This window comes from Lytechinus pictus, chromosome 3 (assembly GCF_037042905.1).
Source record: "Lytechinus pictus isolate F3 Inbred chromosome 3, Lp3.0, whole genome shotgun sequence".
Classification (NCBI taxonomy): Eukaryota; Metazoa; Echinodermata; class Echinoidea; order Temnopleuroida; family Toxopneustidae; genus Lytechinus; species Lytechinus pictus.
The window spans coordinates 61,413,737-61,557,915 of NC_087247.1; the positions used below are offsets into that span (position 1 = coordinate 61,413,737).

Here is a 144,179-nt window from a genome sequence, read left to right on the forward strand (position 1 = left end):
CTTGGTTTCAATGCCTATGTGTATACAGCGAATTTGTGCACCACAACACATAAACTCTAGATGAACACAGCATGACCTACATACAATAGGTGGTGCTGCACCAGCCCGAGTTTGCCCAATCTCGAGACTTTAGCCCGATTGGCCCTCTTTGCGATTAATCTCGAGATTCAAGAAACCCCGTCTCCACCATCGCAAGAAAAGCGATTCCTGTTCGAGTGAGGCATTGATGCATTATGGTCTGACGATGTGAATAAATCCTGAGTGTGATTGCACCTGCCAGTTAGCAGGATAATTTGTAAAATAGCACGCTATTTTGCAAATAAACCCAAGTTGACTTGGGATTGCAATCTTGAGAATAATAACCTCGAGATTGGTTAGATCGGGATACTTTGCCGGATCAGAAATAGCGCACTAATTTGAAAACTCGGGCTGGTGCAGACGGCCCTAGTGTGTACAAGGCACATGTACACCATGGAGCTATTAAGAGAGCTCTATGTGTACACTTTGCAGCTAATAATAGTGCATAGGAGATACACACAGTCCTGCCAACCAGTACGTTTTAGCCGTATTTAGTACGTTTTTGCAACCAAAATGCGGCAGTACGTTTTTTGTTTGAAAAATACGTTTTTTAAAAGTTTTTTTAAAAACTAAATCGTAATTTATTGAGAAAAATAATCTCTATATGTCTCTATTTCATAAAATGTGCACAAATATGATTATTAGATCAATGTAATTTCAGGTAACTTGTTTTTCATTTTGTTCAAACCAGGGTGAAGATATACACATGTTTTAACGTTTTTTTTTTCATCTGCAAGAGCAGTGCACATTTTAGCTTGCATGCAGCTTGAGCGCCGCGATGAGCGAGTGCGCCAAGCATTTTATTATGAAATACACTTTTTTTGGGAAAAATACAGTTTTTTTATCACAGAATACAGTTTTTAATTCCCAGAGGTTGGCAGGTCTGTACACATAGCAGAAGGCGGTCAACACAGCCAACAGACTTTTTGAATTGGAGAAAACTGGTCAAGCAGACAGGTTCTCAAATCAGGCTACTAATCGCTGCTTGTATCTTAATTATTAGAGTTTTTCATCCTATATTGTGGCGTGTTTCAGGGTTTTTGAGGACAAATACAGGCACTCATACACATGTTTCATCTCGGTTTGAGAATATATGTTAAATCAGCTGCTCACAAAGTGATCCATTTAATATGTAGGTGCTTTCAAACTGAATCCATCATAAAAATACCTGAACCAAACCCTTCCAGAGTAATTTCTTGAAACTATGAGCGTGCATATTGGTCTGAATAAGACTTGCACAACTCAAAATCGCTGGTTCACCATAAAATTCACATGCTTTACTGTACAATGCCCTATGCCAAACATACATGGTCAGAAAGCGCCTTTTTGTCAGTCCTTGTTCCAGTGCAAATGATATCGACCTTGGTTCAAGGGGGGGGGGGGGGTCATACAGCTCTTGCATAATAGCTGAATGCTTTTTTTTTCAGCATGGCCATTTTTTTTATTATACCCACTAAGCCCAGTCAATATGATATGAATACATTTTCTTTAATTATCAGTTTATTCTGTCATGGAGAAAATTGATAATGAGTTCAAGTGTAGTGGGTGCAATGTAAAGAAAATGTACTTTCTATTAAGAACTTCATTTGCACTTTGTTTATGTAGGCCTACATGTACATGTACACCGGTTTGTATGATTTCATTCATTTTCATTGCTCACACTATGTAAAGAGTATAGTGAAACTAAAATCAATTGTTAAAGGGTTATTCAATAGATTTCAAAAGTACATTATTTGTGGTTTGGACTGATTTTTGTTCTTACATCTTGAGGAAAGTTTTAGAGGGTGTGTTATCTTTTTAAAAGCATAATGTATCAAGGTGTGTCTATGCCATTTTACAGTGCATATTGTGTGAGTGAGAATATGGGGGAGGGGGGGGGCAGGGCTTAGCCTGCTAGGGGCAGAGGCAAGGACAAGTGTTACCTCACCCAAAGAATCTAGGATGTGTTGACAGCAGGAAACATGGTTGTCACCCTAAACTTCCGTTTCCTCATCCCTGCAGTTTTGTCTGATGTTACAATTAAGAATTATTAAGTACTACAGTATAGCAATGTGAAAAAGAAGCATCTACGCCAATATAGGAAAAACCTGTATTGATATCATTCATTTCTTTCGATCAGAATCAATTTTCTGTAGTATGGTTCAAACAATAAATACTGGCATATACATCATAAATATTAATACTTTTATTCTAAACCATAAAGCTTTAATTGTGGGTAATGAATTTATTTTTCTTTATAATTTACAATAAGAGAGAAACTCCTATTGTGGGAGAGGTGAAAATATGGTATGAGTTTTTATGTACTTTAAAGTTCCTTATACATTCAAAATATGACAATAAAAACAATAAATCCATACACTAAGTAACTAAAATGTTTGGGCCAAGTATTTGTGTGTAGTCTCATACATGCATATTGCAGAAAAGTTTTTCATTATTTTGCTGATTCAAAAATTTTACAGCATACACTTATTCCTATTTCTTTATATGTGAGTGTGTTATTATCAACATTTCTCAATCCTTATGAGACAGTTTCCTACATCATATGAGATCATAATCCAAACTGGCTTTTAACTCTTGAAGTATATTTTATGGTTTTCTGATAATCTTGCATTTGATTCCTATATTTCTTTTCAGGATGTGTTGGAATACAGGAAAAAGATCCGCCCCCTCAGGATTAAAATGTTAGATGGATCTGCAAAAACTCTTTTGGTAAGTATATGATCTATAGGAGTGATACATCAGGCAATGTATGCTCAGTCTCCAAATATATTTTGAGAAGGCGTAACCTTGGCTGTTTGATTGATCAACCAAGGATAAAATCTATAATGAAAAGTCTTGGGCTATGTCTTGCAAATATTTGCAATGATTCGAATTAAACACAAACTGAGATGGATCTAAAGTTTCTCTTAAAAAATTTAGATCAATATTAGTTTGAATGTTCTTAAATCACAAGTCTTTGAGAGATAGGTCCTTGGTGATCTGTTGTTTCTACTTGGAAATCAACATGAATGTCAGTGTTAATGGGAAGGCATCAACATATCCAAAAACAATTAATTAGAGGGATCAAAAATAAAAAAAAATAGATAGTGAGAAGGACAGTTAGTCACATTCATGTAACATTAATCTATTATTGCTTCACATCACAGTGCAAATGATTCTGGATAGATATTAATACATGTAGATAGAATAGATATTAATTAATACATTAAGTACATGTATGAACATCAACATTTTAGGAATCATATGTTTAACAGTTATGTATCATAATTAGTCCCCTATTGGTGAACTTTTATAATTTCCCTGGAGATAAGTCTGATAGATATTGATTTTTATGATTTCTGAAAATGTTTGTCAGAGAGCTATTGAAACACATTTATGAATAATTTAAAAATTTAAGATTTTATTGTGAATACATGATAGGAGAATACAAGAGTTTTTATTAGATCTTGGCCCTGTAATGTAAAGTGACACAATCAATGTTTACAACAAAGATGCCATCTTATATCCCTGTTTATATGATGAAGTACACGTAAGTGTTATGGTTTACCAAAGACTTTATACAGAAACAGTAGTTGTATCTCATAATTCCCTCATCAACATTGGTCTTTCCATATTATCACCAGCTGACGTATTCAAAATTTCATCTATTTTCAGTTACTCATCTGATGTAGATTTGAAAATAAGTATTGTTTTGAAGAGTTCTAAGTGAAGTTGTTAATACCTATTCTGCAAGGTGAAATGCATTGAAATTATGTTGGAAACAACATTTATGAATGTGCACTTTATTCCACACATATGTTTTGAAAATCCAAAGCAAGGCTTACTTACTTGATTGAAAATTATTTGAAGTCAACAATTCTGAAATATAAGAAATGAAATTAATTTACTCATTGCATCATAGTGCCCATATATGTAGGTCTGCAATATCGATTTCTGTTTACTGGAGGCACTGCTTGTCACTAAAGATTATTGTGCCAAAAGTGCACAGACAGTGCTATTCATTAAATTTAGTGTGGTTCGTTATAATTAAAAAAGAAGATGGAGCTTGAATAAATAGCACAGGAGTTAATTGGTTCCTAATAGGGTTTCCAGAGCACTTTGGAAAATTTCAATATAAGGTGTCTGTAATAGAGAAGCCTGTATTATAAAATACAAAAATTTACTGATGTGCATTCAGCAGAGTCTGCTAATTCAGTGAATATTCATTCTAGTATTAATACATGCAAGTATTGCACTTATATCTACATGTAACACCAATGGACCCTATTATTAAGTGCGGTATGCTATGAAAAAGGAAATGAACAGTACACAGTATTAGGCCACTAGAAATGAAAGCTGTTGTTGAGCAATGTTACATTGTACAATTTTTGTCTCACCTGCATAGCAGAGTGAGACTATAGGCGCCGCTTTTCCGACGGCGACGGCGGCGTCAACACCAAATCTTAACCTGAGGTTAAGTTTTTGAAATGACAGCCTAACTTAGAAAGTATATGGACCTAGTTCATGAAACTTGGCCATAAGGTTAATCAAGTATTACTGAAGATCCTGCCTGAGTTTCATGTCACATGACCAAGGTCAAAGGTCATTTAGGGTCAATGAACTTAGACCATGTTGGGGGAATCAACATCAAAATCTTAACCTAAGGTTAAGTTTTTGAAATGTCATCATAACTTAGAAAATATATGGACCTAGTTCATGAAACTTATACATAAGGTTAATCAAGTATCACTGAACATCCTGCATGAGTTTCACGTCACATGACCAAGGTCAAAGGTCATTTAGGGTCAATGAACTCTGGCCGAATTGGGGGTATCTGTTGAATTACCATCATAACTTTGAAAGTTTATGGATCTGATTCATGAAACTTGGACATAATAGTAATCAAGTATTACTGAACATCCTGTGCAAGTTTCAGGTCACATGATCAAGGTCAAAGGTCATTTAGGGTCAATGAACTTTGGCCAAATTGGGGTATTTGTTGAATTACAGCCATAAATTTGAAAGTGTGTTGCTCTAGTTCATAAAACTTGGACATAATAGTAATCAAGTATCACTGAACATCCTGTGCGAGTTTCAGGTCACATGATCAAGGTCAAAGGTCATGTAAGGTCAAAGAACTTTGGCCACGTTGGGGGTATTTGTTGAATTGCCATCATATCTCTATAAGTGTATTGGTCTAGTTCATAAAACGTGGAAATAAGAGTAACCAAGTATCACTGAACATCTTGTGCGAGTTATAGTAGTTTTCAAAATCAGCACTGCTGCTATATTGAATCGCGTGATGCAGGTGAGACGGCCAGAGGCATTCCACTTGTTGTATGTTTTTATGGCCAAATAAATAATAATAATAATAATATAATATAATATACAATCCTGTTTTCCTAATGTAATGAAAGTGAAAATAAAACTATTTGGAATATTCAAATATTCAATTTTTTGAAGAAAAAAAAAATTGATGGTCAAATACCATAATTCCCTTTACTGCATGTACATGACATGCACTAGCTGTACATTGATGTGTTTGCATGCATTGGCTGCAAATTATTATGCAATTTCTTCTCTTAATGTAAACTCACTTTGCTTCAATTTACATTAACCATTCACTCAGTTTGTTCCATATATCATCCCTTCCAACTTGAGGTAGGGATGGTAGATGGAGCACTCGACCATTAACCCTACATAAGTACAGCCTACTATATACGAAAAGGGAAATGAACAAGCATCTGTTGTATCCTATGATGTTAGGTGTCAATGGAAGTGCCCAGCAGGAGATTGTTTCCTTGAAAATCAGTAAATTGCTCTCACACAGTTAACTTCCACTGCACTTCAGATTAAAGAATAGGCTTAAACATCGATTGAGAGGATAAGGAGGATGATATAAATTTAAATGAAATAAGTTGTGTTTTGATGGAATAAAATCTTCATAATGTAAAACCATACTATTAATATTGATCCTAAAGAAGGGATAAGTAGACAACAAGAAGATGGAAGAAGAAAAGGGTACATGAGAATGGAGAAAGAGAAAAATATGGGGTCAAGAAAGAGAGCTCTATGGGAATAAAGTAACTCAAGACATAATGGAACTAAATTGTCTTATTTGATTTCAAGGAAATTAGTATTAGTTCAATGTATGTATTTTGTATTTCTGTTTTATTCAGATTGATGATAGCAACACAGTGAGCCAGATGTTGATAACTATCTGCACAAAAGTTGGTGAGTGAAGATTCATGTTTCATTCATTTATTTTAATTTATGATATCTGTGACAAGAAATAAAAAAAATGTATTAAGGTATATGGAAATCAATATTTTGGAAGATCAATTTTCCAAATAGCTCCTCAAACATAATAATCTGTTCTATATGTTTTTTTGAAGGTAGCTTTGAAAACATAAGAGATGGCAAAGAAGGGGTAGATTCAGATTGATAAAATCCGGAGGAAGTTAGGATGGAGATCAATTTTATGTGAATATGCTATCCCTAGGCATATTTTGCTTTGCTTGCTATTATAACACTCAATACCGATCTATACATGTATATACTTTGAAATATCATATTTTATATCATTGCCCTATCCTGAATTTACGATTGGGTACGATATGTATTCTGCAGAATGACGTGATGATAGAATAGAAAGTTGTATCTATTATGTTGTAAACTTACAGGTGTAACAAACTATGATGAGTATTCATTGTGTAGAGATATGGAGGAAGAAATCAAGAAAGATGGAGGAACCCTCAACAGAAGTACACTCAAAAAGGTATTTTTAAAGCTAAATGAACGTAGTTGCAGTAAAACATTGATTTCGTGAGAAAGTCTGTAAAACCAAGGTAAAGTATTGATATACATGTATCATCGTGGATCTAGATCTGGTACAGTTACATAAACTGAACTTTGTGAAATCATAATATCTAGCTAAAAAACGATCACACTGAAGATCGCCAACACAGATAGGCACACGTGGGACAGTGTATTATTTTTGCTGGAGTAAAAAGACCCGACGGAAGTGACCAAATCCGCGCTTATTTTGCTTATTTCTCAGCAATTACACAATTTCTTCCAGAATCCTTTGGCACATATTTTTTATTCATACAAACAGACACTTTGGTGATCATTGTATTAAATTCTGTAAAAAGTCATTTTGAGATCGTTCCCAAAACTAGAATTTATCTTTAAAAAGGTGTCTTCTATAATATTACTTGTCCCTTCCCAAGTTTGCTTGGCAAATTTTTATGCTCATTTCTTTCACATACATATATTTTTTATTTCTTTTCTCGCATGTTAGAATGATAAAAGCATTTAAGGCAACTTAGTATTCAGGATGTTACTCCATTCACTATCAAATGGATGATGATTAATTTCATGAGAACATTTTCAGAGATTTCCGTTATAAAGCTTATTTGAATCTCTTAGTGTACAGGTAATGCATGTAAGCTTTACATTTTTTAAAATTGGTTTTCATGCTGCTGTGTTTCTAAAGTTCAGATGTCAACAGGGTAATTTAATTCATTAAAAGCAGTAATAATTCTTAAGTAGCTTCATCTAGTCATGACATGTACATGTACAAAGTTTGCTTAAAGTCATGTGGATCAAGTTTTCATTGTGGAAGATATCCTATATTGCATTATTTTCTTTGTAATACACTAGTGAATCTATCACTGACTTGTTTCATTCATGTCTGATTTTTAGGAGAAGAAGAAAGATCCAGGAGCATCCATCTTGAGAGATGAGAAGAAAATGGAAACACTGAAGAGGAAGCTGCATACAGATGATGAGCGTGAGTAATATTTATATTATATTGGATTGCTCAGAATGGAATACCAGAAATATTCCAAGAGTTTGGGAAAATATTCTACGAATTACCCCAACGAGTGGAATATTTCTGGTATTTCATGAAATAAAGCCATCCAATGTAATTATCTATACAACCTTCCCAAAAAAAAAGAGGGACAAATTTGATTTAACAAGTCATATCACTTACCGGTATCACATTATGGCATCATCACTTTAGGATAAATTTTGGTAATTGACATGCGACTTACATTTAGTTTATAATGACGTCATTGAGCGTAGTTGTGATCTATGCTGCGCATCGCATTGCTTTTATTGTTGTACGCGTTGTATATTTCTTGCATTCGCGCATGTGCACTAGACTGTTGAATATGGTCTCATGCTCAATGGTGAATTTTGTACAGGAGCCTATGGGATATTCGTCGGATTTCGGTAATTTTAGGGATACGCTCTGATACTGCACAGGCAATGGATGCAGACCAAAATATGCGTTTTTAATGTATGGCTAAAACGCTCTATACAGTGCGTCCCAAAAAAAACTATACACTTTTGAAATGGCTGCCAAATAAAAAATGTAGCACTTTGGGGAAAAAGACTTACGTATATGGAAAGCCAATAAAGTCAACTTTCAAATGACACCAAAAAGGTGGAAAACTATTCATGCTTGAGTGAGCACTGCCCACTGAAACAAAGGGTATGAAAATTAGGGTGGGCTGGAATTAGCCTTCCAATTTATGTCAGTTTTTGAGAGGCAAATCCTTTCGAACTTGCAAAGTTAAGAGTCGTTGTGATAAATTAATGATCAACCGTGACCAGTTTTGGTTGCTTAAAGATAAATTCCAGTTTTGGTAACGATCTAAAAATGACTTTTTACAGAATCTAATATAATGACCACCTAAGTGTCTGTTTGTATGAATAAAAAATATGTGCCAAAGGATTCTGGAAGAAATTGTGTGATTGCTGAGAAATAAGCAAAATAAGCGCGGATTCGGTCACTTCCGTCGGGTCTTTATTTTAGCAATAATAATACACTGTCCCACGTGTGCCTATCTGTGTTGGTGATCTTCAGTGTGAACATTTTTCAGCGTAGATTTCAAGATTTCACAAAGTTCAGTTTATGTAACTGTACCAGATCTAGATCCTCGATGATATACTGACAATTAAGCCTTGTTTTACAGACTTTCTCATGAAATCAGTGTTTACTGCAAATACTGGAATTTCTCTTTAAGCAAATTTTATAAATTATTAAATTGAACTTTAATGCAGGAGTGAACACAAATTACACTTTTTGGGCAGCATTTCAACTTTATCATTTGGATCTCTTTTTGGGCACTTTCAACTTTATCATTTGGATCTCTTTTTGGGCAGCATTTCAACTTCAACTATCATGTGGATTTCAGCAATGTGTTCATGGGAATCGGGAGAATGGGGGGTGAGATAGGACTTAACTGGGAGAAGTAGGTTGATGGAATAAGGGTCAACAGAACATTCAGCCCCCACCCCCTACCTCTTTCCCGCCCTCCCCTCCTGTTGAGAGACTGATGGCTATTGATATGTACGCGTGAAGTCCAGAGCAGAATGTTGATTTCAAGATTAATTCTGAATTGGGGCATCAACTTTTTCCTATCAATCATTTAATCAACAATTTATCAGTAAATCAACTTATTCAATGTGCAATGTGATCAATCAAACATTCAGTTTTTTTCAATAAATTATTTTATTAATCATCATAATCATTAAATTTCTTGGTAATCATTCAATAAAAAATGACCATCAGCCACCGGTCACTTGGCAGTTAAGTTTTGAATAGGCTACAATCCAGGAAGTGAGACAGAGAGGGGGGGCTGGGAAATGGAGGTGGAGAGGGGAGGGTACATATGACTTTTAATTTGTAAAAGGACAAAAAGAAGAGGAATGCCCTTTTAACCAAGTCTTAGCATATCTCGGCCTCTTGCTTGTAACAGGTACCATCACATTACTCTGACTCTCACGAACACACTTCTGAGGTCCACAAGATGAATATGCTACACTAAAATTACAATTCCTGTTCACTCGTGCATTAAATTTCAATTTAGTAACTCATGAAATTTGCCTAAGAAACCAAAACTTATCTCACTCATTCATTTAGCTTAGCAAGTTCCAAAGGACTAACCACTCAAAAAAACTGTAAGGCTAGTTCCTGCCCAGCCTAGCCGAACTTAGTCTCTCAGGAGGAAAAAAGCAGGGGGGGGGTTGAGATGGAAAGAGGGGTTGCTAAATGTTCTGTTGACCTTTATCCCATCAACGTACTTCACCTACCTAAGTCATATTACCCCCTCTTCTGACTGTCATGAACACATTGTTGAGATCCACATGATAAAGACAAAATGGTGCACTAAAAATTGCAATTCATGATCACTCATGCATTAAATTTTAATTTAATAACGCATTAAATTTTCACAAACAACAAACTGATCACAACTGACTTCAATTCACCAAATAACACTCAACTTTGCAAGTACCAAACAAAAAAACCTGAAAGAAATTGGAAGGCTAATTCCGGCCCACCCTAATTTTCATACCCTTTGTTTCAGTGGGCAGTGCTCGCTCAAGCATGAATAGTTTTCCAGCTTTTTGGTGTCATTTGAAAGTTGACTTTATTGGCTTTCCATACCTATAAGTCTTTTCCCCCAAAGTGCTACATTATTTATTTGGCAGCCATTTCAAAAGTGTATAGTTTTTTTTGGGACGCACTGTATAGATGATAATGGAATATGTTGGTTCAAGATTGATTTACAAAGAAAACAGAATAACATGTAAGTTTATATTAAACAAGCTCTTGATACAGACTTTGATGTGCTATTCTTAATATATTGTCTACACAATAAAAATAAATCCTGGGCCCTGTAATATATAGGTTTGCAATTGATTTCAAATATTAAAAACACTCATGATTGGTTCCTGTGTTGTGTTTTGAGCAAAATATGCATGCCACAGGGATCTGGATTGGCCATTGCTATTCAGCGATTCATTGCAAACTTTTGCGTTAAAGCCATGGGAAAAATCTTGTGCACTTGCCACTGGAATGGGAGTTACTGATGAGAAGTTTGATCCTCAAATGCATGTATTTTTACTAGTAATATAATGTTAATTTCATTTGTCCATTCAATAACATCTTTTCATGATTTGATTGCGAATTGTAAAGAAATTGGAAATTAAACTTTACTTTTGAAGTACATTTTCTTGCTGGGGTTCACAGTATCCAAAGCTCTTTTGAATCATACAGAGATGTTAGCTCACATATACAAGAATGGTACACCATAATGTACTTTTGAATCTCTTCCTGAACCAAGCGTGTATTAATATGGAGGACAAATAGTGTTAACAACCATAGAATCCCTATGTTGACAGAAGTGTGGTTTGGTAATATTCACCACCTTCTAAATCCAAGGATGAATGTAATGTTCTATTAGGAAATGACCTCCTTTCTATTGATGGTGTAATTAGAACATTGATACTTTTCACCCACATCCTATCAAAGCTGAGATCAAAGGATTGAAGTTTATTGACGTTTGAGACAAACTTATTGGTGAAAATGTCATCATACAATTAAAACGATAATCCAACCCCTTATTTTGATTATTTACACTAAATGTGTTTTCCGGCTATTAGAAGTTTTCAACAAAATATAGATATACAAATATATGTGAATGAAAACTAGAAGGAAAAAAAATGTAATTTCAAATAGAAACCAAAATGGTGGAATATTTGTGCTTTCCTTTGTTCTGACACTTTCTTCCTCATGATTGCTACATTATGAGAAAAAAAAAAGTGTTCATAATAGTATGAATTAGAAAGTCTTCATACATTCTGATTGATTGCATGAATATATCTTTTTGAACTTGCAGTGATTATAGCACAGCTACACACAAACCCAGGGGTAAAAATCTAAAGAATCTAATTGGCAAGTCTTTCATAGAAAAAAAGGTTCTTCTTTATACTGTGTCTTTAATATACTCTTGATATAACATCTGAAATAAGAATTGGCACTGAAACTGCTTCCATTAATGCTAATATGCTGTTTACATAGTGAATTGGCTTGATCACACAAGGACTCTTCGAGAACAAGGTGTTGACGAGAACGAGTGCCTCATCTTCCGACGCAAGTATTTCTATTCTGATCAGAATGTAGACAAACGTGATCCAGTCCAACTCAACCTCCTCTATGTACAGGTAAATAAACAAGTGAACATTATTTTGATGAAATTTAAATCCATGGGAATTTTTCTCTTTAAAATGATCATTATTCATGACTATTTGATATAATGTTTATTTATTTTTCTTTGTTATGCAAAACATAATTATTTTTCAGTGCAGATTGCGAAAAGTGTAAAATCTTATTAATTTACACAATGTTTTAAAAAACATTTTGTATAATCTTTCAAGAGTTAGTTACTGTGGGAAATATTAAATCATTTGCTAATTTTGTTAGATTTATGCTCTGTGAAACAAAAGGATGATTGTGAATTTCTTTGTTGTATGTTCTCTCCATTTTTTAGTCACGTGATGCTATCCTGAATGGGACCCACCCCTGCTCATTAGAAGAGGCGTGTCTCTTAGCAGGTACTCAGTGTCAAATACAATATGGTGATCACACTGAAAGCAAGCACAAGCCAGGTTTCTTGGAGTAAGTTGGCAATATTACCCACATATGAGATATAACCATGTATGAAAACTAGAGATGTTCTTACAAGAATTGAAGTAAGACTGAGAATATTTGAGTCTTTTGTCTTAATTCAGGAAATTTAGGTGAAAGGAAAGGAAGTTTCCAATTGTGACATTTGACAAATGTTTCACAGGATGTATAATGATAAGGATCCTTGATTGTTCCTTGTTCTGTCACAAAATAGATTATGATTGCTTGATATTCATTGTGGGTAGAGAATGAGTTGAATTGATTCTTGCTGTAAAACAAGCCCTCACAGCAAGGTATCATATATATATATCTAGAATGAATCTAAGGGGCATTTAGAATGGAAAAGAGATTTAGTTTTGATCAGTGGGAATTTCTCCACCAGAAGGAAACATTTCATGTGGTCAGAGTATCATCAGGTGTCCAAAGTGATCTGGCAATTTTTAAAATAAATGGTATTGGTTCTAATTATGAATATTTTCCCGTACTTTAGTGGAGTATTAAGATTCTTATTACTATAAATGAAATACAGGTCAATCATTATATTAGTAAACTTATTCAGATGATTTGTGTCGTTGTTATTTAATCTATAGACTAAAGGATATGCTACCAAAGGAGTATGTAAAGGTCAAAGGTGTGGAGAAGAGAATATTTGTGGTAAGTACTGGTAGGATAATTGGCAGATGGTAAATCTCAGATGCTATAGAAATAAATTAGAACAGTGAAAAAGTGATGAAATCAGCTAATCTTTCCAGAAGATTTTAACAGACATTTTTGGAAGAACTTATTGTCATCTGAATAGACATACCAAATGGGCAGAAAGTTTTGTCTCTAAAAACACATGAAGATAGATATTTCCATACATTGCTTTCAGTTATTTGAATTTATTTATTCATTATAACATTTTTCACCAGTGAACAGAATCAGTTAAAGAATGCTATTTAACCAGGTTTTCATCTTGTTTTTTATAACATGTAGGAATAATGAAGATAAGGATCAACTAGGATAGTGTAATCTTCACTTAGTGATGATATTAGAAACTACTACATTGAGTTCTAAACATAATTATGTCTCTGCATGCCTTTTTGTAGCATAATATACTTCCTATAATGTATGACTATCCAATGAATAGTCTGTTTCAATCACCCATTACTATTGTTGTATATCCTGTCATATGATCATTACATAGAGAGAATATAGGTTAGTGATGGCTTTATGCTTTTTCTTAGAATCCATTTGTATAGTGTTATAATGAATGTTGAAGGTTTTTAACGCAATAGACGCATTATGTTGTTGATGGAATCATATTTACTGAGTAGATTTGGCAAGACTACACTCATTGCCCTTCAACTGACAACTCTTTTCTGAATATGTGGTAAAGACGGTATAATGAATGGAGGGCAAGATGATGTGCCAAATCTATTTGAAAATATGCAGCTGTTGCTATTCAATTAGATATCATAGATAAAACAGATTTAGATATCCAGGGGGGGGGGGGTAATATTATTAGACCATTTATAATTGTATTTTACTGCTACCACTGTCCTATTGTTTGGAATAGAGATTGAGATCAAGCTTTTCATCAATTGGAGGATATGAAGGAATCATTGTGGTGAAATGAAAAAGTAAAAATGTAATTAGAATGTGGTCTGTTACCAGTCGCATAATTAAAAATGCGATGATAAAATGAGACATGAATTTTCCTTTATTACCAACTCTAGGAATTTATCAAGGAACAATAACAACTATGATCACTAATGAAAACAATATTTTTATTCATATGGCAAAGAAAAAAATGGATATATAAATTGAAAACGAAACAACTGGTGCCACTTAGAGAAGAAAATGTATCAAATGTTAGAGACAAGATATTTCATTATTTGCAGAAAAAAACTGTCCATCTGTAAATTAAATTTAAATGTCCATCTGTAAAGAGAATAAAAACAACTCTGTTACATTTAAAAACCAAACAGTTTGATATGTGTACATATTAATTTTAACTAACATTTATTTGATTGATCTCGGTAATGTTCTTATATTTTGTTTATCAACTTGTTAATACTTTGTAAAAGATTATAGATTCCTCTTTAAAACAAAATTATTCTTTACATCTTCAAAATAAATAATGTATTTACATGAATGTACCTGTTTGCTTTCGATATTGTATCGTTTTTACAATGTTGAGATTTTGTTGTCATTAAGATATTCTCTGTAATAATCAGTATAATTTTCATCTTTTATTTTTATATTCCAGGAACACAGGGAAATGATAGGAATGGCTGAGCTAGATGCAAAAGTCAAATACACCCAGCATTGTCGATCACTGAAGACATATGGTATCACCTTCTTCTTAGTTAAGGTTAGTTCACTTTTGGTGACATGGATTACAAGTTATGATATGTCATTATTTTATGACAAGGTAATATTCACAACAGCTCTTTAATTAATGTTTCTTTTATTCTTGAGTATATTGTAGAAAATTTAATGATATATCAATATTCCTATGCATTTTCAATTTTGCTAAAGCAGTTACATTAGATTAAGTAGATTTCAAGGTAGATTTTTTCAGTACAGCGTTGGGTATTTTCTATACTTGAATATTTTGTGGTAAATTCATGATATATCAATAGAAATGAAAATCAAGTGTCACTTAAAGTAAGCAAACAGATATTGTGATGTATGATCTACAATTGCTTGCCTACATACATGTAAGTCAATGTAGAGCAAGCAGCATGAATCCTTCTTATGCATTATTATATCATGGTCACACTGGATAACCTCACCCGGATGTGCTCCATGATTAGTGTGGTCAACAGCTTCCAAGTCTGCAAGCACCACCCGATGCTACCATGGCCACCACATTCATAAAACCCATATGAGTAAGGTTATGCCACATGACCATGATATAAACAGGCACATGCTCTACATTGGTTGCTGAAGGCTAGCAGTTGCAGTCAAACTGTCACACTTTCCATTTGCTTGCTTTGTGTCATACTTAATTTTATGCTCTCTTAGTATTTCAATATTCTGATGCATTTTCAATTTTGCTGTAGTAATATAGAAAAAAATGATTTTAAGGTTACTTTGTCATTGAGAGATTTTGCAGTAGTTAGTTGGAGCAAAATACCATGCTTGAGAGCTACACTAGCGACAATATAAAAATACAATGACTTTGAAATGTCAATGAATTTAGACAATATCAAGAAGGTGATATATTAATCACATAATATGTTCCATATTGATATTTCATTTATAGGAGGCCATAAAAAACTCCATAAATCCTTTATCCCATTCACCAAGGTTCCTTATAAAGCATCATCAAAGCTTTAACACTATCCGAGTGTTTTATCCCCTTCATTTTAAATATTGTGTGTTTGCAAGCCAAGTGACTGAAGCATAGAATTTGAACATCATGTGATATATCGATTCATCATGATATAGCTGTCAATAATCAAATTCCCAAAATATGCAATATATTACCCTACCTAATTTTCATATGATTATTTACAGGAAAAGATGAAAGGCAAGAATAAGCTGGTACCTCGTCTTCTGGGTATCAACAGAGAGAGTGTGGTCCGTGTTGATGAGAAGACCAAGGAGGTTAGTATCATTTATATATTGTCTCTCATGTACCAGTGCTCGCCCTTCCTATCTTAGTTCATGTACACATTATTCTTACTTTTTAGTTCTTCATATTTTGTCCCTCACAATCCAAAACACAATGTTATGGTATTTTTATTCCATACACTTACATGACTGTGTCTTTCTACTCAGTGAATTATTTCAGTCCATCTGTTAAAGGTTTTGTGTAACTAATGTTTTTTTTACATTATTGTGTCAAGGGGAGATGCTATTACCATTTTGATTATTCAACATTACTTTTATGGTACTGATATAGTTTGTAGTCTATTGAGACTACTCTTTATATATTTCAAACAGAGTTGATGGTCTTTTGAGAATACATTTACTACAAAGCAGTTGAGAATAGATATGCAGTGGCAATTGAAAGTGTTCTTGAAGGCTACCACATTATCATATCTCTTACCCATTTATGCTTGTAGATTTTGAAGACTTGGAATTTGACGACTGTTCGCCGCTGGGCTGCATCACCTAAGAGTTTCACCCTTGACTTCGGAGATTACTCTGACTCCTATTATTCTGTACAAACCACTGAGGGTGAGGCCATTGGAGCACTTATTGCTGGCTACATCGATATCATCCTCAAGAAGGTACATATCTACACAGAATCACTAAGCTCAAATTGATTCATGTTCCATCCTACAAACAAGAGTGCTAAGTTTGGCTGATTCCTCTTCAGTTTGTTTTTACTTGTTTGTACCATAACAATACTAGATGAAATGGTTGTTGTATTGAGCAATAAACTTCTTGTATTAATTAGGCAAGCCAAGAAGTTCATTGGTAATTTGCCCCAAGATGTCATTGACTGACTGGATGTTAACTATTCTCTGAAAAAGATCAAATTATCTTATTTCTCTAAGTAGTGTGAAAAATATCTAATTTTTTACCCTTTCATTAAAGCCTAACTTAAAGCGTTAAGCTTTCATTCCAGTGATTAGAGTAATATGTTGTTGGAAGATTTTGGGAGTGATAATGATAATAATATTCAACATTTCCTGATAATTATATTCAACATTTCCTGATAATAATATTCAACATTTCCAGATTGCTAAAAAAATGTTAATTGGCACTGCATATTACCCCAACTTTTGCATAGGCACTTTTTAGCAGTTTGAATATAGATTCCTACTGGCAAATGTAGATATATGCATTGCCAAAGGACTTAAATACCAAGGCAGGATTCAAACCCCTAACCTTGTGATCTATTCCAGAGACATCCGCTAGACCACAACTGCACTTAAATGCTAAGAAATTGACTCAAGTGTGCAGAGTGTCACATGCACTGTGCACAGAAATGCTTAACCCAGAACATTCCACCTCTTGGGGGTCATGATTTCAATGTGACAAAGAAATTATGTGCAGTGAATGGTTTTTGTTTTTTTTTACTATAAAATCCTCCCTCAATAACATAATATAGATATATGGACTGCTTTGAGAGGCATGGTTGTTTCTAGAGGCTCAAGGGGGCCGCAGCGCGACTATGCCCGAGGGCATGGTCTGGCCGATGCGGTACCCGCGAGCCGAAAGAAACAACCATGTCTCGAATATAAAAGCAGTCCATATATATTTTATGAACCGAATTAACGCTAGATCTAGATCTTAAACAAGTTTTAGGCCTAAAAGCCCTAAGCCACAGGCTAACATTACATTAGGCCTAACGTTAGGCCCTAACTTAGCCCTGCCTCTGACGTTAGGTCTCGAAGTCGAATACTAAAGCATTCCATACCAATTAGATCTACTGAGTACTGCCACTAGGCCTATTTAGGAACCAAATTAGGGTCTGAACTAGGCTACCCCAAGTTAAGTTTACTGACTTAACGTTAAATCTCCATTAACGTTACAGTCTAAGTTAGATCTAACCGACGTCATGAACGTTAGATCTCGGCTACGTCAAATCCAAAGTAAGATTAAACGGAACATTAGGCCTAACGTTAATTAGATCTAACTTAGATCTTGTATCTACTCTTAACTCCTATAAAAGCTAACGGTAGATTTCACGACCTAACGTTGTCGTTTGTCATACCTAACGAGTAGTCTAACGTTAGACTCTAACGTTACTTATAAATCTAACTTTAATTAGAAAGTGCAGTGACCGTACGGTATTATCTTTTCATTCGACTCACCTTTTGCGAGCATGCATTTCAATGAAAAACTGCAACAAGACTTGATGATTGATACATCCGTTATGTCCTTAATAAGTTAGTCTTCTTTTAAATAATGCCATATATTTTAACAGGAATCAACAAGCAAAAGACAAAGATCGGCATCTTTCCATCGATGTGACATATCCGTTGCGCGCACTAGCGCTATAAGCGCGTAAATGCGCGAATTGTCTAAAACTTCCGATCAAATCGCGCGGATATTTATGGTATCCGCAATCACCGCAGAAAGCAACATTTTGCATGCAATCAAATGGGGATCTCGGCCAAATTTTGCCATGCCCGTCGTTAAGGGGTGGGTTAGGGGGCAACGGGCAGAAATCTTGTTAACTATGCCCGTTGCCCTTGGTTACCACCTTAATTTGTTGTTTTGAAGGCATGGTCGTTTACATGACCTCAGTTTTGACCAATCAGAGGAACGGATTATTCGACATTCTTAAAGAGAGGTTTATAAAAAGAACTATAATGGTATTAGAGCATTCAAGTTGATCAGGCATGACACTCATGCCACTTTATATATAGCACAACACAAACACCAGTTCACAGGCAAATTTTTATTTGGCAAATGTATGAATATAACTATTATTGTAGTTTATATTTCAAGTCTTTTGTGATTGTGTTTCTACATGTATTGACTAATAGTTAATATTATACTAAAAAAAATTGCTAATATTTTAAACTCTTTCTCTACTAGCAAAAAGGCAAAGATCGAATGGGTCTTGAAGGAGATGATGAATCTCTATTGTTTGAAGAGAATGTGAGTGCTACTAAAGCTCGTATTATCCAGCTGCAGTCTAATAAGAAGGGTCATATGACAGAGGGATCTGTAGCTATGCCTGGACTCATGAGACCTGGTGGTAATGGTAAATATCTCATCTCTGTACATTTAATTCATCAAAATATTCATCTTTATGATATGTTAGAATACCTAGAAATGGCTTTAGCTCTAATTCTGTAGTGGTGTCTGTTATATCAAAGGTATGTTCTGTTTATTCTGTTTATGGTAACTCCCGCAGGAACTCGACAGGACAGCATTTTGCTGGTAAACGCCAAGCTGGTATACAACCAATTACCTAGGAAACATTTTACGTCTAGGTTAATCAGTCATAGTGGCTGACGTTATAGACGACAGATATCACTCTCGGGCCTTTTTATCAAAGTGGCGACGATGGCAGAGTTGGGATTCAAACTCACAACCTTGCAATTGTGAGTCCAATGCTCTAACCACTGGACCACACGACCCTCATGTTGAAGAATTTATAAACACTTTGGTGGATTCTTCTTTGTTAACATGATAAGAAAGATCTCTGAAAGATTCATCTGAAACTTTGGTTGTTTACTTAAATACTGGCAATTTTCTGTATACAGAGTATGAATTTATTTATTGTAAAAATTAATGATTTTTTTTTTTTTAGGTATGGCTACATTTATATGCAATGCATGTTTTATATCGAGTTTAATCAAGTAAGGAAACCCCTAGAAAAAAAAAATACATTTTATAGAAAATTATATGCCTTTTTTTGCATTATGTTGTGAGAATGTGATGTACATACATGTATTTGGTTACCCATAAGGGCTGGACTACAGTGAAGAATTTTACTTTTGTAAGCCTAACCCATGGATAAAAAAAATTCTACACTCTTTTCCAATTCCATGTATATCACTTTTAATTGGCTATCTATATTACTTGTTCAATTTTTCTGTAGTAATTTATTGCAAATTTTGTGTATTTTTGACAGAATGACTAATACTGATTGTAATGAAAATGATGATGATGATGGTGAAGATGAAAATAAAAATGATAATGTTAAATAATAATAAATAATGATAGTAATAATATCGTCGGCGTTCATCCGAACCATCGTATCAGTCAATTTTGGTCAAAAAAATAAATTTTGAGTTTTTTGCAGAAAATGAATATACAAGTCCTATTCTATTCATAACTGAATTTTTAGGCAGCAATTTATTTTAGTTTCTGAGATATGAGGGGATTTTCATGGCAATGCCATACAAATTTTTAATAAAATGCGCAAATCCCATTGGAAGCGTGTACTGTAGCAGAGCGATACAATGTTTTGACTGACCGTGATTTCAATGCGCGCAGTCAACCAAACTGTCGTATCAGCCATCTGCACTGCATTGACTTTGCACGTGAAAAGCGATACAACGTTTTGACTGACCGCGCATTGAAATCGCGGTCAGGGTTGTTGTGGTCCCTATGGCGTTTCATACAGGGGAAATCTTAACCGCTCAAACCGAAGTTACAAGCTTTGAGCTCTTTTGCGATATTTTCTATGATCCTTGGTTTTGTGTAAAAATAAGGATACTATTGTCATGCAATTGTCTTGGTCTTTCCAACCATGTATTTTTCTAGCAATGAATATGTTGTAAGGCTGGAGAAATAAGTGTGAAAATTATAGTAAACTTTTAAGTCGATTTTCTCTGAAATGGGTTTGCACCGTCGTATGTGCATACGATGGTTCGGATGACCGCCGACGATATATGTAGTGATAATGATGGTAATGAAAATAATACAATTTAACCAAATCATCAGTTAGCATAAAGCCTCTTTCACATTGCCAATATTAGAGTGATGTATCTAAAAAAATTTCAAACTTTTCCATGTGATTAATTTCACTCTATTGATTTTAATTCAATACACTAGACCTTTAGTACGACATAAGGGATCTGAGCATGTCTCTTATGTCTATTAATTAATTAATTCATATAGGCCTATCTAGTTTAAACTACAATTTGTTTTGAAAGAATGGATGAATTATTTGGTGAGCAAACTGAATGATTTCAAATTTGGAAATTGAATGAGGATCATTATCAACTTCTTGTAAAGACAAATTAGACTTTTAATAGCCTAATTAGTGATTGATCATTCATTATTGTGCATGTGTAAGGATAGTTAAGTTATCTTTCTCTATGCTTGCCTATTGTTACTTTGTTATTGAAATCAGCCATAGAACATGTCATTTGGACTAGTTCATGTTTTAAGTACAATAACCCAACTAAAAAAAATATATCTTTATGAAAGAAAAGTTGATAGATTTAATATGATTATGTTTTTATTTTCTCATATTTTCGTCATAATATACCCTGTCTGGGCCAGGTCTTTTTTTAAAACTAAAAACAGCCAAATCTTGTATCATGCACACCTTCATTCCCTCTAGGGTACAATTTCTATTAGTTTCTCAGTCTAGTCATGCAAAGCTGGAAGTTTATAGCCAACCCTCTTCCATGTTTCTTCCCCTCACACTGCTTTTCATTTAATATGGATGTGTTTGTTTCCACTAGTGACTTCTGACCTTTAAATGAAGTCAGATCCACAACCTTGTAAACTTTATTTTTATTTTATATTACTTCCTTATCTGTGTTTATATACAGTTGTGCTTAAATGCTGGTAAACCTTACCACAAAATGCACTCCTTTATGCTGAGTGTTGAATGTAGATAACAACTACCAGTACCATTTTAGGCAAGCCCAGAGAAACAAACTTTCATGAATGTAATATTTCATCACCTGACTTCACATTCACAATAAAATTTCTTAAACATGGCAGAACTTGCACACTTTAACCCTAAAACTCCAGGTGGGGGGGGGGGGGGGCATAATGGCCCCCTTGTCAAAATTTTGTCAATACTTCCTGATGCCTTAATATTTCAAAACGAAATTTCATTACTTTGTTCTCTGATTCTTCCTGCACATTTTGATAGAAATTTACGGCAATCGGACCTACTGTGCCGGTGTCACATTACATTTACCGAACACATATCACTGAAATTTCGCTATTTCTCTATATGACTGTGTATAATCCTCCAATTTATGTAAATACTTTTGTAATATAAAGTATCATCATTGTTTCATTGTTCCCTCACACACCTGGATACACAAACCCACACCCAAATATACGCATCTGAAAACGCTTGACGAAAAACAGAGAAATACAAAAATTGAAGAAAAAAAAAATACATAAAGAATAATTACCCAACCTATCTTTTTCTTTCAGGAATTGATAAGGGAGTTATGAAAGACATTTGTACAAAATATTGCTATTTCAGAGGCTTTATTTATTTTAGTGAGAAATGCTAAAATCTATGATTTTTTGCATAAATTAGCATATTGAAATCAGCATGAATTAATTAATTAAAAAAACAAAAGGAATTTCGTAAATTTAGCTATACAGCTTTGTAGATTACATAATGTAATTATTGATGCTTGTGCAAATTTTTGAGGCAATCGGGCAACCAATGGCCGAGATGGGGGGGGGGGCATAATGGCCCCTCCCTGGTAATAACAAGCTTTGAAATACCCCTTGAGTATTAGGGTTAAATATGTTAATTTTCTGATGGGGTTCCCTAACTGTTGAGCACCACTGTATACATAAATATTGTCTAGCTGTGGAAATGATCCAAATTCGTACTTTGCCTCTCTCAAACATGGGAGGGGGTACACTAGTTTAGATGAGTACTTCATTCCCCCTCTTCTTGCTCCTAATCTTTTTCTTGTCTCTTTCGTACTTCATCCAAAATATTCTATAGCAATATCTCTATATCCATTTTCTACATTTCAGGATCCAGTCTGTTGTCGTGTGTGACTCACAGTATTTCCTTTCACACATGGGCAGCTTAGAAGCAATGTTCATGGTAATGTGGCATATTATGATGTAATGCATTAAATCATGAAAGCTGTTTTTCAGTGAAGTGCAATTTTATTATTATTTACTGTCAAAAGTGTTGTTCATTGCTTTCTTTTCATGTTTCTTCCTTTCTCTCCCTCCCTCCCTCCTCCTTTTCTTAAATTCTCTATCTGTATTTTCTGTCTCCACCCTTTTCCCTCTATACCTGTATCTGGCCCATCCCCCCTTACTTGCCCTGTACATTGACTGGGGGCTGCACTTCCTTTACATGGTGAACTTCAGCTGGGACATTCACAACAGGTGAGATGCAGACAGCTCAGCAATCCATGACTACAGGCTCGGCACGCCAGCAGCATCAAGCACCATTGGTAAGTCTACTTTACATTTTGCTTCACAGGGTGTTTTTAATAGACTTTTACTGTAATCACTGTAGTTAGGTTTGGTCATCTAACAATTATTTTTTCTTGTGTAAAGTAAACTCAAATCTGACAGAGTATAAGTCATGTGTATTAGTTTGAATGAGAAAAATTTCCACTGATTCATGATACTTAAGTATGCGTGAGAGTATGATTTGTTACTTCCATTTAAATCACACTGACTCCATCTAACTTTGGTTGGTCTCTGCCTTTAAAGATATTACTCGATGATGACAATACAGAATTCTACCTCTGAAAATGTGATTACTCTCCCAGTAACTTCAACTAAATCAGCCTAATGTATATAGTTTATTTGATAGGAAATGTAGATTGATTTGTGTACTTATAACTCTTAGTACCATGTCTATAAAAAAAATCACTCAATCACATCAGCAGCTCATGGGATGTAGTGCTACTGACTCCTGTTTCGGTTAAAATTTTGGATTCCCGCCAGAATTTTTTCATCCCAAGCGGTATTTGTTAAGGAAGTGATATCACTATGCTCCCTTTTGATGATGAACAAGGGGCTAAGAGGTCTGACATGAACTTGTTTGAAGTAAACCAAGTACGTCATCTCCCACCTCACATGAAGCAATGAGCCACAGGTTTTACTGTCTGGATAGTATGATATTCAAATACAGGTGTATCGCATGGCTCCTACAAGGTTAATAGGGTCTAATGAATCAAAAGCTCAAGCTACATGTTGTTTCGCCAGCAAATCTTTAATCCATGTGTATTGGGTCATTCATCTAAAGGATTATGTTTCCTAATGTTTCTCATATTTGCATGTAAGTACATGATTTGAGGTAATATTTTTTGTTATTTAAACCTGTCTCGCAATAGTATGCACATGTGAAATGTAATATGGTTATTATGTTTATGTTTATTTGTCTTATCAAATATTTGTTGATTATCATAAAAGCTTGTTTCTTTTATGTAAAAATCAAGCCAATTTTTTTATAAATAGGATGTGTATTCCCTGTCCTCTTAATATTTAATTTAGAATCAATTAAATTGATATATGTGGATGTATGAATACGTTAAATAAGAAACAATACTGGCACTGATTCTATGGCAGTTATTACCATATTATTCATCTATCAAGTGCATCATATATAATAATTGAAAACAATATAAACTTTGTTTCAGTTTCAGTACATGTATATTGAGCTCAGTTAGTTTAATATGAGGATGTTTTCAATATTCATATAGAACTTTGTCCTGTACATGTCCTGTGATCTAATTTATGTTCAAAACTTTACTCCACTTCCCCCAAAGATATATGGAGAATGTAGTACTTAAGATGGATTATTAAATTTTCTGTGTGTCTTTAATGTAACCTACATGTAGATATGAACAAGCACAGGGGGCGGGGGGGGGGGGGGGGGCAAAGTACTGCTGTGTGTTTCTCTTGAATATTCCATGGTATACATTGAAGGTTTTTCACAATTGTGAATGGTGGTATAAAAGGTGTCAATGCATTGGTCATATCATATGAATAGGACATCACTACTGCTTATTAATCAATAAGATTGTGCATTATATACCATGTGCGCATTGGAATGGAGTCATGTAATCAAGCATGCTTAATGTGTGATTAGTAGATGCCAACAGAGATCAATAGCGATAAAAAAAAAGATGTGAACCAGGTGACCCCTTTGCACTAGAAGCATGTAATATAGTGTATAAATGAAGTTCTGAAAAGGTATTATCATTAGAATCATCATGTGCTTCAAAAGGTATAAAATACATGTATCGAAAAGACAGGAATTGCTTGATAATTTTTCCATCATAAAGCGCAATGACGGTACCACAGAACCGTTTTATGAACATCGATACTTAGTCATCCATGTCTTGATAATATCACTTATATTAAAACCTTTGTATTCCTGGTTCTATTCATCTTAAGATAAATGTATACCATAAAAATAAAAATAAAAATGAACAAATTATCAAATTCAGGTTTGCACAAACGTGCACCTTTTAAAGGGCAAGCCAACCTTAACTTGATCACTAGGGAATCAGAAAATTAAGACTTAATTTACCAGGCAAGTGATAGAAAAATCGTAGATGTACATGTAGTAGGGACATAATATCATTTAGATACAGACTCTTGAATCAACAAGAATTTGGATTTGATCAGGGGGGAGTTTTTTTGTAATAAAAATCTATATCTCTTTACCTAACAGGAGTACTACTCAATTATGAACTTGAATTTCATATGAATCATAAACATCCAAGGAAAAAAAATTATGTTTGGTATTGGCATATTATAATAGTGATACTCTTTGTTAAAGAGGCATTAAAGATCCAGCTCCTGTATAGTAATCGATTTTTTTTATAAATATATATTTTCTTTATTCCTTGTCTTATTTTCTGCTCTTTATCAGAGAAAGTAAACAATTGAGCTTGTATTTCATTTTGACCTTCGAGTATCAACAGGATTTTTTTTCATTTGTAAAGGAAAAATCATTCTAGTATTATAATTGAAGTCATATATTATGTACTAGGTATTTCTCAATTTTTTTTCCTTTTATCTTTAGCTCCTGTAATTGATCGTCAGTCATTAGTATTGGTTCTACATTTGAAACACTTTCGATTAACATTGTTTTTTTTATTCTGTATTCTAATAGGATCAGGCTAAGAAGCCTGGTATGACATTAGCCCAACAGAACTTGATGACCAATATCAAACAAGGATTTACAGCTATGGAAGAAGCAAGGAATGACCTAGGTACACGGGCTGAAATACCACCACTTGGATCTGATCAGGTTAGACTACAATCATATATGTCTTTTCATAAGCTTTGTACATTATCAGATCATTTGATCTTCATGATTGTGTCCAATTGTTGATTTTTTTTTTTAGAATTACCAGTTTCATTGTTTCGTTTTAGAATTACCAATTTTAAATTTGTTTTAATTCAGACAGAAATAAGGACACAACAACCAAGTGAAATAAAACAATTAAAAAGTTTATTTATGTTGGTATAGCAGACATATCTCATTATCCTTAAGAAAAAAAAGAAAGATTTTTCATTTCTTGGTTACTATAACTAGGGTAAGTACTTAAAGTGGTTATTATAATGAAAAGATGTGTTCTTCATCTTATACTCATGCTTATTCCACCTTATGTACGAGATGTGGATGGATTGTTTATTTCTTTTACATAATTTCAAAATATTTTATAGGCATCGAGACAATGGAGAGATAATGAAATGGATGTGAACAAGCAGAACATTCAGTCTCAGCTGAGTGCTATGGCTGCAGCTACAGCTGGTATCATAAGTGAAACATCAGGGTCTGCTGATGATACAGACTACACTACTGTTGGATCTCATGTTACTACAATGTAAGAGTGCAGAAATATGAGTAGCATTTGTGATAGAAGATTATCTAGCTGGAATGTAAATAACATAAGATATAAGTAGCATGAAAAAACCTTGTAAAACGTATCTCTGAAAGGTTGCATCTTTAGAAGAGTGGAATGAATAAAACTATCAAAACTGTCTTATGTATGAAATATAGTACTTTAATTTTTGGAGAAATCAGAATTGTATGGAATTCAGACAGGACATCATTATATATATTATTGTTTTTTTTTTATACTAACTGATTTATTTCTGCCCCCAAAATTAGATATGAGGCCTTTTCTTCCTAGCAAGGATAAGTAGTATCAGGTTGTTAAAAAAAAAGAGAAAAGTATTTGGAGTATCACTTTAAATGTACATGTAATGGTAGAATGTAAAATCTACTAGCAATATCTTATGTCATGAAATCCGTTATTTAGAAGTGGTTCTAGACAGCATAATTGTGGCATTATTTTTAAAGTGATGCCCGTAACTCTGGTTATGGAATTCAGATATTTGATACATGCTCATTGTCATAGAATAAGTTTAAAGTTCCGTAGAATTGAAGATTACATTGGCTTATATTGTTTTTGGGGGACTTGGTGTTGGTAGCAGTGAATGTGTATTTTTCGTAAATTGTGGGGTTTAATACTTTATCTAATAAACATTTTAATCTTCAGCTCATCTAACTTGACTGAGATGACTAAAGGAGTAAAGATGCTTGCTGCATTGTTAGGTGATGATGGAGATAGTGAAAGTTTACTTGATGCTGCTAGAAATCTCATGGATGCTTTCTCTGATCTTCTTAAATATGCACAGCCTGATAGCCAAGAGGTAACTATATCCATGGCAAGATTTTCAGCCCATTACCTACTAGAACCAAGAGATCCCTGTACAAAGCCTATGAGAATTACAGGATTACGAGTAAACAGGTTAATATGTAACCTGTTCCTTGCCATTATGTTAGTCATTTAGTTATGGATATAACCAGTAGGTGTTCAAGTGGTATTTCTTATCTTTATTGTATGGTGTTGACTTGTAAAATCACACAATTAGATTGAGAATTAAAATACAAGGTTCCTTTAAACAGGAGAGAAAAATAGGAGAACTAGTAATGAATTGTGAGGTGGTAATTAGGTTATGGTAGTAGTATCATACCTCATGCTCTTATAAGAAATGAATATGAATTCTGTAGTAATTCCTTCCTTTTGCTTTCAGATTATGAGATGTAGTATGACTTCCTCATTAGATCAGTGATCTGTCATAAGCTATCTTTTTCTCTAAATTGCTGTATTTATTATGTAACACTGAAGTGAGTCCAATCTCCTCCACTACAGATAATTATTGTACCTTTTGTCCACTACCTTTGATTTTTTTTTAAAATTTATTATAATGAAAAATTCTACAGCCTCGTCAGCACCTACTTGGAGCAGCCAATCATGTTGGAGAGACCCAGAATGCATTGTTGCGCTGCATGGGAAGCACTGGTGATATGGATCCAAGATTCCAGGTGAAGTAAAATATTACTACAAACTTATTAAATAAAAATGAAAATGATGAAACCAGTGTAACAAAGATTAACAAGTAATTAAATGTTTCTAGGATCCTCTTGATGCAGTTCTAGTGCATATGGAAGTTAATGTTGAAAACCAGTTAGCAATTATGAAATTCTTGGTTTTTAACATTTTCTACGATATAATGTACACACCTTTCTTTATTTTTCATGAATAATGTGTTTAAAAAAATAAGAGAATGTAGTAAAGTTGTCTTTAAACATTTTGTTAAGGATAAATTATGAATATATAATTGTATTTTTGATTGTCTAGGATGCTCTGTTAGCCCTTGCCAAAGCTGTAGCCAATGCCACTGCTGCAATGGTTCTCACTGCTAAGAATGTTGCTTCCAAGACACAAGACCAAGAATTACAGGATAAAGTCATCGCTTCTGCTACTCAGTGTGCACTTAACACTTCACAGCTTGTGGCCTGTACCAAGGTAAACATACACTTTCTTTTTATGCTTATGTGTAAACTTTAAAGGGTATATATATTCTCCTACACACTTAGGGTAAAACATTTTAGTACATTTCTGTAAACCGACAGCTTGTATTCTAGCATATCATTTTGTAAACCAAAGAAATGCTGTCCTATACTAGGTTCTGATTTTGCTCCAAACTCACATTTGCATCAATGACATCAATGCATTTTTCAGTTTCAAATATTCTACTCAGACTAACCACTTCAGTTTAATAGAGATATAGCTTTGTTGATTGATTATATCATTAGAAATATCCATGAAAGGCAGTAGCAGTACTTGACAAACTATTTCATATATCACTGGGGAAACACATGATAAAGCTGTCAATATTTAGTTTTTGATAGGAAATCTCACTTTTCACTATCCTTGTTATTATCAATACTGAAATTAAATTTGTGTCTTTTTTTCTTGTTGTTTTAGGTGATTGCACCTACCATTAGTAGTCCAGCTTGTCAGGAGCAGTTAGTTGAAGCAGCTAAATTGGTTGCCAAGACTGTAGAGAATGTGGTGGATGCATCCAGGGTAAGAATGAGTCAACATCTTAGTCATTAAAACCATGTCTCTTTTCTTCACAAGAACTTTATTAAAGACTACAATGAACATATCCCTCTATATGTCAGTGTCAAACTATATCAAAAATTTATTTCCATTTTTATAACTTTTATAATTTTCCCTCTATTGAAAATGATATTATACTCACAGGTGCTTATTTAAGTACTTTTTTGGCAAATTTTTATCCTCTTTTTGACACTGGGAAATTTGAAATATCTCTACATTCATTCATTTCTAAGAGCAAGATCTATTATTCAAGAAAAAGGGCATTAAAAGAAAAATCCCTGTAATCATTTAATTTGTTGTAATTGATAGAATGATTTTTTTTTTGTAATTGTTGATACCATTACTATCACCATCACCTTTACCATCATAATTATCACCATCACCACCATCATCATCACCACCATCATCATCATCACCACCATCATCATCATCATCATCACTATTACCATCACTATCAACACAGCCTAGGCATGGCTTGTATATCTTGTCTTGTCATTTACTCCTGAAGAAGACGAAGGATCGTCAGAATTTTTAGGCTTTTAATAAACATTTGATTGGCAAATGCATTAGATGGTTTTGGAAGGCATGTTAAACATGACTCATCTCAATATGAATCTATTCATTCCTTCAGCAAGCCACCGATGATGAAGGTCTCATGCAGGATCTTGGAGCAGCTGCTACCGCTGTTACTAAAGCACTCAATAACCTCTTGGATCATGTCAGACAAGGTACTGGCACACAGAGGGCAGTACCACTCTTTGATGAGGCATGCGAGCGAATCGTCACAGCAACAGACAAACTTGGCAACAGTGTTGGTAATGCTGGTGAGATGGTCAAGCAAGCTAAACTATTGGCTATGGTAAGTCAACCCTTTTTATTCTGATGAATGTACATGTAGTCTGTCGGTTGTTGGTCAGGCATGAATTTTTTGTATTGAAGGAATACATTTTTTTGTATCACTGTTGAATAATGTTTCAAATTATCAATCCTTCTGTAGTTTGGATTTATAAAAAAAAATGCAGTATCCTAGAGAGATATTGATCATAAAATCGAGCCCCTATGAAAAATAGTAATCTGTAGGCCAAAAAAATCTACCAGTCATAACTTTGACTCTTCAAACCTTCTAGGCAACATCTCAGCTGGTGAATGCTATCAAGGGTGAAGCAGAAGATGTAGAAGGAGACACTCAAAGGAGACTTCTAGGAGCTGCTAAACAACTCGCTGATGCTACAGCTAAGATGGTTGAAGCTGCTAAGGTATGTACTTCATATGTTTGTTCATTTTGCCTGTCTTTGTTAAGCAGGAAAAAAGGTTAATTAGAAGAAATTATTTGTAATAAATGTAGAGCTAGAAAGAGAAACTTTGTGAGAGATGTTAGGAAGGGGAAGAGGGAGGGAATGGTTTATTCTATATTTAAAAATAGTTTATGCTGCCATAGTCCATTGAAAAATGCATAAACAGAAAAGAGCTTAGAATCCTTTTTTTTCAGACTATCATGTATTTGTGCAAAAAATGTTTCTTGAAAAGAAGAAATCACATATGTGAAAAACTTAATGTCAATCTTTGTCAGAGTATCTTGTATTTTTGGTTCACTTAAAAAAAAAAAGAAATTAACCAAAGCATGTACTGAAAAGAATGTAGTATATGAGAGATATGAGAAAATGTGTAAGAGAATAAGTACAAGGCTCTTTTACCCTTTGTATTTGATGGGGGTCTAACTCTCCCTTGTTCCCACCAGCATCTAGCAGTAAACTCCAGTCACTATGCTTTTTCACCTTCTCTCACCCACCATTTCAAATATACCATTTTGTGTAAAACCTAATTGAGTGGAAAGCTTTAAGAAAACTATGATGACATTTTCTAATGATAATGATAATTTTGAAAATGTATAGGGAACTTTTTTGTTGCTAGATTTATATTCTTCTTTCTTTTTTATATTTTTTTTAATTATTGTTTCTGCATTTTTGTCATATACAAATTAACAAAGAAAATACATAATACATAACAAAATATTTTACAGTCAAAGCAATAAACAAAGTTGTATTTTCTTTAACATAACATATTAAGAAAGAAGGTTGCAGGGTATGCCAATAAAAGCTTGGCTTAGCCCCGGAAAACAATTACAAATTATTTTTTAATAATACTATCTTAATGTAAGAGTGCAGGTGCCGAACGAGGGGCATTGCTGAGGAGGAAGCGCTTGGTCCCTACAATGTATATTTAGATTTTGAATTGTGTGTTGTTGTTTTTTCAGTGCAGCATATGACATATTTTAAAACTCTTTCTTTGGGAATTGATATAAAAAATCTGAATTGTTTTATTTTGGTTGTAGCAATGTGCTCAAAGTCCAAATGATCCTGTGAAACAGCAACAGCTGCTGGATGCAACAAAAGACCTTCATATTGCTACTAATGCTGCAGCTAACAATGCCCTTAAGAAGAAACTTATTCTCAAGCTTGAGGTAAGAAACCTTTCAACATTTTCAGTTGGCCTTCAGAAATGCATAAAGAATTATAGGACTTGTGTTATACAGCAATATTATGTTTTCAAATGATTTTAATGCCATTGATTGTTATGCCTCCACCCACCTACATGTAGGTGTTTGCCATAAGCACATATTCAGGGTTGTCTGGCTGTCTGTCTATCCTATTAATGTTCCTGTGATAACTAATTATACATTTGACAAACATAAATATGTTGCCCTCATTGTCCCTAATTATGGGAGGGTTAGGAATAAATTGCCTGAGTGCTAAGAAAGATTAAATTTGTGTTAGTAAGACGTAATTAGGATAAATGCCTTGCTGAAGGACCTGCACACACTGAATGGGAATCAAATCCAAGTCCACCGCTCTACTTAGCTATTAATAAATTTATCCTAATACATATGGTTTTGATGAAAACTCCAAAGAAGATGTTCAGTATAATATGGCAAATCAGATTGTTTTTGTTAAAGCAGCATTGATTATTGATTTTTAGGTATCTGCAAAGCAAGCAGCTGCCATGGCCACTCAGACTATCTCTGCCGCTCAAGGAGCTGGTCCATCAAACACCAACACTGCTGCCCAACAGGCACTCATTGATGAATGCAAGGTAAGTCTCTCCGGGGGAGCGTTTCATGAAAGGTCTTGTCGGAAGTCTTGTCGGAAGTTTTATCCGACAAGTCCCATTTTATCCGACAGTTACCAGAGTAACAGTGCTTCTTAGCCAATCAGATTCAAGGAAAGATGTCAGATTTGACAACTTGTCGGACGAAAATGTTGATGAAACGCTCCCCTGGTGGTATCAGATGATATATTAATAGATGCTGTTATTGCAATGATGATGATGGATTGAGTTGGTATCACAGTTATCGTTTGAGTGAAATGAGTGGATTGATGGTTGTGATGATATGAATATCCATATGAGTATTTTGCAAATGGTGCAGTAAAGAAGGAGTAAATTGTACTCATTAGATACAATTTAGTCATTATTGTCTAGACACTTTTATTTTCGTAACTCATACTCAACAGTTTACATTTTGTACGATTTGTTTTTATAGTATCATTTCAGTTTGTTTTATTATGTTAATATACAATTGAGAAAGTTTATTCTTTATTCTTGAAGATTGTTGCTGAACATCTTCCAGCATTGATCCATGGTGTAAGAGATTCTGTCAATCTACCAGGTAGCTCCAGGGCTCAGATCAGTCTTATCAATGCTTGCCAGAACTTTGTACAGGTTGGTGAAATTCAGAAGTATTGGGGGAGGGGATATGGATGAAAGAGATTCTCATTTTTAGTGGAAAGTTCTAATGGATTTAATCTTTACAAATCTATCAAAATACCAGTGATATCAGCTGTTTAGATAGACCATGTAAAACTTTGTTTGTCTGTAGTAATGATTCACCTCTTTCCTTGAGCTTGATTGTCCTTTTTGTCTCGCCCACCAGAGGTGAAGGCGAGACTTTGGGATCCAAATGTCGTCCGTCCTTCGTCTGTCGTCCGTCCGTCACAAACCTAATGACACATAACTCCACAACCGTAAGTCGCTTTTCAACCAAACTTGGATGGTAGATGGACTTGGGGGACCTGCATGTTATGCTGCAGGTGGAGGTCACATGGTAAGGTCAAAGGTCATTTTCAGGTCAACGTTAAAGTTTACATGCAAGACTCTCTTATGACACCTAACTCTGCAACCGTAAGTCACTTTTCAACCAAACTTGGATGGTAGATGGAATTGGGGGACCTGCATGTTATGCTGCAGTCGGAGGTCACATGGTAAGGTCAAAGGTCATTTTCAGGTCAACGTTAAAGTTTACATGCAAGACTCTCTTATGACACCTAACTCCGCAACCGTAATTCCCTTTTCAAACTTGTATGTTTGAATTTTTCGACCTGCATGTTATGCTGCAGTCAGAGGACACATGATAAGGTCAAAGGTCATTTTCAGGTCAACGTTAAAGTTTGCATGCAAGACTCTCTTATGACACCTAACTCCGCAACCGTAAGTCACTTTTCAACCAAACTTGGATGGTGGATGGACTTGGGGGACCTGCATGTTAGGCTGCAGTCGGAGGTCACATGGTAAGGTCAAAGGTTATTTTCAGGTCAACGTTAAAGTTTACATGCAAGACTCTTATGACACCTTACTCCGCAACCGTAAGTCACTTTTCAACCAAACTTGGATGGTAGATGGACTTGGGGGACCTGCATGTTATTCTGCAGTCAGAGGTCACAAGGTAAGGTCAAAGGTCATTTTCAGGTCAACGTTAAAGTTTACATGCAAGACTCTCTTATGACACCTAACTCCGCAACCGTAAGTCACTTTTCAACCAAACTTGGATGGTAGATGGACTTGAGGGACCTGCATGTTATGCTGTAGTCGGAGGTCACATGGTAAGGTCAAAGGTCATTTTCAGGTCAACGTTAAAGTTTACATGCAAGACTCTCTTATGACATCTAACTCCGCAACCATAAGTCACTTTTCAACCAAATTTGGATGGTAGATGGACTTGGGGGACCTGCATGTTATGCTGCAGTCAGAGGTCACATGGTATGGTCAAAGGTCATTTTCAGGTCATCATTAAAGTTTACGTGCAAGGCCATCCCAGTCATTTCACAATGAAGTTTCGATACAATTCTGTTGCGTGCCCTCGCAAATCACAATATTTCTGGTTATTTTCATAAGTGGGCGAGACACAAAATCGCTTTTGCCTTGTTGTAAATGTTTGTAGTAAAAGAATACTCTCAGATATTCTGGAGGAAATCACTCATTCAGCTGATAGTTTATTTGCACTTTTGATAACAAAGATCAGGCAAATTTTAAGAGGATCCATAAATGCCAGCAAATTACCAACAATACTCTATACTTGGTTGTAATATACTTTAAATTGCACCATTCATTAAAGAAGAACATTGTTATATATTTTGGATATGATAGGTAAGTTGAATATATAGATAATTTTATGGTACCACAAGTTATTCCGACTCCCCTTATTTCACATTTAAATGACATCTTGTGACAAAAAAATCCATTAAAAAGAAATCCTCTGACAGATTTGTGTTTCTTTGTTTGAGAGTTGTCACCATGTTTGTCCAAGAAAATAAGATACATAAAATTCAGTACGATGTTTGATATTGAAATCAGTTGATAACCCCTCACATTAGTCTACTGTCTTTATCCAATAATACAGTGAGTGACACAATTTAATTCTCATATGTGACCTGTAGGTCATAATTAACAGTGGAGAGCAGAATATATGAATATGAAGTACTGTCAGTGTGTTCTGTCAGACAATTAACATTTATTATACTGCTTCCTTTACTTGTAGCCTGGGAACAAGCTTGTGACTGCATCTAAGCAGGCTTTACCCAATGTCAGTAATCCTTCAGCAGCCATGCAACTAAGTAACTGCTCTAAGAATTTGAACACTGCCCTTGCTGAGCTCAAGAGTATTGCTTCCAGGGTAAGACTTGTGTCATTTTTATCATTGAATATTGTCTTTTTTTTACTTTTCTTTTTCAAACATTTGAATAAATTTTAAGATGTTTTGTCAAATTTCTTGTTGCAGGTTTATGGTCAACAGCTGAAATTGGATTATGGAAATGGGGATATTCAGGTTCTTAATAGGTTATATTGATGGATGAATTTGTTAACTATTTGGGAGGAAACTACCCTCACATCCTGGATATTATGAGATCATATTTCATACATGGACAGAGATTCATGTACACTCATTCAGTATGTCACTGTATACCTTTCCTTTGTATTAGGGGTATTAACAGGCAAGGAATATACTACTCTGGAATTATATATCACATAGGGAATATTCTAGGCATTAAATGGCTTTACCCCCATTTTGAGGTTTGACAATAATAATGCTGAAGTTGTTTGGGATTTTCAAAAATGGCATATGCTTTGACTGTAAAAACAGTTGAGACAATTCTATGTTATAATGTAAGGGTTTAAAATTGGACAGACTCTGTATTAATGTTGACATTTGTCTGGATTAATCTTTTACCATGAGGAGAATTTAATATTTGAACTCGATTTTATCCTAAAAATATTATTGTTCTAATTCATTAAAGTTTGCATAGAATGATAGTAGAAGTCTGTCATTATTTCATTGATTTATGTTATAAGGATGCAGAATTATCATAGGAATACAGCTTGAACTACATGTTTGGCTGCCTTATCTCACTGCAATAAGAACATACTATCCATTATGGGATAGACTTTATTGAATGTAGAAATGGCTTCACATTGTAAAGCTGAATGCTGTTGATTTGACCTTTGACCCTCAGGCCCAAGAAGCATGTGGTGCTATGGAGATTGATAATGCTATAGAGATGATCCATGGTTTAGAAGATGAACTAGATCAAGTGAAGAAGAATGCCAGGGATGGTAACTTACATCGTCTACCAGGTGAAACGGTAAGCATTAAAACAATAAGCATGATTGAATTGTATGTGCATCATGGTTATCTTGACATCATGAAAGCAACTATTGCACTTAAAAATAGATACATGATTGGAGCAAACAAGGATGGATTTATCTAGATATGTTACTCCTCCCTAAAGGAGAATGAAACCTTTGGAACAAGATAGCTTGTGTGAAAACAGAAAAATCAAAGAAACAGATCAACAAAAGTTTGAAAAAAATCTGACAAATAATGAAAAAGTTATGAGCATTTGAATATTGCAATCACTAATGCTATGGAGATCCTCAAATTGGCAATGTGACAAAGATGTGTGATGTCACCTGTGAACAACTCTCCCCATTACTTTAGTATATATTTCACTTAAACTGCCTCTTTTATCACATCTATCAGTAGATCATGTGATCTTCCTGTAGGAGGGCATGTAATACAAATTTTTAAAGAATACATCATGGATAAAGAGTTTGTATCACCATAAGAAAAAGCAAAAAGAGACATTTTGAGGGTATTTTATAGTACATCAAAGGGAAAGTTGTTCACATGTGACATCACACATCCTTGTCGCATTGCCAATTTAGGATCTCCATAGCATTAATGATTGCAATATTCAAATGCTCATAACTTTCTCATTATTTGTCCGATTTTTTCTCAAACTTTCTTTGTTCTTATTCTTTGATTTTTCTGTTTGGACACAAGCCTAGTTGTTCCAAAGGTTTCATTCCCCTTTAAAAAATAAATAAATGTCAGTTGACCTCAGTAAGAGAGGGTTAATGATTAATTTGTCACTGCATCGAAAATGGTAGCTCTCTGAATGATTGAATAGTAGTTTGTTCGTAGAACAGCCATCTTTGAAGAAAGACAACTCTAGCAAGTTTTCATACAATAGCTGTTCAATGCTCAGTAATATTCCACTACAAAGCTTTGAATTCGAGGTGTAGAGTTATCTTTAAGCACTTAGATACCTACAGTGAAGCACCTTATAAATAACCAGATTATCACCATCACTATATTCATTATTATTGTGACTTGGAGCATTTTAAATGAATGAATAAAACTACATGTATAAGATTTTTTTAAAGTTTTCTAAAAATGAAATCAAGGTGGCTTTACAAAGCAATTCAAAGGTTAATGTGCATTATGATCTTATGTTCTTTTAATCTTCTATGAAATAAAAAATTCAGCTAACCCTTTAAGATAAACACTAAGGTGTGTAAACATCTACTGCATTTCAAGGTCGATAAACTTCTTGGCGTACCCTTTGCTTTAGAAACGCGGTCTCCCATCTTTCCCTTGCTCTCATTCATATTTCCAGCTTTTCCTTTCATCTCTTCTCATCTTTTTTTTAACTTTCTCTTTTATAAAACCTATTTTATCTTTGCTATCAAGTGACAGTAAAAACTCAATGCTCTTGATTAGGTTTACCTTCTAGACATATCAAGTAATTAGATGAAATACATGTATTGACTCATTGATTGGACAACATCCAGTTTTTTTAAAGTGAAATCTAACTTTCTTCTATTTTAAAATGCCAAGAATACAACTCATTATGTGTTTAAAGATTTATTTATTTTGGAATTGATATTTTTGTCTAAGACTTTAAATTAATTTTTTGAATCACAGCTTCCAGTGTAATACATGTTTATTTATTTATATTTTCTGTTTTACCAAATGAAGTCAATGTGTTATTGTTATCAGCTTTATGAGTCTTTCATTTTGTTAATATATTTGTTGATATGTTTTTTATATTTGGACTAGGAATATTTCATGGTTAATCTAAGGAATAAATGAAGAAGAATTGTATAAGTATGAAATGAATGTGGTTTTTAGATGAATTCCAAATTTATGCTGTAGAAGTCTCTTTGCAACATTACGCTATAATGTAGTTGGCACCTTTCCATTAAACCTACCATTTCAACTAACCCAACTCATACAATGCTCTTTCAATCTTTCCACTTCCCTTTTGAATGACATCCTTTGCTGCCTTTCCCTTCCCTCCTAATAACTGCACCCCTCTCAGCCTGAATACTGTGCCACTCAACTCAGCGCAACATCCAAGGGTGTTGGTGCATCAATGGCCCAGCTCCTGACAGCCGCTGCCCAAGGTAATGAGAACTACACTGGTATGGCAGCCAGAGACACAGCCAACGCTCTCAAGAACTTAAAGGGGGCTGTTAGGGGTGTGGTTGCAAGTACTGATGATCCAGAGGTCCAGGAGGGTATCATTGACCATGCCAAGGATGTCATGGATAAGTCTGCTAATCTCCTAGACGAAGCTAAGAAGGCCCTGCAGAACCTTGATGATCCAGGAAATCAACAGAGATTAGCACAGGTGAGTCTACTCCTCTTCAAGATACTTAGATGTCCTTATCAATGAATGATGACTCAAAAGTCCTCATGGGGAACTCTTAATTCAACATTTACTGTTATGTTGAAAAACCTTTAAATAACGTGCGTCATAACTTGTTTTATAATATTTTGGTCAAGAGGAGCTTCAATATGGTTCTTTGACATTTTCATGGAGAAAAAGTTGTTGGTTTAACTCAAATTTGTTAACAAATGGATTTAACTCTATTTTAACTAAGCCTCCATCCTAGGAAAATTTGGCTGCATGGATTTATAAGATGAAATGATTAATCATTCAAGATCATACAATTCAATTTGAAAGTGATTTCCATTAGTTTCTTTGTATTCACACTTACATAAACAAGTGTCCCTTTATATACACTATATTTGCATTGATATCCTAACTATGGGATATCAAAGTATGGTTTATTTCACAATTACTTGGCCTAAAATATTTTCTTAACTTTGTAAGCTTTTAAAATGCATCTGCTATTAATGTCTTATAAAGTCAATGTGGAATATTTATTTGGTACGGTATGTCAACGATATATTTAGTATTAACACAATAAAGGCCTTTGAATTCAATCAAATTTTGTAGAAATTCTTTGTTTTTTCAATACACATGTATAAATCTGAATAGATGTCATGCCAAAATATCTTCACAAAGTATCTTCCATTGTGTGTGTTGTTGTACCTTTTTAATGAATGTTTGTACCTTTTTAATGAATAAAGTGAATTTGAATTTGAATCAAGTCTGCAGGAGGCATACCTGTTTTCAATTAGTCCTTTCATCTCTCTACCAACCCTTGAGCAAGCAATATCTCAACTAATGAGTGGGTCTTTTGGAGCTTTATAAAATAGGGATTGCTGTTTAAGGTCCCAGGTTATTATATATATTATTATGAAAGAACCAATCTCATGATACTCCTCAAAATCGATTTGAGGTCAAGAGGTCCAATGCTCATTGTATTCTGTTCACATGATCAGTATTTTAGTTTACTGTTGGATTTCACTAAGCTCAATGAGGTTTCCAAGTTTTGCAATTTGTTTATGGTCTTTAAAATGATGTGCCCTGTTCAGATGTATACCATGTCTTGACTTTATTTTATCATTACAGGTTGCAAAGGCAGTGTCTCATGCCCTCAATAATTGCGTGAACTGCTTACCAGGACAGCGTGATGTGGATAAGGCCATCAGGGCAGTAGTAGAGTCTAGTAAAGGACTCATGTCTGGCAAGGTAGGTGGGACAAGCATGATGTCCTCACACCATCAATGGAATTAATTAGTGCATTGTGTGTGATATCCTCACATCATCAATGGAATGAATCAATGCATTGTGTGTGTCCTCACACCATCAGTGGAATGAATTGGTGCATTGTATGTTCATGGCATGCCATGTCTTCTCTCTGCATCTTGATTCTAATTTGATGATAATACTAATGTCATTTTAGGGTTTCATGGTATTTGCTCCAGCGAAAATTGCTCCGATGGTAATTCTGTATGTTAAGCCAAACCTAAAACCTTACCTCCAAAACTAAATAAACCTTAATCCTTACCTTTACATTGGTCTGAACCAAAATCTCTATTACATTGCTAACTCTAACCCTATGCCCTCTGAGATATTAAGACCGTAGCAAATGTCGCAGGAGCAAATGTGACTTATGTCATGTCATCCGTTTTATTAAGGGTGTGTGTCCTATGCCATGACAAACATAGTTTGAATATTTCAGGACAGAAATACCAACAGTGATGCAAATAATTCCAAGTTTGAATTATTTCTTTAAAGATCATTGTTTAGAATACCAAGCTGGGAAGATTTTTAGTTGAAAATTTTCTTACAATTGATATTGTAATTGATTTATTCTTATTTTGTTATATGAATTAAATTCTTTTCATATTGTCTTTTTAACAAAACACAGAATTGACTTTATATTTTTGATGTGTAATATAAATTATTAATCTCAAATGTTCATTGAATGCTGTTATTATTTAATTAGAAGGCTTAAGTCATTGTAATATTCATTGGTGGCATGCTTTCTGACAGTGAAAGTGATGTTTACAATTTTTCTATCATGTTTTTGTACTTTCTTACAAATATTTATGATTGATTTACATTCCACAAACACTGAGTATTTTCTGATATCTTAATACTTAAATTTGTTGAATATATTGTTCTTACTGAAAGGAGGATGAGCCTTTAACGGTAATTACATTACAAAATATACTGAATTTTGATAAAGTCATGAAGAAAAAGCTTTCTGGCTGTCTGTCTACCACTAGAATATTCCTATTAGCTTTTTAAAATCTACTAGGCTCTTTCATCTTTAAATCTTATTCATCATTCATTTCATATTTCTCTTAATCAGTACTTTATTGTGAAAATTATGTTGGAAACCATGTAAGCATATCTTACTTTTCTTGCCCTCATCATATTTTGTTTGTTATTTTTTATTGTACTCATAATACCTGCTTCTTGACATGCATACTAATTAGATGATGAAAAAAGCGCAGGAGAAATATGCCATGGTATGTAGGCAATTTGAATACCAAACAAATTTGTGGGTTTTTATATAGCACTATATCAAAAGTCACAAATACTATATTTGCACATTGTTATTCTTCTTTACATGTTGTACCCCAATATTGTATCTTGCTATAACTGTCCTTTATGTTTTCTTGTGGTGTATTTTTTTGGCAATAATCTCTCTTCTGGAAATCTCTTCTCTATTATATTCAATATGCAACTATTTAGTTAGTTGTACAAAAGAAATCTATGGAATCTCCTTTGAAATTTTTTAAATAGAATTCCTCTGATTAATTCTTAAGAAAAGTTGAACAAACATGTAGATCAAACTCTTAAGAGCAACACTCAAGTTAGTTTGAAAGAAGAAAATTAATTAATCAACATTTTTAGAAAAGAAAATTGTAATATCTAGAAAAAAAGAACATGGACTTTCTGGTGTTGTTTTTCACTAGAGGCTTAAAAAATTACATCAAATACATGTAGATTTGAATTTTCAAGTATGTTATCATTTCCCAATAATGTTCCCGTTGGTGTGTTTTTGCATACTTTCCAATAATCCTTATTTAAGCAATTGTCACATAAACTAGACTGGTATCAGATCAGGAGACTAGACAAAATTATCCATTCACATAACAATAAGACTGTAACGATGGGTTATATGTTACCAACAACTTAAAAGTAACTCATATTGCTTTTACATATGTTACGGTGGAAACTAATAATTGAAAACTGGAATGGAAAATATTTGTTTTAGGAATAGCTTTGTATTTAGTTCATTGCTCCTGAAAATATTGTCCTTTTGGTCATTCTAAGTTTGCTGTAAATTCTTGAAATATTTTTGCTTTTGGAATTGACTGAAAATTTATGAGGAATTGGAAAAGAAAATAAATTGGATTAGTGATCCTGCAGGTAAACCAAAAAGGGAGCTGCAGAAGTGAACATGATAAAAAAAATCAGTTAATGATGGTTTTAGATAGGTTTGGCAATGTGACTGGTATTTCTTTTCATAATTAACCATGTTTTTTTATTCTTTCTATACCTTTGCATGTTTGTTGTGCCATGGTGTCATCATCCATTCCTACTGGTCATCCTGGTGTAACATATTCCTCAACCTTTGATCCCATCTACTTCCTCTCTATATCTTTTCTTTGCAAATCTCTTTCCTCCTCTGGTAATATTCCTATTGTTTACCTCTTGTTTCTCTTCTCTACTCCATCTTTCTCTGCCTCTGTCTATTCTTGCCTCTCTCTCTTGTTGCTATTTCCAATCTTTCCTTCATCTGTTGATGTCTCCTATCACATCTCACTCAATATCATGGGTTCAACGTATGTGGTGTAGTTGAGCAAGCCATATAATCGTCACAGCTTGTCTATGGATCTCGTATCGCCTACGTCTAGTATGACCCAAGAGGATTTGATGGCTTTGTTTTCAAGTGTATGTCTTCTAAAAACCCCCAAAAAAGTTGTAATAGTAGCTGATCAATTTTTTTCCCCGATCCCATTTCTACATATTTGTAGGCAAATGAAAGTCCTTCATTGCTTTATTTTCTAAATATTTTCTGAATATGATGAGGCCATAAAGTATCTTATTATTTAGATGACTTTATAGAAATATACAGTGTAACTTGTTGTTTTCTTAACATTTTTATTTTAAAGTTTTGCAATATTGAAAGAAACCTTTAGATCATATAGGTAAATTATGCAAGATTATTTTTTTTAATGCAAAATGTAAAACCTTACATGCCAAAAAAGAAAGGCAGAAAGATTAAGAAACAAATACTAGACCATTTGGGTACTTGCAGTATCATGTTACAAAGTCTGTCCTAAAAGTATTGTATTTGTGCTAAATATGGTGGTGTATTTTTTGTCCGTCTTCTATAATTTATCTCTGTAATGTGGATTTTTATGTATTGTGACTATATTTTCCTTCATATCTAAACTTTTAAGTATGCACACATGCCTTATATTTGCCTGTCAGCATTATATTAAAACATGCCCTATCCTTTCTGAGTATACAGTGAGCATTTCCATTTGATGAAAATATACATAAATAATCAAACAACATATATTGATATAAAGCTGTTTTGATGTATCATTTTACTGCTTTCTTTGATAGAGCTGGATGGATTTTACACATTTTCCTATGATTTTGGATATTATTATTTTTTAATTATATGTGTTATCAAGATTACAATGTGCATGGTTTTTCTTCAGTTTGAAAGTAATGTATATATTTCAAGAGCTACTTAACAAATCTATTATTCAAATCAATTTCATGCAAGGAAAAAATTTGACCGGTTATTTTTAAGGCTTCTTTTGTCATCTTTAGAAAGTAGGTAGGTTTAAGGGGGGAGGATAATTGTTTGCAATATTAATGTCATTTGTATTATTCAATCATGCAGCAGAGTATGCATTGATTCAATCATCTAATTTTGTGGGGGGGGGGGCTGCAAATAAACATATATCTTGTTTATTATGTGTATGTCGTAAAGTTTTTTTGATACTAACTCTGTTATTTCTTTTTATTTCCAATGAATTCTACCAATCGCCCTATCACCCTACCATCATATTGCCCTTTCCACCACCTACCACCACCCTTCCTCCTCATTGCACCCCTCTGCATCGGCCTGTCACCAAATCGCCCCCCTGCAGCTTCCAGAAGGAACCCAGAGGAATTATCAGGAGCATCAGAATGCATTGAACAGTGCAGCTCAAGGACTCAATGTAGCTAGTGGAGAACTAGTGGTGGCTGCCAGAGGTACACCTGAAGAACTGGCTGTAGCAGCTAATGAGTTCAGCAGGGAATTCCAGGAATTGATGGACTCTGGCATGGGTATGGCCAGGACAGCACCGGTAAGTCTAGAAACACCTGTGGGCCATTTCAATTACAATTATGGTAATGTCACAGTCATGACAACCTCCATGGTAAACAGGGCTAAGCAGCCAATTACAATCAAGGTTTCCCTGGTAGATACAATAATAACAAAAGAGTGAAAGTGCAAAAGTTATGTTAGGGCAACATTTCACAGAAAGCTAGATATACATTGCTTGCTATTGTTTTAGCAGATTAATATTTAAGATGTACTACATTTGCAATATCCTCGGTGTCGAAGACGCAATGTGAAGTGATTTAAAATATAGTGCATGAATTATTTTTTTTTATAAATGACCAAATCAATCTTTTATCAATATTTGTTATCATCTTTAGTCATTAATTTCAGTAAGTTGTTCGTAGATGGATGTAATTATGTATTAATGAATTGAAATTCAAGTATTGGAATAGATAGATGTATAAGTTGTATATCCGTAAATTTCACACACAGTGAGGCCTATGCCTGGGATGGGTCAGGCTAGTCTCTATGTAACATATCATTGAAATCATATAATGGTCACATGGGTAAAGACTATGTGCATAAAAATAAGGCGGATACTTCAATTCTTGTATTTGATCAGACTGATGCACAGAACAACATGGTGGGTAGTCTGAAGAACATCTCAGTATCATCAAGTAAACTTCTCTTAGCTGTCAAGTCTATGTCAGTGGATCCTAATGCCCCCAATGCTAAGAACCTGTTGGCTTCTGCTGCTAGGTAAGGATTACGATCTTTCCTCCTCTATACCCAAGTGTATGTGGGTATCAGGTGAGATATCTGTTGCCCAGTTATCATGCCATTCTGGGTTGGTCATTATAGTTTCTCCAAAAAGGTTCCAAACTAGTACCCCAAAGCAGATCTCAAGATACTTATCCCCTTTAGATTACACAATGAACTCCCATTCAACAGAATTTTAACATAAATTTAAAAAGAAACATTTTTTTTTCTTGTGTGTCTGTTCCTGTAGATGTATGTTTTGCTTGAAATAATGTCTATAGAAAAATGACAAGGTTTAAATCTAATTTTAGAAAGGATCAGATTTAGAAATTTATCCCTAAAACAATAGTAATTGTATTTCTTTCAAAAATAGTTTGAGATTTAAACATAATAAGTTACAATATTCTGATTACTACTTCTTGATCATAATATTGTTCTCACTTCATTTGGCATATGGATTGAATACTCAACAATAGAATTTAAAGTTGATGTTATGTTTGCAAGTTTTGGGTTTTCAGGTTGAATACATGTTCATAATCATATTTGTCAAGTGGTGGGATTATTTTTTGTTTGTTTTCCCAGGCAAGTAACAGACAGTGTGAATCAGTTATTGAATACATTCATGCAGAGTGCCCCTGGACAGAAGGAATGTGATAATGCATTACGTAATATTCAAACAATCAAGTCTATCCTTGATAACATCAATGAACCAATCAATGACTGGACTTACTTTGAATGTCTTGATTCCATCATGCTCAAATCAAAGGTAAACTTTTGACTTCTATGTAACCTAGTAGAATGTAGATAAACTAGTAAAATGCTCACAGTAAAAATGTTCAATATTGAAATTAGACTCACAAATAAAGTCTTCACTTTGAATTGATTAATTAGTATTGCTCGTAGAAATATTCTGAAAGAATTTCCTGTTATATAAGTTTTTTTTTTTAACTTGTTTTAAATGAGAGAATATTGATTGTTCTTATTTTGTAGAAAAGTGCCTGTCAATTAAGGAAATCTTTCAATAATGGACATTTTATACATTAACTTTGTAGGTGATTACTTTCATATGACTTTCTTTTCTTGAGCTATGCAGTGCTATGGATTCTTGCAAAATAATTTAGTGGATTTATATGAAGTGTCATACATTTTCAATTTCCTGTACCAGTATTAATATGTTCATTTGTTGAGCATGCTATTAAAAAAAAACATTTTGCTGTTTTATTTGTTAGGACCTTGGTGAAAGCGTGAATGGTATTGCTAAGACTGCCAAGGATGGTGAGCTAGAGAAGTTTGGTCAGATGGTAGATTCAGCAGGTCAGGCTGTTTGTGGACTCACCGAAGCTGCTGCTCAGGTAAACATGTAAAATCCATGTTATGAAGCAGTAGTCACAGATTTTCACTCAACTATTCTTAGAAGCTACTGTGATCCTGATTGGTGTAGATCAAATTTGTCAGTACAGTTCACTGACAATATGCTTCATGAGTCCCCCTGGCAACCATTTCATGAAGATGTGTAACTCTGACACGTTGTCAATATCAGACAGTCGGCATAGTAAAAATCAGAGACCAGATTTCACTAAAACTGTTAGAGGTGACATTAAGTCAGTGCTTACAACTTTTATGAACAGTGACCAGAGTAGTTTATATTAAAATTATCAACCTGTTACTCTAGGAAGTTACATATCTTGGAGTAAAAGTGACTGTTTCTGTCACAGTGATTTATCTTTGTAATGGATTATGAACATGCTAGTTTGATATAATAGAGTGTGGTTACACTAATTGATTGTTTTGTTGTTGATATGAATAGGAAATCCATGTCAAATTGGATGTGGGGCATTAACTTGCATGTAAGTATTTCGCCTTCCGGTAATACTGTTTTTTTTTCTTGTCTGATGTATATATATATATATATATATATATATATATATATATATATATATATGAAATCTATTTTTGCTTTCAGTCTGCATATTTGGTTGGTATCTCTGATCCATCGAGTGTAGCAGGTAGACCAGGTCTTGTTGACCAGTCTCAGTTAGTTCGTGCCTTCCAAGCTATTGAATCTGCTTGTCAGAGCCTTCTCAATCCAGATAGCAACCAACAACAGGTGAGTTTCTCTTTAAGACAAAATCTCAGCTTTCTTAAACTTATCATGACAAGTGAATTTCAATTTGTGCTAATGTTCAACCCCCCCCCCCCCCCCTCTGACACGTAAAGTCTGTTTAGGTTTAAGCCCTCTTATTTAGATGCAGGCTGTCTACATATGTAATGTAAACCATTGATACAGTCAAGGAAATAGACGAATGCATACCAGTTCTTTTTGCACATTTTGCCTCATGCCAGATGTTATTCCGTATTGCTACAAATAGTTACAATGGACAACAAAAAATATTTTTGCCTCCAGAATACCTACTGACGAATGCCTTATTTAATGTCTTATAGTACAGTTTGAATGTTTGTCTCTGTTGGTTAACTTTCTGGAAGTTCACCTGATCCAGATTAGATTTTGGAGAAGCTTGATGGTTGGTCTGTAATGAGAGGTTTCCTGGGGATGTATTGCGTATTATTTTTTCTGATGTTATATAAGTTCTCTTGTATGTATTCTGTTTAGTCCAGTTACATCCAGTGAAATGTGATTTGATTCGGGCTGCTACTATGTCCTTGCATTTTTTCAATTCACAAAATTTGCTTTCTGGAATCATGAGAATCAAAGCTCTGACAATAACAACATGACCTTCAAGGGTTTCTTTGTCAGGAACAAGAATAATCTAGATTTTTTTCATTAGTTTTAAATTCTGCATGCTGTTTTAAATCATGAGAATCAAAGATCTGACAATAACAACTTGGCCCTCAAGGGTTTCTTTGTCAGGAACAAGAATAATCTAGATTTTTTAAAATTAGTTTCAAATTCTGCATGCTGTTTTAAATCATGAGAATCAAAGATCTGACAATAACAACTTGGCCCTCAAGGGTTTCTTTGTCAGGAACAAGAATAATCTAGATTTTTTAAATTAGTTTCAAATTCTGCATGCTGTTTTAAATCATGAGAATCAAAGGGTTTCAAGGGTTTCTTTGTCAGGAACAAGAATGATACAGATTTTTATTAGCATCTTCCAAGTATTTTCATTAAAAAGAAGCCATACTAGTGATAGCAGAGAGCAGACATCATTATGCCTGTTTAATAACATATTTGATATAAGAACTTTATATTATTAAAGAAGGGAAAAGGTTAACCAAAGAATCCATTCAAAAGATTTAAAAAAAAAATTTATGATACAATTTAAATCAATTTACATAAATAAGGTGACTGATTGTTGTTGGAATCATTTCAGGTTTTGGCAGCTGCAACAGAGGTTGCCAAACACACTTCAGCCCTGTGCAATATATGTAAAGGTGCTTCTACAAAGACCAGCAACCCAGTAGCTAAGAAACACTTTGTCCAGTCAGCAAAAGATGTGGCTAACAGTACCGCCAACTTGGTCAAGAGCATCAGGGTAACAGTTTTTTTTTATTTATTTTTTTTTCTTTCTCTCTCAATTACTATGTCCATTTTGCTTGGGCTTATTACACCGCTTCAGTATCACTGCCTTCCCATTTTTTTCTCTAAGAAGTAATGTGATATGGGAAATAAATAGAAAATAACTGTATATGAGAATTTACTCTCTAAACTAGAGGATTGAATATTTATATCCTATCAAAATATATTCTTTTAAAATCATCATGCATATGCACTTTTGACACACATTTGTATATTTGGATAGAAGCTTTTGAACTGCAAGTATATTGACTAAGATCAATAAGTAAGTAGTCATACTAATGTAATTAGCTACTATTATCTTTGATAATAGAATTTTCCAAGAGGCCTATTTCCACTATGAGTTTTTTTTTTACAAGATGATTAAAAAAAAATATGTGTCAATTTTTTAATTCACATTTGCTATTCAAGGCAATCACAACATAATGCCCTTATCTTTAAAAACTTTCCTAACAGTGCGAAACCCATTTCAGAGAAATCGACTTCAAAGTTGACTACTAGTATAATATGCACTTTTTGTCCCAAGCCATGCAGGATTTTTATTGCTTGAAAAATAGATGGTAAGAAAGACCAAGACACATACTATCTTTATTGATATCTTTATTTTTACACAGAAACAAGAATTAGAGAAGGTATTGCAATAGTACTACTTGCTTGTAATTTTGGTTTGAGCGGTTTCGATTTTCCTTGTAGAAAAATGCCAAAGGGAATACAACAACCCTGACTGCGATTTTAATGCGCCGCAATCAAGCAAAACGTTGTATCACTCTTTCATGTGCAAAGTCAATTCATTGCAGATATGACGGTTTGGCTGACCATGCATTTGCATAGTAAGTGTGCGCAGCTGTTGTTTGCTTTGCTCCAGTAAACGTTTTCACTGTGATTGGTGCATTCTATAAAGAATTTGTATGGCATCACCTTGAAAATCCCCACATATCTCAGAAACTGAAATAAATTGATACCCAGAAATTTACTTATGTATTGAGAGTAAGACTTGTACTTTCATTTTCTGCAAAAATCTCAAAATCAATTTTTTGATCAAAATTTACTGATATGACGATATGGATGAATGCCAATAATATTTCTGAAATCAATCTGAAGCACTGTCAATATTTTCCCATTTTACTTTCAGGAACTGGATGGTAACTTCTCTGAAGCAAATCGTCGTAACTGTGGTGAAACGACGCGACCTCTTGTGGAAGCAGTTGAGAATCTCATCACATTTGCTAGTTCTCCTGAGTTTGCCAGTGTGCCCGCCAAGATCACACCACAGGTAAGCTCAAATGTCATTAATATGCGACACAAATAAGAAAAATAAGAGAAAAGCTGAAAAAAAAATCATTCATGTAAAATTTTTTTTTTTTAATTTCATTAACTCATAAATCAAAATATATTAATTGATGTATTTGTGAGTCCATATAAAATTTCTGAGTAATGCAACATTAAAAAAACAATGGGTGGTGAAAAATTGTTAAGAAGTCATAAAAAAATCTCTGTGTTTTTGCCTTGTTTATATAAAACCTCTTCTCAAGATTGGAATGGGCTAACAACTTTAGGATATCACTTATTTGAGTATCTTTACAATATAATAAAGCAGGTTTCCAAAAGGCTATTTTGAAATAATGATAAAAACATTACCATAAGAGGGCGCTAGATGCCAAGTTCAAATTCTGACAGCTAAAAATAATGCCAATTTTAAATTCTGATGACTGAAAAAAATGCATACAACAGAGCTTCCAAGTCTCCCGGATCCTGCGGGAGAATACTGGATTGCGATCCAATCTCCCGTTCTCCCGACCCCATGCCAAAATCTCCCGGATAATCAGGATTTTTAGCTGTTAAATTGTAAAATTCATACAAACGACTGTTTAACGAGTCTAGCATGTTCAACTTCCTAACACCCACGTGGAACCTCCTTATCACATTTTCAACTTCTACCAGTTTTTGTATAATCGTACATTGATTTCCCATGTAAATTAAGATAATTTTACTGAACGACTGGTGAAGTAGTCTAACAAGCCATTTTATTTCCGGTTTCTGCAATGTGTGTGATGAAAACTCTTCAGCAGTACTCCATGCACATGGCCCCCCATGCGCCCCGGAGCGGCTCCAGCCGGCCGCGCTGCGCCAGGAAGCCCCGAGAAGGAAAGTTCACAAGCACTGCGAGGCATTTTTCGTAAGCTTGCTTGCACCTTATTCGAGCTGAAACTGGATCAACAATGGGATTAACAAGTGGATTACTTTTACACCTCGACTTTCAGTTTCAGGAATAATTTTATTGACAATCCTGAAGAATTAGAAGCAAAGTGGAGATTTTTTCGCCTACTTTCACTTGGGTTGATCGGATTCGAACATTTTCTCTTTCGTGAGTGAGCTAGCCTTGCGCTGGCTGGCTGAGCTGTGCGAAGCACGCCCCGTCCCGATTCATCCACACTACAATCGCATCGCCAGTGACCATGGAGATCATGGAGATGGAGTCATCCAAGACCAAGATGACAAAATATTTGTCGAAGTATAATAAAGATACTTTTCAAGCAGAATGGGACTGTGTGACAATTTTCACAGGAATCCCTCAGAGACTTTATACAGTCCACATATAAAGCTCATTTACCATGTTTACCACTACTGCAGCCCCTTCCCCCTCTGGCCAATTAAAGGTATTTTCATGTTGAATGCATTCTTTTATAAATTATTAAAAAAATCTACTGTATTGCCTGAAGTGTATATTTAGTCAATGACAATTCATGAATTCTCTCTAATGTGCATTTAATCTATCCGAATATTTTTTGATGGTTTAGACAGCTGTCGGTTACTATCAAATGTTGTTTCTTAATGTGTTTTGCTACCCAAAACTCCCATCCGTGGGACAACGTTCCACCGCTCCCTCACAAAATCATACCTTCGCGAAATCTACTGGATTCTATCATCCCAATGTTGGCAGCTCTGCATACAATGACCACTACAATTTTGCAATACTTGAATATAAGATGATACTTGGATATAATTCACATTACTGACCTTATACCAAGGGTTTAAACTCGCTAAAAAGTCAACTCTTTCTGTTACAGGCTCTTCAATAAAGTTTTATTCACCCTCTTCTCATACACAGTGCAATTAATCACTTTAAAGTAACTATTCCCTGCATATTAAATCAATGGTTGCTCAGTTCCCTTCCATTCAATTTACTTGTTATCCTAACAACGACAATGGCTTATTTAGCTGCCATGTACGTATTCCCTATAATGCATGTTTTTATTTTCTTTGCAGGCCCAAGTTGCAATGACGCCTATCATTACAGCTGGCAAACGTATGATTTCTAGCTCCAGTGCCTTGATCCAAACAGCCAAGCCATTGGCTATCAATCCTAAGGATCCTCCTACATGGCAGCTATTGGCCAATCATAGCAAGAATGTATCAGATTCTATCAAGGAACTCATTGCATCCATCAGGTTAGTTCTTTTATGTTATGTATATTCCCATTTATAGTAGTTGTGATCAACATTGTATGCTAAGATTGTAATACACATATTGTTGAGCATCTGCTCCCCTATTGGACTACATTTTGTTGCAGCCATTGACATGGTATATTGTGATGACCACTAGATTTTAATCATACTCTTTCTATATGAGAGGAAGGGGGGGCTAGGGAGGAACAGATTTATTTTCAAATAATATGTTGTGTAATCCTTGCATTTTCTTGCCTGTTTATCTATATATATATTTCTATATAGTTAACATACTGAAATTTTTAGTCCAAATTCATAAATAAGGTTTAAAGTGGAGGGTGTCATTATGCCCAAGAGCAGAATAACACCAATTGTATGATTTTTTTTTTTTCATATTTAGTGTGTATGTACACTGAAGATCCTAGATGGTGGCTTAAATAAGCAGGGAGATTAAACCTCTTAAATCAGGCCATCCTTTTATCATTTTGATTATTACACACTTTGCAAAATTTTTGTTACTCTTTAAAGGATAATCTTGTAGTTATACCTCATTTAGATGTATCTATGTTTTTCACGCCATTTCTTACATGAATCATATTTAATGAAGTTATGAAAATATGAATATTATAAAACAGATCAAGAATCATACAGTCATATAAAAACTGCAAGGATAGAGAATGTTATTTGTGGTGCTTGGTGTTTTTTTTTTATACAGGGATCGTGCACCTGGACAAAGAGAATGTGATGAAGCAATTAATAAAGTGAATCAATCAATCCGTGATTTAGATCAAGCTTCTTTAGCTGCTGTTGGTCAGACTCTGCCTCCACAAGAAGGCTTGTCTCTCAGGGTATATATTATAAAGATATATTAATTTATGAATTTCATGATGAATTTATTAATATTGTTATGATTGTGTCACCCCTTCCTAGTTATCATGAATATTCTCATCTGACTTCCTAGTTTTTTCTCACCCTATGAATCCCACCTTTTATTTCTAGCACTCCCTCTTTCTTTATATACTTTCTTCCCTTTTGTTATCTTACTTCATTGCTCCTTTCTCATCCCTATTCCATTTTAGAAAGTTGCCTCTTTATTAGTAATAGATTTTGAGATAATATGAGTTTATTTAATTTATACTCTTCAAAGTAAACTTCAAAGGCACACCTAAAACAGGGACAACTTTTTTTTTAGATGAAATATATGCATTGTAAAAGATCAGGATTAATGGACCTAAATACAATAACCCTTTAATTTAAAAAGAAAAAAATCACAAATTGATGAATTCCGAGAATGATTGCACGCTGAATAAGTCTAGATGGGATAGTTGCAAAGTGTGTGAATGTGGATTTTATCAATTCATGCTCAAGGATTATACATTGAAATGAATTTATGTAATTAAATTCAGTTGATTTTTTTGTGCTATTTGCATTGACAGGGCTACACTGAGAACCTGCTTAACAGCTTAGCACAGATCAATGCTAATATTGATAAAGTGGCTGCTGCAGCTAAAGGACAAGCAGAGCAACTTGGACATGGGGTAAGATTTAACTTTCTTTTTCTATTGCTAAGAAAATACTTGGTTGCCAGCTTTATAGCAATCGGGGAACAAATAGGGAAATTGGGCTTGTAAGTTTTAATTAGAGAGGGATGATTTTGCAACTCAAACAAGTTACACCACATCAACTCATTGGCCTATATTCTGAATTTGTGTTTAATTTTAACTCTGGTCTTAAGTTGTGGACATCCATCTATGGACAGCCAATTGTGACACAAATTTCTAACAGTCCAGGTGACACTCTATGCACATCTATCAGTTTCCTTTAATTAATGTATGACGTTTTAATAGTGAAAAGGGGAAAACTAATATATCAGAAAAAAGAAGAAAGTTTTAATTAAATGCTAGAATACTCAAATGGATGTTCAGTGCTTAGTTGTGAAGATTTATTGAAGTAGCATTTGTAAACTGTATATTCTACTTGGGCAAAAAGGTTTGTTTCCTTCATCTAGTTCTCTCAATTCTGCTTTAATTTTTATTGCCTTGCTAAATGATCTATTCTCTCCCTTTTTATGTAGGTTACTGCTATGGCAAATTACTTTGAGCCTCTAACTCGCAATGCCATCGGTGCTGCATCCAAAAGCATAAACTCACAGAGACAGAGTGATCTCTTAGATCAAACCAAGACTGTTGCTGAGTCCACACTCCAGCTCCTCTATGTTTCTAAGGAAAGCGGTGGAAATCCAAAGGTAGGTCATTTTGGATACTACACAACTAACAAAACTTATATTAAGAGAGAGAAAATATTCATTATGTGAAGATGAAATAGCATAAAACCACCTATCAATGTTTATACTGTGAGAAAAATGTAATAACTAAAGCCATATATAATCAGCATTGTACTGAATATAGAAAACCCTTTTTTTCAATTACCATCTACTGCAGAAATAAAAGAAGAATATTATTCCAATGCTGAAAGAAGAAGAATATGATTAATGAATATTATTATTTGTTGCTGATAGGCATTACAGACCCATGGAGCTGTAGATGAAGCCGCTCAAGGTAGTAAGGAAGCAGTAGCTGATCTCATTGCAACCCTGGAGGAAGCGGCTAGTGAGTTTGGTGTTGTCAGTGGAATGGTAGACAGCATCTCAAGAGCTATCCTTGTGGTAAGTCACTTCTTGATGTGATGTGATGTGTAAACTGAGTTTGGTATCGTCAGTGGAATGGTATACAGCATCTCAAGAACTATCCTTGTGGTAAGTCACTTCTTGATGTGATGTGATGTGTAAACTGAGTTTGGTATCGTCAGTGGAATGGTATACAGCATCTCAAGAACTATCCTTGTGGTAAGCCACTTCTTGATGTGATGTGATGTGTAAACTGAGTTTGGTATCGTCAGTGGAATGGTATACAGCATCTCAAGAACTATCCTTGTGGTAAGTCACTTCTTGGTGTGATGTGATGTGTAAAATGAGTTTGGTATCATCACTGGAATGGCAGACAGCATCTCGAGAGCTGTCCTTGTGTAAGGCACTTCTTGGTGTGATGTAGTTTGAGAAAAAAAATACAATTTTATTTTATTTATCTGACAGAGAATTACATTCTTTTTGGGGGGGGATGTATAGTATGCATGACATTTTTGCGGTAAGCAAATCAAGTGGAAGTACCAAGAAACTGTTTGTTTTTGATTTATGTTTTGCTCTTTTTTTTAGTATGAATTATTTTCCCATAACCTTATCATTAATTATTTTTACTTGAATTTGAGTTATTAACTTATTATGGATTTAATTTAATTCTGTACTATATATTTATCAAAGATGGTGATCTAGACAATTCCTTCAGGTTTTTATGACCACCCTATTCCAATACTGTTGTGTTCTTTTTATTACATCTGATATTAAAAAATGTGTAATCTGTATATTTTATTTTCATTTTTAATAGCTTTATTTTAATTAAGTGTTCATGCAATTGTATGATATATGTATGTTTTATTGGAATTGAAAAAAGAAATATTGAATTGAATTGAAATCCAGTATGTGCATTATGATAAGTGCTCAGCAATTTACTGTGGCAAAGATGAATACCCTTTGAGAGTAACGGCAGGATTGTGGATAGAAAATGAATGGTAGATGTGTCCTATAATGTCTCATAAATATTGTGCTTTCAGACTGAGCAAGCGGTACCAGAGAATGAAGTTGGTGACTTTGTAGACTACCAGACAGACATGGTTAAGACTACCAAGGCCATCATCAGAACAGCTCAAGATATGGTAAATTTATTTCTTCATGTTATCATGTAAACATGGATTGGTTTGAACCACTTAAAAATCAAATTCAAATAATTTCATCATATCTTTATTTAATGTGTTGTCAGATTTTTCAGAAAGTTGGTCAAGTTTTCATCTGAAATTCATGGAGTTCATATTGTTAATCCCAAATAACTGTTAGTAAGCATGCTATATTTCTGTAGGTACTTCAAGATAATAAGGCCCTGTCACACATGCGTGTCGCATGAGGGGCACACATCAAGCACATTTTGCAGTTTTGGCCAGTTTGCTGTCATTCACTTAATGTGCGTCATTGTACATGAATATTATCTGTTCGATGCCATCCACTTGTCCATCAAGATTTTTTTAGTATGCTAAAAAATGCTCACAATGACGCACTGATAATTTTTTCTCCATTTTTGACTAAATTTCAATGCTTAGGCCGTGCATCGGGCTATATGTGACAGGGCCTATAAATATTATTTATTGTAATGATGACAGGTCCTGAGCCAATTTTTTTTTGTATGTCAATTAGGTGTCCAAGGCTAATATTAATCAGACTGCTGAACTAGGAACCTTAGCTAATCAACTCCAGCATCACTACAACAAGCTAGCTCAAAATGCCAGGGGTGCACAGGCTTCCACCAATCAAGAGGTAATCTTTATTCATCACTCTTTTACAATGCCATTAAGACTTTATTCATACCTGCTCTACTTTGTTGTTGTTGATATTTTATTTGAATTTTGTTTTAACTTTTCCTCAATAATTTAACATTTTGTTTGATATTTTAATGAGAATCATTCAAGTCTGCTTCTGAATTTTTATTCTTTGGTTGCGTTTATTTGGACCTGAATTTGTGTTATTTCCTTGAATAAATAATTTTCAGAGTTTTTTGTTTAACTGAAGATGGAGTGTTTTCTAGCGTCTTCCAATTTGATGTGAGATGTTTCATTTTGGTTGGTTTATCTCTTTATTTTTCAACTTAAAACTCTTACATTTGTGCTTGTTGTTAGTGGGTTCACTTTTGAAGCTTTAATTCAAAGGTTTAACCCTAACTAGGCTGGGGTATTTGGGAGATCATATGAGATCTCGGCTGTCTATCGCGCTGAGAATTGGCATACACGTTGCCTGGGACATAGCCTTCAAATTGTAGTTATAATTTTTTTTGATTGCTATTAATTACTTATGCTAATTTATGCCTAATTAGTATGCAAATTCAAAAATTAAATTTGCTGGAACTTCCTAAATAAGCTCCAAATGTCCATGGTAGATACTCTTTTTCATTCGTAGCAAATGTACATGAAAGAAATTGCAATATCAGATCAATTTTGTATGTAATACATTGTTTTTATAATTATGGTTTTGTTTTTTCGACCTTTTGTTTTTCATTGTTTTTAGATGAACTTTGTCAGGGACACTTTTCAATCATAAACAGCATAAAATAAATCCATTTAAACTAGCAATAGTAAAAATAATCACACAGAACTGATTTTTGGTTGAAAACACAATTTGCATTGACTTTGTTCACAACTTCATGATAATGAGCAGTTTTTGATCTGACGTGCACTCACAAAATGTTGTGTAATTTTGAAACTATGAACCTGGGTGTTGCAGATTAGATCATCAAAGATGCGGGAGACTTGAAGGAAAAAGTCATGAAACATTGTAGCCAGATCTCTGTGCATTCTGAAAATATTGCGCGAAAGACGAGGCGGGCCTCCAAGCCTCCCCCATGCCTATATAGGGTTAAATGAATTGATCTTGGCTCTGAGAGCATATCTTTCTTTCTCCATGTATAACAACACTGTTTATCTAAATCCCAAAATTCTTTAGGATTTTGAGAAAAATGGTGTTCAGCCGTACGAAGTAAGTAAAATTGAGCAAAGCAAAATCAAGATCATCATGAATGGAATGAGCCTGCAAAGTTAAATGTGTACCTGGTTGATGTTTTAACCTTTCTAATCCTCTATGTGTGTGTGTGTGTTTAGATGAAAGTGAGTGAAATACAAACCACATTTTAAATCTGGATTACTATTACTGTTATGCTTAGAAGCACTGTTCACACTTTTGATTAGTTACCTTGTTTTACAATGTTGTCTCTCTTGTGTATTTCCATACATCTGAACAGATGAAGTACCCATCCCAAGAGGTAAAATTAACCAGATATTGTACAACCCTGGAGTTGATTCCAAACAAGCAGGAAATGCTTCCATGTTTACTGCATTTTTTTTTCTTTATTGCGATACCATGTTAGGCCCTTTTCATATTCCAGTATCTCAAACAAAATATCAAAGCTTTTACACTGCCAAACGACAAGGCTGTGATATGCAATATATAATACTGCTTTCAGTTGAGAAATACTGGAATGTGTAGTATGGGTACAGTAGTATTCCCCTTTCCTCTTCATTAGCTGAATTCATCCTATTTTAGAAATAGGTTTTATGTTATTATCAATCTTTGTGTCTCCCTTCTCTCCTTAACACTCTTTCTTGTTCTATGTATTTGTTTTTCTTTCCACCAATTTTCCCATTCTGTCATCACAGTTCATGCACCTTTTTCATCACTTTGTCTTCTAACCCTTGTACCATGAAATCCAACCCTTCTATTCTATTTTTCTATCGTCTGTTCTCTTAATAAGTTTTGTAGTTAAGATTTTTTTATTTATTTATACTGTTTTATGTGTCTGTCTATAAAAGAGGGCTGCCAGAGGCATTGTAGAGTCTTTGTCTTTTCTCTTTTTTATGTTCTTTTCTTTGTAGTGTTGATAGTATTGTTATGTTTTTTTCCTTCTCTTTCTTATGTATATGTTGTTGTTTTTTTGTCCAACTATCACGTTTCAAATACTGTTTACCCCCAGCATGTAGCTACAATCTGTTTACACAGTAGCTCCATATAGGCTATTATCAATTAGATTATTACATGTATGTGTACTCTTAGTGGTTCAACACATTACACTCATGATTGAGGGATCATATTAAAAGTGAGGGGTAAGAATTTACCAGGGACGGCAAACATAAATATTCTTTGGAAGTAATCAAAATACAATTTTATGGGGGGGGGGGGATATCGATGGGAGGGGTCTAAATCAAACTTTCATTCTCAGTTTAGCAATATGACTGTAATCAAATTGTAAATTACATTATGTAAAAGATAATGGGACTGGATATAGTTTAGAGATATGTCATTCCCATATTGCCCTCTTCCCTTAGATATAGTATACTGGATGAGAATCACATGTTAACACAATTTCTTTGAAGTAATCTTTCTCATTATTCAAATGGTCATATTTTTTCTCCAAATTACAGTGAAATTTAATAGTCAAAATTAACACATAGAGTGATATTCAGCCACATTCTGTCTTTACCAATCCTTTTGTTTTGCATGAATTGAACGGCATGGATTTATGTCATATATAGACTTGAGATAAAGAGTGAATTATATGTTGTAATTGTCAGGGTTTAAAGAAGTATTATAGATTAGTTGGAGTGATGATGTCATATATAGACTTGAGATAAAGAGTGAATTATATGTTGTAATTGTCAGGGTTAAAAGAAGTATTGTAAATTAGTTGGAGTGATTATACAATTTTGTGATGAGTTGCGTACAAAATATGGAATTTTATTTTAGTTGCTGTCCTTTTGAATTATTTCTAAATGATTTTTTTTTCTGATGATAGAATCTATGATATGTTCTTGTGTACTAACTTTGCAGTCTGAACTCTTTTTTTTTGCATAAATAAATTATCTTGAGATGATATCTTTGTTTCCACATCATTTGTATTAAAGAGGAAGTTTGGTTAACAATCTTACTGTTTCACTCTGTATGCCCAGTGCCTCAGTCCATATAATTTTTCAGAGGTATCAAAATCTGAGATATAATTTATTATATTAGAATTCAGGGTAGAATTCATAAAGATCTATTTTTCTTCAACATTACAATAATCATCAGGATTCTGTTGATGTGATTGAAGGTGTTTCTTTGGAATATACGTTATTATGTTTATAGTTAGATCCTCCTTGTTTTTTGTTGTCTCGCCTGCATAGCAGAGCAAGATTATAGGCGCCACTGTTTTTGGTGGCGGCTGCGTCGTCAACATTGAAATCTTAATAACCAAGGTTTTGAAATGTCCTCATAACTAAAAAATTATATGTATCTAGTTCATGAAAATTGGACATAAGAATAATCAAATATCATTGAAATTCTGTATGAGTTTTAGGTCACATGACCAAGGTCAAAGGTCATTTAAGGTCAATGAATTTTGGCAATGTGGGGGGATTTTGTTAAATTGCCATTATGACTTTTAAAGTTAATATATGGATCTAGATCATGAAATGTAGACATAAGGGTAATCAAGTATCAGTAATCGCCTCACATGAGTCTTACGTCACATGATCAAGGTCAAAGGTTGGTAAGGGACAATGAACATACTATTTTATTATCTTATGAATGGTGTCTTCTGTGAATAAGTATTCAATAGTTTTCAAAGTCAGCACTGCTAATATATTGAGTTGCGTAATGCAGGCGACACTGCCAGAGGTGTTCCACTTGTTTCGCACAAATTTAAGACTTATCAAAGTAAAACACATAATTAAAATAACATTATGATATAATTTTTTTTATTCGCCCATCCTAGACGGGATGTAGTATGGTATCACGCTCGGTGTCCGTCTGTCTGTCTATCTGTCTGTTAATATTTCCTTGTAAATGTGATAAATTCAGTTTGACTTAACCTAGGCTCATATAATTTGGTGTGTATAATACCAGCATGGATCCCAGAAAGCCTATCGATTTTGAGGCCAAAAGGTCAAGGTCACAGTGACATCTTTTCATCTTACCCTTCTGCAGTCCTTGTAAATGCGATAACTTCAGTTTAACTTAATCTAGGCTCATGTAATTTGGTGTGTATGATACTAGCATGAACCCCAGGAAGCCTATCTATTTTGAGGTCAAAGGTCAAGGTCACACTGACATGTTGTCATCTTTCCCTTCTGAAGTCGTTGTAAATATAACTTAAGTTTAACTTAATAACCTAGCCTCATATAATTTGGTGTGTATGATACTAGCATGGATCACAGGAAGCCTATCGATTTTGAGGTCAAAAGGTCAAAGGTCGAGATTACAGTGACATGTTTTCTTTTTACCCTTCTTAAGCCCTTGTAAACGCGATAAATTTAGTTTAATTTCACCTAGGCTCATATAATTTAGTGTGTATGATACTAGCATAGATGCCAGGAATTCTATTTATTTTGAGGTCAGAAGGTCAAAGGTGAAGTTGCCACCTTCCACTTTTCTTGCTTGACCAATAAATCAATTTTCCGCGCTACAGGCGGGCATATTATGCACTCGCCTTAGCGACACTCTTTTTAAAAGATATAAAACAAAATTTTAAAAGGGATGTCATAATTATCTAGGTGAGCCATTTTAAGTTATGAACTGCCCTCCAGTGGGCTCTGTATAAAACAATATTTTTTAATCATCTTTCTCATCAAGTCTTCAGTACGACCCAACCGAGGATCAAACCCTCGACCTGTTGTTAATGAGGTGGATTGAACCAACATTCTCAAGTGATTAGAGTCAGAGCTAGATATGTTTATGCTATCTCAAATTTTAAATGGTAACATGCATGAAAATATACATATATGCATGTTATAATTCATATATTGTATCCACCTGCAGATTTGCCTGCAATGTAGTTGTTGAGTGTCAAATTGCCTAGTGCAACTCAACCATTATATTCAAGCTGAATTGTAAAACAAATATGAAATCAGATACCAATTGTAATTCTAACCCATTCAAGCCCCTCTCATCAAAAGATCAAGTTTTCTTTTGCTCTGCTGAAGAACTAACACTTGCAAAGAATTGAAAACTGGACAGCTTGAGTATGGTTGCTCAAATGAGGAGAAAATGATTCCTTTAATGATTGGAGTGAGGTTTGCATGAAATTATTCTGTTTGAAGTATGAGTCACTGATATACAGATGGTTAACAAAATGGTTGAGTGTTTGTGTTGATCTATCAGTCAAGTTCAAAACATTAGTTGAGCAATCTTCTGTTTATAATATTTGAGAATTAAATGCAAATAAAATTGCACTTTCTATTGTCATGCAACAACTCTTATTGTATATCTTTACCTGAAGATTTTTAAAAAGTTCATTGAATCTATGATGTGTAGTGGTAAACCTGGGATTTCCATTGTTCCTATAGGATTCTTTCTATGTTTTTGAAGTATGAATATTCAATTGAAGTAGAATACATATCTTTTTATAATTGTAGCAAGAATACAGTCCTTTGGATGGAGAGAGGAAGATTACAATTGTTATATAAAGTGACTTTTATGGTAGATTGGTATTATATTCAAGGTTCACTGAACTAACATGTATTACACATCTAGATATAGATACATGATATACAAGTAGCTTCATTATGATATCTATCATGTACAGTTCATGTCATTTTGTAGACTACAGGGACATTATCTACACTGTACCATTCATGCTGAAAAAAGTATCTCTTTCAACTGGTAATTCAATACATCTCAGAATCCATGGAGAATCAGTTAATCTATGTTGTCTCTGTATCCTGATACAACGCTATATAATCGCTTAGAGATCAGTTACTTAGGCCAGAGTAATTAATTCATTTCATTGCTTGGATACTGAATGAATCCTATCTGTTCTCTCTATGTAAAGAGTTCAAGATGGATGCAAATTTTAAATCCTTAGCAAGTACTGTGTATCAATCACAATGGGGCTTGATTTTTAATTTTCGAACAAAGTGAGGAATTATTTGCGAATGTAAAATCCCAGGGTTCAACAAAGATTTAATTATATTCTCACTTCTCTGCTTGCAAACGACTTCATCTAGTTATCATAATCATTTTGAAAGGGAGGGATACTGGGTTAATCAACATGCGGTCAGAATTAGTGAAGATATCTCGATACCTTGCGGATCGTTTTAGGAGTGGGCTTACCCCAAATGAGCTGATGATCATAAGTGGTCTTGTTATTGTTGCATATTGCTGTGTTATCTTTTTACAAAGAAATAAATGGGTAAGAGAAAGCAAACTCCCTGCAGCTCCTTGGTTGTGTAGTTCTGTCAGTGATTGTGTCAGATTGCATCTTTTTATTCCAAAGTATTCTGTGGAGTCACTGTTAAGGATAGGATTATAGCAATGGAATAATATGGATTCTGTAACATTTACTGTGTTATTGATAAATAAAACCATAGTATTGTTTGTCTTCCATACTTGGAGATGAATTTAATTCTTATTTTGTCTTGTTTGTTTTCTTCTTTGAATGAAATGTTATAATGATAGGTGGCAGAGAGAATCAAGAAGTCTGTGCAGGATCTTGGCAATTCTTGCATCGGTTTGATCAAGGAAGCAGGTAACGTGCAGAGTAACCCTGGAGATAGATTTGCCAAGAAAGAGCTCTCTGATAAGGCTAAGGATACATTTGAGAAGGTGAGTGGTCTTCAAGGTCATACCATACTATACACAAAAAATGATTAAACAAAGAGCTTTTTCCTTTATTTGTAATTTGAAATAAAATCTTCTGACCATCTCAATTATATGGTGTGGTAGATACAAATGCTTTCTGGTATAGCAATGTTGTTTTTCATGCACACTGGACATGTGAGTAGTGTTAATATACGTAATGATGCATAATATCAGTTGTAATCCCGAACAGTGATCGCCTGAACTCATTGTGAAGTTCATGCAGAATCACCTTTTATTTTCCCTCTTATCAAGGAGCTTCCAAGCTCCTTGCTCTTATGCTTTATCAGTCTGGAATTAAATATTTTCTTTTAATGAATAAAACCATTCCACCAGAGTTGAAAGAAAATATTGGAATATATGATAATGAAACCAAAGTAGATGTAGGTAAATCAACCTCTTGGCAGAAGCTGTTCCTTGTTATAGTGGGAGAATATTTATTCATGTAAATCCCAAGTTTGAAAACATACTTCAACTTCACATACTCTTCTTGCAAAACATGTTTATAACAATGTGTTGATAAGCATTTGAATTTGATATACTCTGAAAACAAATTTTACACTTCCATAACCATGTTTTTTTTTTTGACAGGCCAACTTTGTAATGGCAGCATTACAGGCTGGTTCGCGAGGTACTCAGGCTTGTATTGATGCAGCTAGTACAGTATCTGGTATCATTGGTGATCTTGATACTACCATTATGTTTGCATCAGCTGGTACGCTCTCTGCTGAACCAGATATTGGCTCATTTGGTGATCACAGGTGAGTGCAGACAAACATTCTTGACCATTATAAAGTTACTTTTTAATTATACTCATTTTTTGTAGTGTTCTTCAGTCACTGCAGTGTGTTTCAAGGTAAGCCTATCACAATGTTTAATCCTTTATTCCTATTCGTTATCATACATAATCCAATTATATGCTATAATTTCTCTTTATGTGTATTATTTTCTTTGTATCATGTTGATACATGGATGTATAAATAATCATAAATTGAATATACCATGTATTTCACATACAGAATTTTCTTTTATTTACTCTTGAATGAGGGACTTTCTAAGAGCATAATTTTATAATTTCTCTGATGTTTTCACTACTATGGTGAGAATGAGCCATATTCATATATTTATATTCTCATGATGACGCAATACAAATCTTTTGACGGTAAATCCACAATGAATTTAACCACTCATATTATTCTGTCAAAAGGCTATTTGTCAATCTGTGAATATTTTCAATTATTATGTAACTTAATATTGAATCAAGATATCAAGTTTTGTTAAGATGAGTATTCATGATGGTAGTTAAATTTGTATTTACAGAGAGAACATCTTGAAGACTGCAAGAGCCTTGGTAGAGGATACCAAGACCTTGGTTTCAGGAGCTGCAGATAGTCAGGAACAGCTTGCTATTGCTGCTCAGTCTGCTGTTGGTACCATTACACAACTTGCTGATGTTGTCAAATTAGGAGCTGCAACCCTTGGTAAGTCAACCTAGGCTAAATCTTAACCAACCCTTACATACAGTAGTTGGTTGGACACTTTTGGACACTTTTGGCCTAAACTTAAGGTGGTTTTAAAGTATGCTTTGTGTAGGTTGAACATAGAGAAAAAGCAATAATGAATACAAGCTTCCATCAAAGTTTACTAGATTCCTACTGGTTCCCATGGTTTGACACCATGGTTAATGCAAATGAGCTCTCAGCTCAGGCCAAAGCAACAAACATAAGTTTTAGGATTATTGAACATTTTTTCACCAAAAACTGATGCTCGCATACAATATGTACCGAATAAAATTACATCCTGTGTGTTTTAACCAAAAATATAGATGGTAACATTACTGATAAACTTGGCTTGAATGAGATCCTACAATATTAAAAATAGCTCGAATTCTTTTGAAATGATTTTACACTTTTCCAATATCTCTGATGAAAGGTATCCTCATCAGTCATGCTATCAAATATCAAACTCCTGTCCATGGTGATTAACGATCCAGTGAAGCAGTGTTTTCCATATTTGCCCAGATTTATTATTATTTGTTTTTCTTTTCATATTTATCAGCAGAACATTAATGAATATCTGTTTGATATCAAACATAATTACATAAAGAAGAGAAACAGAGAAGGGAATAAAAGAATTAGAGAGATTGTTGGCAAATAATAGGACATTGAGATGAATAGTATTTAGATTGTGAAGTTAAAACATTCCATTTAATTTGATTTTTGCATTTTCATCATCTTCTTTTCCTGTTATATCATCTTCCATCCATCTATTTCTTATAAATTGTGTCTGATAGGTGGAGATGATCCAGATGGTCAAGTTCTTCTTATCAATGCTGTGAAAGATGTGGCGTCTGCTCTGGGTGATCTTATCTCATCAACCAAGATGGCTGCTGGCAAGAGCAGTAATGACCCAGCAATGGAACCACTCAAGAACTCTGCTAAAGTAAGCTCATTCTCTACCTAATTATTTCAACTTTATATGAGGTTTTATAACCCTGTCACAGATAGCATATGGTTAGGATAAGGTGTCATGAAGTACAGGGTAATTGTGACATGTTTTTTTTTTTTTTTTTTATGTTCGAATCCAAACCCGTTAGGTTGTTTAATCAGTAAGAATGAAGGATATTCCTTTTATATTGGATAATTGTATTTGGATTTGAATATACATGTACAATTACCGATTTGAGAAATTGACATACATGTAAAGCACTCTTATAGTACTCTTTCTTTGTTGTGATGTTTTGTGTTACATAGCTGATGGTAACAAATGTAACATCTTTGCTGAAGACTGTGAAGAGCGTTGAGGATGAAGCAACAAGGGGTACCAGAGCTCTTGAAGCAACCATTGATGCTATCGTACAAGAAGCTAGGGTGAGTATCAACTCTTCATGTATATCATCTATTTTATAATTGTTTTAAAATTCAATAATAAGTCAACATGATTATTGGTAAAGAAGAAAAAATGTGAAATTATATATGAATAAAGATTATAATGCAATAACCTCCTTCATTCTCTCTTCCCTATTGTGATTGCAATCCATGATTTCTTCTCTTGGGGATAATTGTTCTTGAATGAGATGACGGAAGATATAGTGATATTTGTGAGTTGTTTGTCTTCCACAGTTTATCCAGTATCTAAAGCCTGTTTCTCTTGCTATGTTCATAGATACTTGACACCGCTCCACCATCAGACTCACTTGCCTCTCCAGAGCAACTTATCCGTAGTACCAAGCAAGTTACTCTGGCTACTGCCAAAGCTGTTGGAGCAGGTAACTCATGTCGGCAAGATGATGTCATCCAAGCATCTAATGTCTCCAGGCAGGCTGTCTTTGAAATGCTTGACACTTGCAGGGTAAGCTCATGATGGATAGATGGAAGATGCGGAAGGGGTCTGGTCATGACATGAACACAGGCACCTTTCTGAGTAAAGAAGAACAGTCATCTTCCTGAAACCCCTCTTTTATATGTGTATACTTATGAAACTGGTTGCTTCAGTTCATGTGTCTTTGAATTTCCATAATAAGTTTTCTCCACCCATTCCAGATATTAATTTCAAGACAAATATAAAATAGAAGTGCTCTAATAGTGTAAGAAATAGATAAGCTTTACTAAGACAGAAATATCAAGAAATAGATAAGCTTTACTAAGACAGATATATCAACATGATTTCTATTTTCTATTAAAGTGTTATACCACTTAACCTTGTAAGGAATGTGTAGAGATTGTTATTAATTGCAGAGGGCAGCACCTATTGCTGAGAATCCTGAGGTTAGGAACCGTACCTTAATGGCTGGTCACCAGTGTGCTGATGCATTCAGATGTCTTCTGGAACAAGTTCATTCAGTAAGTCATGAGTAGGAGGCTACAGAATTTCACATGAAGTGAAAGATTGATAGATCTAATGAACTTAATAGCTTTGCCTTTTCGAATATATTTATTATGCTTTCACCCCAGGCAATTTTACTGTAGTAATAAGTAAAGTATTATATTTTGTGTTTTTCTATGATAAGAAAGTTTAGAGAGTTATTATAATCAGTAAATTTAGCAAATTCTTAGTATGTAAATCAAGGTTTGAAAATGGTGAAAGAATTGCTGATTTGATATAGAAAATTGATGATAATAAGCTTTTGTTTTAGTGTACAATTTGCAATGCAAAGTTAATTTGTGATCTACTTTTTTATTACATCACTAAAGAGGCAAATGATATGTGTTACTAGAAGTAAATGTTGATGCTGATAGACTCAGCAAGTATTAATTAAAGCATAAAGTATGCATCATATTTTATTGCGATGTGATATGGCAGAGCGATGGTGTGTTTTATGACATATTTGTTGGTTTGGTTTTATTCATCATTGAAAATACATGAAATATAAACAAAATATACATTGCATGATCAAATGATTATATGTAACAATATCGATACATAACAATGAATGTAATTCAAAATATAGAAATCATATCGTAAGGATAACCTGTTCAAGATTGGCTATGAATAGCCAATCTGTTCTTCCCTGGATCCCAAAATATTAATAGATTAAATTAATATTACAATTTCTATGACATTTTCAATTTGATATAAAACATCATCTAACAATTTAAAAGTATGTGTGCATGAACATGCGGGTCACGGTTAGGGTTAGGGTTAGACATCTAGACAGTCCAAAACATGAAATCATCATTACATATTTTTTGTTATTTCTAGAATTTCTCTTTTATAAGTTGAAAAATTCTTTATGATACTATGAGGAATTGCTATACAATTTTTCACATCGAAATTAAAATTTACGTTTACAATTTTCAGTGTTAGGTTTAGGCAAGATAATTGGTTCCCTTTATGTTTATAGTATCTCAAAGTCTTAAATATTATTTTTTGTTTTGAATAAGCAGGTAACATACTGTATCATGGCATGATTGATATAAAAGACAATAAAGTGAAATTTTATGTTGGTGTAAAGTATTCCAGTCTAGAATATCATGAACTTCATGCACTGGCCTGTGCTCTGACAGTTATGACTTTAAAATGATCCTCTTTGTAGTTTTTGTAACATGCTCAGACAAGATCTGGTCGCTGGTATCCAGATGATGTCCACATATTAATGTGGCAAAATTTGTGATAGTATGAAAGTTGGATGTTTATATTCCATTGGCATGCATTTTGTAAGGTGTGTAGGTGTTGCGCAATATCTTCAGACAAACTTCAAGGAAATAATCAATCTTTTATTCAGTGCTTTCCCTACCATCAACCCAACCCTCCTCTCCTCATAATTTACTTGCTTCAAACAGTCTATCCTTAACTTGAAAGCCCTATTAAAAGTTGTTTGTTAGAAGTCTTTTCCTTGAAGAACATAAGTTAATGTTAAACTACAGAAAGAACAGGAGAATGCACTAGCATCACATTACTGATAGAACTAATGGATTGTAATAGGTGTTTGTGGTTAGCCATCTTGTGTAAATACAAGAATTATATTAGTAATTTACATATGTAATAAACAAGCAAAGTGATGTAGTCAGACCATGTATCAAATAATTTATTTCATTACGTTCTTGTGAACAGAACATTCAGAAGCCAATGCCAGACGGGAAACAGAGACTTGTTCAACATTCTAAGCGTGTAGCACATACAGTCAGTGAGCTTGTTCAACACGCAGAGCAACTCAAAGGTATGTTTTTCTTATTTCCATTTAGATGTTTTTTAATTGAACATGATTAAGGAGAATTTGATTAACATTCTCAGGCAAGTTTATATCAGTCATAATGTGCGTTCATTGATTTTAACAGGTATTTTTTGCTATTTAACGTCTTTGTGCTTGTGACGGCTTGTCCGATGTTCATAAATTTTTACCAAAATATTTGTGAAGCTTCAAATATACATTATGCAATGGCTTGTTATGTTAGAGTGGCTTTGTGAGAATTGCAAGTAATTTATTAAGAGGGGGTGGCAATTTAATCCCTTGATTTAGGAATTAAGTCCAGTATTTCTCCAACATGCTACAAGAGAATGATTACTCTATCTTGTGTATGCCCTAGTAAAGGACATTATTCATAGTTGATTTTATACTATCGCAAACATTTAAGTTCATAGGATATTAAAGCAAGCAACAGATAAAGCATATTATTGACATAAAATATCATTTGAAGTGCAATATTAACATTCAGTATACAGCTCATATCTGAGAAGTGGTTATGTAAAATGCTATTCTGTACATAAAAGAAAGAGGATGCATAGAAAAATATTTGCATTTTTTTTTAACCTTGAAGCTTTATCCAACTATACTGTGCATGTGATTAGCACTTGGCACTGCAACATTCTTGAAAGAATGAAAAAAAATGTTCCGATTTGCTGTGACCAGTGAAAACACTTTTAATGTATGCATCAACTAGATTTGCCCACACCGTGATGATGTCTGTCCAAGCCAATAACATTGTGTGCTTATTGTACACACAAAGAGCATTGCCTTTCACAGCAGACGCAATGTACTGGACATGTTTCCACATGAATATAGAGTTGTTGAAGATGGCACCCATTTGACTTTGTTTGGATAGGTGCTGATTGGGTAAACCCTGATGATCCTAATGTAATTGCTGAGAATGAACTCCTTAGTGCTGCCAATGCCATTGAAGCTGCTGCAAAGAAACTATCCCAGTTGAAACCACGTAAAGGTGCTAGGGTAAGTTGTCCATTATTGTTCATCCATAAACTCCCAAACTCACCCACTCTAATACTTGTGTAATTGGTATGAGAGGTTTTGTATTGATCATATTTCATTCTTTTACTTATGGATGTTCTCTGTGTTATATTAACTGATTTTTCGCCGCACAAATTCAATGCTTAGGATTGATGTATTGATAATGTATGTTTGTCTTTTGTTTGATTGATGAGTCCATGTTGATTTTGGGATAATGCTGCATTGTCAATTTCCCCCCCATTTAGCATGACATTGTAGAGAACTATATATTTAGAGTTGATATTATTCAGACAACCAATATTGCTGAAATTATGATAATTGTGTTGAGAACTAAAGATGTACAACCCATTCAGATTTGCTGAAGAAATTCAGAGATTAAGATTCCCTTTCCAGTAGTAATTTCCCCCTGTCATTCGTAAAGTGGGAACTTAAAAAGAATTTCCATTCAGATTTACAAATCTTGTTGATTGTAGTAGTTTTGTTTACTGTATTGATGCTTTCCCAAAGTTAAAAAATACTCATTTACCAGCTGAGATGCACATGTATCACAAGTATGGGAGTTTTGGGATGAGTTCTAGCATAGAAGTCCTTTATTAAGACAAATAGCAATCTGCAGATAGAATACATACATTATAATTTTGATTTATTTTTTATTTTTATGAAATGACTGTTTTGTGTATAGAATGTACTTATAACAATTTGTGTCAAGACCATAATTAGATATTAATGTCAAATTTTATGGGAATTACTCTCTGATTACTATACTTATCTCATTGACACAAAATATGAGCTCTGGTTTAATTCAAGGTTAAGCCATGGTCTAAGTTTGTGCTAAAATTATTGGAAATGAACAATGTAAAAACTGGAATATACAGTCTGACACTTTTTCACTGGCCCCTTTCTGACAATTTATAATGATGAAGAAAACGATTATATTCATCATTCCTTGGCATTACATTGGAGAGCAAAGATATAATTGTGATTGTGTGAATGTGTATTCTTGAGATAAGATCGCATTTAATGTAATAGAAGTATTAGCATAGACAATTATAAGTTTGTTTTTTTCATTTTCCTATTTGAAACATAGAATTAACCAGTGTTAATTCTACAAGCATACACAGTTAGAGTTGTCAAATAGATTGCCACCTGTTTATATAACAGTAACTATTGAAATATGAATATGAACAAGGAGGATACTTTGAAAATAAATCATCAATATCAGTTACTATAATCATCATGCTTTCTTTTACTTGTTGATGTTGATATGGAAACAAGTGAAAATGGGTTCTAACTATTGAATTTGCATGAACTGTAACCATAAACCCCAACCGGTGTGCATAGTTCTTATCTGAATTCCTCTACTCTGCCATATTTCCTTCCCAATTGCTCTTTAAGACTGACTGGAAGTAGTCTACATATGACTCATGTTTCTCAATGTACTCTGAAAGAAGATTGAATATATTGTATGTTAAATGCCACCTGTGTTTTGTAATAACCAGACAGGCATAATCCCTGTTGTAGCCTACAGGAGACAGTATCTTCCCCTAGGAATTAAAAAAAAAAAATTATCCCTAGATGCACTAGGTTATGTTTCTAAATCATTTGTACAAAACAATATATATCTAGATACTTTCTTAGCAACTTGACTGGCTGGAATCCTTTTTACTGATATTCAAGTTTCTTCATTTTACAAGAATCCACAGTTAACAGAGAAAAGATAATTCTATATCATTTAAAAAAAAGGCTAGATGTAACATGACTAAACAAATAATGTGATCACATTGGTGATGCAACTTGTTTTTCTCCCTGATAATTATGAATGGATTCTATCAGGTAAAGTTGATGCTTATTGAATTATTATTGTATACCTTTAATAGTGCTCACCTGTGCCACTTGTTAGTTGTACCTGAATTTATCCTTGCCAAAACACAGCCTCATTCTCAGAATAAATATGGGGAATGCTTCGGCAAATCCATTATATTTTGATTATTTCAAAAAAATTTAAGCAGGAAAATTTGTATTAAGTCACATCTAACTAAATATGAATATCATGAATTTCATTCTGAATTGTATTCAAAATCTAAGTTATTCACCAAAGGGTATTTACTTAAAGGGATGGTCCGGGCTGAAAATATTTATATATAAATAAATAGTGTAAAATTCACTGAGCAAATGCTGAAAATTTCATCAAAATCGGATAACAAATAACGAAGTTATTGAATTTTAAAGTTTATCAATATTTTGTGGAATCAGTTATATGCACATCATCATGAATATTCATTAGGTGGGCTGATGATGTCACATCTCCACTTTCCTTTTTCTTATGTTATTACATCAAACTGTAAATGTTTCATTTTTTCATACATGTGTAAATGATGTGTCTCCATTATGATGAAATAAGTTGCAGCAATAAATAACAAATGCACTTAATCAATTGTCAATCCAATGGTTTTGGTTCTTGGTAGAAATTTTTTGAATAAACCTAATTTCATATGATAAAATACAAAAGAACAAGTGGGGATATGACATCATCAGCCAACCTAATGAATATTCATAAAGACATGCCTAGAACTGTTTCACCGGAATAATGCAAATCTTTAAAATTCAATAACTTCGTTATTTGTTATCCGATATTGATCAAATTTTCAGCATTTTGCTTTGTGAATTTTACTCTATTTATTGAGATATAAATATCTCCAGCCTGGACCATCCCTTTAAGAGTATTTCATAAAGGTGATACACATGACTTTGCATACAATTAGTAAAATATCTAAACCTAATTTTCTCCTTGTTGGTTCAAACAAAGTGGGCTTAAATTTTATATAACCCTTTGACTATTGCATTCATATACTAGAAGGATTCCAATTAACCTATGATTTCAGATTTATCTCATGGGAATCAACATGTTCTGTAAAGTCATATATGAATATAAACAGCCTTATAAAGCACATCAGGGGGGTGTTTATCAAAGATTTAATGACTTAGAGTCGCACTTAAATGCCGACAAGTACATGATATGCAACGCGCAGTCTTATTGATCAATGCGCAGTAGTGCACGTCCTCTTCACATTTTATGACCAATGCGGTCATGCCTTTTATACCGCACGCAACCAGACATTTAAGTGTGACTCTGAATACTTAAAAATCTTTGTGAAACACCCCCCTGTTTCTGTTTGTACACGTACAGCTGTGGTTATTTTTTGAAATGTTGGTAACTGTGCAGCACTGTTTCCTCCTTCAAGAATTTTCTTTCTAATTAATTTCCATCATTCAATTTCTTTTTTTTTTTAGCAATGTTTGAAGATATGTGACTTGGGAGGTTGTAAAATGATCATCATGTGTACAGAATGTGAGGGGATTTTTTTTCAGAGAATAGATAATTATGGCAATAACTACCTTGAGCTCTCTGCAGACATACATGTTGCTTCATAATATTCACAGTTATTATAATTAAACATGAAACAGGATAAATTGATGAAATTATCCAGATAAATGTACACGAGCATTAAATACAATAATGAACCAAACAGTAGAGATACAGGTCTGAATTAATCTCCATTCAAACTTTTATTGTTAGATGTTATCTGTTATATAATTGCTTGTGTTGCTCTTTAACACATATTCACTCATTGCTTATTTGTTTGTCTGTATTTCTGTCTGTGGCTTATTTCATTCCCCTCACCATCATCTCTTGGTACATATCATCCTTTGTATTGTCACATGAAACACAGTATGGTGCATCTGAGGGAACCCCTATGTGGAATAAAGTCTTACGAGGAGAGGACTTGTCATTTGTATGTACACATCACTCAGGCATGCTCAGTCTCCTAAGAATCCACACTTAACTCTCCCCCAGACTCTTGACATATTGCCCTTACCACACACAAAACCCTTGTCCATCTAAATCCGTGCCATACACCCAAATCCGTACCCCCACCACACAGTCTGAACCTGTTATTCATCACTAAAGATAGTGGGGTCATTCCATGCCAATTCACCCAGTGAATGTGCAATTTTGCACCCGACCCTCTTAGAATTCGTTGTAATTTGGTATACATAAAATTCCCCATGGCCCCAAGCACAAAACAAAAAAATTATTCCAATCGGTCCGTCGGTTCTCGCGCTACAGCCCGCCCTTTTCTCCTTGTTTTGACAAAAATGGGCGTGACCTTCAACTTTCAATGGCCATTGCGTCGTAACGTGTTGACCAATTTTCACGAAACTGGTACCATTCAAAAGGAAATTCAGAGAGGACTCCAAAACATGCATAAAAAAATGTATTGGAGCGATTTATAAGGTCATGACCTTTGACCTTTACTTTGACCTTGAGTTTGACCCCCGGACAAATAATTTTTTTACTTGATTTTCGTGTATGTTAGTTATTAGTATGATATTGACAAAATATGTTAAAACCAATGATGATATTTTATTTCTTCACCTATTAAAACTCTTCCAAAGATACCAATTATCTGATCTGAAATTTCACACCAGTCCCACATACTGATATTCATGTTAGTAAAGTGTTTACCAGTCCCATGATATATGATTTCTTCCAAACTTAAGTTACAGTATGCAAACAGATGAAAAGAAATTAAGCTTATCAGTTGATAAATGAAACATTAAACATTTATGTTTAATGAAAATTGGTCAACACATGAAAATTGGTCAACAAGTTACGACGCAATGGCCATTGAAAGTTGAAGGTCACGCCCGTTTTTGTCAAAACAAGGAGAAAAGGGCGGGCCGTAGCACGAGGACCGATTGGACTAATTTTTTTTGTTTTGTGCGTGGGCCATGGTGAATTTTATGTGTACCAATTTACAACAAAAACTGAGAGGGTCGGGTGCAACCACTGGGTGAATCCAGATGGAATGACCCAGTGTCTCTATCACAATTACCACATATTTGACTTTCCCAGTTTCACCTGACTAATATACAATCATCCCTTACTCAGGTTGTCACACTTTAGCCCCTGCCACACCTTAGCTCTGCCCAATTTCTACTTTACCCTCGTTTTCATCTCTGTATAGCTTTATCTCCTGCTTTGTATCAGAACCCGTAATAGCTTTTGATATTCCCTGTCTGTGATTGACTATGAATAATCAGGAAGCAATGATTACATTTTCCACTACTATATCTGCTTTTATCTCTCAAGGCAAACAAAATTATTAAAAACTAGTTATATGATTTAGGTATTATATGGAGATGACATCACCACCTGCATTAATGGAACCAGTCTAACAATAGGATGCTCCTAATAATATGTTTTATTCACTCAAAATCAATATCTAACTCATCAAATGAATAGATAAACATGCTGGTTATCCATTAATTCAAATCAAGGGCAGCATCCAAATAGTTAGATCAATTTTCATATTGCTTATTCAGATATGTCCTTGTAGTTTCCATTATATAGTGTTATTGGATAGGGTTGAATTCCAAAAAAAGCTATTAAAGTGGACTCATCCTAGAAACATACTTCTCTATAAATCATTACAAAAAAAATATTGTCTATGTAGACTGTCTCGCTTTATAGATAAATGCAACCCATATGAACATTTTTCTTGAAAGCAAAAAGAAAATGAGATAAGCAGATAGGTAAAAGTTCCAATAATATAATATCTGACAAATTATAAGGATGTTTTGAATTTCAAAATTCATTAAAAAGCTCATTTGAAGATTGGCGGAATGATGGTTTGAATATGCACTGCACACACATACACTCACAAATACTTGGCAAAAAAAGTGTAGAACTCACCTCTTGTGGCTGTTGGATGTTTTTACCTTCAAAACTATAACTACTGTATGAATTTGAGATTGCCTAATGACATTTTCAGTTAGTCCCTCAAAGCATTCATTATGATGCATAATATCAAATAACTAACACTTTAGTTTGCAAACCAGTGCCCATTGTTCCCATTTTGATTAATTGTAACATAAACAGACATGTAAAGCAAACCTCTTTGATTTTTAACCATCTAAAGTTGTCTTAACCCTTAACAAGTGAATGATAATAAGCCTTCGTGTTGTGCCTGTCAATTTGCCTGATCATTTCAAATTTACCTTTTTCTTATTTGATTACTTTTTACATGGCAACTTTTTGTGTGTTGTTATTATGAGTACCTGTCTGTATCTTGATTTGTACTGAAATACCAAATAAAAATCCTCTACAAAATTCACAAAAACAAATAACACAAGAGGTGTTCATTTTCAATTGAACATGAAGAACAAAATGAATATATCTGCATATTTCAAGATTTATTTAGAGAACTTGCATTCATGACATGTAAGTCTATAATCAAGTAAAATGGCATGTATAATCCTACTTTTTGTAATTTACAGAAGACTGAATGTATGCTACAATGTTCCAATGACAATAGTACCATTTACTAAGTATGGGGTGATTATTTTAGTGTTTATCAGTTGTTTTTATAAATGAAAAAGAAATGGCAGAAAAATGGTTTTTATGCAAGAGCTATGGGCTTTATCATCAATTTAAGGAATTAAATTTTGTCCTAACGATGTTATTGCTTATCTCCTGTGTTGATAGAAACTTTTTGCCAAGTCTCAACTGAACCTCGATAGCTGCCCTTCCCTTGCAATACAATAATCCCTATTTTTCCCCCAGTACTGATGCACGTGATGAAAAGTGCTCCCCCTTTTGCCCCGACATAGAATCACTTTGTCCTAGTGTGTTATGGAAAGTAGGCGCGATCCAATCATTTAATTTGGGTATAATCTTGCAGATCATGTGTTGCTATTTCAGGATTGGCAATGGGTTTAGTGTAGGTGTTTGTGATTGTATTGGATCCTATGTTATAATACAGGACTAAGTGAAAATGAGGATTTTTGTAAGTACTTTACTTTTCCAACCTATTTTTTTAATTGTAGGGTTTATTTTTTATCTTTGTATAAATGGACAGACCATTTATAATATTATATGTACATAATTATATGTTGTTATTTTCAATTGTTACGGGCCAACTCACTTCCAAATGAAATACTTTTTATTGAATGAGTAGGTGTTCAAGTGCATGGAAATTTACTTTTTGTGTGAACTGATGATCTGAATTGGGAGGTAGGAGACCATTGACATGTTTTAAGTAATATTAATGAAGATGACAATAAGAGGGGGTTCTATGTAATTATACAGCAATGTATAGCTGCCAGTGTAGCACCCTATCATTAAAATATTGATTCTTATATGGTACACACCAACCTCACATGGGTGAAGGGAGGCAAACAAAGAGTGTCACTCATCACTGGATTCAAACTCTCTGCTTTTGATAGAACTGGACCATCCTACATCAAAGCTATAACATTTATCAGTCACTTTGTTCAAAAGGTTGCAGTGGAATGTTGAATTGCATGTTTTCGGGAATTGACAGTTGTGCTCATTATTTCCAAATTCATTGAGAATCATGCAAATAGCATGCATAGAAATTATGATGAGTGTAATATTTCCCATTTCAGGGTGTAAATTTCATTCAACCATTTGGATTCATGAGGTTGATATTGAGCCTGGAATTTCTGAAAGGGATTTACTTGAAATGAACTTCCTTTAGATTGCATGCTCATCCACCACTTGTGAAATTATGGATGATATTACCATTTATACAGCACTATACTGCCACAAAAATCATAGTAAAGCAGTTATTGAAGGACAGGGTATTGTACCAAAGTGGAATTTCTTGGGGCCATCAAATTTGTGAGAGGCTAATAAAACAAGTTTGAAATAACCTTGCCTGAAAAAAAAATTGCTTTGATTTGTGCAACTATTGGACTTCTGGGATGATATTTCTTACTTTGGAATCTATTAAGTACATTCAAAATTATCTGTTTGTCTTTTAATTTAAAAGACATACTAGTTTACTACCATTTCCAAAAAAGAAAAAAATCATGAATATTTCAGTTCGATTTACCAAAGAAATTAAGTAATTTTGTAGAAAAAATAATGGGCTTGGTTTAAAGGATTTGGATTTAACAATTTTATAGTGATCAATATACCTTACACATAACCATACTATTAAAATTGTAGGAGTGAATAATGTATAGTCAGTGATTTTACGAACCGGCTCAAACCTAATTTTCTGTCAAATTTTCAAAATGTATTTTTTTGCACATTCTGAAAGCCAGTGATTCACTCTATTGATATGCCAAATTTCAGATAAAAATTTGTATTATTTAGAGAATAAGAGTATATTTATTTTTTTTACGAACCGGCTCAACCCCCTCCTTTGATTTTACAAACAGGCTTAAACCATACTTTGTGTACTATAAATTCTCTGGAATGGCGCGCTAGATGCTGCGTGTGTGCTGTGCACATGTGGTTTGCGCAGGGTTTGAGCCCGTGAAAATACAAGCGCATCTCATTAATGATTTTACGAACTGGCTCAAACCGTGGTTTGTGATGCTAAAAATCAGTGTGCATGGTACGCGTGATTTACGAACTGGCTCAAACCCCCGTTTGGGGGAAAAATTAGCAGCTTCTAAAATGCATACTGCACTTTTTATCAAATATTGAGAGAATGAATATGAATGAATTCTGCATATTATAAAAGAATAGAATGTATGCTTGAAATTGGTATGAATAATTGATCTGGTTTCTTTCAAGGCGTGAAGTTATGAGGGTCTGAAAAACATCCAAACTTTGAATGCGATTATCTTGAAATCATGTTTTGGAGACCAGCCGAGGTTTGAGCCAGTTCGTAAAAAATCACTGACGATATGACAGATTATAATCCTATCCCTGTGGATATATCAGTGATCTGACGAGTAAGTAAAATCAAACTAAAACCAAGTCACATTCAAAGTCGATGGAGAAGATCTTTTATTATAATAATTTTGAGCAGTACTATCTTTCCAACAATCAAAATTCAAGATTAAACTTAATTGCACAAATATAAAAAGCTCTAGTCCTGAGAAATTTACTCCATCAAAGAAGCACAATTTATAATTAGTATAATAGAGTATTTTTAAATTATTGTGATACCCTTTTGTTTGTTCAAGGTCTATAGATTAATTTCATACTGATAGATATCTGTATCCTAAATTAAATTTAGATTACAACAAGTGAAACATTAATGGAAATAAAAATGCAAACAATAGATTTTAAACATGGAAAACTTGTGGAGGAGTCTTTTTTAGAGGAAAAAATGTTTAGACCAAGGTATGAAAGGGTATAATTTTATGATTGAGAAACTCTCTTTAAGTAAGATTTCAGAAAGTTAATTCTCCCACACCTTAGAGCATGATCAATTTGCAATGCCTATTCCTCAATAGTTCAATTTCTAAAAATGCTATATGATTTTCATTCCTTTTGCTCTAAGTTGTAGTTAACCATGTAGTTTAGTTCAGACACCCATTTTCTTCATTTGCTGATCTTCATGCATGCTCCTGGTCTTAAAACTTGAGTATACGCATGTACTTCAGGGGTTTTCTTTCTCAATGATCTCTTTTTCTTCTATTCTTTTTTTTGGTAAATGTAACTTGCTCATCTCTTACCTTTTCTTTCATTGTTTACATATTTCTCTCTATTTCAGTTTTCTCTTGCTCTATCCATGTACCTCTCCTTACTCCTGCACCTTCTAGAATCTTTGAATATTTTCTTGAATCTCTGTTCACTTTGACAGTTTTCCACCCAACTAATATCCTCTACTTCTCTTTGTCTTTTTCTCTCTTTATTCCCTTTCTATCACTGTCATTGTTCCTTCACGTTTCTTATCCTTTCTTATCATCCTGTCTCATCATCCCTTCCGTACATGTACAAAACTTTTTGAAAGCTCTTTCCCAGTTGGGCAAGCACATTTCAAAAGTTTACTTTGTCCTTCAAACATATTAAAACTGTAAAGACACATAAATGAATATATGAGTCTCAACACATCCGAGACCATTTATAAGACACATTGTTTGCACTGGCCATGTGGGTGACTTTTCTGTCTTTTCTAAGTCACACTGTGCACAAATTAATTATGGTATGATACGTCCTTAAAAATGAAAAATGATGAGGCACATTCAAGCCTGTCTTGATTTGATGATTGAGTATGAAACTAAATTTTTAAAAATACTTTGAAATGGTTTCTTGCCTGATTAGGGTAATATATATTGTTTTTGCATTTTCACCAAACACTTTCCTGCCTTAGATTTTCAGTTGCCTTGGGCGATCAGGCAAGTGCTTATCTCATACCAACTTAATTCATTGACACAGTTTCTCAAACCCTCCCTCATTTTCTGTGAATCTCTCAAACTCTAGTCTCTTTCTATTTTCCTAAAACCCTTTCCTGTTACTCCTATGCATATGACACTCTGTATGATATGTCTCTTTTTGGTTGGAGATTGATTAGTAATCATGTCATGTAAACTCAACCCAATTAGACATAGCTCACAGTGCTTCATATATCAATGCAATCATGCTGAGTACTGCTCCAGTATATCTAAATTCTGTTCTTAATAGAATAAAGCCTGCATGAACACTACTAATTTTATAGTTTAAACTACCCAAGCTATATTGCTTTTCAAGCCAAGCTTCAAGCCTAAGTAGTCACAGGGAGCAATACTTTCCAGGAAAGGTAATTTATAATGAAGGTGGCATTATTTTCTTTCATCGTAATACATAGTTGAAGCAAGCCAACTTCAAATATAGGCAACTAAGCTGAAAAAAAAAACATTGAACGTTGTCAACAGTTATCACACAGCACATATGTAAACAATTAAAATGCATCATGGTTAGTTTTTGGCAATATTTTGATATTATCGAAATTTTGTGATTTTCAAAGAAAAATTAAATATTCAATATTGGATTTATGAATATGTTGATATATCGTTGTAACATGATATGACCGAAATTTTGTTGATTATAAAAAGTTCATCACTATTTATTGACAAAAATGCTGTTCTGTATTGCTTGGAACCAACTCAGACCTTTGAAAGTTGGTACCCAAATGCCCACTTTTCATGGCTTTTCAGGCACCGATAATACTTTTATTTCCTCTTCCCTGCTCTCTTGAAATTGCAGTTCTTAACTCTCTGCATGCTGAATTAATTTTTTTGGGGGGTTAATAATGACAATTGTTTCAATGTTATTTCCTTTAATTCAAGATTTCCATATTGCATCATTGATACTTATTATCATTATATAGATGTTATCCAAGAACTATTGCCTTTTATTAGCTCATCTAATTTGAAGGTTGGGGAGAAAACTAATTATTACTATTGTTGAATTCAATTGTACGAATGTGCAAGATTGCAACATCAGTGCTCAAAGGGTTAATGAACATATTATAATGCATTTTCAGACTCAGCCATATATCATGTTATCAGCGATGTTTTACTGGCAATAAAATCAAATATCAACCAGCACTAATCATGGTTATCAGCATTTTAATCATTCTGCTGGAATACATTTTGTGATAGCTGATATTGATATTAATGTATCGTTAATAGGGAAATGTGTATCTCTACAAATTGCTCCAATATAAGTTAATCAAATGCAACATGTAGGCTAATTGAAAATAACATCCAAGGTAAAAACCAGAATTGCTGAATAAAACCAAGTTTCTGTTATTTATTTATCAATTAAAATTTTTAATCTGTTATCTTTATCTAAAGTATACATTTTTTTTTTGATTACATGATTTCTGATGTAACTGATTAAACATTATCGCTGTATATTATTCATTTCCAATATACATTGATAATGGTTTTTAACCATGTGGGCATTTTCACGGTAACTGACGTTACACAATTTTACAAACCTTTCATTGTGTGTATCTCTAAAACAACAAATGATGGGAGTTTGCTTTTGATAGAGTTAATAAAGTGAACCTTGCTGTAAACTCTGATACTAAGTTTTTCAATGTAACCACATTTGGTTACGCGTCAGCAAGCGAAAATATTTTGGTAACTGACGTTACACAAAAGGACATGCAATTTCAGTAATATTGAAATATCTCATGTCCCTGAGTAGATAGAGTAATTATTCGAATATGTAAATATACCTTCGTTACTAGGTTAAGATGTGTCAAAATATTAAATAATTTGTTTTTGTCTTTTGGGGGCTGTGATAATTTTTCTACGACCATGCTGGTAACTGACATTATGGTAACTGACGTTACACTTAATTTTCCATAGAGATAACACATGGAAGTCAAATGTGTGGAATCATTGCATTGTATCTTCTGTGCAGGGCTTCACATGAAAGTGAGCTTGATGTGGAAGTATACCTGAGGTTCTAGGAACATTTCAATGAAAAAACTTTTTCTTTTTCTTAATTCCTTTTCTTTTGATTTGAACATTTTATTATTACTTGTTGGTAACTGACATTACACATTAACATATACCAGTGCTATATGACTTTCAAAGGCATAATTTTTTTGGTACTTATATGTAAGGCTTTTAAAATCATAAAAGTTTAATAATACTTTACATTATAAATTATCAAAATATAAGAAATGTATGTTTTACTTACTCGGGGGGGGGGGGGGGGGGTCATACCAGCTACATGTGTTCCTATAGTAAGTTAATATTGCATTGACTGTACACATGGATTTTCTGACTTTGCACCATTTACATAAATATATTCATCAGTTTTATATTTACTTTTTAAACCTTTTCCTTCTCCAACCTCCCCTCAAAAAAGGCAAACTGAATAAGGGTCTCCTCCCCTACACTACCCCTCCCCTGAATCTCATGCACCCATGCAGTTTTATTGATTTATATTCTGTCGGATTTCAATTTTCTTCATAATTTTTTTAATCATTCTCTTTGCTAATTTCTTTTTTAAGCTGTCAACAAAAAATAAACTCCAGCTTCTAAACTGAAACTGAACTATTTGTAAATTAGAAAAAGACACAGTTTTAGTAGATCCATGCAATATCGATCAGAACTGTCAAATTTCATCTATACTTGTAAACCAAAAACAAAAATTGTATCACACATCTACACTACTAACAGGTATAAAACCAGGAATTTACTTTTAGCCCAGCAATGCTCAAAAGAATCCTAGAAACTAAAAAAGGATCCCTGGAAACCCCCATTCATCGCAATGTTAAGCTTATCAAATGTTGCAGATTTAGGCAATAGGTTGGGAAATGTAAAAACCCCCCCCCCCCCCCCCCGAAAACCAAAAAAAAAATTGTCTGATACAAACAATTAGGTACTTGGTAAGTACATGTACATATGCAAAACAATTTCAAAGTAATTTTTTTTGCACGATAGGAATGCAACTTCCTTCATAATTTTATATACGGTAGTATTCCCTGTGAACTATACCTTTTAAAAGTCAATAGCAAGCTCCTTCTGGTGTGATTTAACTAAGTGAAAGACTTAAATAACAAGTATACAATATTTCTTCACCATAAAATTGACCACATTTGCATTTCACTATTGGTAACCAACATTTTATCATGGTAATTGACATTACATCTTGGTAACTGACATTACATTTTCCACTTGGTAACTGACATTACACATATTTAATGGTACCCTCTGGCTTGATTGTTAATTGATTATCTGTAATTTTGGTGTAGAAGGAGGAAATCTACCAAGTTTCATATAATATATCCTCTTTTCTGGGAAATGAGAAATAAAAGTTCATGTTTTTGGTAACTGACAGTACATACCATATCACATACTTCATCAATATTTTTTTATCAGATAAATGAATTACTGGTGTTTCTTTCTATGGGATCTTATAAAGTGTTATAATAGCAAGCTAAATCACAGGGGAAAACATCATGATCAAACCTGGTCTTTAAAAATCTGTCAAACAAAAATATGAATCATTATCACCCGTATCAGACATCTGAGCTGGTCATTTACAAAACCGTATTTCCCTGTATTTTATTATTATCAGGAAGGGATAGGTATATTGTTTGTATTTTCCTCGGTCTCAATGCTCGTATTGACTTTGCATGCAGAGACAACGCAAAATATACCTTTGTATTTTCCCTGGTCTGACATCCGGGCCTTTGAGGATGCGAATGAAGTGATACGCTTCATAATGTTCCGCGCACCAACGATCTACGTCATAATAAAGACAACGCTGGATCTGGGCGCTTGCAAGTACGTCATAATGGTAAAGTGCAGAGCCTAGACACTGATATTATCATGACACAACAGAACTCTATTCTTAAAACATATCGCTGTTATCATGATTTTTGCTCTAGATATCTGATTTGGATGATAATAAAAATATTGACTGCCCTTCTTTCGGGGAACATCAAATATATTGCCCTTAAAAGACCCATATTGCCCTCGTCTAAAGACTCGGGCCAATATGATTCTTTTGCTGGCAATATATTTGATGTTCCCCTCAAGACCAGTCAATATTATATAAATATACTATTTTCAACACTAATTTGTATCCATACTTTGGCGGCCATTTTGAAATAAAAATGGCTGCCAGAGTCGGAAAAAAAAAAATTGTCCCAGAAACTTCAGGTTTTGTATTATTAAAAAACATAAGGCATTTGACATGAATATCAATTTGATATTTTTTTGCCTCTGTGTCCATCTGTGGTGAAAATGCCCAATTTGTGTAAATACGCTCCATACAAATAAAGTTGAGGGAAAAGTATGACAGGCAAACTGCAAATTGTATTCACATCAAACACTTAAAACGGTTTCCCATTTTATCATTTTATCAACATTTTTCTTAAGACATATGACTGAGGATAGAATCTGAAGAACAATAGCATTGTAATTCATTTTCAGTCATACTTGATACACTTAAGCAAATTATTTGTGGCCTGTTTTCAGTTGACCTAAAAATGTGAGTGTAAAGTTAAAGTATTATGTTGTAAATTTTCAGGGCTATAGCCAGAGTTTGTTGGGGGGCTGTAATTAATCATTGTCATGGTGGAGGTGTCTAAGAAGAAGGATGTTTGCTTTTTCCTTTGGAAAATATTTGCCTAAAGGGCTATGATGCAAAATGGTTAACTTCCTATTGCAAATTCCCTTTAGGGTATGTACATGTAAACTGCTTTTCTTCATTATGATCAGTTTTGAATTGATATTAGACTTGGGGGGCATATCCCTCTTGTCCATTTGCCTGTAAATGTGATGTACATTTTAAAAATGACCACCCAGTGACTGTATAAATCTATGGCAGGGGGATTCCAATGAAAAAAATAAATAAAAGTTTTAATGGGTTATGAATTGAGCCATGTAGGTTGCAGTGTCAGCTGGAAAATTGCAAATTATCATAAAAAAGGCATCCAAACCAAATTGGTCTATACTATTTATGACAAGGCAAACCTTATGACATCATAGGATCAACAGCAGTTGAAACTGGCACCTCACCAAACCTCCAAAATAAGGCTAAAATCCTATTTTGGGTTATTACTTAGCAATAAGATTATTTTGGAACTTTTATAGTACATGAATGCATTGCATTCAAAGCATTGCTTCAGCACTTGTTACCTACCCCCTTCCGTTTCCCTAGATTGATTATAAACACAATGACATGTTACATATGTGATTTATGTACAAATATCAACTCACTTGTCTTTCTAATCATGATTAAAGATTCATGAAAGTAGTTGCATTAAATGCTGATTTCATGAGAAAGTCTGTATAAAGCAAGGTTATCATCAAATCATCTGAGATTTAGGTCTCGTACTGTTACACAAACTGAACTTTGAGAAATCATTAAATCTAAACTGAACAATAATCACACTTGAGATCACCAACACAGTTGGTATGCATATGTGGGACAGCATACTTTTATTGCTTGGAAAAGACCTGAACCTGTATGACCTCATTTATGCACTCTTTGTTTAAGTACATGATATAGTGCCCAGCATTGTGATATAAATCACTTAAGTACCATTTCGTCAATATTAGCAAGGTCCATTGGTTTCATACTGATAACGCAAAAACACTTGAATTTCATGAAAGTTATAAAATCATTAGAAATAGGTTGGCACTTATGAAATACTTGAATTGTCTGTCATTTTATGTGAACATGAATTGAATATAAATCTCACTGAAACAAAGGTCTTACAAAGTAAAATAATACTAGGAATATATTTAGTCATTTTTTTCTTTGGTACATGTACTTCAAACAAGAATTACACAGAAGTGTTTGTTTTAAAAGAAATAATTTGAGTTTGTTTTCTGCTTTGATCTTGTTTTTCATCACGTGCATACATGGTAAACTGCCCATTCCTCTGTTGCCAACTCGTCCGCTCAACACGTGGTCTACCTTCATTTAGTCTAATGCCATTCCGTCCATCAACACTTCATCTAAAAACCATTTGGTCCAATATTCACTTCTAATCATCAGTTAGTCTATGACCATTTTGTTTAATAACCAGTTGGTCTAACACCCATTTTCTTTCATTCATTTTGCCCAATTAACACTTATCCAATTAGACCAAATGGTTTATGAAATAAATGGCTATTGGACCAACTGGTTATCAGACGAAATGGTGAGTGAATGAAATAGCAATTAGACCATGTGGATAGTGGACGAATTGATGGTAGACCAAATGATAGTAGACAATTTGGTAATTAGACAAATTGGCATTAGACCAATTGGAAATAAACTGCATCCATGATTGCTGCTTTTCCCATTTTGTTTTGGAACAACATTCCTTTTATTATTGCCTTGTTTATTTATTGACACAATGTGAAAAATGAAATCTATGTTTTCAATTAAGTTTGAAAATTCTGGGATGTGTTAGAATTTGTACTTGGAAGAGGCATATTTGACATTTTTTTACTATTTCCTTGTGTATAGTAGAGTAGTGTTGGCACAATGTGAATGATGAAATCTATGTTTTCAGTTTAAGATTGAAATTGCTGAGATGTGTTGGAAACTACCTTGGAGAGCATGTACATGTATGATAATCAAAGATATTGCCTCTAGCTGCATTCTAATGTTATTATAATGAGTCCTTAAACCTATCAGATTTCAAAGAGATCCATGAAACAAAAGACCTTTAGCACTTTCTTTGAAAATGGTGTTTGATGCACTTTCTGATTTGTGTCTTTTAAATTTAAAATGTGCACATTGTACTTCAAATAGTTGTTGAGTCATAGACTAATTTCATTCAGCCATCTTGAGTTATGAAATGTGTTAAGTAAGACTGTTATGGTTCTATAAATTAAAAATAAAGCAATCGGCATTATGTGAAAATTATTGTTCAAACTATATGACCATAGCCTGTCAAAGCTAACGGTTTCTTCCGTTTTTTTCAGAGAATGGAATGGTTGTACACATACATTGTATTTCTTGAAGGAGGTGATTTTGAGTGGAAAAAATATTAAATTTCTATGTTTGCAAGCAGAAAGCTATTGTGATTGAAAGAAAACACATTTTGAATTTTTGCCAAACCCTTTTTTCCATTGCCTCACACTGTAAAGATTTTTTTTACTAGAGTAACCCAATGCAATATATGTTAATTGGTGAAAAAACATTGTGTACTAAAAACTGTATTTATGTAACAGTATTTACACATGCAGCATTCAGTAGACATGTGTATTTTGTTAACTTAGTAGATCCTGAAAATGTTTATGTAATGAAACCTACATGTAATGAAATCAGAACACCTGATATTTTTTATTGTCCAAGGAGGTCGAACTTGTGTGAATGGAAGGTTGATGTATTGCTCTGTGATTTTTTCTTTACATAATTTGTGAAATTCATGCTTTTTTGTTATCACTTCATCATAAGTAAATAAATCATGCATGTGTACATGTAACTGATATTTCATCATAGCTAAAAGATGGATGATCCTCCCCCCTCCCCATATTTCTATGAACATTTGTTGTTATCACAATTGTACCTATATAAAGTAAATTGCAAATTCTACATGTTGTGTTTTATCTTGATCGCTTTGGCAGAAAGCAGATGACAGTCTTAACTTTGAGGAGCAAATCTTGGAGGCAGCTAAAGCCATTGCTGCAGCAACAAGTGCTCTTGTCAAGGCAGCTGGCTATGCACAGAGGGAATTGGTTCAACAAGGAAGGGTAAGCAATTATAGTTGCATTTGTTCTTTTTTCAAGCAAGAAAAAAAAGAAAAATTCATTTTTGTAATATCCAATTTATGTAGACTATCTCTACATGTGCCCTCTTACATAGTCACAGTCAATTGTTTAGTTAGCAATATATTTCCTCTTCAGAGATACTGTAAATTAAAGAGTGAGGTTTGATATATAATTAAGTCTATTCAACTTAAATTGGCCCCATATCTGAGTCCTTCAACATACAATTAAATAAAATTTCTAAAAATAAAGCAACTTTGCCTTGATCATACAACCAGATTTTTGTTTTGTTTTGCCAGTATTTACATGCTGCTTTGATACATTAATTAACTTAAGATGTGTAATTGGCTTCATACCAAACAAGAAAGGATGTGATGATACTATCATGCTGTTGTAAATTATCAGGAGTACTTTAACTGAGAACAGATGAGTCTCTTCTTAGTTCTGCTGCATGTTATGCAAATGTATTTTGTTGCCAGTGTGTCATTGAAGTTCAAATACCATCAGTCACCAAAGCTTGTTTATTCTATAGAATAATTATTGTTAACTGCCATTTCTGCAGATATTGTGTATTTTGTATGCATGCATGTATGTAGCAAGAACCAAATATCAGTTCTGCTTTAAAATTGACAGGTATTTGTGGAAATAAAAAAATACATAATTTGTGAATATGATTTAAACTTGAAGACACATGGTATTGCCAGTAAAATTATATTGCATTTATTGTAAAGCACCTAGAGACTTCTGATACAAGAGATGTTAAGTGCTATATAAGCAAATGTAATCATTATTATCAAATGATGAAGAAAATTTGACAAAAGCTTAGTTACAAAAAAGGGAAGAATTCATAGTATTTTATTAATTTTAACTCAATCTTTATTGACCATCCATATTTTATACATTTGCATTCCCATGTTCTCTTGTTTAGTTTGTTTATTAAGGTAAATGTTTACAAGCCTGATATTTCAGAATTGATTTTATTCCTGGTTTAGGTGCGTGCTAACCCATCACCCTACAGTGAAGATGGTCAGTGGTCAATGGGTCTGATTTCTGCAGCTCGTAAGGTTGCTGCAGCTACACAAGGTCTGTGTGAATCAGCAAACTCTGTGGTACAAGGTCATGCTAGTGAAGAACGCTTGATTGGATCAGCTAAGCAAGTCGCTAGTTCTACTGCCCAACTTTTGGTTGCGTGCAAGGTCAAGGCTGACACCTTCAGTGAATCCATGCGAAGATTACAGGTATGTCTAAATGTATCATTTCTAGATCTACAACAACCTCTTGAAAATAAGGAATTTAACTGATATATTACAGCTGCCTCAAGTGGGTTTATATACAGATATGGCAATTTAGAAGAGTATTTATTATCTAGGATATCTATCATTGAAATCTGAAATAAATTAGATATTCAGAGTTATTCACTGTAAAGCATAATATATATTTTCTCAAAATCTCTGAAATTACTTCATGCATTTAGACCTTGAGATCTGTATGATTCCCATGTTTGGATGCTTTGTTTTTTGTCAGGTTTATGCCTTTCACAGTTCTTTCAGTTCTCACTAAAAAATAATGGCACTCACCTCAAAGTCTGTAGATAAGGAATCTAAATTCAGAGCTTTTAAGCTACTTCAGGGGAGCATTGCATGAAACAAATAGTCAGTGGTTTTGACTGTCAAGTTTTATAGGCTACCAATATCCTTGCATCTGATTGGCTCAAAGCAAATTAGTCAGTGAACGTCACTGACCAGATGCTTCATGACACTCTCCCCTGGCTTTCATATCTCACTGCCTTTCCATTACCTGCATGTCCATATATTACTAATCATCTATATATCTGTATATACCAATCAGGAATCAGCTGTAAATTTACTCAATAGTTGTTGCTTGCTGTGCAATGAAAAAGCTCGGCAAAAAAGAATGGTATGTCAGAAAACTGGTATTCACCCACCTTTGCACAAAGCAAGGTGTAGATCTATACACACTGGCACAGTAGAACAAAAAAAATCAGAATGATTATATACACATTTTTCTTTTTAGTGATTTGTAGAAAATGAAAAATAGGCAAAACATAGATATGCTTGGTAGGGAAGTACACTGATTTTAAACGCTTATTTATCTAAATGAGATACATTAAGGCTCTGTGTATTATCTGATGCATTCATGCATTTTCATGTGATATTTTGCTTCAATAACTGGTTTCCTGTAGGACCCTGAAAAAATGGTTTTCTTACACATTTACCTGTACAACAATAACTTAATAATATGTGTGTAATTTGATGAATTTCACAAATGCTACCTTTTTTGTCATTATTTTATTTCTATTTTTATTGTTCCTGCATGTTATAAGCTAGAAAAGTTATTCTCCATTTTTCTCATGATGAAAATATCAGAAGTTCAAAATACAATTTCATTTAAGAAAATACTGTTTTCAAAATGTAAATTGTGTGATTAAAATACTGCTTTAACAAATTGCATCATGCAGCTGATACCTATAGAGACATTCTTAGTGCTTCTCTTATTTGTTGTAACCCTTGTAGTTTTTTAGGCAAGCATTGAATATGTCACTGCATTGATTGATATCTTTTATTAAACTTTTAGTTTGTTTATCACTTTATGTGAGCAATTGATCCATTGAAATAAATAGATCTGATCAGCTAGTTTGGTAAAATGAAATGTCCTAATTCTTGATATTTGCACATCATTCAAATATCTACTTTCAGATTTTATCTCTTAAATATATGATCATTTTACTCTGGAAATCCTAGCAATGACATGCTTGGGCTTTGTTTTAGCCACATCATTTCATAATAGTAACATGTACAAAGGGCTTGACCCAATAGTGGTACAACTGAGATGAAAAGTATATGCTGTATTTCATTAAATTTCAGCCACGTTTAGTTCATATTGTTTCTATAAAAAAATGACCCAAATTGAATCATTGTAATTCTTGTCATTTGATCTGTGGTTGAAAACGGAAGAGAGTAACAAGTGAATGGAGGCGTGTTATTGAGCTAGTGTTGTGCAAATATTAGAGGTGCGATGCATTTATCAATTTAGCACATCAGGGTTTGAAATGAGTTGTCCTTGTTGAGTTTCCTCATTCGAGATATGGTCTTCACCTTTTAGTTTGCACAACATAAATGATTTATCAGGAAGAGTAAAGATAGATTACTTAGAGGGATGAATGCTCTCGGAAGATTCCATTGTACATGTAGGATGATGTTTACATGTATCAGAACATATTGATGAGGTGATGCAAATGTCAGTGATGATAATGCAATATCTTTATTCATTGATAGTCATGTAGGTGTTTGATGGATTTCCCAATTTATCTATCCATTATAATTCATATAATGTAGGGAATTGTATAAAACAGAAAAATTATTAATATGGAATTTAATAAAAAATAATGAAAGGTTACTTCTCATTGCAAAATATTGATTATGTGCATGCCAAGTTTCAGCTAAGAAAAGAAAGGATTAGTTTGACAGCATTAGATCTTGTCTTATGATCCAAGTATATGTAATGATAGCATAACACCATCTAACTCTTTACATTTCTTATGATATTGTGTAGTTGTAACATGTGATCTTTTCAGATGATTTATGTGGAAAGCATTTCTTTGTGACTCTCTTTGTACAGGTTGCTGGTAATGCAGTAAAACGTGCCTCAGATAACCTGGTAAAGGCTGCTCAACAGTCACAGGAAGCATCAGACGAATCACATGGTGTAGAGATTACAGACCGTATGGTAGGTAACATCGCAATTGAGATTGAAGCTCAGGAGGCAATCTTGAAGAAGGAGAAGGAATTAGAAGAAGCAAGAAGGAAACTTGAAATAATCCGCAAGAAAAAGTATGCCAACAAACCTCCATCAGATGAAGATTGATTCTAACCACTTTATATAGACAGTTCATTATAAATATTTTCATGAAGATCAATGTTTTAGTTCTGTATCTTTTTTGCAACAATATAAAAAAGTACAATGATATTCAGCATGGATAACTTGTTTAGTGTGACTTCAATGTGTGTAAGATATTACTGTCATGAATATATTTTCTTCACTTCCCTTATATCAATGAAAATGTTTTAGCATAATGCACATAATTCATAGACCCAAACCCAAGTAATCTTGAACAATAGATTAATCATTCAATTTTTTTTCACTGGTCTGAGCAGTGCATTGAATGGCAGAAATGTATCTTACATAAACTTTATCTCTTACACATGGAAAAGAAAAATTGCTGTAAAAAAAAAAAAAAACATGTTTTTTTTTCTAGAGGTATGCTGAATGGACAATGGTGTTGCTTTCCCTGTGATAAGATGGATGGTCAAATATCAATGTATGTTGTGTTACAAAAATTTTGAAACAAAATGTTTTCTATGAAAAATGTAATGCTCTGCCTACCCCATGTGTGTATTCTTAAATTAGAAGAAAAAATGGGATGATCAATACCAATGTCGCCATTCTTGTCATTTAGTATATCGTGTAGATTTAGAAATAAATAATGTTTTAGATCATATTATTGCTTTCGATTATGTTACATATATTAATGAATTAAATCTCTATGGTGTTGATGATTTAAACCTACACAAACTGTGACATGTTTTGTCTATGGCACAATCTGTGCCATGGCTTGTCTACGGCACAATCTGTGCCATGTTTTGTCTATGGCACAATCTGTGCCATGTTTTGTCTATGGCACAATCTGTGCCATGTCTTGTCTACGGCACAATCTGTGCCATGTTTTGTCTATGGCACAATCTGTGCCATGTTTTGTCTATGGCACAATCTGTGCCATGTCTTGTCTATGGCACAATCTGTGCCATGTCTTGTCTACGGCACAATCTGTGCCATGTTTTGTCTATGGCACAATCTGTGCCATGTTTTGTCTATGGCACAATCTGTGCCATGTTTTGTCTATGGCACAATCTGTGCCATGTCTTGCTGCAGGAATCCTCCTCAGTGTCTTTTTCTCTCTAATCCTCCCGTTTCAGCACTTACGTAGAGAACAATGGGGAATATGGGGAAAACCACATTGAAAGACACTGAGTGGGATTTCTGCTAAAAGATGCTCAGACTTTTTAAGGTGCCTAATAGTGCTCTTGTAATGTAGTAAAACTGTAGATATTCATTAGGTGTGAAATTATGTTTTTGTGGACTAGTTTGGTTATAATATGTACTTGTATGTTCACCCAAGATATGTCTGACCTGTGATGCAGCATTATACATTGAATCTTATTTTCTTTGTGTCTACTGTAGCAAAATATCCATTAATTATTATTTCAATTTATTTGAAGACTTACAATGACAGAACTTACTCTGATATTAGATTTTCTGACTGGTGGTATATTGTTGAAGATAAATCTAATCATGAGTAAATAGTGAGTTAGGCCTGAATGACATAGTTTAATTATTGTCTTCCATCTTCAGGCTTTAAATATTTTTTCTTTCGGAAATAAGTTTTTACAAGTTTGATTGAAAAGGGCAGATAATGAAGATTTTTTGTAAATTTTGTCAAACATTATTATAGCTTCCATGTCTGATGCTTTCATTCATATCACATTTTGGATGATAACAATCTGATTGTTAGTGTGTGCGTGTCTATGTATATATCTGCCTTTCATGTGGTGTATTAATGATAAAAATTAAATAAATGTTAGTGTTGATCCCTTTCTCTATTTCTAGCTTAGATTTTATGGAGTTTTCTAACTCACTCTCTGTGTTAAAGAAAAATATAGAAAAAAATATTCTGCAAGTTGCAACTCGAAATGTGTATTGGTTCAATTGTATGATCTGTATGTAAGGAGATTGCTAGTATTTATATAGTATGTTCTGTATTGTTTACTGTACATGTTTGAAATATCAAGTTTTATTTTAAATTATAATATGTTCTATATCCAATTTGTAGAGTTGCATTAATAATGAAAACTTGTACTTTGTTTTTTGTTTTTTGCTACTCATTTTTTTTTCATTGGTCATAAGCATCAACAAGTTTGATTTTTTGGGGAAAGTGATGCCATGATTGTTGTGACATTTGAAAATTATTCTTCAAGATGTTAAAACAGATCATCAAACTATCCCAAGATCACTGGGGTGAAATATAAATGCTCTCAAGATCGTGTTTGTCATTTATTGTTGAGAGAACAATATATTTTCATATTAGAGCCTGTCGGTGAAGTTGTATGTGTATAATGTATATATATTTTGTTACCCCTCTGAATGCAATTGGGAGTATGTGATTAAGACATGTGGATATCAAGTAAATGAATATGCAAGAATTTTGAGATGCTATCACAAAAGAACGCTCACCTGTTCATTGAAGCAGCAAATTCTACATTGTATGATTTATTGTCATGTTCAAAATCACTCACATAGCTGTGATGGATGCACAGTTTAACATAAAACAACGATGATGATGATTAAACAATTGTGACAACTTGCCGTTGATAATGTCATGCAGCAAGCACTTATAATATTTATATGCACTGAATGGTAAATGGTTGAAAATATATCTGTGAAGGTTGATGGTAATGAACAGCAAAGCATTTCATTTGTATATGACATTACCACAAGAAACAAAACACACACAAAAAAACTAATTGTTTTTTAGTTTAGTTAACTACTTGAAGACAAGTTAGGAGAGTACAAAGATAATATATTGATTTTGGAATGACTTAATGGAATCCAAGTTGAATTACAAATCTCAGATATGTAAATGAAGATAATTTGTTGCAAATAATGGTATAGCACACACTATTGGTACATGATATGTGATTATGTATGCAGTTAGTATTGCCTGTGCTCATCAATTGCCTATTGTAAATAATTTCCAGCTCTTGAGCAAAGACAAAACATTTATCTCTAAATGTTATTTAAACAATTTATATCTTCATGTAATGACACATATTTAGTTACACCTGCTCAAAGCTTTAGCTTTCATTGTTAGTAGTTTGGAATGAATTGTTTTCATCCTAGTTTTATTATCACTAAGCTATATATTATTTGCATGGATGCTTGATGTGTTTGGGTCTAATTAGTTTGGGTTACATCTAATTCTTTTATTTCTTTTTCATGTGTGTTTCAACAAATTTTTATGATTTTTGTAATTACATTATCAAAGAATTATGAATATACTTTGATATAACTGTCAAAACTAATAGAGTCATTTTCTATGATTATTTTTTTTTTCATGACAGAAAAACAGTCAATTCATGAAACAGATTTAAGACAGAACAAAGTTACAACATTGTGATTCAGTCTATTAATTATAAAATAGTATCTCTTTGATTTACATGATATATCACATATATGCCTGTATGATATTCACGTTTTTTGAAATAAAAACAAAAATACATCAAGGAACATTTATACATAAATGAAGAGATGTGTGAAGACGTCTTGTATTATTTGTTTGAATGTGTATGATGATACATGTTAAAAACACAAAGAGGCAAAAAGGATGGAATTGGGCCAAGGAGTTACACTGTTTTCACCCTTATTAAAAACTGTCACTCCTCAGCCTTTTTTAAGGATGGCTTACCTCTTTCTATCCTTTTATTTTTTAGAGTCTAGATATGATGTTTGATTTATTGAGTTCAATTCAATGTTGAACAGACATATGGTGCATGTACGAGGCATGTATCAAAAGTAACATGACTGGCATCATGAAATTTTATATTAATTCTGAAGAACAAATTTCATAATGTTCTTTGATAAGTCCTCAAATTAAATGCATAATTTCATCCATCCTAGCCATGCCTCTTGCACTGCAATATGTATTCTTCTGAAATGCCCCTCTGCCTTGTCAGTTTAGCATTCTTGCCTATTTCTTTTATTGAATCCTTTGTTAGGGGGGGGCATGGAAAATGTCAGTTGAATCAGCACATTAATCAAAGTCAACAATCTTTTTCTTGCAGGGGAATCGCTAGATTCTTAGTGAATTTTGAGCAGTGTCATCGTCATGGTAAAGGAACTCTCAAGTATACCTGCCAAAATTACTGTCGAATCTTCTGTTCATTTGGCTGTCGATCAAGACAAGAACTTATGAACAATGCCTCTTGAATTTTTAATTTTTGAATTGAATTTCAACTTCACTAGCAACAGTTGAGGCAGCTTGATTTGATTGGTACTTCACCAGTTTCCAACTGTTCTTGAACATTTGTTGTCTCATAGAAGTTTTAGAACCTGTAGAAAAATGTCTGTTATGGAACAACTTACACTCCGAGTGACTTATCCTCCCCCCCCCCCCAAAAAAAAAAAGCAGTTGGTCATCAATTAATGGGACCTATTTGAAGACAAGTTGGCAAATAAGATGGGCATTTCTTCTAGTATGCCCATCTTATTTGCCTATGAAGAAATGCCCATCTTATTTGCCTATTAAATCATGGCAGAGATGGATGGATAAAAGAGCCTTTGACTTTTATTTTAATTCTGAATCAAATTATTGTTTTATGATACCAATAGAAATTCTTATATTACAGGACCCTAGGGTCTGCTATGGCCAATAGTAACATTTTTTTCTCCCTCTTTTAGCATAAAAAATCTTGTTTTTAAATTTTGATTCATAAATTATGTGTTTTCAAACAACTGAAATTTTCAACTTGACTTAAATTCACAATTTCACATAATGAAAACAAGAAACAAGTTATTTATATTGTAAACTTTATTTCTTTTTTCTCATTAGTTCTACAAATTATATTACTTATGTACAGCACTTGTACTTAGCTTTTCCCCTCATATAAGAGAAGAAAATTCCCAGCAAGGTTTTATTCATTTTCACATGGTGTTGAAGTAGGTGCTTCTTTAATAAAAGTCTCCACCTTCAAAATAAAAAGAAAGATCTTGCATTTGAAATTTACTAATGAATGAGACATGCGAGTTTGATATGGTAACCAGGGTTTGAAAGGCCATAATATTTTGGACAAAAGTAAGAACAGAAATTTATATTTAGTGGGCATACAGTATGCACTGTCTTTAAACATTTCTTTCCATGATTTGATAAACATGTTTGTAATTACACATAAATGCATCAGTGCATACAGAAGTAAACAATAGACACAAATATGAAAGTTAGATCTAAGTTATTCTAAATGTGAAAAATAGTAGTCTCATCATGATGAATTCCAGTGACATTTAGTTATTATATTAAAATCAAGCATTTCATTGTGTTTCCTGACACTGCATACAGTAAACATTCTTTTTTTGTGTGTGCTACCCATCTTCAATATGCAATTATTTTCTTTCATTAATTGCTTAAGCAGCTTGGTAGGGAGTAACATGATTGTACTAAATCAACATTTTACATCTCCGTCATAAAATATTAATTTTTGTAAATAGAAGAAACACTTTTGATTAGTGAATGAAAACTATATAATTTGATATTCTAATATTATGTTCAACATCAACATATTCCAGTATTGTTTTCCAGACAATGCGTGCACCTTCGTGAGAAGACGTGTACCCCTAAATGAAAAATGTTCTTGAATAAACATCTCAAGGCGAAAGATGCGAGAGTAAGTAAAACTACCTGAAAAATCTAAGAAAATCTTTCCAAATACTTACATAAATAAGAAGTTACATTTTGTTATCATTTGCGTTGCATTTGTTACAAGTCATCTGAGCTAAGAAAATAGCTGGCTTACATTATTTGAAGTAATCTAATTACCTCAGTTGGCATATGCAGACGAATAATACAAGCACTCAAACCAAATTAGATTCTTACTCGTGTTTCACAGCTTTCATCAAACTTGGTTAAACACACATGTACAAGTATAGGTTTGTAGTTTATGACTACAGGTTCTTGAAACCTTTTTTACATAGGTTATAAATGAAATTTGTTGTAACTAAATTATGCTTTTGTCACTGAAGTAACAGAATTGACTCATTTGCTCCAGTCAGATTAGGATTTGAATGTTAACAATTTTCCTGAACCCCATCTTAAATTTAGCTTACCTTTCGAATGATCAGCTTATTGTACTAACTTGCTACTGGTTTTGTTTGGCCATGTGTTTTCATTCTTATACGTTTTGAATTCTCGTATTTGACCCATTCATATACCCGAGGAAAGTTACTTGGCTTGACTCAATTGATATCCCAAGTTTCTTGAAAAGGAGATAATTACTGAAGTAAATGTTTAAATAGTTGCTCAAAAATGTTAACCTTTGGTTTCTTATCACTACACAAGGAATACTACTTGTTAAGTGAAATGTAAATTAGGGGGGGAAATAGTTTAGGCACCACAATTCACAATTTCCATTTTTTCAACTACTGTCTACCCTATTTCACGAAACATTTCTTGCAATGAAGATCAAGAGTATTACTTAAATCGAAATTAAATGCCTCGGACTATGATGCTGCTAAACACAATTTACTGTTGCCCGTTTGACACCGCACTATCATACCTATTCAAACGTGTTATTCATCATGTTTTCTTTAGTATTAAAAGATAATTATCATTACTAGACACATTAAACATGGAACTAAACATAATATGTATATATTTACATACACAGAGGTGATTTTTATTTTATTACTCAAGCAAGCAATAAAATGTTATTTTCACAGTCTCTAAACCACTTGCAACAATTTTTTTTTTCTAGGAGGATGAAATCGGTAATAGCTGTTCTTTAAATTGCCCCTCATAACTTACATTTTAAAACGTGTTATTCTAAATTACCTTCAATACGTATTCTCATTTTAGCTCTCAATTCTATTATATTAAAAAAAGATTCCGGTGAAATATTTTAGTATTTTCGACCCCTCCCCAAAAGATAATAAAAGTTTTTAAATGTTTTTTTTTGTTTAAGAATGTGCATGTTTAGCGTGTTCTGAAAGATGCGCTCGATTTTGTTGAACATGCTAAAATAAGGTTGTAGATGATGAGAGATGACGTTGGTAGTGCTGAAATAGGGCATCAATTGGTCGAGGTGGAGGCAGAATTGGGGTGCTCAGGTGGTGGTTGCATCTCACTCCTCACCAATTCACTGTTATACAAAGAAAATATCAAATTAAACAGAAGAGAGAGAGTATTAGAAAATTACTAATGGATACGTGAGCTTTGGGAGATCTCTGATATCTATAAAAATGAAGACGTGGAGTAGAGTGGTTTTGTACCGAATATACTATTCTTAAAATGATACACTCGAATGAGCTAGATACGTGTCGCTGCATTTCTTTTGTGAATAATGTATATGTGGGGCAGAGCATGATACTACGATGATATGATATGGGGGAAAAATGCAAGTCAGAAATAAGAAATGGATTTATATTGATTATTTCATTTTCTTATTCTTTGTTATTTTCATATAAAACCAATAGTATCTAATTCTCGATCACAAAATAAAGCAGACATTTTTTTAAAAGAAATCAGAAGTACTGTGAGGTGATATTGATATTCATGGATTTAAAGAAGAATGAAACCCTTGAAACCAGCTGAATCCATATCAAAGATAAAAATCAAAGAAACATATTGTTGAAAGTTTGAGGAAGATTGAATGAATAATAAGAAAGTTATGAGCATTTGAATATTGAGATCACAAATGCCATGTAGATCCTCCCATTGGCAATGCGACCAAGATCTGTGATGTCACACACGTACAACTCCCTCATAACTTTAGTACTTATTTCACTTATATTCTCACTTTTATAGAGTCTATCACAAGGTGAGGTGTTCTCTTTATGAGAGGACAAGTACAGAGGTTTCACAACATTATATCATTGATGAATCGTTTGTCATATGATTAGAATGAGCAAAAAGAGATGTTTTGGGGTATATTTTCAGTGTCCAAAAGGGGAGAGTTGTTCATCTGTGACATCATAGATCTTGGTCGCATTGCCAATTGGAGGATCTCCATAGCATTAGTGATCTCGACATTCAAATGCTCATAACTCTTCTATTGCTTGTCCTATTTTACTCAAACTTTTGTTGATCTTATTCTTTGATTTTTCTGCTTTCACAAAAGCTAACTTGCTCCAAGAGTTTCATTCTCCTTTAAGTTTTTTATAATATGGAATGAATGACTTTCATATTCATAATAAATAATGTCTTGGCATGTGGCAACGATCAGCTCTTGAGCTCGACGGCTTACAAAGCTTAGGCGAGTGATAAATGTAGTGAAAAATAAATCCTCTAATTCACGTGAATCCAATTATTATAGTATTTCATTGATATAATCATATAAAACATGAATTAAACAAGACTCTTGATATGAATAAAATCAATTCCATTGATTGACAAAGCTATTTGCGTGATCATGTGTATTTTAGACTACTTAAGAATGTTAATTTCATAATATACTAATTCCAAAGTTACGGTCATAATTATGACGTCATATCACTCAGATGTACAGTGTCCACTGACACTATTTCACTAAATTTTGAATGACGACACATTCCCTTAACTTTGCGAGATATTTAAAGTCTCTCTTTAAAAAAAATATCAACAAGAAGTGATTAACAAGTTTAACCATCGCGAGTGATTCAAATCGGCATAGATTTTTTTTCTTGTTTTAAGGGGGATGTAAAAAACAATTTGATAAAAAAAGGAAATCTGTCATGACTAGAAAGCAAAAAAAAAAAACAGAAAGAACGGGAAAATCAGAGGAAAATGGAATACAGAAAACAATACTGCGAAAAAGAACGCATGCTTATATAAACACTACTATATCTGCCACCCCTCCTTCTCGCTTTTGTCTAATAGAATGGTTGGACTGGGCTCAATTTCTTTCAAGTCATTACAAATTTCTTTTTTTATTCATATTTCATATCAATTTTGTTTGTCTTTCAATAGCATTTATTTATTATGTGTATCTTCATTTCACATTTACATAAAAATATAAAACATCATCAAATAATACATACATGCAAGACGATACAAAGAATTACCTGCATAATTTTTGTTCATTTCAAGCCTCTTAAGCAATTAACAATACTCTTACGCATTAAGAAAATAATCAATTTAAACTAATGGTCTATCGTCTGCTCCGCTATACTTGAAATCATTATCATATATACCATCAGTTGTTTAACAACATAATGTTAAAGATCTTTTAAAAGTTAGAAGTCGCATCTCATGCAGAATTTGACAGACATCAACCAAAGGCGCTAATTCATATTCAGGCTACATGAAAATATAGTTAGGACTTAACCCTAATAAAAATCAGATTTTGGCGGCTGGAAAATGTGAATGAAAATATTTTTTGCTCCCCCCGTTAATGATGAAAGCTGGAACTGCCCCTGCAGTGGCGTAACTACAGGGGGTGCACGGGGGTACGTTCCTCCCCCCCCCCCCCCCCCCATCGGCTGGCAAAAAATAAGAACGTGAGAAATTGAAAAAAACTGGGAGAAAGGAAGAGAAACGTAGTGGGAAAGATGAAATTATTGTACATTATAATATTTAACTTAATGAACTATAATTTGCTCAGGGCCAATGTGTCCATCGTTCATGGTGCTCGCATTGTCTGTTTAACGAGATCAGTGGCGGATCCAGGGGGTGGCGCAGGGGGCGCGCCACCCCCCCCCCCCTAATAATAAAAAAAAAGTAAAAGAAAGAAACTGCGCTGCTTGAAAATATCAAAATAAAGGAAAGAAAAGAAATGGCGCCGCTTAAAAAAATTATACACTGATATAATATTAGCAACAGTAAGGAAAGACTATCCCCCAGCAAAGCACAATCATATCATCTTATCTTTTCTTTTAACTACCCTTTTCCCAACAACTTCGCCGGTTAAAAATAATCAGCAGTGCGCTGCCTGCATATAACTGGCGCCAATCAAGAATAATCAGCGCCACCTAAATCTAAATCGGCACCATATAAAAATAATCGGCGCCATCTGGTTATAAATCGGCGCCGGTACAGAAAAATCGACGCTGCCTGAGTTCTTAACCGGCGCCGATCAAGGATGATCAGCGCCACCTAAATCTAAATCGGGGCCGGACAAGAATAATCAGCGCCATTTGGTTATAAATCGGCGCCAGTCGAGAAAAGTCGGCACTGCCAGAGTCTTAACCGGCGCCGATCAAGGATAATCTGCGCCACCTAAATCTAAATCGGCACCATATAAAAATAATCGGCGCCATCTGGTTATAAATCGGCGCCGGTACAGAAAAATCGACGCTGCCTGAGTTCTTAACCGGCGCCGATCAAGGATAATCAGCGCCACCTAAATCTAAATCGGGGCCGGACAAGAATAATCAGCGCCATCTGGTTATAAATCGGCGCTGCCAGAGTCTTAACCGAGGCCGATCAAGAATAATTAGCTCCACCTAAATCTAAATCGGCGCCGGGCAAGAATAAACGGCGCCATCTGGTTATAAATCGGCGCCGGTAAAGAAAAATCGGCGCTGCCTAGCTGAGTTTGTAACCGGCGCCGATCAAGGATAATCAGCGCCACCTTTATCTAAATCGGGGCTGGTCAAGAATAATCAGCGCCATCTGGTTATAAATCGGCGCTGCCTGAGTCTTAACCGGCGCCGATCAAGAATAATCAGCTCCACCTAAATCTAAATCGGCGCCGGACAAGAATAATCAGCACCACCTGGTTAAAAATCGGGGCCAGTTAAGAAAAATCGGCGCTGCCTAGCTGAGTTTGTAACCGGCGCCGATCAAGGATAATCAGCGCCACCTTTATCTAAATCGGGGCTGGTCAAGAATAATCAGCGCCATCTGGTTATAAATCGGCGCTGCCTGAGTCTTAACCGGCGCCGATCAAGAATAATCAGCTCCACCTAAATCTAAATCGGCGCCGGACAAGAATAATCAGCACCACCTGGTTAAAAATCGGGGCCAGTCAAGAATGATCGGCGCCTCCTGGTTCTAAATCGGCGGGCGCCAGTCAATTATGAATTGCCGCTGCCTGAATCTTACGTGACGTCGGTAAAAATAATCAGCACTACTTGTTCTAAATCGGCGCCGGTCAAGAATAATCAGCGTCCCCTGGTTTCAATATATACACAAATTTCAGCTCGCGCTTCACGCTCGCATTGTTTGTTTAGCGAGACAGGTACGTATAATGATTACAAAAAAATGCTTATATGTCCCTTTTTAGGTCTGAATAAAAAAAATTCAGCTCGCGCTTCGTGCTCGCATTATTTTGATCAGTGAGATCCATATCTGTTTAATGACACAGTCCTTAAAATGTCTCTATTAGGTCAGTATACCTAGTAATCGAGCGCGCTTCGCGCGCCCACTCAGTGACTCAAAATTCTTGCTGGTGCCCCATGCACAATGCCGTGACCCAACGGTACGCCACTGTGCCCCTGGGTTTGACGAAAGACTAAGGAGAATGAGGAACTCTACCATGACTCGGTACCGATATCTGTAGGTAATCAGGGCCTCCACCCCCCCCCCCCCCTGGAAAAGGCCTAGCGACGCCCGTTCGGTAGGAGCCAAACTATTGTTGAATACATTGGATTGGAGTTACATCCCCAAATGATCGAACAGAGAAGGAAAAGTTTCCTGAATGGAAAATGAAAAATACACTCCAAGATAACAGATGTACACAAAGATGTTGCACATCTCCATTAAGGGAGCATCCACATGATCTGCAGTCAAAGGTCGCCTTCGCTGAAAAGAAGAATTTTTCTTTTTTATATATTACTTTTAATTAGTCTTAGGGAAATACTTAATTTTTTTGAAAAACAACAACCATAAGGGTGTTTCACAATGAGTAAGATTTAATTAATTTAAAGTCATGTTAATGCAAACGCACATACGTCATTTACACCGCGCACTGTCATTGAGTACCCCAATGTCCTGTCTAAATGCCACTGTATACCTTATGATTGATCTGCAACCCGATTTTCGAATAAAACGTAGTAGAATTTGTTGCTAATATTGAGACATCGAATATCTTACTGTGTTAATGTTCTAAGTCATCCTACGAATACCTATATTCAAATATGTGACTACGCTATCATCCTTATTACAATAAAAACGAATTTAAAATTAGTCATAATCACGCCGCCCCCCACTCCGTGCTCGGAGTGACCGCATGCGTGTTCCTAAAATGTCCGGTAAAGGAGTATTTTTTCGCGGGACAAGTCCGGCCCGCGAATTGTAAAAAAGGGGGTGTATTTGACTTTTAACCCGGAGATTTCTTTAAAAAGGGGTTTTTTCTCGTCTTTCTTTGGACTCCAGAGAAATTTAAAAATCTTTCCTAAGGTATAGAGGGTTCCCATAAACATATTGGAGGACAAACAATAAAAACCTGTGACTGTGAAAAGTCATTGTTTTCATGGTTTTGCTAGTGTTTTTTCCTCCATCATGACATCAGGGAACCTCTATTGTAATGACAACTTACCTGAGATGAAGGGGGGGGGGGGGTTGTCTGTCCTGAGGCTGAGATAGGGAGTTGGAATGAGAGCATTGAGCAGTGTTCCGGATTTAGGGGGGTCTCCAAGGCAGGAAGAGCCCTCGAAAGGGGGGTTCAGACATTTTGGCAGACATGAGATAGGGGGGGGGGGTGCTTTCAAAGGGAGGGAACGAGCATAGGCGTACCCTAAATACCACTGATTGGGGGGGGGGGGGGGCGGGGTCATAATGACGTCATAGCAATCGTACGATTGGCGGCTAAGATTTGAAACTAATTTCGCCTTTACTTTAAAATAAAGGCATGCAGTCATCAAAAATTGTTATATTGGTCTTAATTGAACCTCAAATATAAAGATGCTTTTCATTCACATTTTCAGAAAATGAGCATAATGCGATTTGTTCAGAAATTGTATCGTGGACCAGTCGTAAGGTGTTCGGTGGCCTTAATAAGCAAAAAGCAAGATCAGAAAAACGCATGCCACTTGTCCAATCAGACCAATGCAGTGTTTCATAATGCCTCGTTCCTTCTGTTGAGCGATCCGTTACGAAATCAACGATGGACTTTTCGTATAGCTGATTGCAAAAAAAAAATGAACCATTCAAAAAAGATCCGATCGCCAAGACTAATGTGATACGATATTATACGATCTGATAAGATCACTACGATTACTCCACGGTTAAGACCACGGTTTCAAAAATCGTGAAAACTAGGTATCACGCCCGGCGCACACTACACAATCCGTTGCGATCCGATTTTCAAACAAATTGTAATGGTATTTAGTATGAACATTCTAACCTATAAATCGAATCATAATGCTTGCAACAAAGCAATATTCAGTACTCCTAATGATATAGAACTTAGCATAATAATTGTACTGCTTGGAAGTTTCACAATCAATGCAAAAGGCGATTTGTTCCGAAATCGCAATGTACCGGATCGTGTATTGTGCGACGGGCTAAGTTACCACACGGTACTTGGCGATTTGTACATTGTAAAACACCCCACCCGATCTTTGTTATCATATTCATTCACATAATATTGGCCGACCAACCAAATGGGATTTGAGTGCAAGTCGACTGAATCGAATCAAAGTTCCGAATAGTAGTGTGACTACTGAAATCGAAATTAAAGTCTATATTTCGAGCCTCCTTGTAGAAATAAAATCCAATCCAATATCAAATCGTAATGACAACATTATCGGTTGCAACTTGAAGCCGATGTGGATTTTATGCTAACCATAATGCTTGCAACTCAGCAATATTTCAGTACTCCTAACATGGTACCAAATTTAGCATAATACTGATTGCAAGTTTCACAATTAATGCAAAAGGCGATTTGTTCCGAAATCGCAACGTATCGGATCGTGAAGTGCGATTTGTACATTGTGAAACACCCAACCCGGGGTCCCGTAACACAAAGGTTAACGATTGATCCCTAATTTCAAAGAACAATTCTGATTGGTTCATCGTCAGTCTACTTAGCAAAATGCGCAGGCAACGAGGATCTTGATTGGTCATTTCATTTAGCGATTAATCGCTAACCTTTGTGTTACGGCGCCCAGTGGCCTGTAACACAAAGTTTAGCAATGATCGTAGAACATTTTTCTACGATTGATTGCATTGATTACAGTGTACAATCAATCGTGAAAATAAAATTAGCGATCATTCGCTAACCTTTGTGTTACGGGACCCTGATCTTTGTTATCATATTCATTCACATAATAGGCCAACCAAACAAAGGGGAAGTGCAAGTCGACCGAATGCTTTATCTGTTGACATGTGTATACGAGCCCCCCCCCCCTGCCATGAATGAAAAGTAATAATAAAGGCCCGGAACCACTTCAGATCAGTGGATGTAACATAAAAATCGCGCGTTATGTTCAAAGATAATGGAGGTAATATTAATCAGAAAGCACTATTCTCAAAATAGATAAATTTCCGAGAATTATGATGATGCCAACTGATATTACTGCCTATATTTTGCCTTTTCTGAATAACCTGGGGACTGGGTATAATGCCATTATAAAGATTCACACATAATATTTCATAGTATGTCTATACCTTAAACGTTGGAATAGTAACTATCGTATACTGTTAAAAAAACTGATTTTACAGAAAAACAACAACAAGATTTTGCAGAAAGCAATAACAGAATCATTCTACATTATAAATTCATAAAACAGGAATTTTTCTGCAATTTAATATAACAGGTCTGTTTAAAAAGGGGAAAAGGGTGTTTTATTTAAGGAAATTTGTCAGGTTCCATACACCAAATATCAATTCCTGTAATTTTACATGATATAATGTAACATTACGCAATCTGGTAAGATTACATGTGTTCACGAGACTCTGCTGCAGGAACTTCTTTTATTTTAAGGATAAATTTTCTAGCAGTGTATATTTCTTTATTCAATCCATGTTGTTCCGTGTGTTGCATGATATAAAACAAATATCAATATTAAAACAAACATGAAGGGTAAATACTCGTGACTCAATAGTAAATGATTATTGATATTTTAAACAATAGTCAATACTAAAGACAAATGTCTCACACTCCTGCCAATGTGATTTTTGTTTTGGTTATCCTTATACTAAGTTTCATAACTTTAAAATACACTGTCTGAGTCTCATATTATTATGTCGTTTCTTTATGCAGTCGTATTACATCTCTATGCTTCCCCGGTTTACTATGATACTGATGAAGTATGAATATTAAACACAAAATCATACCGATTTGTCAGTCAAAATTATTCATTGACTTTTACATTCTTGTTATATTCCTTTTAGCTGGAAAAAGAGGACATAAATCCCAAATCCCATTTTACCCTTTTTATGGATTATTGATTTGTACATATAGTTCGTTCTATTTGAGGAAGTGCAATAATGAGGGAGAAATAAACGATGTAGTTGGAATTTCATTCAAACTTGTTGATGGTTGAATAGAGTGGTACATGGATTGGAACGTGATAAGCATGTCAAAATGACTTATCTTTTTTACTTTCTTATTCGTTCTTCCACAATACAGATGAATCAAATCCTAAGAAACAGGCGGGGATTTCGTGTCCAATTCCTTCATAGATTTGAATTCATAAACTCTATGAATAAATTTGATTCTGGTGGATCTCCCACGTAAAACATTACTAAGAACACACTCAGTAATGTAGTTTCATTGACAGAATGCGAAATAGTAAAAAATATGAAATGATGTATTCTTATTCTCAAATATTTCGGTGAAATACGTGATATCTCTTAATCTAAATAAATTTATTTAAAGTATTTTGCTATTATATGAATAACAAGGTGGCCAAATTAATTTGTATTCATGTACCAGTAATAATAACAATAAATGAAAATTAAGAAAAAAATCAATTAGAAAGATAATAGGGGACATCTTATATTTCTCTATTTCGTACATAATTTGAGGGGTTAAGCAAAGGGAACCGTTCATATGGGATAATAGCAAAAGAGAGGGATATTAATCGAAAGCAGCATGTATCATGTTATATCAGAAAGGTCTTTAGTACTTTCTTATAGCTGGTTATGAATCGGAAGTGATCCGTCCCCACCGAACACAATCAATCTAATTTGGTATTGAGTACAGCGGCCGACATGTAGTTTGATAACACCGCGCCTCGTTCGTCAATGACCAAATATACGCAACAAAATGGAGGGAATGGAGAGAGAGAAGGAGGGAGATGAGGAATACGGGAGAGAGAGGAAGTGAGAATGAGAGATGCAGATATGGAGATTGAAGGATATGAGAAATATGAACAAAATTATAGTATAGATGAGAAAAAAATAGAAAAAGGAGAGGAAAAGGCAAGAGAGAAGAGAGTAATAAGGGGCTATATATATGAAGACAGAGGGTGGGGATTAAAACAAGAGAGAGGGAGGTTAAAACTGGAAAGAATTTTTAAAAAGGGATTAAAGAGTTGTCGTTGTACAAGGTACTTCAAATGAAAAGAGCTGTTTTCAAAATAATGTCTACATTTTCTACAGTTCTCATGGTTCTGGTGTTCAGAGTTAAAACACAAATGATTTTACAACTTTTTTTAAAATAGTCTAAAATTGAGCAGGATAAGACTAACATTTTATTTTTTGTTTTGAATAGATAAGATGTACAACCTCCGGTGTACAAACAATTCCTAACGGTATTATAAACCGGTATTAGCACAGAAATGGTAGTTATCAATGGTAGATATGAAGCAATTGAAATTAATCACGTCAATGTGCAATGATGAAAGGACATGGTCAAACAAAAGGCTGGTCGTCCTTCTCAGCAAAGGTATAATGGGTGACTTAAGACTATTGGAGCGATGAGGAGAGCGGTCGATCGTGACCGTTTCAAAACTAGCAGCAAATTGGAACGGACAAGTACGAGTAGGCTGCAATTTGGGACGAAAATACCACCGGCGGGGACAGAAAAACGACGTATTAAAAGTGATGATTACAAGGAAAGACAAGACAGGGCCACAACAAATATTATCATCTACCATTCTCATCTTCAATAGAGTATGTCTTTTCTAAATATGATCTTGTGGGCAAGGGGAAAACGGCAATTTTGTAATTGGCAGAAATGATTCAATATTGAATCCATGAAAAAATGAATCATTATGCTTCTTCAGACTTCGCAGAAAAAGAAAATTCCTCTCCAACAGAATTATGTTTTGTTCGTGATTACATGAGTTATTGATATCTGTGATATCTATCTATTTACATTGTTTTACCCCTCTGTTTGAATTACATCAGGTATTATGAGGGTGGATTTGATCTTTCACGTCATAATGATTGAAATGTGAACGGGGCAAAAGTTTCAATAGAAAAATGAAAAAGGGCAAAAGTTATCCTTCCATCTCTAAAAAAAATATATTGTATACGGGAAAAGAACTGTGGCAGTGCCATTTATCTAAATATGTGTAGCAGAGATGATAAAAACAGATTAAAACCTTTCGGAAAAAGCAGATAGCACCGAAACTTACCTAATTTTCGTGATCTATAGGGGATTAGAAACCCTCTCGGCAATAGGCCTATATCATCTACTGTTGAAATGAAGATATAATCCAGAGGAGTATAGGAGAATAACGGGATACATCCTTTGGAAATGGCAGCCAAGAAAATGATTACCAATATGATGATATAACTACTGATATTGCTTACTCCAATGCAAAAGGGACGTTTAACCCGTTAGAGAATGAACAATCCTGCTATTTTCCATTGACAACAGCTGGCATAATTCCAATCACTTTATCAATATCTCGAGATCAGTGGGAAAATGGAAATATTATTTAAGTGCATCCTTCCAGTTTAAGAATATAGGTCCATTTGGTGTTTGTCTATTGATTAGAATAGCTCGTTCTCGCATGAATGATCATTTACATCTGGACATAAACAAATACATAGGTTAATCAGGCATGGCCTGCTAATTAAAATGTGTTGACATTTAGATTAGACAAGAATATTAAATACTGCAGTTTTCATACATTCTTGGTGCATATCAAAGATAACATCCAATTCGTAGTTCAAGAAGACAAATATTCTTGATAATATAGTGGATGATTGGGCCTCTGTTTTACTATTATACTTGTTCTTCACTTGTCGTTTTTCTTCCAACTGTACACATATACGTAAAGTATATTCACATCGGCATTACATACTACGGCATTAAGTATGCTTAGTAAATCCTTCCAGTTAGCCAAATGGTGGTATAGGAACTTACACATAGAAAAGTGCTTTGATCTATCAAGAAACCTTCTCTACGTAAGACGATGATTTTTCTTCCGAGACATGACACAACTAATCCCTCAATTACCCGAACAAAAAACTTGTTGAGATTGGTCGGGATGTCCCTCTAACAGGGTCTAATATGATGATGACTATCTTTGGATGATGGTTCTGAGTTCCCAATATCAATGCTGACCTTTTCCAAAAAGGAGCTGCAAAGATTCTATAACGTTCCCGCCTCAACTAGAGGGTAAACATAATTCTGTACACTCCGTGAAAAAAAGGGGGAGAAACATCCGCTTTTTCAATTACAGGCGTCCGAATCCACCAGCAAGTACACCAGATGAAGGTTAGGTTCCAATACGGAATACAGCATAATACCCAATAATCATCCAAATGTCCTCTTTCATAAATAAACTTGTTTTCTTTCCTAGTCTAATATAAATTTTGTGCAGTTCAATTGAAGTCTAAATCATACGGACGACTTCGATGAACATGTCTCGACATAACTGGAAGGAACATATATTTCAGTTTATACCTGTCCAACATTCCATCACCAAGATCGTTGGCGAAATTTTCAATCATATTTTCATGCTCACATTTTTCAATAAATATAATCGACAGTTTTTCACAATGACCTTCTCTGAGTTATGTTCAGTTCGAAAAATAAATTCCTTAGATTATCTTTGATGAAGAGCAGAAATTTTTCATTCCTGCATGTTTTCAGGCACTGTCTGTGCAACATAGTTTAAAAAGGGAAAAATTACTTATTCTCCTGAAAGAAATTCAGATGATTATTCGATAATTGATTTTTAACAGCACATTTTTTTGTTGAGGGGGGAGGGGTGTCGTTGGCTTAACGTTATCTCATGCAGACGCATCTTCTGGCGCTTTGCTTTTTTTTCTTCTTATTCCCATTACCTTAACGATTATCATTTATACTTCCATTTTAAACATCGCATTTATTTTGAGAATTCGCTACATGAATTGAAAAATAGTCATGGTGAGTTAATTTTCCAATATCGAGCATTGATGTCATTCTCTAATAAACCTGGCGTGTATGTGAATGAAAGTAGTAAAAAGCGTAGGCACCACAATAGCTTCTTTGATGGAAAGGATAAATTCTGTAAGCTAAAATAAACTGTGTGTTGATAATATATTCCATTAATTATTATGGTTGACAGGCGTGGAAGGATGAGTGAAAGGGGGATTTAGAATATAAATAATAATAATTTAGTCTTATATAGCGCTTTTCATGATATCTATATCAAAGCGCTTTACAATGTAGAAATATAAAAAACAAAAGTGAATTAGAAATAATATAACCCCAAAAAAATTCAAGATATCAAGGACACTGTAAATGGGGCTATGTTGAATATGCTTTCTTCATGAGATACGTAGACATCCTAGGTAGATAGAAGACATCCTTAGTAAGATATTAAGATCGTTAGGTAATAATTTGGGATTACCAGTCGATATTATATTTAATTTAAAAAAATCCATAATCTTGTCATATCTCAGGGACTTTTGGTGTACTTAGAGTATGTGCATGTGTGGTTTTAAATTTTGTGTGTGTGTGTGCAAGTTGGGAGGGTGGGTGTATTGCTTTTAAGTGATAATTGGGTACAAATGAAAATCCTTTAGAACATTGGTTTCTAGTGCTCCGTAAGGATTCACGTGAATATGTGTGTGTTTAGGCGCACAATGTAAGCGTGGATGTGCGTGAATAGGGTGAGTGGCAGTGGCGTATAGTAGTTTCAGATGTAGACCAAACAGAGCAACAAATCACAAAGCAAAGTTTTTCATTCGGTTATGCTTTAATAGACAAGAAACGAAAGAATTAATTGCAGTTCTTTATTATGTGCATATGACAGTGTTATTTGCTTTGTGTATATTGGGAGGGTGTGTGCGTATGTATATGGAGATATAGCCATAACTATGGCGATATATCCATGAATAACTGGTTACAATTTCATTTTCAATATTCGACAAGCGTAGAAATGCCTTTTGCTCATTGGGATCTTTTAGAATTTTAGACATTTCATTAACAAATATATATCGCTTTCACACGTTGCACGATTCCTCTTAGTATGAAATCGTTTTCCGATGTTACACCACCCCATTAGAGTGAGAGAGAGAGAGAGAGAGAGGGGGGGGGGGGGAGGAGAAAATGTACTATAATGTTAACACTGCGTCGTTGCGACGATTCAGCGAGAAACTCGATGACGCGGCAGTTTAAGAAATTCACACTTTGTTATTTTTATCCCGAGTTGCCTAGAAAAACCTTTTTTCTTACATTTTGGCCTATACATGGAGTGAATTATTATTTCATTGAAGGGACTATGTTCAAGTTAAAAATATTCCTCAATTTACAAAGCCTGTTGTTAGTGCTAAGTCATTCTAGTTCTCTTTTCATACTTGCCTTCGTGAAATGGATGGACATCTTCTTCATAAAGCTCATCCTGATTGAGATTCGGCCTTCTGTTCTGTATTGACTTCGTATCACTGAGATCAAACTCATTACTTAAGGCTCTCAGCAACCGGAGGTTTTTAGCTATATCTGAAAAAGAAAACGGGTGTTTATTTAGACAAAAACGAATAGAAGTGGTTGTTTAATATTTTATAATGAAAGTTTGACGATTTATTTGCAGTACAACGAACATAAAAGAATACCAATTAGCAAATGCGTATTTTATTCATAGAAGATTATTTAGATGAAGGATTTGGTCGGTATGATTTCAAAGTAATTAGTAAGGTTTCAGAAATACACTTAATGAGAAAGGCAACAAGAACCGTATGTACAGGGGTACCATAATTGCGTTTTAAGGAAAGCAAAAAAATCACATTTCCATTTTCAGACTTTATATATGAATCTGTAAACGTTTCTCTGGTTGATAGTATTTCACAAAAACTAATTATGCTTTAATTATCAAAGGTCCTCGAAAAATAACGGGATTGCAAAATCGAGTAGTCTGATTTTTTGGAAGAGGTCCTTTTTTTGTTGCTTTTCCTTATCAATCAAAGAAGCAGCATAAATGAAGTTCTGTTTATGACCCCCCTTTCCAACTATAGGTTTCGACGCGAGCTAGTAAAAGAAGTGGTTTACATGGTTATATCTATACCATACATTTTTTTTGCTATCAGAAAAAAAAATCGAGGAGGATGCACAATCGAAATCTGAGCCATCTGGCTAACAGCAGACAAGAAAACTCAACAGGATGGTTATTCTCTTAACACTATAAATAAGTATCACATAATCATATTTCCCCTTTTTTAATCTGTCTCTTGGCCTATTTGAGTATGCTTCATATAAGGTTGGGATCTAGATGCCCTAACTCAAAGTGTAGCAACTGATCATGAGTTTTTACGATTGATTGTACGAATAATTTATACGATCAATTGTAAAAATCAATCCTACAAACATTGTTAAGCTCTGTCTTATTGGGTGCTGTTGCAGCTGCGAGTCATCTATTCGTTTGAAGTCAACCGACGTAAATGATTTTTGATATGAACTTGATCTCAGACCAAATAAAGAAATGTCCCAAACATGGAAGGAGTAAATGAAAATAAACTAGTTTATAAGAACACATTTCTTCTTGGTCGAATCTTAAACAAAATGTCTCGATTTGACAGAAAATTACGAGGTCACTGTCAAACTATAGGCATATATATATATAGAGAGAGAGTGCGTCCCAGAAAAAAGAGAAACCGTGATTCAGTGGGATTTTTCCTATCATGATCATAATATCACTTCATCATGTTCATGAGATGTACATTTGAAGCCAATCTCAAAGTTCATAATGCACGCATGACTGAGTTAGAACAATAAAAAGAGGTGCTAGTAAATTTTCATTTACACAAGAAAATCACGATTTTAAGGACGTTCCACAGTTAAAATGAAGTCCATGTCATTTTCACCAAATTTTGCAGAGAGTTACTTTGGTATCTATGCATTATTAAAATGCAAAAGATAATATAGGGTCATGTGCTTATTTTTTTTCTACGGGTCTTCAAAGTCGCCGTATTTGAATGATATGAAATGTTGCGCAATCAAGAGAATTATGCCTCTCTTAGACCTCACGAATTCACCAAATGAGTTTAAGTCATCTTTACTCAGTGGATAACGCATCAAACTTCATCAAACTTTCAGAATATGTAACTAAGTAGATACCAAAGTAAGAGAAAGTATTTTAATTGGTAAAACTATATCTATTTGGAGTCAGCAGCGCCCTCATTTGGCAAAAATGGTGCAAAAACTCGGAAAAAACAGATCTTCAAAGACGTGAATCTATTAAAAAATTAAAAAAGTATTTTGTAAGCTGCACTTTTTTCAAAATCCATGTCATTTTCATCAAATTCGGCTAAATTGTAGAGGAATGCATATCGAAGGTGTAGGGAAGTTAAAAATATAGGGTCCATGTGCTTGTTTTTTAATTATGAGTGTCCAAAGTGATGCGAGTTGGCTTGAAATCCTCCTAAAGTGCGCCGAAAACGTGCAAAAGTCTAGTAATACCGTTTAAAATACGAATGGTCCCGTATTTCGCTCCCAAACATTCAAAATCCATGTCATTTTCATCATACTCTCAAAATTTGTAGAGGAATATATTCTAAAGCCGTTAAAATATCAAAAATATAGGGTCCATGTGCTCGTTTTTTAGTTATCAGGGTCCAAACTGTTGCGACTTGGCTTGAAAATCGCCTAAAGTGCGCCGAATTCGCCGAAAACGTGCAAAAGTCTAATAATACTGTCTAAAATGCGAATGGTTCCCGAATTTCGCTCCCAAACATTCAAAATCCATGTCATTTTCATCATACTCTCTGAATTTGTAGAGGAATATATTCTAAAGCCGTTAAAATATAAAAAATATAGAGTCCATGTGCTCGTTTTTTAACTATGAGTGTCCAAAGTGATGCGAGTTGGCTTGAAAATCGCCTAAAATGCGCCGCCGAAAACGTGCAAAAGTCTGATAATACCGTCTTAAATGCGAATGGTTCCCGTATTTCGCTACCAAACATTCAAAATCCATGTCATTTTCATCATACTCTCTGAATTTGTAGAGGAATATATTCTAAAGCCGTTAAAATATAAAAAATATAGAGTCCATGTGCTCGTTTTTTAACTATGAGTGTCCAAAGTGATGCGAGTTGGCTTGAAATCCTCCTAAAGTGCGCCGAAAACGTGCAAAAGTCTAGTAATACCGTCTAAAATGCGAATGGTCCCGTATTTCGCTCCCAAACATTCAAAATTCATGTCATTTTCATCATACTCTCAAAATTTGTAGAGGAATATATTCTAAAGCCGTTAAAATATTAAAAATATAGGGTCCATGTGCTCGTTTTTTAGTTATCAGGGTCCAAACTGTTGCGACTTGGCTTGAAAATCGCCTAAAGTGCGCCGAATTCGCCGAAAACGTGCAAAAGTCTAATAATAATGTCTAAAATGCGAATGGTTCCCTATTTCGCTCCCAAACATTCAAAATCTATGTCATTTTCATCATACTCTCTGAATTTGTAGAGGAATATATTTTAAAGCCGTTAAAACATAAAAAATATAGAGTCCATGTGCTCGTTTTTTAGTTATCAGTGTCCAAACTGTTGCGAGTTGGCTTGAAAATCGCCTAAATGAGCCGGAAACGTGCAAAAGTCTAATAATGCCGTCTAAAATACGAATGGTTCCGTAGTTCTGCTCCCAAACATTCAAAATCCATGTCATTTTCATCATACTCTCTATATTTGTAGAGGAATATATTCTGAAGACGTTGAAATATTAAAAATATGGGGTCCATGTGCTCGTTTTTAAACTATCAGTGTCCAAAATGTTGCGAGCTGGCTTGAAACGGCCCAAAATGCGCCGAAATTAAGTAAAAGTCTGATAATACCGTCCAAAATGTCTAAAATACAAATGGTTCCGTAGTTCCGCTCCCAAACATTCAAAATCCATGTCATTTTCATCATACTCTCTAGATTTGTAGAGGAATATATTCTGAAGAAGTTAAGACATTTAAACTATGGGGTCCATGTGCTCGTTTTCAAATTATCAGTGTCCAAAATATTGCGAGTTGGCTTGAAACAGCCCAAAATGCGCTAAAACAAGCAAAAGTCGGTTGATATTCCGTCTAAAATGCGAGTAGTTCCGCAGTCTTGCTTCCAAACATTGAAAATCCATGTCATTTTCATCATACTTTGCACAAAGATACTTTAGCACCTGAATATTCCAAATATACAAAAATTAACATGGGTCCATGTGCTTGATTTTTTGCTATAGAGCTTCAAAGTTAACCCAAAATGGATGATGTTAATAAGAATTTTATCGTGCATCCAAAAGTATTTGGCATATTTAGACCTCACGAGATCACAACAATGAGTTTAAAGATATATTACTCAGTCAAAATCCGTGATGATTTCATCAAATTTTGTAATATGATTAATAATTGTAACCGTAAAATGAATAATTTATTTATATTGCTGTCAATTGTTTGCTTATTAAAGTCTAACAACACTCTCAGTTCTCAGAAATTGCGGGAAAGATACTCAACGTCAAACATTTCAAATTTCAATAACAAACTTGAGAAGTAAAAGAAATGCTGCACTTTATTAAAAACCCATGTCATTTTCACCAAACTTTGCAAAGTTGTAGAGGAAGGTATACCGAAGAGGTCACACATACAAAAAATATTGGTTCATGTGCTTGTTTTCAAACTATCAGCACTCTTATTAGAGCAAATATGCTTCTTAAAACATCCGAAAACGCGCCAAAAGCTTTGTATCTATGTGAGGAAAAGTTTCGAACCACTTTTCCATTTATTCAAACTCGGGGTCATATTCATCATACTTTGCAGCACTACAGAGAAACTATTTTGAAATTGTAGAGGAATAAAAAAAATGGTCCATGGAATAATTCTAGTTTATTAGCTTCATATAAAATAACAAATCAGATCTGAAGTTAGTGCAGCTAAGGAGAAAAATCAGCTCACATCACCTACATCTGGTTAAATCACCAGTTCATCCATTGTGACGTCAGCGCGCAGAGTGTAAAATATGCGCAGATCATGATGCGCACAAACATAACTGTGGAACGTCCTTAAGTGAGTTTTTTTTTCGCTTTTACTGCTATTTCTTTCGAAAACAAATTTGCTAACTCAAACATCCATTTTGTAATCGCTCATATTATGAGACCTTATGCGTAAAATGTGATTGACGAAAAGTTAAGAAAATCCTGCATGAAAACATGCTTGATTTCTACCTATTCGACGGATCGTTGAAAAACAAGCATTTCGATTTCCCCAAACAAAGCAGGAGACAATAGGTTAACGTGGAATGCTTTCCGGCCAGAGAATGAAAGCCCTTCATTGATGCGGGCTGGAGTCTATAGCTATGGGAATTCAATTTTGTAATGGTTACCTATTTGCTATTTTTTTATCTCGAACTTCTCTCGTTCGTTTCGTTCGTTGCTACATTTCACATGGGAGGCGGAACATGTTTGAAGGGTTGCGACCGGTCGGGGTGAAGCATAAAAAGGGTACATAACTTTTTATAAGTGTAGAGGAGAAAACCATGTTTGACTCGGAATGTTTATTTTCCTTTAAGAAGGCCGCCGGCACCCCCCCCCCATCCAATATTCCGCTGCCCCTGCCTCGTCTAATAATTTTGATCTTTTCTCTCTTCAGTGTGGAGCGTTGTGGCCCAGTGGATTAGTCTTCGGACTTTGAAACAGAGGGTCGTGGGTTCGAATCCCAGCCATGGCGTAATTTCCTTCAGCAAGAAACTGATCCACAATGTGCTGCACTCAACCCAGGTGAGGTAAATGGGTACCGGTAGGAAGTAATTCCTTAAAAAGCTGTGTGCGCTATGAACGCCTAGCTTAGCCGGGTAATATAGGAGCGCCTTGAGCCCCTAACAAGGTGGATATGTGCGCAATATAAATACCCTATATTTACGTTTTACAAGTAAAAAAAAGAATTATGCCTAAGAAATATGCATAAATTTTCAATGATCCGTCCAAAGGTAGAAATCAAGCATGTTTTCATGCCACTTTTTCTTGACCGTATTTTACGCACAAGGTCTCATAAGAAAGATGACAAAATGGATATTTAAGTTATGAACTTTTTTCCGAATAGCAGTAATAGCCAGAAAAACTCACTTAAAATCGCAATTTGTTCGTGCAAATGAAAATTTACTAGAACATTTTCATTTTGTTATAACTCAATCATGCAGGCATTATGAACGTTGGGATAGACTTCAAATAAAAGAGGGGAAACATAGCTCTTTATTGATGTACATCTCATGATGCCCCAAAATACACTGAATTACGGTTTTCTTTTTTCTGGGACGCACTGTATATATATATATATATATATATATCTTTATTTTCCACGTATTGGCAATAATAAGATATCAGAAACGCGAAACAAATGATGATATTCACGTGGGTTCGTATCCCACGTGAATATCATATGTTTCGCATTTCTGATATATATATATATATGTGTGTGTGTGTGTGGGGGGGTGGTGTGTGTATGATACTATTCTTGGTTTGGTTTGTGGTGGTGCTTATTGTTATGGAACGCCTCAATAGCAACATGGTGCTCATTAATCACTTACGTCATTTTAACGGAATACGCATATACGTTAGAATAATCTTAATCAATGACAATTCCTACTCAACCTGGATATTATAGACATGATTGAAATGATAGATCCTGGGTCAAATAGAGAACAGGAATAACGTGGTTTTAGTATGATTCAGTTTAATTCCTTCGTTACAACTATGCAGAATTAAAAAAAAACATGAACACTTATAATAATATATGAAAAATACAGAAAACAGAACAGGTCATACTGTAAAGCAAGTTTCATGATGGTAATCACAAGAAAGATTTGGTTACCTTCTTTTTCTATAGTCCGCTTTCCCATTCCTCCTATGGCGTGCATCTGTGCCAATTTAGCTGTAAAGTTTGGCGATTTGTTCCTTTTCAATCCTCCTATAGTATGATTTAAACGATGAGAAATGTGGTATCATTCATAACATTCATTTAACTACTCTCATCACCAATATGATTATTATGATCGTGGTCATCATCATTATCCATTACATCATCATTGGTTTCATGAATGATTTTGAAATCAATTTAAAAATTGTATAGATTAAGGAACAGTATCGATAAGAAAATAAAATGACTGTCAATGAGCGTGATGCATCAAGAGCACGCATCATCATGCTACCCTGAATGCATGCTACCCGGTTAGTCACTGACATTGTCATAACCAGTACCCTAATACAATTAAACTCAAGTTCTCTTGGGGACAAGTTGTAAAGCACAGATTGAAATTATCTGCAAATGAACGATGATGAGCTCTTCGTCTCGTGAGTAAACACCGACTCATGTCAACGAACTATATTCCCAATGCAACTCATCGATGTGCTATAATAGATTTCATTTTTTGTAGTTATCATTCTTGTTTTCTAGATTGAAATTGCAATTAATTGGTAAAATACATGGGGATAGAAGGTTTATTGGAATTAAGAAAAAAAAAATAACCGTGCACCGTCTCAAGCACATATACCGTAAAAAGAAATCAGAATACAGATTTATAGATGACATATTTTATAAGGAGGACAGAAAATAATATTCGCCGGTTGGCAAACATAAAAAAGTATTTGTAATTGTGATTTTGAATGCAACATGGAAAATTTTAGTATTGTGGTTTTTATTTTTATTGATTAATCGATTATGGATAAATATCACTTCTACTCTTTGATTACTAGGATGAATATAATTATGAATAACTAGCAATTAAAATGTTAGGTTAATGTTGCTTTCAGTCACTAAAGTAGTTTCCAGTCATCTTCGTGTATTACCGTGCTCAGCTTGAGGAACATACTGTTAAAACTAAAACAAAAATAACTTTTTTTATTTTCGGTTTTTTAACTAATTTCCGAAATAAATACAAAATTGTAAAAGATGTTTATTTTCACAAGCTTATATGATACAAGAAAGACGCTTGTACGAGGGATAATGTGAGAGCTTAAATCCTTCATCAAAGCCGGAATTGAAAATGTAAAAAGTATTTGATCCATGTATTCTTACGACGGGAGGGTGGGGTTAACACATTTATTTACGTGAAAAGACACGAGAGACCATTCAACTGTTCAAAGCTCAGAGCTATCTATCCCTTTGCTCTTTGGGAATGATCACGTGATTAAACATCTTCACTAAAAGGCGTTTCTGTCGTGTGGCACAATCACACTTATGATTACTCAATGGTTTCAGAGGAACCAAGTGAAATTTGTCAAATCATACTTCTTTGCTTGTGATGGAGAACAGTTTATAGACAAGGGACCTCGAAGAGTGAGAAAGATTTTCCCTCTATCACATTTGAATATCACATTGTAAGTGTTGCTTAGCAGTCACTTTGTGGTCCATAATGGACAAATGTGGCAGGTGCAGCAACAGGGAAAACAGAGCCATGGGTTACACATGGTTCTTAGAAATACAATTCTTGACTGCTACCTGGATTATACTGCAGATCTGAATTCGACCCCCCCCCCCCCGGCAAAATCAAAGTATTTAGGGGGCTTTCATGCATCCTAGTCAAGTGTAATTGCAACTTCCACCTTTGCTTTTGACCATGTTTATATACTGGTACTGTAGAATTTAGTTTGGATGAATATGTTCCAACATGGCGAGGATCTAAAATGAGTAGCTGTTGAGTGTGAAGGTATCGACATTAAAAAACAATATCCTTACATTCATTCCAGTAACGGCACCCACCCTTTTAGATTTATTTTTTTTGCCTAAACAATACACTAAGACGAAAACTGAATAAATACCCATTTAGAATATCTCACAGTGGGTTATCTGATATACCGAAAAGCTTGTGCATTTTTTAATGGTTGTCTATGTTATAAACGTTCAATTACGACCTATAATAGTTTCCGTATTATGAACCAATCCGACATCCCATACATAAACTTCGTTGGTCATTTTCGCACATTATTCTTTGTCGAATTACGTATAAAGTAATGTTTGCTTTTGTAAAGCCTTTGTACGCGTAAAAGCGTTTTACAGAATAATTGCTGCAGACTATGATATAAAGGAACCTTCTTTTTTGATACATTATTAGAGCTTGGATGAAAATAGTTCCTTTGCAGTAATGTCTGATTGGATGTGTACTTCGTGTTAAACAACTGAACAAATCCAATTTTAGAACACCATCATATGATTATTGAAAAAAAAATGTGTCGTCCAAACTCACAAAAGGGTAGACGACCGCACAGCACGCTACCATGTTTATTGTCTTGTTTCTTATAATATTAAATCTCTTAAACAAATGCCATTTACATAATTTTTATGACAGGAAATACAAATGTCGTTTAGACAAGATTGTATTTTCTCCCTGACATGTTTATTCAGATAAAGATACCCCAAAGAGTAACTAAATTTTTGCTTCTCTATTTATTTCAAATTGCTCGTCATTATGTCATCGCTATGTAGAATAAGGATTTTTTTCATCGCAGTGTATGTATTGAGTGCCCTTGATCCATATAACTTTAAATCATATATCGTTGTATATTATAATCACGAAGCAAAATGAATAAAGCAATATGGTGGTGCATTGTGTGGTCACAAGTTCAATTTGAATAAATAAATTTAGGAAAGGAAAGGTAAAACATATTATGATATGAGTTCCTTGAAATTTGATCAAATTGAAGAGGGTGGGAACTCATTATTTTACCGCAATCAATTTTTAATTCAATTCAAATCAAATCAAATCATTCATTTCCACAATAATATATAAAAAAATAAACATTACAATTTCATCTTAAGCGTGCATGACCACAAGTTAGATGTTGTATCTTTGAGAAAAGAGAATAGCTAGACAAGTTAATAGGAAATTGTACCAAACATTAATAAGATTTCTTCACAACTTCATCGACGAAAGTCTCTCTGCTATTCCGTTATCTGTTTATTATTTTTCTATCATTCTTCTTAACATTTCGGCTATGCCTTCCTACGAAGGTTTCCATAGCGGCTATGGAAACCATCGTAGTAAAGGGTGGAGGCATAAAAGACGGCAGGTATGCATTTCTTACAGAATCAAGCACATGAGAGCTCAATTTTTTTTTGTTATTTATCATACTTTTTTATGGTCATATCAATTTAAATGTTGGTACAATCTAATATGGTTAATGTTCATGATGGTGGGAGTATCCTCCTTTGACTAGAGAGCGTCGTCTTTAAATGCTTGAAGGATATTGCCTGCTAGATTAACGATAGTCTCCATCGGACAGAGTCAATCCAATAATGTGAGGTCGATAGAGTCAAAATCAAAGCCAAGCTTTAAATGTCATCTACAAATCATAGCACACATCGTCGTGATCATTTCTGCGTGTTTAAAGCATTTCAGTACCTCTGTTCATGAATAAGCAATGTAACATTTATTTCTTATTAAGAACATCTTGCATGTCAATATTACCACACAAAATATACACAAATACACCCTCACCCTCACTCTCAGACCATACCACACACCTCTCTCACACACACATACATTGAATAAACGAAATTCTGGATCCAGATATATCCTTCACATTCACGCCAAACACACCAAAGAGACAAATAAGCAAATGCTGATATAGTTTTATTATTACAGTGGATACATAATTATTATCCTCAGCAAAAACAATGTCAAACAAAAGCAAATTCTTTGCGTATTGATAAAGAAGAAACTGGGTTAGAGATTGAGTTGAATTAAGTCGAGTTACAAGGATAGCTTTCATCATACGCAGATATTATTTTAACTTAATTCATAGATATACGAAACTACGAGACTATTGGAAATATGCATCGCTAGACAAAGAGAACTTACAATCTATTTTACATTTCCTTCTCATTTTTTTCTAAAAAGAAGGTCTCTTTTTTCAAGAAGATAGAAAATCGGGAGAAACATCTCCGAAATATTGTTACGCGTCTCATTGTCGTTCAAACTGTGACTCAATTTGTTCACCGTTAGCCCCAGGACAGAACACAAAAAAAATTCATAAGAACAATCGTACTTGAAAGCTTGCCTCTTCTCTTAGAATATCGAACAAAGGATATGTGCCTTATCTGTTGACTGTCTGAGGAACAATATATACGTTTCCCTCGATCTGTAGCAATACAAATGTGTGTGTGTTCGATTGAGGGTGGCCCTGTGGGTGTGTGTGTTTACAGGAGGTGTGGTGGTCGAAGTTGCATGAGAACCACACACACCAATACCTACGTCAATGTTGATTAAATTTTGTTATACTTTGTTTAGAATATTTCGGGAAAATGTCCAAATAATAAACCACATAATTATAACAATCTGTAAATCTAGATACGCAGCAATTGGTTTATATGTTTTCTATAATAATGTATGTTTATCGTTATAAATATTAACCAAAAACAAGCAATAATTTGTCAAAGAATTTGAACTTATAAAGGGCAAGGAAATCTGAGTCATTGTGTCTATTTTCGCTGGTGAGTGCTTTTACATGTCAAAAACAATACAATGTGTTACCATTTAGCACATCGGTGGATCCAGAGGGTGGGGGCACAGCCGGCCCGTGCCGTGTCCCCCCCCCCCTTTGAGAGGGCACAATTAAAATTTGTCATGCAAAAATGCAGTTAAAATAGAAGTGTGCCCCCTCCCCCCTTTGAAAGTGAAGGCCTTCATTTTTTTTGCTTGTCAATTTTTTTCGTGGACGAAGTGTCCTTACCTTTTGGTTGAAAACCTTGCTTGTCAAATATTTCCTCGGGAAAATGTGCCCCCCCCCCCCCTTTGGAAAATCCTGGATCCGCCCCTGATTTAGCATCCATTATTCAATGGTTCGAATATCACAGCGCTATTTAGATTATTCAATATAAAAAATATATAGATAAAAAAGAACATTTAATTATTGCAAAGTGTTCATTAACTTCTGGAAGACTGTGGAAGACCTAGTCAGCTCATTTCACGAAGATTGTAAAGAGGAGGAGAAGGATTTGTCACGCACTCATCAACTTACCGTTAAAAGAATGCACGTAAAAAAATATATCAAATCTAAGGTTGCAAATGCGCTTTCAAAATATATATGTATGATACACAAGGAAGGTATACATCAACAAATAAGTACATCATTGCTTAGATTGTTAATGTTCCAGCGAAGAGAGGATGGAAATATATGTCATAGTAAAAATTTATATCAATCAACATATATGCGCTAGAGATCCTACTAGGTAAGTCATACTTATCTCATTGATCCATCTAGATTATCTACTCTACCATTGATTTATCATTATTATACCCAACGGAAATGTCAGAGCAAAACTATATCCCCTACATGAATATGTATTTTCCTCACTATTTAGTAGTGATGATAGTGAGGAATCGATGGAATATAGAAACTAAAACCTGGGTGAATTCTAACTTTCTTGGTAGAAAAACTAGAAAGACCATTTGATCCACTAATGGAATTGAATTGCTTCCTGCCAATATTGTTCTGTCGAAATCATTCATATTTTAGAGCAGAAAAGGAATGGATATCAACGGGGGAATGTAGGAATAAGTGATGAATAACATTTTAAAACGAATCCGTTCAGGCCATCACTTAGGTAACGATGTCGTGTTATCCTCAGAAATGTGTTGAAGATACTTTTCACCAAAAGTAGAAAAGTACTTCCCAAATCTCCCCTTTGAGGCATTTAATAAAAACAATTTTCTATAGGTATAAAGATCATCATTCCATCCCTACATGATCAAGTTCAAAGTGGGCCTTGGGTTACTAGATTATCACACAATAGTTTTACTCTTTATTGTGATAACCAGTGCACCGCCAACAAGATGAAAGCTACCTAGGCAACCTTTCTAATATTTGGTTCATTTGCGGAAGTGGCCTTTCTGATTTCCAGAAAAAAGACAATTTTGTATGTTGATGTGAATGATTCATTTAATAAGGTCTAGCGAGAGATAAGGATGACATTTTTCTTTCCCTTTCGGGGAATAGAGAGCTGTGTTTGCATATATCCTCGTTTTGAACTGAGAGGGAAGGAGAAAGATGGAAAATGAATATTTATTGTATTGAGAAAGGTAAAGGAAGAGTATCGGTAGTCGGGAAATACAGTGTATCTAACAGGTTGAACATGACATTATATTAAAATACTGACTGCTGTATCAAAACACACACCAAAATATATTTCATAACATGGTATTTCCTCGTGTATGGCGTCTTCTGTCTTACCACTGACTCAGACAATTCCAAATGTCCTTTACAAAATCAAGACAATTTTAAGAAGAAGTAGTACATGTTAAAGTGCATTTTCCCTACATTTTATGGATATTATATAGAAGATATGGATATTTCATGATTTAGAAATTACATTGAAACAAAATATTTCTAGTAATAAGGAATGCCCTTCGGATGAGATTAACCTTTTTTCTCGTGAAGAAGAATATCGAAGAATAATCATGACGAATATTTCGATATTGACGGACACTTGGTTGCAATATGATATCAAAGAAATATAAAAAATGAAAATTTCATTTATTTTGTTACGATTCCAACTTTGTCCCGAATTGGTTGAGTCAAACGCTATTGACCTGTGTCAGGAATAGTGAATTGTGTCAATGACCGAAATAATTTTTGTATGATCTTTATAATCAACGATGTGCTCATTGATTAATCAAGTTAGGATATTAGATAAGGACATGCAATGAATATTAATTCTACAAAGTGTATATTTCTGTGATGCATTGAGAGTATCTTAATTTACAAAATCTCAATTACTTTGGATTCTATATATATGCATCCAAATCTAATTCGAAAATTATGAATTGGATTTCATCCTCCCGTTTAGAAAATCAGATGGTTCGGTTTCTTGGTATGTAAGAGGATTCTATGATGATGGTTTCCAATAAAAGGGATTATGTATATCAATGTAAACTAAAGATTTAGATAATGGTCGGACAATCTAAATACCATCAAAAATAGAATCGAATGATGAAGTCACGAAGTATAAGAGGTGATCAAAGAGAAGAAAAGAAATTGGCAGCAAAGAGGGGGACTCTTACAATCCATTTCTCTTAACATGCTAAATGGGATAACTTAAATATTAGACCATTAATAGGAACCCAGAGCCAGTTCTCCACCGGATAGGCGATGGGGCAATGGGGGTGTTCTAGGGAGGGTCGGGGGGGGGGGGGGGGTAGGGTCCAGGGCTGAGATTGTTGTTGGGATAGTAATTATCTGAGTGAAGAGGCCGAGGCGATCGTTTTTTTTTTGGTAAATGCTGATGGCTTAAATTCGTTCATGTTTTAGTAATGATTTATTTTTGTGTATTTGGAAAATCTTTTTTTTATGTTAATATTTGACACTCGAATAATTGAATATGTTGAATTTATCGCAGAAGTTTATTCTTAATGCATTTATTATCATCTATGTTATTTATAATTATGTATTGTCTGATATTGTGTTTTATTATAACACTTAAGGAAAAATATAGTGTTAATTTATGAGTTGTCAAGGTATTCATTAATTTGTAAAGACATCAAACTTTTATTTATATTTATGTTATTTTGTATATGAATTGAAGTTGTCAATAAAAAACTACTCAATAAAAAGAAACAAAGTAATTACGATCTGGAGGGTGATTCACAAAAGCCGTGTGTTAGTTACAAATGACGACCCTTTCTTGTGTTACATGATGTATAGCTGACTTCGCACTTCAAAGAATGATCAGTCTTACGTAAACCTTACGATCAGCTTTTATGAAGTATCCACCCGAGGTAGTGATTATACGCAAACGAATAGAAAATAAAAGTATAGTATGAAACGTACTCACAGTGTTAAATTATGTTTAAATATTTTTAATGAAAATATGCATAAGAGATTGGTAGAGCTATTCATTGAGATCAAATTGTATTTCACTCAGAAAGCAATGGTATCACTTACCATTTTTGAATATATCTGCAATAAGTTCGGCGACATCAGACTGTAAACGGAGCTAGAAAAATGTATAGCATTTGAGAAGAAACGATAGTAATTAAACTTTATAGACGTGTATTCGGAATACTTTAGGAAATAAAATACTTCAACAATTTTTAACAATAAATAAACACACGGGATATTTTTTCAAGGCTAGGAGTAACTTAGATTAATGAAATAAATATTACTGTAAATAGCAGAATATGAATTACAAGAAAAATAGTATATAGCATATTATACATGCGGACAATGAAAAAAAAATGATGAAATCCTAACCATCTACCGTCAGCCATTGATTATTTTAGAAAAATACTTAACCGGGACACACGAAGACTTGTTGGTACTAGATTCCTCACAATTTTTTTATCAATTACAAGTTAAAACAAGAGCCATGTAGATAAAATACTTCGTTCAGATGTTCCGCTAAGAATTAAACCCTTGATTTCCACATCAATGGTAAGGCGCTTTTACCACTCATCATCTGACATATATTTCTACCATTTAGTACCAACCACTCCCCTGACAATTTCTACCTCGAGACAATTCGAATTCCTGCTGCAACATTATAGTCATGTTTTTATGTCACTTTAAAACAGGAGGAGAAACAACGTGAAATTGTGTGGGAGAAGCTATTAAAAGTGGATATTCAGTATGAATATTCATACAGCTTAGGGATGCAATCGGCATACCTATTTCATAATGTATGTGATGGAAATCATGTTCCAGTTGCAAAGCTTGAAAAAGAATAATCGACGTTTTATCATTTATTAACCTATTCACTTCTAAGCTCTTGAATTTGCACACGGGCTTAATACGGGGGTAACTAGGTTTTTGTGTTTCTTGTGATATAGTATTATTAAGAAGATTTCACAGACATTTATATTCAGTAACAAACACAGTGGAGTTCTTCTACTAACCCAGATGTTGATGAAATCCATATATACATATGGTTTATCAAAGTTTAATTTAATTTGAAGCAAATTTGAATAGCTTACCTGAGATTCAAGGATAGGTGAGGCAAATGCACTTGATAAAGCCAATATAACAAGAGCAGCAACTGTTAATTCTTTCATCATCTTGAAAAGATATTCGAATCTGTAAAGAAAGAAATTTAATGACAGTAAATTGTTCTATTACCTCAAGAACCTGCAAAAACGCCAAAAAACTGTTCTTAAGAGCACATACAAGTGGTCTTTCCCTATCAGTTTAACACCCCTGATATATATGTATCTGATTTGAAGCCTTCACGTCTTCAATTTGAAGCCGTCTTGAGATCATTATACCCCCTGGGTATAATGGCCTGCAATTGAGCAGTTTTAGAAACACACGTCCATAGACGACTGGTACGAGATGGCGTCATTTTTTGGTATGCCATATGCGTCAGGTCCTCACCCTCGTCCACTTCCTGCTAATTAGGATACCATGAAGCTTAGAATAGGCCTATCCAATCTTAAAGTCAATATGTACAAATTATTTTGCTTGCGATTCGAGTTTCCATTGCATTCTGTTTATGCTTACAAAAAGTATTGAATATCATTTAAAAAAATCTGCTAGCGCTATGCGCTAGCATTATTTGACAGGCAAATGTAGTGAGATACGTTTTCTCTTCATGTATTACAGAAAACAGTTTCTCAAGTGTTACCGTTTCAAGTCAGTATATCACTTACTTTCATCTCGCTCCTCACATCAATTGTTTAGTAACATGACCTTCCTATTCATCGTTTCAAAAAGTGCTTAGAATCCGATGTTTTAGCTCAGAATATCTTTTTTTTTCAGCTCGCGCTTCGCGCTCGCATCAATTGTTTAGATAGATATCCATCCAGTTTATGGTCACAATAAGTGTATTAGAATTTAAAAGTTTGAGTCGGAATATAAAAAAAAAGTTTAGTTAAATAGCCATTCTGTTCACGATTACCAAAAGTGCTCAGAATGTCCCAAGTTTAGGTCAGATTACAAAAAAATTTCAGTTCGCGCTTTGCGCTCGCATCAATTGTTCAGATAGAAACCCATCCTGTTCATGGTCACAAAAGTGCTTAGAATGTCCAGTTTTGGGTTGGAATAACGAACATTGTTGTTTAGTTATATTCCTATCCTACTCATGATGACCAAAAGTGCTTAGAATGTCAACATTTTAGGTCAGAAAATCAATATTTTTTTTAGCTCGGGCTTCACGCTTGCATCAATTGTTTAGATAAATACCCATCCCGGTCAAGGTTACAAAAATTACTTTAGAATACAAAATTTAGGGCCGGATCTATATATAAAATAATTCAGCTCGCGCTACGCACTCGCATGAAATGTTTAGATTCTGTTCATGATTATCAAAAGTGCATTGTCTAGATTTTAGGTCAAAATATCAAAAATGTTCACATCAATTGTTAAGATAGATACCCATCCTGCTTGATGACCCAAAGTGCTTAGAATGTCAACATTTTAGGTCAGGTTAACAAAAATTTGACCTCGCGCTTCGCGCTCGCATAAAAGGTTTATTTAGATACAATCCTGTTCATCATTCATGTTCATGGGGGCTCCATTTTTCGAAAAGTACACAATGGCAACAAAATCAGGTAGGGCCCACGGGGTGCAAAATCCTCTAATGCGCCTGCCTAAGATGTACTTAAAACTACAGACGTTAGTGTAGACTACCCCGTAAACCAAAAAATACAAACAACAGCTTTTAGCAGCCGACTCGGAAAATTCGGATGAAAATACTTTTTCCGTCCCCCCCTACATTTTTATGTTTCCGCCGCCATGATCTGAACGAAATCCGCTGAGGAACCAAATCTGAAATCATGGAACCGCGTCAAACCCGGCGGATATGGTTCCAAATATGAACGATATCTGCCGACGGATACCGGTATCCGCCGCTACACCGGCTTCACGTTGTATGTGACATGAGTCACCTGACTTGTCGGATAAAACGTCCGACCTTTATGAAACGCTCCCCGGGACTTTTAGGCCTGGTCCCACTGGCTGACGGACACAAAACGTGCATAACGGATACAGCGGACAAGCAAAATTTCGGGGTGGCTCCATCCGTTTTCATCCGCTCCAGACAATGGACAAAATGGGCGATAGCGAAATCACAAAGATTAGCTATCAATCGTTAAATGAAATGGCCTATCAAGATCATTGTTGCATGCGCAATTTGCTAATTACACTGACTAGGAACCAATCAGAATTGTTCTTTCATATTAGCGATTAATTGTTGACCTTTATGTTACGTCCCAGGATACTCATGTCAGATGAGTAGTATAAGGTTAACAAATTTATTTGGCTTCATATTGTTGTGTTTTGTTTTTATTACAGATTTTAATATCTAGATCGCACATACATCCTAAAACATTGACAAAGAAAATTTTTCCAGATCCATTCCTCAAAATTAGTAAATTTTCGTGAGTAAAACATTCACGTTTAAAGGAGACGGTACAAACGGGTTTAATATTGACAGCTTTAAATTTGGCTGGATTCGGTTCTGAACTACAAATACACCTAGATTCTCCTTACCCCCTCCCTGCGGCCTTTGACGCTCTTTTAGTGTTTTCTTTTCCATGCAAGTGGGCTAACTGAGAAAGACTGCTTAAACATTGTATTTCGAGCTTTGGGATTGAACTGATGACGGATTGTTCCATCAATTGTTGAACTAGACAACACCATGTAAAGAAATAGGCCCCCTTTACGTCCTAAGGCAAAGCTACATTACAGGAGAGCTAACGAAAACATACACTAATCGAGTGTGATATTAGGAGAAGTTGTGTTGAACACTCACCTTAGTCATTAAAATTTGAATTTATACATTCGCAAACACATCACGCGTGACTTTAAAAAAATTAAACGAAATCACATGTGTCCAATAAAATTTACCATCATATCATTGTGAGGAAATACAGATTTCAATTTAACTTACAGAAAATGTAACCACAGTAAATGACATTTTTTCTATCATAAATTCTCGGTGAGTATATTATAAGATATTTTGAAAATAACCATAAAATACTACCATTATCATCCAAGTTATTTTCAACACGAGGACATGCATTTCCATCCTGTTGAATTTAGAAAGTTAAAAAAAGAAACTTATTCGTAAAGTCGTATTACTCGTTTGGTTCTTTATTAGATTTATTTAAAGTGTGTATTAAAACAATGTAAATTTCTTGGTTATGTTTCATAAATATCATAATGAATGAATATATAGTTGAAATCAAGTCACTTATGGTGATAGACAGGATTTTTGATAATCATTTAAATTCATTAAAAAATGTTTAATATTTTAGACGCGAAGGGACAGTGATGGCTTGACATTTATTTGATACTGTAGGCATATCGATTTTGATTTCTATAATTACCCCTATGATTGGATTTGAATTACCACAAAATACGTAGGTTACAATACATTTAAGTAATTAAGGAATTCAAGATGATTACACCCATTCCTAACGCAATTAACAACAACTGATCAATAGAAATATGGACAGCCTTAATCGATGCCATAATGGTCCGGTACAATTCATATACATCCTTTTCATGTTTGTATAATTGTCTTGGTCACAAATAAAATTGCGGTGCTGCAATGCAATTCATGTAATGGGTAATTTCTGTACACTACTTGTATAGCTAGATGGAAAGTCTTTATCAGAGTTTCGTTATGGGTTTTTATCGATTTCTATCAATACATAAATGACGTAACAAATTTCATGATTACTGTTTGAAGCAAGACAAAAATTATGTAATTCTAATAACTACTACCATACCCAAAATAGGCATTTGGTTGGAATACAAGCATTTTAGTTGTAAATATGAAAACAATTACGGTGAAATAACAGGTTTCCATTTACAAATAAACCACACATTTTCTAGAATAAGAATGATTTATTAAAAATTCTGTTGTGATTATGGTTGGGAATGTCAAAGCTTAATAAATGACGAAGAGACACCCATTGGAGGTTGTTCATATGGCAAATAACATTTACTTTTTGTTTTGTTTTGTCTTTTAGTAGCCGTTCTATATGGGCTTATATGAATAATGTTTACAAAGTAATATTAAGGCTTGCCGTCATGTACTTAGATTTAAGTGAACACTTAAACTTAGTCTTGCAAACATGATATTTTGTATCACTATGCAAACATAATACATAACATACACGCATATACAAACAAATAAATTAATATGACCCGTATTCAGTTTCGGCGTAAAATGTAAAGTTACTTTTTTTAATATGGCGAAAGAGAAGAAAATATATGACAGAGTGCATGCAGCCCCAACATAAGAACCAGTGAGCAAGAGATAGCAACTTCACTACCCTTCTCAAAATTCGTCATTGCCCATTTAAACAACATACTTTGTAAATAGCAGATTTAATGAAAAAAGTGATATTCTATTCATATTTAATACCCCGTGTATTCTAGTTGAAGGGTGACTATTGAAAGATGGCAACCTGAGATATTCAATGGAAGATGTTTGAAGTATCAACCATGCACACATACTCAATGGGTGTAAATAGTCGTGCGCAGACTATACATTCCCATTATTAAGATTTACCGCCAATTCGAGGGCCCAACTTGAGAAAGTAAATGGGAGCAATACGTGTGATCGTCAATATGTCAGCAATAGGGCTAGAAGAATTAGAATTAATTTATCAGGTTCCTCCTTTTCCTATAATCAACTTTTAATCTCAAATTGCACACAAGGCAATAACTTCTCATTTTCAGCATGATAAAATGTGAAAGTCTTTATTATGTTTGAGAATGGTTCTGAACCGACGCTGTCATTATTAATCTAAACATTGCTATGAACATCAGTATTAATTGAAAGAAATTGATTTTATTGAAATCACTCTCTACGTGGACACATATTTTGAGATTTGAGGTGAACATGATATAATTATAAACGGAATCACTATAATTCTACAAACGTATTTTCCCAACAAGCGTATTCGAAAACTTGCACATCGCTCTAAATCCTATATGGATGATATCGATTTAGTCTCTGTAGTTATCAAGCCATAGTCGATACGGGACCTTTGAATTACGACAAGAAAATATGTGAGCTACCCCAACGGACAAGATATATTCTGTATACAACATGTATACAGGCTTTGCTATATTGGGAGAGCACTGTTCAATATGTACTCTTTAAAGAGTTTTGAATAGGACTTGGTAACATTTAATTTGGTTTTGATTTCAATCAAGCTCGGCTTGCTCGGCTGTCCATGTGCTTCAATTTTCCATAAATGTTCCCTAGGGCCTGTCTAAATTCGTGCCATCACTAGATTCCCATGCATCTCTCACGTTTCATAGCCATAGAAAGATGCTCATCACACAATGTACTATTTCCCCCATATACTTCGATCCTATTTCCCCGGGATAATACCAATAAGATTAACGAGGAGCAAAATATCTTTAACCCCTTCACGGTGAAAAAAAAATTATCTATTCAAACAGTAGACAAGTTTTATTTATTTATTCTTATCAATAGATCTGAATAAATGAAAGTGAAAATGACGGATGTGCAAACTTATTAATAGAAATAGGAGATAGAGGATCATTCTCAACAATAACTATGGCCATAAGAAAACAGTATTACTGTGATTATGCTTTTAATTATTGTTTTGTGTTACATAACCAATCAGAGCAACTCCTTATTTTTAAGTATTGATGAAATAATGCCTTTCAAGTTTCTATATAAGTTACATTTAGTAAGGGCAATTTGCTACGCTACTTTGTGTATTGTTGAGATAGCAAGTCAATAAGCAAGATAAGATGATAATAACTTAAGAATCGCTATTTGATTTGCGAGGTTTTTCATTATCAAAATGCTAGCGGAATTTCTTTTAATCATAGTCAACATGTGTATACAAATAATTTCACAAGTATTAATGAAATATGTTCAATACATGTTTAAAGAGCACAAAACCTTGACTTTGCACTTTCTTCTATTTTTACTTCCTCTTTCTACTTCTTTTCATCATATACTTCATGTCTCGTTCGCTCTGAAGCTCTGTCTCTTTGCGCGTTATAAGCTCCCCAATCAAGGATAGGTCCAGTGTTGATATAAATGCAAGATTTGTGTATACGCGCTCACACCCTTGATTTGATTATGACTTACAAGACCATGATTTGTTTCGCAAGAGCGCTTTATAAGAGGGCATGATTGACAGGTATTTGTTATGATGAGAGCGTGAGTTTTATCGCTTGGATTGAGAGCATCTCACCACATAACACGGAATGGTACGCTTATTCAGTATTCATGCGCATCGTAGCCGAAAATTCTTCTACAAAAAAACTGACGACCGAATTGACAGTAGGCCTACAAATTTATGATTCGAAGGTCATTATAAAAACCAAAACAAAAGAAAATTTTACTCATAAAAATACATACATCACATGAAAATACATAATGTGCTCATCATGGATTGTTTAAAAAAAATCTTCGGAGCTACAAAATTGAAAGTCCCATTTTTTTTACATGATCGTACACAAAACATGATCTCGCACAAATTCATTTTGCAGACGGTATTGCCATTGTATACAGTTAGTGGTTATATATACAATGTGGGGGGGGGGGGTGTGTATATTTGTGTGCGTGGGGGCCTGTGTGTACTCGTGTGAATGTATGTAAACTCAAAGATTAGTTATCCCTCCTACTTGATGGACACAAAATTTTACTAGTACAATTATTCTCCCATAAGTTTGATGGGCAAAATATCTAGCAAATTATATACAACCGAATTTTAGGACGAATATAGGCTTGACGGGTTACACAAAATGCATCCAAGTGAAGAGAAAAAGAAATTGAATGCGTGGTTGGTTAATTATTTTGCGTGATTGTAATTGTCTGGCATTAGAAGTGAATTGTTGATGAGAGTTAAGAATGTGGGTAGATGTTATCGGAAGAACGATTTAGATTAGATGATCGGGGGAATAAAATAATGGAGAAGAAAACAATTCATACATTGTCATATAAACTGCACACGGTACGGTTACAACAAAAATCTTTAATCAAAAGAAGAGGAGGCAAACTTCTCAATGCCAATTTATGACAGTTCTGTCTCAAAACCTTTTTTTTTTCTAGCTTTACTCACGAGTAAGATAACCTTTCAAGTGATTTTGCAAAGCCAATGAGGGGCTACATAATGAGATCTTTTATGAGATCCCATGGTTAGATATGAACTTTCATTTCATTTTACTGCATTCTTTGGTGACTACTTCAGATAATCTTCATTTTTATCCGCGAACTCCCCTGAGTATGCAGGCTCCTGACACAACCGATTGAGAAGCATTGTGGCGTCACCCCAGCTACAGTTAAGAAGGGTTGAAAAAATGTGACGGAATTTATCAGGGCTGGAAACAAGCACAATAAGACAGACTTAAATCGTTAACAGAATGTACATATCATGTACATACATTTACAGGTGCGACTCAGATTCTAAATTTTAGCAAGTCATGTTTGTATAAAATGTATATAGTTGATTGTTTAAAAGGGAAATATTTAGGTTTAAAGACAAAGAAAAAGCGTCAACAATGTCAAAACAAAAAACCAAAGTTAAAAAGTGCAGGGAAGCTATAGGGACTCAATGAAGAAAAAAAAATTGCGGGGGTTCCTCCAAAGTGTAGACCCTTTTGTCTTCTCGATGACCTCTGTTTGTGTGTCTAAAGAGCATGCTCACTTCACCCAAGAGTCACTTGCGGCTATACGGGTAGTTGAAGAACACCATCATGGCAGGTTGACTTATTAGTCTGCGAGTCTTTGAGGGATGAACGAATTGGTGGAATACATATCGTAAATGTATATGATTTGGCGAGAAAAATAAATGTTAATCTAACAGTTTAATCTGTCTACATTCGTGTTACATTATTGTGGCATGTACTTTTCAAGTAAACTCTTATCACGAAATTACCTTTCGCATATTTTCGAGCGAGAAAATCATAGAAATATGAATATAACAATACATACGCATCTTTGATGAAGTGCAGTCCACCGACTGGTGTATTATCTCTTGCAAAGTAAATAAAGTACAAAAGTACATAAGTATATTCATCTTAAAGCACACGTTGACGCTTTGTGTAATAACTGTAGATATTTAACAATGGGACGTGGAATCATCTATCATCCTCTTTATTATCCTCTTCGCCCACACGATGCAATCTCATATTGTGATCAAAATGCCATCGACTTACAACTTAATTCAAAGGGAAGTGGGTATAATCGATTGTGTTCTTATCTTGATCGTCTTTTATTTGTTTCTTCATATTGACTCTGATAGTCGCATCTTCTTGGATATTGATCTTGTTTCTTTTTTTATATGTATATTGCTATACCGTGTAAATAAATAGGTATGTGGGCGCATGTTTACTTGATGTTAAAGGCCATGTACTGCTGAAGATGTCTTCTGCTGCGTATTTGTCATCATCTCGACCGAAAAATGTTAAATGGAAACCCTTCAATGTAGATACAAGTGCAAACAGGTGTATTTATTTGAATAATAAAGCAAATAACAATGTCATAATTATAATGGATATACAGTAGATTACCAAGTTTGATTGAATAATTGGATATATCATGTATGAATCCATTTGAAATGAACTTTGTTAATCAATATGCAGCCACTCTCATCACAGAAAACACCGAAGGATCAACATAAAAAAGTGTGCATGTTCGCATTTACACCGCATAGCTCGCAGGTGAATTTGAGATGGGGAGGGGGCATTAGTTGATAACGTTTCTTAAAGGGGAATCCAGCCTTGGCCATAAAATTTTGTGTTGGGAAGGAGAAAAATAAATTAAAACAGAATGGTGAAAGTTTGAAAGAAATCGGACAAGCAATAAGAAAGTTATAGCTGCTTTAAAATTGAGATCACTAATACTATGTAGATTTCAAATTGGCAACTGAGTAAGTAAATTATGACAAGGGGCAAGGAGAACTTTCCCATAGGCCATGTACTTTATTATCAGGGATTTGTGGTTTTCTCCTAAGTACACATTCCCCTGGGGCAGTAATCTAAATATAACCCAGGTAGTATATTGTTTTATGTCCTCATAAAAGAAAAATATAATTTGAAATCAAACTTTTGGGAAAAACGACATTTTAGCCATAATATGTATTGGAGTACATGGAAGAGTAGTCCTTGCCTTACATCACTATGACATCCCATATGCGGCCAATTTGAAGTCTCCATAGGTATAGTGATTACCAATATTTACAACATTTAAAAATTCATAACTTTCTTGTTGTTTGTCCAATATTGTTCAAACTTTCACCTATCAACTTGTCTGATTTTTATTTTCCTTATAAAAACAAGTTTTTATTTGGGTTGGATTCCCCTTTAACCGGTGCAGTCCAGTTGGTTTCAGTTTATTTTCTTGTAGATATTGGCTACTATTGCAATGCATCATTTGTTTAGAAACCCATACTGTCAAAACTACATTTCATACGGACGTTTATGCTAAGTTCACACCAACGGTGAATGCCGCGCTCTAACATCGGCGATCAATTCGGCGTCATTTTTTGTTTACTTTTAAAGGAGAACTATATTGATTATTAATGTGGTCTTATTATATGTCAATGGAAAGGTAATGATATGGGGATTATCAGTGGGTCATTTAAAAATAACGAAAATAATTTTAAAAGCTCGTATATGTGATCGTAATCAAAATCACAAACATGCCGTATTGCTTGCTCGCCTTGGCTGAGAGAGAAGATCTATGCACGTGTTGCACAGCTCTCAATCAAGCTACGCATGTTGGGGATCTTTTACATCTAATTTTAATTTACCTCAACGTTTTCCTTCAAAAAAAGTTTATCGTAATTTAAAAATTATACGAGATGTTACTATATTTTTATATAAATAAATAATTCACCGAGTATCGTAATTTTGTCAAATTAATGAGATAAAAATTACATCTAACAGAACGAGTGACAATCTATCCCAGCCACATGAAGTTTATCATCGGTGCATATCGTCTGCTGCTATTCGTTGAGTTGATTTGCCTTCAGGTTCGGATTACATTAACTTATTTGTAAGTACAGTTTTATCATTATTTTCCTTCTTCATAGTCACAGAAGTAAGAGACTCTGTCTGGACAGTGTGGTAAGTCATTTTCGTGAATTCAATTTGGCACGCGCGGTGTAGCTAGCACTTAGCAGCTGCATGAGTTGGTAGCGAATCGGCATGTGATCGTGTTGCAAGTTGAATTGTCCGACTCCTCATCATCGATTCCCCCAATTTACCCCCAACTACGTCACTTTGTTGTTCACTTCATCATCATTCTCTTCATCTTCAAAATCATCAATTTGAAAATCAAAATCTAGATAAAATTCTGGGTTTTCTTTCATTTCGTGATCGAAGTATTCAGTGACAATGTGGAGAAAACGTACCCTCGCAACATGTTTTGCATGCAAGTGGAGCTTCACGTGGGAGAGTCAATCACGCCTCTCGTACAGAAAGTGACGTCATAAAAAATCCCCAATTTCGCGGACGTAATTCTGCGTGTTTGAAGCATTCAGAGAGAGAACTTTAAACTATCAATTAACTGAGTTCCATCGGTCTCCATGATAAATGATGTACACCATCGTGTTCTCATTATTTTCTCCTTTGATTTGATATATGATTCTCCATTTTTACGATTTTCAATATATTTCTCCTTTAAAAAATCTCACGATCTCCTCGGATTTGTTATGCTCCTATACGCTCTGATACGAAGTTCGTTCCCGCTTTGGGCGACAAATTATTTCCCGAATCGCTACAGCTTCTCACGCTTTGATGCCGATTGATCAGGATTTATTACGCTTTAAATCACGCTTTGATATGCTTTATTACTCTTTGATAAGCTTTGATGCGCTTATCACGCTTTAAATAACGCCCTGATACGATTATCAAGCTCTCTTGTGCATTGATAGGCTCTGTTAAGCTCTGTTACGCAATGACAAAATTTGAGATTCTGATTGCATCCCTATGGAAGCTTAAAAGTGCCACCCAGATGTTCAGATAATCATCTCGTCATGTCTACAATCCTTGAAAAGGATGATCAGATGACAAGATCTTGGATCTCGTCATGTCTACATCCCATGGGAGAGATGATCAGATGACAAGACCTTGGATCTCGTCATGTCTACATCCCATGGGAGAGATGATCAGATGAAGAGATCCAAGATCTTGTCATCTGATCATCTCTACCACAGGATGTAGACATGACAAGATCTTGTCATCTGATCATCTCTACCACAGGATGTAGACATGACGAGATCCAAGATCTTGTCATCTGGGACCCATTTCATAAAGGTACAGCGTCAGCGTCAAGTCCCAAAACAGCGTCAAATTTTCACTTGCAGCGTCAAATTTAATATTTGACGCTGCAGCGCATTTCATAAAAAGTTGACGCTCCAGTAGGAGCGTCAACTTTTTACTGGAAAGTCAAGTATGGTTACTGGAGCGTCAAATAGGGTTAAATATTTGACGCTGGTCATAGGGGAGCGTCAAGTTGACACTGTAAAGGGTTTTTCATTGTTAAGAATGGCGTACGTTGTGCTCAGGCATGCCCAAAGGGCTTTTACAAGAGAACGGATATTTAGAGCAATGTCTGTGATAATTAATAATGGTTACACTTCGTAATTCCGAAGGTTCTATATTTCGAAGGTTCGTAATTCCGAAGGTTCGTAATTCCGAAACACGTAAATTGCCTATACCTCGATGTTCGTCAATCCGAAAACGTAGAAGGTTTCGTTAATCCGAACATTTGTGGCGTTATTCCGAAGGTTCGATAATCTGAAAACGAAATAAGGTTCGATGTTCCAATGGTTCGTTAGTCTGAAAACGAAATAAGGTTTGTTAATCATTATGTTTTCGGAATCACGAACCTCATTTTGTTTTCGGATTAACAAACCTTCGGAATTACAAACCTCACTTTGTTTTCGGACTAACGAACCTTCGGAATAACGAACCCTATTTCGTTTTCGGACTTACAAACTTTCGGAATTACGAACCTTCGGAATAACGAACCTTCGGAATATGCGAACCATTGGAATAACGAAGCTTCGGAATTACGAATGTATGCGTTAATAATGCTAATAACATGAATAAAGAATATATTAAGGGAACGCTTTCTAGTAGAAATGCAGTTTCTTTTTTTTGTCCTACCTACCAAAAAAAAAATGTTAAAAAATTCTTCCGAAACAACAAATTTTTCAGTTTATCACGGGGCAGGCCAAGGAAAAAAAAGGGAAGTTTTAAAGTTATAGACAGACTTAAAAAAAAAAGACAAATGGAGAGGATCTTTTTTCTTGTAGGAAAAAATAGAGGAAGGTAGATCTACTATGTGGAAGTGTTTAATTTAAAGCCTTAATTAAAAAAGTCCTAGGCCATAAAAAAAAATGATAAAATCTTTTTTTCTGTTTCTGACTTTCTCAACAACAAAAAAAGTCGTGGCCATGGCATTGTGGAATCCGTTTACTTTTAAAGTTTTAGTTTACGGTACTGAATGGTTATTCGCCGTTGAAACCGATAACTTAAAAATATTTCCATTATGAACAAAAATAATCTTTTAAGGTCATTTTCGATGTTTCATGCATAATTAGAGCCTACAAATTTACTTGCTTCAGGGTGATTTTTAATAGCACTGCACCAGCAGTGGCCTGCGCCTGCCTTGTTGTTGATACAACCTTGCATTACCGACACAAATAGTCAAGTGTGGGACTGGGATGAAAATTGTACGGTAGAAACTTTGTTGAAGGTGAAATTTCGACCGGCAATAATTATAAATTTTCCCCCTTTTTAAAATAATTTTTTCCCTGGCATAGGGCTAAATTAAATCAATTCTCTGAAAACTTACACAATGGAGAAACAATGCTATGCCATCCTGTGACAAATTGACATTTTCTTCTTACTCTCTTCTAGAATTGCAAACTATCGCCATAGAGCCATCACTCTGCTTCAACTGCTAGTCTTATGCGGCAGACCCTGTTTGCAGCTGCTAAATAATAATTTCGCTCCCGAAAAAATTAATAAGCAAAAAAATATACATATATTCTCTTTCAATTTTTTTTCTTCTAATTTTGCTTCTCAAAGGTGGGGGGGGGGGGGCACGGGCCGGCTGTGCCCCCCCCCCTGGATCCGCCAGTGCTTTCTACCTAAACTTATGACTTGAATTGAAAACAAAAAAACTGGAGAGAAAGGGGATTTCCCCCTAATCAGCCTCGTACATGACTATTCAAATAAATAGCTGGAAAGTCAAGCTGACTTTCCCAGCGAATGTGCTTTTATGAAATGCAAAGTTGCTAGCATAGCAAGTTGCTAGCATAGCAAGCAAAAGCTGCTATTCTACCAGAGTAGCTATGATAGCAACTTGCTATGATAGCAACTCTTTATGAAATGGGCCCCAGGTCATTTTTCTAAGGGATGTAGACATAACAAGATTATTATCTGAACATCTGGGTGGCACCTTTAAGGTTCCATACATCCCGCCTCTGATCCAGAGTATATATAAAGATGCAGCAGATACACGAAATCATTGCATCTTTGGCAGAAGAACAAGATATGTAAGTTTATTATGTACCAGAGTATGAACCATCTTATGACTTTATATACATGACCTTTGTCTCCCTGCTATATAACTACATCCTAGCCCTCGAGGCAGAGGAGAGAGAGAAGAAGAACAGCAAAGACAAGAGGAGATTGAACTACCAGCAGGAGGGAGAAGACCATTCATCATGTGCTGCTGGACCAGGCCATGGCTCACTGAAGAAAGAAGACAGCAGTATGGCCAGTACACTATCCTCCTGAACACACAACTGAGGTTAGAGGACCCTGTTGCCTTCACAAACTTCACTAGAGTGACCCCTGAGGTGTTCGATGAGATCCTTGCGAGAGTGGCACCAGTCATCCAGAAGCAAGAGACTAACTACAGGCACCCTTTGTCAGCTGGCCTCAAACTGGCAATCACCTTGAGACATCTGGCCACTGGGGACAACTACAGATCAATGGCATATGGTTTCAGATGTGCTATCTCAACCATATCAGAGTTGATTCCAGGAGTGTGCAGGGCCATTGTAAAAGCGTATAAAGATGAGGTCTTCAACATACCTACCACCCCTGAAGCATGGAGCACCCTTGCCCAGCAGTTTGAAGAGAGGTGGAATATCCCCCATGCAATTGGTGCCTTGGATGGAAAGCACATAGCCATTAAGAAGCCAGCAAACACAGGCAGTCTCTACCACAACTACAAGGGGTTCTTCTCTATACCACTGCTGGCATTGGTAGATGCAGAGTACAAGTTCATCTGGATTGAGCTGGGAGGTTAAGGACACATGTCTGACTCCCTGATATTCACAGACTCTGAGCTCTTCGAATGCCTAGAAGATGGGTCCATAGGGCTGCCCCCACCATGCCCTCTCCCTGGAGAAAATCAGCCTGATATATTCCCTACTTCATCCTTGGCGACGATGCTTTTGCCCTGAAGAGCTACGTGATGAAGCCATACAGTAGAAGAGGGATGACAGATGAACAGAGGATCTGCAACTACAGGATCTCAAGGGGGAGAAGAGTGGTGGAGAATGCCTTTGGCCAACAGGTTCCGGTGCCTGTTGGGAACACTGGAACAGAAGGTAGATAACGTCAGAGATTTGGTGGAGAGTGCTGTGGTGCTCCACAACCTGCTGAGGAAGAGGGTGGCGCTGACAGCCAATGCGGTGGACCACGAAGATGAAGAGCACAACTTCGCACCAGGGGCCTGGAGAGATGGACCTCACTGGGAAGATGTTCCGCAACCACCTGCAAGGGGGAACCTCGCCACTGTGGATGCCAGACATCAGAGAGATCATCTCAGAGAATACTTCGTCTCTCTAGTGGGTGCTGTTGACTGGCAACAAAGAATGGCTGGGGTGGTACTTCCTGATTGAGTTAAGAAAGGAGTGGCTCAGATATCGTCAGAAGCAGATGATGAAGATAAATACTTTTGTGTCTGAAAATAAGAACATTCTCCCATATGCACACTTTGTTTATTTTTAATATAAGTTTGAAATAATTTTTGTATTATGTGTACTTGTGAAGATGTTATTGTTATTATTGTTGTTATTGTTGTTGTTATGTATTTCATCTGCTTGTAAAAAATATAAATACAGACTTTATTGATTTTTTACCCATGAAAAATCAGATAATACTACTATTGTAAATCAGGAGTGAAAATTTAAAGGAATCAAGTTGCAGAATTTGAAATTTAAATATGTGCGATAAAAGATCTTTAAAATACGCATTTTTTTGTTAAATTGATTATTACAAATCGATATTCTTACTAATTAAAAAATTAGTAAGAAAATCTATTTTATATGTGAGAGCGTACAAAGTAGGGTCACCGCTTTGAGCCAAGCTCTCTTAAACTCTGTTAAGCTTTCCTACGACTTTGTTAAGCTTTGTGACGCTTTGATAAGCTTTAATACGCTCTCCCCGCTTTACGCAATCCGTGACAGATCGCTTCAAATTTTTAAAAAGTTTAAACAATTTTGGTGCTCTTGCCGAATGTCCCGAATTACTCAAAGCTTTCTCATGCTCTATTACGGTCTTTACGCTTTAATTAAGCTTTGTTGTTTTACGCTTTGCCACCGCTTTGCACGCCGCTTTAAAGCGCCATCAAAGCGCCGTTGGTGTGAACTTAGCATTAGTCAAGTTGTCACATTGTTATGGGCTGTTGAGTATTTTCGTGTGATTACAATAACTTTCCTTAACAGGCATTTAGATATATACTTGTAAATGGTTGGGCTCATGCCACATGCCATAGTTGTAGTTGGTAGGGTTTATTTGTAAACATTGGTTGAGCATAATTATAGACGTTTTGTAGTTTATTCAAGTTGTTATATGGTTGAAGCTGGCTGGGACTGGTTGTCATGATAGACATGGTTTCAGTTTTCTTGGGCTTGAATATATACAAGTAGTAGGTTGGACTAGATAATTATAAACGTATTTTAGTACGTTGAGCTAACTTGCATACATTGTGAAGAGATTGGCCTGTTTGTATGGTTTAGATTGACTGACAAGAAAAAAACAAAGCGTTAATTTGCCTGGTATGTTAATTAAAGGTAAATTAAAAAAAAAATCCATTCAAATACTAAAAACAAATTGGAAGAAATAATCCCAAATATCGTTTGTTGGTTATACATACATACATACATACATACATATATATATATATGTATATATATAAATATATATATATATATATATAAATATATTTATATGTAAGATGACGTCCTTATAAAGTTACATGTCTATAATGTTAATATATACATTTGATAAAAAAGTACATTAATCATCCGATTTGATCCAGATATAACCACCGTTGCTTGCCAATAACTAATGTTTGCTCATTTAATTTTTAAACAATTAGCGCTTTAATGATTAACGAAGGAACAATCATTCTTGTGATGTATTTTCCTGTTTTTAATGACACTGCCCTCAAATGGTGATGGATAGCTTTTGCTCATGCCTAGTTCCTCAATTACATCAAATAATGATAAAAGTAGGGAGGCTGGTTGATCGGAAAACTGGTTAAGTT

At 34.5% G+C, this 144,179-nt stretch overlaps 4 protein-coding genes across 9 annotated transcripts; 3 read left to right on the forward strand and 1 right to left on the reverse strand.

Annotated features, from left to right (window-relative positions):
• Positions 1 to 2,716: 2,716 nt before the first annotated feature.
• On the forward strand, positions 2,717 to 71,191 carry LOC129256855 (talin-1-like). 6 transcript variants are annotated; one of them, XM_054895046.2, is made up of 52 exons: positions 2,717 to 2,787; positions 6,237 to 6,291; positions 6,741 to 6,835; positions 7,765 to 7,852; positions 11,936 to 12,078; positions 12,405 to 12,532; positions 13,132 to 13,195; positions 14,793 to 14,897; positions 16,049 to 16,138; positions 16,600 to 16,767; positions 19,031 to 19,199; positions 23,264 to 23,349; positions 26,031 to 26,168; positions 26,588 to 26,748; positions 27,427 to 27,580; positions 28,155 to 28,256; positions 28,573 to 28,740; positions 29,203 to 29,304; positions 29,972 to 30,199; positions 30,468 to 30,596; positions 31,673 to 31,801; positions 32,317 to 32,430; positions 32,944 to 33,057; positions 35,150 to 35,284; positions 36,123 to 36,251; positions 38,274 to 38,585; positions 39,717 to 39,836; positions 40,785 to 40,802; positions 43,775 to 43,975; positions 44,576 to 44,712; positions 45,295 to 45,478; positions 45,942 to 46,064; positions 46,676 to 46,819; positions 48,045 to 48,206; positions 49,380 to 49,520; positions 51,515 to 51,696; positions 52,409 to 52,541; positions 53,130 to 53,231; positions 53,768 to 53,938; positions 54,212 to 54,358; positions 55,360 to 55,461; positions 55,994 to 56,113; positions 57,588 to 57,608; positions 62,774 to 62,920; positions 63,545 to 63,714; positions 64,274 to 64,434; positions 65,247 to 65,395; positions 65,707 to 65,823; positions 66,119 to 66,304; positions 66,691 to 66,795; positions 68,507 to 68,612; positions 69,496 to 71,191. In XM_054895046.2, exons 1-52 carry the CDS (start codon positions 2,758 to 2,760, stop codon positions 69,681 to 69,683), a joined length of 6,873 nt encoding a protein of 2,290 aa, XP_054751021.1. In that variant the 5' UTR covers positions 2,717 to 2,757; the 3' UTR covers positions 69,684 to 71,191. The 6 variants fall into 6 exon arrangements, with proteins under 6 accessions (XP_054751021.1, XP_063953593.1, XP_063953594.1 ...); XM_064097523.1 differs by lacking the exon at positions 40,785 to 40,802 and adding an exon at positions 41,093 to 41,125; XM_064097524.1 differs by lacking the exon at positions 57,588 to 57,608.
• A 13,655-nt stretch (positions 71,192 to 84,846) lies between these two features.
• Positions 84,847 to 95,006, forward strand: LOC129256852 (talin-1-like). The gene is made up of 3 exons (XM_054895045.2): positions 84,847 to 87,611; positions 88,619 to 88,864; positions 91,266 to 95,006. The coding sequence occupies exons 2-3, from the start codon at positions 88,664 to 88,666 to the stop codon at positions 91,509 to 91,511; spliced, it is 447 nt and encodes a 148-aa protein (XP_054751020.1). The 5' UTR covers positions 84,847 to 87,611; positions 88,619 to 88,663; the 3' UTR covers positions 91,512 to 95,006.
• Positions 95,007 to 112,046: 17,040 nt separating this feature from the next.
• Positions 112,047 to 127,733, reverse strand: LOC129256172 (uncharacterized). The gene is made up of 4 exons (XM_054894436.1): positions 127,636 to 127,733; positions 126,608 to 126,659; positions 118,542 to 118,637; positions 112,047 to 112,216 (listed from the first exon to the last, which is right to left on the reverse strand). Exons 1-4 carry the CDS (start codon positions 127,714 to 127,716, stop codon positions 112,047 to 112,049), a joined length of 399 nt encoding a protein of 132 aa, XP_054750411.1. The 5' UTR covers positions 127,717 to 127,733.
• Positions 127,734 to 141,342: 13,609 nt separating this feature from the next.
• LOC129255438 (uncharacterized) lies at positions 141,343 to 141,933 on the forward strand. Its single transcript, XM_054893792.2, has one exon. It carries the CDS (start codon positions 141,343 to 141,345, stop codon positions 141,931 to 141,933), a length of 591 nt encoding a protein of 196 aa, XP_054749767.2.
• The last annotated feature ends 2,246 nt before the right edge of the window (positions 141,934 to 144,179 follow it).

What these genes read in the sequence shown, in the direction of transcription:
- LOC129255438 (XM_054893792.2), top strand. Translation starts at nt 141,343, where the DNA reads ATGTGCTGCTGGACCAGGCCATGGCTCACTGAAGAAAGAAGACAGCAG.
- LOC129256172 (XM_054894436.1), bottom strand. Translation starts at nt 127,716, where the DNA reads ATGATGAAAGAATTAACAGTTGCTGCTCTTGTTATATTGGCTTTATCA. An exon ending in CACCTATCCTTGAATCTCAG is followed by an intron (nt 126,660 to 127,635) that starts GTAAGCTATTCA and finishes ACATTTTTCTAG; the next exon opens with CTCCGTTTACAGTCTGATGT. An exon ending in GCGGACTATAGAAAAAGAAG is followed by an intron (nt 112,217 to 118,541) that starts GTAACCAAATCT and finishes TTTCTTTTTCAG; the next exon opens with ATATAGCTAAAAACCTCCGG.
- LOC129256852 (XM_054895045.2), top strand. Translation starts at nt 88,664, where the DNA reads ATGGGTCTGATTTCTGCAGCTCGTAAGGTTGCTGCAGCTACACAAGGT. An exon ending in AATCCATGCGAAGATTACAG is followed by an intron (nt 88,865 to 91,265) that starts GTATGTCTAAAT and finishes CTCTTTGTACAG; the next exon opens with GTTGCTGGTAATGCAGTAAA.
- LOC129256855 (XM_064097523.1), top strand. Translation starts at nt 2,758, where the DNA reads ATGTTAGATGGATCTGCAAAAACTCTTTTG. An exon ending in AAAGCGGTGGAAATCCAAAG is followed by an intron (nt 53,939 to 54,211) that starts GTAGGTCATTTT and finishes TGTTGCTGATAG; the next exon opens with GCATTACAGACCCATGGAGC. An exon ending in ATTAGGAGCTGCAACCCTTG is followed by an intron (nt 64,435 to 65,246) that starts GTAAGTCAACCT and finishes TGTGTCTGATAG; the next exon opens with GTGGAGATGATCCAGATGGT.